Source organism: Aptenodytes patagonicus, unplaced genomic scaffold (genome assembly GCF_965638725.1).
Source record: "Aptenodytes patagonicus unplaced genomic scaffold, bAptPat1.pri.cur scaffold_88, whole genome shotgun sequence".
NCBI lineage: Eukaryota > Metazoa > Chordata > Aves > Sphenisciformes > Spheniscidae > Aptenodytes > Aptenodytes patagonicus.
Window position 1 is genome coordinate 258621 of NW_027472036.1, and position 142179 is coordinate 400799.

The 142179-nt window shown below is 50.2% G+C and overlaps 2 protein-coding genes, 3 long non-coding RNA genes, 5 other non-coding genes and 1 pseudogene across 13 annotated transcripts; 3 read left to right on the forward strand and 8 right to left on the reverse strand.

Moving 5' to 3' along the window:
- Positions 1–13137: 13137 nt before the first annotated feature.
- Positions 13138–13859, forward strand: LOC143173482 (olfactory receptor 11A1-like; annotated as a pseudogene).
- Positions 13860–30110: 16251 nt separating this feature from the next.
- Positions 30111–43348, forward strand: MVP (major vault protein). The gene is given in 18 exon segments (XM_076363764.1): positions 30111–30233; positions 30738–30912; positions 31540–31735; positions 32455–32578; positions 32652–32783; positions 33920–34014; positions 34934–35170; positions 35920–36013; positions 36016–36044; positions 36534–36692; positions 37666–37916; positions 40247–40444; positions 40892–41030; positions 41404–41738; positions 42096–42212; positions 42402–42527; positions 42652–42841; positions 43205–43348. Coding segments are annotated over 17 exon segments (2685 nt in total). The 5' UTR covers positions 30111–30233; positions 30738–30793.
- Positions 43349–55076: 11728 nt separating this feature from the next.
- On the reverse strand, positions 55077–74024 carry LOC143173487 (uncharacterized). 3 transcript variants are annotated; one of them, XR_012997561.1, is made up of 11 exons: positions 73732–74024; positions 73545–73651; positions 71717–71769; positions 71497–71597; positions 69013–69119; positions 65982–67914; positions 65396–65448; positions 65176–65276; positions 62691–62797; positions 61375–61571; positions 55077–55400 (listed from the first exon to the last, which is right to left on the reverse strand). It is a non-coding gene; the product is annotated as an uncharacterized LOC143173487 (long non-coding RNA). The 3 variants fall into 3 exon arrangements; XR_012997559.1 differs by having other exon boundaries at positions 61375–61594; positions 73732–74023; XR_012997560.1 differs by lacking the exon at positions 55077–55400 and adding an exon at positions 55407–59024 and having other exon boundaries at positions 61375–61594; positions 73732–74023.
- LOC143173499 (small nucleolar RNA SNORD45) lies at positions 60367–60451 on the reverse strand. Its single transcript, XR_012997573.1, has one exon. It is a non-coding gene; the product is annotated as a small nucleolar RNA SNORD45 (small nucleolar RNA).
- Positions 62446–62528, reverse strand: LOC143173492 (small nucleolar RNA SNORD45). The gene has a single exon (XR_012997566.1). It is a non-coding gene; the product is annotated as a small nucleolar RNA SNORD45 (small nucleolar RNA).
- On the reverse strand, positions 66687–66771 carry LOC143173500 (small nucleolar RNA SNORD45). The gene has a single exon (XR_012997574.1). It is a non-coding gene; the product is annotated as a small nucleolar RNA SNORD45 (small nucleolar RNA).
- On the reverse strand, positions 68768–68850 carry LOC143173493 (small nucleolar RNA SNORD45). The gene has a single exon (XR_012997567.1). It is a non-coding gene; the product is annotated as a small nucleolar RNA SNORD45 (small nucleolar RNA).
- On the reverse strand, positions 73008–73092 carry LOC143173501 (small nucleolar RNA SNORD45). The gene has a single exon (XR_012997575.1). It is a non-coding gene; the product is annotated as a small nucleolar RNA SNORD45 (small nucleolar RNA).
- A 3124-nt stretch (positions 74025–77148) lies between the features above and the next one.
- LOC143173480 (medium-chain specific acyl-CoA dehydrogenase, mitochondrial-like) lies at positions 77149–88929 on the reverse strand. 2 transcript variants are annotated; one of them, XM_076363763.1, is made up of 12 exons: positions 88823–88929; positions 87000–87096; positions 86054–86151; positions 85876–85945; positions 83410–83510; positions 83243–83323; positions 82326–82456; positions 81000–81108; positions 79990–80130; positions 79818–79913; positions 78875–79123; positions 77149–77322 (listed from the first exon to the last, which is right to left on the reverse strand). In XM_076363763.1, the coding sequence occupies exons 1-12, from the start codon at positions 88844–88846 to the stop codon at positions 77251–77253; spliced, it is 1269 nt and encodes a 422-aa protein (XP_076219878.1). In that variant the 5' UTR covers positions 88847–88929; the 3' UTR covers positions 77149–77250. The 2 variants fall into 2 exon arrangements, with proteins under 2 accessions (XP_076219878.1, XP_076219877.1); XM_076363762.1 differs by having other exon boundaries at positions 85876–86151.
- Positions 88930–110164: 21235 nt separating this feature from the next.
- LOC143173490 (uncharacterized) lies at positions 110165–111897 on the reverse strand. The gene is made up of 4 exons (XR_012997564.1): positions 111832–111897; positions 110802–110837; positions 110638–110676; positions 110165–110231 (listed from the first exon to the last, which is right to left on the reverse strand). It is a non-coding gene; the product is annotated as an uncharacterized LOC143173490 (long non-coding RNA).
- An 8796-nt stretch (positions 111898–120693) lies between these two features.
- Positions 120694–122426, forward strand: LOC143173489 (uncharacterized). The gene is made up of 4 exons (XR_012997563.1): positions 120694–120759; positions 121754–121789; positions 121915–121953; positions 122360–122426. It is a non-coding gene; the product is annotated as an uncharacterized LOC143173489 (long non-coding RNA).
- Positions 122427–142179: the final 19753 nt, after the last annotated feature.

The following is a 142179-nucleotide window of genomic DNA, read 5'->3' on the forward strand; positions in this document are numbered from 1 at the left end:
TCTCTGCCAAGCCTGGCTTTGTCGTGGGGGCTCTTGGAGGAGGGGGAGCACGGAGGAGTCCTGGGAGGGATAAATCTGCCTCTCATCTTCTTCAGCTTCACCCAGGACTCACTGGATCATGGAGGAAGATGAAGGTCTCAGTGCTCAGCGTGGCCCTGCTCTTTGGCATCCTGTGCACCCGTGCATGCTGTGGACTGTGTGGTAAGTGCCCAGGTGGCCGCTTAGGTCCCAACCTGGGGTAATGGGACCCCAGAGAGCCTGGAGATGCCCCTCCAGAGACCTCTGGGTAGCTCTGAGGAGACTGGGGTGGGATTTCTCAGCGAGTTGATGGCTGTCATCTCTCTTGCAGAAGAAAGCTGCAATGGTAAACATCAAACCTCTTTGCTTTGCCTGTCCCTGTCCCAAGCAAGGGGCTGCCCCATCCCACCAGTCTCCCTCCTCCCTGCCATGAGTCTTTCAGTTCCTAGAGCCCAGGTTCCACAGTGAGTGGTCACATCTGTCCCCTGCCTGGGAAGGGACACCCCAAACTCCTGTGGGGCCTCCACCAAGTCCATGTCTACATGTCTATAAATGCCACCCTTGTGGGCCTCCCCATCCCCTCCTTTCAGCTCACTCAAAAATCTCATGCGCTGGACCTGTCCCATCCTGTCTAGCTGCCCCAAATGTCCCCCCTTGCTCTCTCCTCATGCCCTCCTTTCAGTTCTTCCCAAATCCTTTGCTTATCATTTCATCTGGCCCATAGCCCTGGTTTGCCCAAATCCCCCTCTTTGAAAACCCCTCCCAACGCCCCTGACAGCGGTCCTCCCAATCCCCTTCATTTGGATCTGCTTCAGTGCTCTTCTTTCAGTCCCCACCAATCACCTCACTTGGACTCCCCAAATCCCCTCCCTTTGACAACCCCCAAATCCCCTCTCCTTGGGGACCCAAATTCTCTGCACTGTCCTTGTCTCCATCCCCAACTGGGTTGTCTTGCATGAGCAGACATCCCAGACAAACGTGGGGAGAAATGAGGCTGGGGGTGCTCTGGGGGAAAGACAGAAGGGAATGAGGGGGAACACCACCACCACCACCGAGGTCCCATCGTGACTGCCTCATAGCTCTTCTTCTCTAGGACATGGGAGAGGCTGATCTTCCAGCAAGTGGAGATGTTCCTGTGCACATGAGTAGTGGGGTGGACTTGGGGCCAGCCAGGATGGGGAAGCAAAGCAAGGTTCTTGCTCTCTGATGGGACTTGGGGCCATCCCTGTGACCCACAAGGTTTCTCATGGTCTCCCTCCTGCTGCAGGTGGATGACGTGCAAGAGAAGGGGTCTCTGGTCAGCACCATGAGTTCTTCAGCCCCCAACCCTACCCTCCCTTAGCCAGGGCATGCCAGCGCACCCCAGGACATGCCAGTACACCCCAGTGCACCCCAGTGCCTCACAATTCACATCCATGAACTACAGTCTTTTTGCTGGAGGTGCTCTTCCCCAGGTCCCCATTGCTTTCCCCTGCCTCCCAGTACACCCCAGGGCACCCCAGGGTGACCCTAACAGTCCCTTTCTCCCCAGTCTGTGGTCAACAGGGTGGTACTACCCTTGCAGAAGAGAAGCTCATTTGCAGTCTTCACTCATTTTTCCAGGTGAGCAGGATCAGGGCATCCCCAGCTCCACAAGGGATGTGTGACCATAAGGGGCTCCCAAAGCCCTCGGGATGGGGGTTGGGACCTGGGTCTAGGGGGCTGTAGAGAGGACTGTCCATGAGTTGTTTCAAGGGTAACCTGGGCAGATGAATGCCCCAAAGCTTCGCTTGTGCTCTGTGGAGCTGCACAGATTGGGAGGGTCTCTGTAAGGACCAGGCAGGGCTCTGGGTGCAATATCATAGAATCATAGAATCATTTACGTTGGAAAACACCTTTAAGATCATCAAGTTCAACTGTTAACCTAGCACTGCTGAGTCTACCACTAAACCATGTCCCTAAGCACCACATCTGCACGTCTTTTAAATACCTCCAGGGATGGTGACTCAACCACTTCCCTGGGCAGCCTGTTCCAATGCTTAATAACCCTTTTGGTGAAGACATTTTTCCTAATATCCAATCTAAACCTCCCCTGGTGCAACTTGAGGCTGTTTCCTCTTGTCCTATCCCTAGTTACTTGGGAAAAGAGACCAACACCCCCCTCACTACAACTTTCAGGTAGCTGTAGAGAGCGATGAGGTCTCCCCTCAGCCTCCTTTTCTCCATACTAAACAACCCCAGTTCCCTCAGCCACTTCTCATAAGACTTGTGCTCTAGACCCTTCACCAGCTTTGTTGCCCTTCTCTGGACACGCTCTAACACCTCAACATCCTTCTTGTAGTGAGGGGCCCAAAACTGAACACAGTATTCGAGGTGCGGCCTCACCAGTGCCAAGTACAGGGGGATGATCACTTCCCTAGTCCTGCTGGCCACACTATTTCTGATACAAGTGTCATGGTTTAACCTCACTTGGCAACTGAAGCACCATGCAGCCGCTCGCTCACTCCCCCCTCCCCCCGGTGGGATGGGGGAGAGAATTGGAAGAGCACAAGTGAGAAAAACTCGTGGGCTGAGATAAAAACAGTTTAATAATTGAAATAAAATTATAATAATGTAACAATAATAATAATGATAATACACAAAGCAAGTGATGCACAGTGCAATTGCTCACCACCCGCTGACCGATGCCCAGCCAGTCCCCGAGCAGCGGCCCCCCCTGGCCAGCTTCCCCCAGTTTATCTACTGAGCATGACGTCACATGGTATGGAATATCCCTTTGGCCAGTTTGGCTGTGACCTCTCCCTACTTCTTGTGCACCTCCAAGCCGCCTCAGTCGGTAGAGCATGGGAAGCTGAAAAGTCCTTGACTAGAGTAAGCATTACCTAGCAACAACTAAAACATCGCTGTGTTATCAACTTTGTTCTCGTCCTAAATCCAAAACACAGCACTGTACCAGCTACTAGGAAGAAAATTAACTCTATCCCAGCCAAAACCAGGACAATATCCACCCCGTATTCTATACCATCTACGTCATGCTCAAGTCTTATATTTTCCAGTACATTTTCATTAATAACCACCCCCCCTTTTTTTTTTTTAATATATATATATATACCCACACACAGATATCATTCCCTTAGTCTATGGGCCATCCCTCTAAAATGTTCGTTGAGTTCATTTAGTCCATGACTTTGGGCTCCATCTGTCAAAATAATCTTCCAGGCCAGGAAAAATGGAGATGGTATGTGGTGTTGAATTGTTTCATATTGAAGTCAGTGCTGGTACCATCATCACTGTGCTTTGCTCGGTTTCATCGAAGTTCATTCTTCATTAATCTGGGTGATTCTTATTGTAATACCATTGGTATGGCATATAATATTACATAGCAACTAACATCACATAATTCAGATCATTGGCTATTCTCACCCAAAATCAAATCCCCTTGAGGTACACATCGGACTTCCCCATCCTTCCGCATTATCCACCAAGTGCACCCAGGTCCTTGAGCAAAAGCAATTCCACAGATGGGTTTGCCTTTGCCCGAGGCAGCAATAACCCAGACTGTTTTCCCTAACATATTTTTTATGTGCACTACAGGGACTTTTTTCCCATCTACAGTACGTAAAAGTTTTGACTGGGCAGGGCCTGTTCGACTGGCAGGTCCCCTAGCGTTGACTAACCAGGTGGCCTTTGCTAAATGTGTATCCCAATGTTTGAACGTCCCACCACCCATCGCTTTCAGTGTAGTCTTTAAGAGTCCATTGTATCGCTCGATTTTCCCGGAGGCTGGTGCGTGACAGGGGATGTGATATACCCACTCCATGCCGTGCTCTTTGGCCCAGGTGTCTATGAGGTTCTTTCGGAAATGAGTCCCGTTGTCTGACTCAATTCTTTCTGGGGTGCCATGTCGCCGTAAGACTTGCTTTCCAAGGCCCAGGATAGTGTTCCGGGCGGTGGCATGGGGCACGGGATAGCTTTCCAGCCATCCGGTGGTTGCCTCCACCATTGTAAGCACATGGCGCTTGCCTTGGCGGGCTTGTGGGAGGGAGTGTTATATAATCGATCTGCCAGGCCTCCCCGTATTTGTATTTTAGCCATCGTCCTCCATAGCAGAGAGGCTTTAACCGCTTGGCTTGCTTGATTGCAGCGCATGTTTCACATTCATGGATGACCTGTGCAATAGTGTCCATGATCAAGTTCACCCCTCGATCACGAGCCCATCTGTGTGTTGCATCTCTCTGGAGTTGCCAGGGTGACAGCATGCTTTGTCCAAATATTCTACTAACTTTTCAGGATTCTGCACTTGCTCAGGGGTGAAGTGCCAAAACACTGGGGGTGCCCATTGGCCTAGGTACTTGCCCATCTTGTCCCACACACCCTGCCACTCATAACTATTCAGCCTTGGGGCAGATCTCTGGATGATATTCTTAAATTGCTTATTAAGTTTAGACAAAACCAAAACTATATTCCCAAGAAATACCAATAGAAGTATCTTCACTACCCAAGGATGTTCAAAATACTGAAAAGTTACTGTAATGAAGGAGGAAACATCATAGAAGAAGGTAGTGACACTGCCATTCTGTATTTTCTGTAAAAAAACTCTCAGAAAAGTTACTGTAATTGCTAGTTGTCTCCACGAAGTGGTCTCCGTGGTACAGTAACGGCTTCATTGCGAAACTTACATACCACTCTAACGTCAAGGTCAACGTTCTAAAAACAAACCTCACAAGCGAGACATCACTAATCACTGCAGACCACAGCAAACTGCAAAACCCAACACCAATCTTTAACATGTACAGCAAAAAAAGTAGCACGATGCAGATTACACAAATCAATATCGAGAACAGAGAAACCAACATTGTGACCCACAACTATTAACAGATACAAATTCCTTAATACACTCCAGTTAATCTGTTATTATCTTAAATCCTTCATGCCCCACGTTGGGCGCCAAAAAGGGACTGTCATGGTTTAACCTCAGTCGGCAACTGAGCACCACGCAGCCGCTCGCTCACTCCCCCCTCCCCCCGGTGGGATGGGGGAGAGAATTGGAAGAGCACAAGTGAGAAAAACTCGTGGGCTGAGATAAAAACAGTTTAATAATTGAAATAAAATGATAATAATGTAACAATAATAATAATGATAATACACAAAGCAAGTGATGCACAATGCAATTGCTCACCACCCACCAACCGATGCCCAGCCAGTCCCCGAGCAGCGGCGCCCCCTGGCCAGCTTTCCCCAGTTTATGTACTGAGCATGACGTCACATGGTATGGAATGTTTCTTTGACCAGTTTCGCTGTGCTCCCTCCCAGCTTCTTGTGCACCTCCAGCCTTCTCAGTCGGTAGAGCATGGGAAGCTGAAAAGTCCTTGGCTAGTGTAAGCATTACCTAGCAACAACTAAAACATCGGTGCGTTATCATCAACTCTGTTCTCATCCTTAATCCAAAACACAGCATTGTACCAGCTACTAGGAAGGAAATGAACTCTATCCCTGCTGAAAGCAGGACAACAAGCCAGGATGCTATTTGCCTTCTTGGCTGCCTGGGCACATTGCCAACTTATATTCAGCCGGCTGTCAACCAACACCCCCAGGTCCTTTTCTGCTGGGCAGCTTTCCAGCCACTCTTCCCCAAGCCTGTAGCACTGCATGGGGTTGTTGTGGCCGAAGTGCAGGACCTGGCACTTGGCCTTGTTGAATCTCATACAGTTGGCCTTGGCCCATTGATCCAGCCTGTCCAGGGTCGACAGCCCAAGGTCACCATAGAGACGGGACAGGGGCTCTGGGTGCTGTATGGACTCCCCAGGAGAGCCAAGTCCACGCGGGTGTTGGCTGCTCCCAACTCTTCCCCTTCCCCAGATTTTTTGAGAGAGAGACTGTGGGGACAAGGCCCCTCTCTTGTCCCAGCAGACTTTGGGAGTCACATTTTTGGCTCTGTCTGTCAGGACTGGAGGAAGTTGTGACGGCCCTGTCCTGTCCCCCTCCAGCAGCATGAGGACATGATCATCCCTGGATGCCTCCACCTGATCCCCTGGAAGCCCTGGGCCATTTTCTTCTAATGATCAATAAACCCCCTCAGCAAAGCTATGCTCTGCATGTGTGTATGCATGTCCCTCCTCCTCTGCCAGCACCTGGACGCCTGTGTCCTCTCTGGCAGCACCACCATGACCAGCAGACTGGCTGAGGGGAGGGCTGGGAGCCCACATGCCTGGGGGGGGTCTCTCTCCAAAGGACATTTCCCTGGAGCATCCCCCTGTGAGGCTGGGAGAGGCGAGGAGCAGACAGTACCAGCCCTTGGAGCACCTGGTGTTTGGGAGGGACAGCAGGATTCAGGCTACTGTGGAGGCCTGGTGAGCACCATGGGAAAACCAGCTTCATTTTGGGGTGGGGGCAGGACAGGAGCATGGACAGGCAGCCCAGACTGCTGGGTCCTCTGTTCCGCACTGGGAGGTGTGGTGTTTCCCTGCCCCAAGGACTCAGCACTCCTGGGTTCAGGGGTGCATTCAGAGCCCCACTCTGAGCCCCCTGCCCCACATCCTACCTTTGGGGGAGACCGCATCCAACCCCATGACTCAAGAATGATGTCACCACCCCTCTCCCGCCCTGGCCAGGCTGGCATTAACACACATGCCCTCTTTCCGGAGGATCTGCAGTGTGCAGCCTCATCCACTTCCCTGGAGACAGCCAGGGCAGCTCTGCACGATGGCTGTGTGTACAGGGTGGGGTGTGGGCATGGCGGTGCTGCTGTGCATGTGGCCTGTGGGGTGTGTGCTCGCTGCAGTGTGCACACACATTGCACTCAGTGTATGTGCTCTGGAGTGTGAGTGCACACAGTGGGGATGTGCACGCTGTGGGGTGAGTATGCACATTGGAGGTTGGTTGCTTGCACTCTGGCTTACATGCAGACTATGGTGTGTGCGTAATATGGGGGGTGTGCTCACTGTGCTGTGTCAGTCCCCAGCCCCTGAGGCTGGTCCCAGGTGACCTTCAGCCCCAGGCCTACAAGGGGAAGGGAGGGCAGCTGTGGGGCTGCTCTGGGGCAGGCCCTGGTCACCTGGTCCCCAGCTGCCCAGCACAGCACCTGGGGGTTTGGGTCATGCCTATGCAATCTCATCTCCTCCTACTCCGGCCCTTCCTGGCCCTATTTTCTCTTGGCTACTGTCTCACACTGCCAATAAAAGTAAAACAAATGAACTTTTAGTTTTGCATAAATAACCTAATAGATGCATATTCTCTTCTTGATATCTCATGACATGATCATATTTTAAGACAAAAATGAAAACAAATTGAACACGCCTCAACCCAGCCTTTCCACAGGGGTTCCCCAAAGCAGAGATATTTTATTATAGAGGGTCACAGGCTTTAGCAGGGTTTGGAAATAGTCATGATGGGTTCAACTTCACTTCTCTCCTAGGCCTCCTGTCTCCCCACCAGTGTCTTTGTGAAACCCTAGACAGAACCATCCTTCCCTTCCCGAGGCTGCACAAGCACAGTCGCAGCCTCCATCCTGCCCTGTTCATTCATTTGTCACTCCCTGCCTTCAGAGGGACAGCACAGCCCCCTCACCAGCACTTGCACCCAGTGTCCTTATGGACAGGGCAGCATCCGCAGTGCTCAGGGGAACCCTAGCCTGAGGAACCCCCTGGAGGCTCTTCCACCCCATGGCAGCCATGGGAGGCATGGGCAGGGGAGTGGGTGCAGTGCTCCAAATGCCCTTTTCAGCCCCCTGCCTGTTGTAGGGCCAACCCTGGGGGGTAGCACTGGGGCTGGGTGGGGAGGAAGAGGACGGTGATGAGGAGGAGATCCTTCATCAGAGACAGAAGAGCGCTGCAGGTGCTGACCTCGAGTAAGGGGGAGCCAGGAGGGACATGTTGCTCGCTGACTGCTGCAGGCACGGTCTGCACAGGCTGGTCACACTCAGGGCTCTCACTTGTGAGGGTAAGGTTTTCAGGAGCTATTTCATGGCTGTTGGCATAGATATCATTAGCCTTGAGCCAAGCGCTGGAAGCCCTGGGATCTGTTGGGAGATGGCTAGGCAAGCTTGTGGCTGCAGCAAGAGCCTGGACAGGTGGTCCCATGTGGCTCAGGGGCAATGGGGCAGCCAGGACTCCTGGGTCTTCTCCTGACTCTGTGCCTGGCTCCTCGGGCACCCCAAGCAGAAGTCCTGGGCACCAAGGGCCAATGCTTGCCCACCTGAGCTCCTGGCTGAGTGAAGGACCAGCAGGTGCTCTGGTGGCCGTGCAGAGCCTGTGTATGTAGGAACCAAACACAGGGGAATACTGCTCCCTGCTGGCAGGACCTTTGGGGTTGCCCTGAGCCCCTGGACTCCCCTGGTCTTCTCACTGAGGGAAATCCCGTGGCCGTTTCCTGTGGGAGTGGGTCACCCTGTGAGATCTACCTCTGTCAGGAGTGGAGACCTGTCTGAAGAAGGCTGAGGTGGCCTGCTGCTCCTGCAGTGCTCTGCAGAGTCTGACAGGAATGCACGCATCAGACATGAAGAGCTGTTTTTTCCTCCACCATAATTTGCAATAAATATAGAGAAAGAATGGGGCTCAGGAGAGAAATCTTGTTTCCCCTGCTCCCTTCTCAACTGCAGAGGTTTAAGGTGCAACGAAACCATGGGTGGGATTAATCTCACCCAAGCTCCTATGTGTGCAGTGTGTCACATCTGAGCTAATCATCACAGGCCAACCTGCACTCACGTGAGGAAACAAGCCCTCCTGGGCTGGAACTCAACCCATCTCTGAGTAGATCAGCTCTCACATGGGTCTATGCACATGGAGACCACAATGAGTCATGCACACTCCTGAGAGCTAAGAAGTGCCACAAGGTCCAGATATGGCCTGGGATGAAGAGTATGGAAAAAGGCTGAGGCAAAACTGTTCCAAAAGACTTGTCTTTTCATCAAGCCTGGGAGATGTGACCCAGTTCACAGAAGCACAGAATGGTTGAGGGACTTCTGGAGGTCATCTTGTGCAAGCCCCCTGCTCAAGAAAGGCCACCTAGAGTAGATAATCCAGGACTATGTCCAGACAGCTTTTGAATATCTCCAAGGATAGAGACTCCACTACCTTCCTGGGCAACCTGTTCCAATGCTTACTCAGCCTCACAGTAAAAAAAATGTTTCCTGATGTTCTGAGGGAGCCTCCTTTACTTCAGTTTGTGCCCATGCCGCTTGCCAAGTTTTTGGGCACCACTGAAAAGAGCCCGGCTCCATCCTCTTCATACCCTTCCTTCAGGTGTTTATATACATTAATGAGGTCCCCCAGAACCTTCTTTCTCTTCTCCAGGCTGAACAGCCTCAGCTCTCTCAGCCTCTCACCACAGGAAAGATGTGCCAGTCCCTTCATCATCTTTGTGGCCTTTTAATCCCCAGGGCCTTTTCTGCAAAGCTGCTTTCCTCATGGCTAGCCCCCAGCTGGTTCCTGGTGCTGAAGTATTCCCTGACCTGATCCTCTTCCACCAAGGGTACCTCTTCCTTGCTCCTGCCTTTCCCCCTGGTCTCTGGGTCTTTGGGTTTCTGAAGGCCAGTCTGAGTAGTCAAGGCTGAGGTGAAGGTGGTTTTCAATATCTCAGCCTGTTCCATTCTCTGCGTAACCAGGGCCCCTGTCCAGTTCAGCAGTGGGCCCAAACTTTCCCTAGTCTTCCTTTTGCTACTTATGGACATATAGGAGGCCATCTTGTTGCCCTCGACATCCCTCACCAGATTCAAGTCCAGGTAGGTTTTTGCTTTCCTATCCACATCTCTGCATGCTTGAACAGTGTCTGTATTCCTCCCAGGTTACCTGTCCCTGTTTCTGCCCTCTATATGCTTCCTTTTTACGTTTGAGTTTGGTCAGGAGCTTGTTATACATTCATGCATGCCTCCTGGCATTTTTGCCTGACTTTCTACTCATTGCGAGAGACCACTCCTAAGCTTGGAAGAGGTGAGCTTTGAACAACTGTCAGCCCCTCGTCCCTGTAGGGCCCTATCCCATGGGACTCTACCAGGCAGATCCTTGAAGAGGCCAAAGTCTGCTCTCTTGAAGTCCAGGGTTTTAAGCTTGCTGTTTGCCCTCCTCCTTCCTCTCAGGATCCTCAACTTGGTGATCCCATCACTGATCACTGCAGCCAAGGCTGCCTTTGACCTTCACATCCCCAGTGATCCCTTTGTGAGTATGAGGTCCAGCAGAACACCTTTCCTCCTTGGCTCCTCCATCACTTGGGTCAGGAAGCTGTCATCAATGCTCTGCAGGAACCTCCTGGATTGCTTATGTCCTGCCATATTGTCCCTCCAGCAGATAGTGGGGTGGTTGAACTCTCCCATGAGGACCAGGGCCTGTGAAAATGAGATTGCTCCTATCTGTCTGTAGAGGACCTCATTCACTTGTTCTTCCTGCTCACGTGGCCTATAGCAGACACCCACTACAATGTCCCCCATATCGGTCTGCTCTTTAATCCTCACACATAAGCTCTCAGTTAGCTCCTCATCCATCCCCAGGCAGAGCTCCATGCATTCCTGCTGCTCTCTCACACAAAGGGCAACCTGGTATCAATTGGCTGGGGGCAAAGGGGCAGCTGGAGAAGGTTTTTTTGCATTGCAGATGCACACAGAGGAAATACTTCAAAGAAGGTTCTAGTCTTGAAGTATCTGTGGGCACAGTTCAGCTCAAGGTTCACACCCCTTAATTTAGATGTCCACATAGAGGTTTTGGTGCTTTGGCTTGAGAGGGATATTCAGTGCTTCTTCATCATGCCCAGTCTCCACTTTCCAAGCTGCACTTTGTCACAGTTTTTCTCTCTCATGCTGTTTCCCACTACCATCATCTTGGAAGTTCTATCATCTTGGAACCCACCCTTCAAGCAGGTGTCCCAACCCATCAGCCTGATATCAGGTGACCAGATAGGAGTAACCTCACCATGATCTTCCAAGCCACATGCCTGTTGCTGGCCTTTCAGCTTCTTGGAAAGACATGACCAAGCTGTGTGCCTGCTGCTGTCTCATCATGTACTCAAGCGGAAGGGACATGACAACCCATATCCAAGCCCTCTTCCTGGATGCACCTAGCAGGTACTTAGAGGGGATCTCATGTCCTATCCTCCAGGAGGACATACTGGCAACTGCGTTCCCTTCAGCCCTCAACATTCCAGGCCTCTGTGCCTCAGGGAGAAGTTTGGAGGCCCTCTTCCTGTAGGGACCAAGCCTGCCACCCAAGTGGGACTCACCCCACTCGGCAAGTCTCTACGGCTGGGTGGAAATGCCCTCTGGTTCTGCCTCTTCCTCCCCACTGACCACTGGGGGAGGCTGGAGGTACCAGCTTAGGCAGTTAGGGCTCTCTACACCCAAGAGAGTCAGTGAACCTACAGTCATCTGCAGGGACATGACAGGAATCTCATTCTTGAGCTTTACATCGTGTGTTTGGATGAGTCCCAAGGACTGTCCTGCCTCAGTTTCCTTTTCAAAGGGAATTCACCCAGAGTTCAAATGACCCAGAGCAATGGGCAAAGGCAGGTCTTGCCAGAGGAGTTTACAACCTTTCCAGCAGTGTAGAAGTTTCCATCCCCTTTGAGAGACAATCATGCATTACTCACTCTGCAGTTCCTGGAGAGAGCTGAGCTGCAGCAGGATCCTTCCGAGATTCATTTGTGCTATAAAGACCAGGACACTTCAGAGAGCGGGGGGGGGGGGGCTGGGTGCTGCTGGAGACACACCACACAAGGTGCTGGGTGAAGACGGTGAGGAGAGAGCAAAACCTGAGCCGTAGCTCAGGGTTTGCAGAGAAATCAGAGAAGGGAAGGACATGGTGGGGAAAAGGTAGAGTGAGACCCGCACCTTGATCATCTTTGCCAAGCACCATCAGCACAGCAATCACCCTTTTGTGCTGAGGACTGCAGGTGTGTGCTGTGTCTGCTGAGTCACAGTTTCTGCTATGTCTGCTCCTCTTCAGTTGGTGAGGCTTTGCATGGTGCCACCTAGTTTTCAAGACTCGTGACAGGCTTTTCTGCATGTCTTCTTACTCCAGTTTGCTCTTCCTGCCACACATTTCAACCAGCTCCCTCACTAGCTGAGCAGAGATCCTGGGCAGCTTGCTGGTTGGTACAGGGTTACAGTTTGTTCCTCTGCTGCACCTGAGCAAGCCCAGAGCCTTGCCAAGGGACACTCACACCTTCACTGGGGTGGACGGTCCAGGCAGACGGCTGTGGTTCTTACGCATAGGACTTTTCCCAGACGTGCCCACAGGTGTGTCCTAAGCATTTCCCACATAGAGGTGTGGAAAGGTGCTCCTTTCCAATCTCACTCGCCATTAAACCCCACCCCTTTTCCTAGCAGTGTTGCTCAGGGAGCCCTGTGAGCACAGCTGGAAGAGCTGAGATCCAGCTGCTGGGCTGGGGTGTGCAGAGAGGCAGCCCCAAAGCCCTCAGAAACCATCAGGGAGGGAGGAACTTTGCAAAGCCAGTGATTGTCCCTGTCCTCTTCCCTTCTTCCCTGCTCCTTTCCTCACATTGGCCAATTAGCTCCGGTGTCCATCTGCTCTCACGTCTGTCTCACTCTTCTCCCTAAAGACCATGCAAAGGCTCTCCAAGAGTGCCCTCAGGCACTGTCAAAGGGAGCATACAGTCTGGCTGCTTAAAAAACAAGTGTTTCAGGCAGCTGAGATCAGCCAGGCAGTGCAGTGAGGAGAAAGGGCATCTGGCATGATGTGTTCACATGAATGGATTTCATTGTGTGGTGGGGATGATTGCTACTGGGAATAACTTCAGGTGAGCAGAGACACTGTCCCACTTTGAGTGAACATGTTCCCTCCTCTAATGCCACTCCAAGTATGAGATGAGCACATCTGTTGGGGCAGATCTCCTGTGTGATTCTCCTAGGAGGAGCATCTCTTAAATGCATGATTTAGCTCTCTGGAAATGCCTAGTTCTCCCCTTTCACTAGACACAGGTGCCACAAAGGGAACAGACCTGCAGTCAGAGAACTGCCAGAGTCTCTGTTTTCTCTGATGGCAATTTCCTTCACAATGTACAATTGAAAGTAAGAAGCAAGTGTTCTTTCTCTTAGGACACTTTGCTGGCAAAAGAGAAATGAGGGACCTGTGATGCTGCATGGAGAAAGGGGAAAGGGACAATTGCACATTGCCAGTGCAGTTCCTCCTGCTGGGAATGGAGAACGTCCCCTCACTGCAGACACCGCTTTTCCTCCTCTCACTCATGATCTACTCAATAACAATGGTGGGGAACATGCTCATAGTTGTGCTGGTGGTGGCAGACCAGCATCTGCACACCCCCATGTACTTCTTCCAGGGAAATCTGTCCTCCTTGGAGATCTGCTACAGCTCCAACATCCTGCCCTGGTTGCTGGCCATCTTCCTGGATGGGGACAGCAGCATCTCTGTTCTTGGCTGTGTTACACAACTACATTTCTTTGGCTGGTGGCTGGGTTTTGGCTAGTAGGATTCCTAATCTCCATGGTACTCACTTCTTTCTTGTCTGGGTTGAAGTTTTGCGGCCCCAAGGCCATTGATCACTTCTGTGATTTTACCCCATTGCTGGAGCTCACCTGTAGTGACACCAGAGTGCTCAGACTGGCAACACTTCTACTACATGTGCTGGATATAGCCTTCCCCTTCCTGTTCATACTGACCTCCTGTGTGTGCATCATAGCTGCCATCCTGAGGATCCCGTCCAGCACAGGCAGGCAGAAGGCCTTCTCCACTTGCTCCTCTCACCTCACTTTTGTCACCATTTTCTAGGGCAACCTCATCCTTGTCTACCTGCTGCCTAGAAGAGCCCCGCTGAGGCAGCTCAATAAATTTTTCTCCTTTTTCTACACCATCCTCATGCCCCTGGTCAATGCCCTCATCTCCAGTCTGTGGAAAAGATAGGTCAGGGAGGCCATCAGGAAAGTCCTCAGGAAAGCTGTGGCTTGCACTCATGCTACCTTGATGACACAGGCAAAAGACGCTTCTACTTCCTTTGAAAGCTCTGGGTACCAGCTAGCTCTTTAGAAGTGAGACAAATTGGAGTGGCAAGGGGAAGAAAGCAAAAGGTCCTTGGAGAGAAATGTTATTGTTTAGGAAGCAATGCTGAAAATGTCATGGGTTTGCTTTTTCCTTGATAATAGACACCTTGGTGGTCTTGCGTGTGGGAACTGTTGAAGTGTCAAGGTTTTCTTTTCTGGAGAAGTTAAGAAAAGGTATTTGGCCTAATATGTAAATATTTTCCAAGGACCATCATGAGGGCATCTTTCTCACTGTGGGTTCCCAGGATGGGAGTCAAGTCCCACAGTGGTGCACATTTCAAGAGCATGAAGCTCACATGTCAGCCACTAATGAAGGTCTACTTTCACTGCACTACTGAGGCAAAATTAGCCATTTCTATTGGGTGGCTCATGTGGGTTACACTCACACACCTCTCTTCCCTTCTCTGTCCAGGCCTTGATGCAGGCATGTCTTAGGAACCTGCGCTTCTCCTGTTGCAAGGGGAGGTGGAGAGGCTGGAGTGAGTGAGCAGTTCCTCTTTCTGAGGGCTAAAACAAGATCATCACCTGGATCTCACTCCCACCACCTTTCCCTCTCTTGATCCCGGAGAAATCAGCAAATTCTTCTCCAGCTGTTCTCTGGCTCCAGCTCAAGCTCCTCTTCTCTCTTCACCCTACATCTTCTTGGACAGAGACTGGGACACTGTCATGGTTTAACCTCAGCTGGCAACTAAGTTCCACACAGCCGCTCGCTCACTCCCCCCACAGTGGGATGGGAGAGACAATCGGAAGGGTAAAAGTGAGAAAACTCATGGGTTGAGATAAAGACAGTTTAATAGGTAAAGCAAAAGCTGCGCACACAAGCAAAGCAAAACAAGGAATTCATTCACTACTTCCCATCAGCAGGCAGGTGTTCAGCCATCTCCAGGAAAGCAGGGCTCCATCACGCGTAACGGTTACTTGGGAAGACAAACGCCATCACTCCAAATGTCCCCCCCTTCCTTCTTCTTCCCCCAGCTTTATATACTGAGCATGATGTCACATGGTATGGAATATCCCTTTGGCCAGTTTGGGTCAGCTGTCCTGGCTGTGCCCCCTCCCAGCTTCTTGTGCACCTCCAGCCTTCTCAGTCGGTAGAGCATGGGAAGCTGAAAAGTCCTTGACTAGTGTAAACACTACCTAGCAACAACTGAAACATCAGTGTGTTATCAACATTGTTCTCACCCTAAATCCAAAACACAGCACTGTACCAGCTACTAGGAAGAAAATTAACTCTATCCCTGCCGAAACCAGGACAGACACCCACTCCCTTGCCCCAGCCCCCTCATCCTTGCAGGATCAGGCTTTCCACCTCAGCCCTCCTTCCCCACTAGAAAGCTTTGACCCAGTGTACGGGGTCTGGCTGGGGGGAAGCTCATTTTCTTCATAGCAGCCCATAAGGTGCTGTGTTTTGGATTGGTGATCAAAACTGTGTTGATAACACAACAATGTTCAGCTATTGCTGAACAGTGTCTGCACAGCACCAAGACCATCTCTGTTTCTCATGCTTCCCTTACAGTGAGTAGGTTGAAGGCCCACAAGAAGTTGGGAGGGGACGCAGCCAGGACAGCTGACTCAGATTTACCAAACAGATCTTCCAAGGCATACAGCATCACGCTCAGCAATAAAAATGGAGGGGAGGGGTGTTTTGGGCAGGTGTCCAGCTGGGGACTGGTGGGGCATTGGTGTACTTGTGGGAGGTAGTGAGTGACTGACATTGCATCACTTGTTATTTTGTTGGGTTTTTTTCCTTTGCTTATTAAACTATTTTTATCTTGACCCTTGACTTTCCTCACTTTTGCTCTTCCTATTCTCTGATCCCATCCTGCTAGGGTGGGAAGTGAGTGAGGCACTGGTGGGAGGCTGCCAAATAGGAGGCTGCCTGCGGAAGAAGCACAGAATGCCCTCTCTGAGCCCATGCAGCCACCCACAGCATGTGCCTCTGCTTGGAGCAGTCACCACAGCTAGTGTGCATAGTCCCAGGAGATTCTCATCAGGCTGTCCTTGGAGATGGGCTGTGGTGGTCCTCAGCCCACAGCATGTGCTGAGTCCCAGTCTAGGAATGCCCCCTGCAGAAGAGCTTACACTGTGCTGGGGGCATGCGAGAGCCCTGCATGATGTCCTCATACCAGGAGTGTTCTTGATACAAAGGGGAACCATCGGATCCCAAAGTAATTTCCGCTGGGTGAGAGCTGTGAGAGTAGCACAAGTGCTCACAGATAGAAAGGCTATTTTTAAAAGGAAAAATAATTTATTGGGCTCTAATGACTTCACTGCAGTGGGGGCTGCATACAGGCACAACTCTGATACCTCACCCCACCAATGTTATGACTAAACGAATAAACTGGTTTCGTACTGACACTCAGACCCAATGTGCCATAGCTCTTGCCAAAGTTAGTCTCTACTCCAAGCTTGTTCTCAGACAGCTTGTGCTAGATCCTGTGCTCTGGGACTTGTCTCAACAATTTTGGAATATGTCTATTGACTGAGATCCCACCATCTCCCCAGGCCTTTGCTCCAGCTGTTTGGCTGTGAGGGATTTCTCAAAAAAATACCCCAGTCTGGCGCTCTCAGCCTCTCCTGATACATAATATGCTCCAGGCCCCAACCATCTTTCTGGCCTCTGCTGGACTATCCATAGTCTATGAGGGTCTTTTTCATGCTGGGGAGCCCCACACTGGACGCAGCAATCCTGATGCAGTCCCTGAATGGAGGTGAAGGATCATTTCCCTTTTCCTGCTGGCTGTGATTTTGCTAATGCAGCCCAGGCTATAGTTGTCCTTCCTACTTCCAAGGGCACACTGCTTCCTCCTGTCCCACTTACTGCCCACCCAGGTCCTTTTCTGCAGAGCTGCCTTCTAGCCAGTCATCCCCAGCCTGGCCTGCTGCATGGAGTCATCCCAGTGCAGTAGCAAGATCATTGGGATGTTTGTCTTATATGAACTTTGTGAGGTTCCAGGCAGCCCCTTTCATCAAGCTGTTGAGGACTACTTCATCCACCTCTCTCCTCATCCAAAGGGCTCATCATCTCATTGTAAAAGGCATTCAGGTTGTGCAGGCACAATTTGCCCTTGTTGAGTTCATGCTGGCAGTTCCCAGTGCCCTTCTTGTCCTTCAGGTGCTTGGAAGTGGCTTCCAGGAGGATTTGGTCCATCACCTTCACAGGGACATACATCAGGCTGACCAGCCTGTAGTTCCCCTGACCTTCTTTTTTGCTCTTCAAGAAGATAGGTGGGCTGTTTGCCTTTTCCCAAGCATCAGAAATCTCCCTGAGTGTCATGGTTTTCCCAGGATGACAGAAGCAGCCTTACAATGAATTTGGCCAGCACCCTCAGCACCCTTGGCTGCAACTCTTCACATTGTGTATTAGTGAGAGTCATGTATGACCAATCATCTCACGGACACTCTCTGCACATGTGCTTGGTCACTAGGCACCCTGCCCCACTGAGCAGTGGGCCCACAATTTTTTGCCTTTCTCTGGCTGCCAACACACTTACTGAAGCTCTTCTTGCTACACTCTGCCTCACCCAAGCAGTCCCCAGCCTGGGAAAACATCTGCCCTGTGCATGGGGAGGGTGGAAGGATGAGGACCAGGGAAGACTGGAAGAAGACAGAGCAGCTCTGCTAAAGGCCAAGTGAGAACACATTGCTGAAGCTGGGGCTTGAACCTGTGGGTTGTCAGTCTAAAGCTCTTCCAGCTGAGCTCCTTCTGCCCTGCTCCAGGAGCCCTTGTCCTAGTGCCAGTCCTGCCTGAGCACAGACTGGAGCGCAAGAGGTGTGCTCCTCAGGGAGGTACCTGTGGCTAGTCCCAGCCCAACCCCACAGATGAAAGTTGCCCTCTACCTGCCCAGGCCTACTAGTCTGATGGTGCCAAGAACCCATGCCCTGCCACCTCACCTCAGCCTGCTCCTAAAAGGCTTGGTCACATCCCCACAAGGAAACTGGAGCTGCCTTAGGCTCAGGCCATCTTGCACACCTCTCTTGGGATTTTAAATGCTACCATCTCTTGTTCACTGCAGCCACGTGGCACTGACCTTCTCTGGAAGAGCTCACGTACCCACGGTCCCACAGTGCTTGTGGATCTGTCTCAAATATTCACTCCAGAAGGCCACGACAGGCAACATGGTCCAGCAAGCCCTCCACTGGCCTCAACCCTCTCATCTAGCTGGGTCCCTTCCCGGAGAAAAAGAGAAGTGGCAGGATTTGACAGTCCTCTTTCCAGTGCTGAGGCAGGCATAGAGAAAGCATGGTGCTTCCCCCTGCATCAGCACCTTCATCTCACTCAGAGGTGAATGCACGGTGAGCAAACCCCCATGTGGGATTTGACTGGGATGGGCAGAGGCAGGCACAATAAAGAAAAGGAAAAGCAGATGAGGAAAAAAAAACACCTAAAAAGAAGAAAGAAAAGCTAAAAGGGAAAAAAAAACCCAAAGAGCTGAGGCTAAAAAAGGCATGTGTCATGGCCTGGGAAACTAAATCCCTCTAGGACAGCAGAAGACATAGTGCAGGTCAAAGAGGCCAAAGGCTAGGATTTCTCTAGAAATCAAACACAGCATAAAAGCACAAGATCTTGAATTCAGAATGGGAGGAGGATTGCCATTATGGGGATTGCTCTCATTGGGATTGTCAGAGATGGGAGCATACTAATGGCTCGCTCTGTCTTCTCCAAGAGCCCTGGCATTCCCTTCCTGCCTCTTCCCAGACCCCTCTCTCTCTCCCTGCCTGCTCTGGGAAGCCTGGCTTTCCCCCTCTTTACCTGCCTGTTCCATGCACCCTCTTCAGGAGCTTTTCTCCTACCAGCTTGTCACCAGTACTGGGCATACTGCTCTATGGGGCCGTGTGTGTGCGTTTCTGTGAACATATGCTTTTCCTGTACAAATTTTGCCTCTTCTCTCCACCCTCTACCCCTTCAATAAAACCTTATTGAAAATGAACATCATTTGGCTAGGTACTATTTTGGACAATGGAGGGAATCAACCCCTGTCCCTCACACCCCACAGCCAGGCTGTGCAGATGTGACTGGCACCAACTTGGTTTCTTTTCTCTGTGGCCACCTCCCACTCCTTCCAGCTCATGTCTTGCTTCTCCCCACACCCTCATGTCACGGGCCATGTTGTGACAGGTGTTCACTCTTTCAGGAAAGCTCACCACATGCACAAGCAATGGAAACACATCTGCTTTGGTCTTCAACAGGCTCCGCCCTTACCTGGGAGGCCTTTGTACCAGCAGCAACTGCTGTGCTGTGGCCAACCTCAATGCTGCTCTGAGAGTTAGGGAGAGGGAGATCTTGCCCTGGGAAATGGAGCTCCCTGTTTTCATGGACAGTGTTCCACACAGGGACACTGCCAAGCCCCAAAGACACATGTGCTCAACCGCTTCTACTTTTCACGGCAGCATTAGCAGCAGTATCATCATGGCACTATTGCAAATTTTCTTGCTGAACCCACAGGACCACCAATGTTGAGCTCAGAGACACTTTCCAGGATCCATCCCTGCCTTTCCACTGAGGATGATTTTCATAGAATCATAGAATAGTTTGGGTTTCTAGCGCAGGTGTGAGTGAAAAATCCCTCTGAGCAACTGCATTATATTTATTCTACAGGGGACACAAGGGGGAGTTGAAAAGTGCATGAGGAAGTGGTGTTGTGTGTGGCTGCTGATACAGTCAGTTCTTTCTTAGCACAATACAGAGTTGGGTTTTGCTCCATCATTCAGTTGTAGTTTCAGGTCAAGAAATCATGTTCTTCAGCACTGTACCACTGACATGAGGGTAGCTGATCCCTGTACACAAATATGTACACTTGTCTACAATGAATTTCACCTGTCATGTTGTGCTGGTTTTGGCTGGGATAGTTAATTTTCTTCATAGTAGCTAATATGGGGCTATGTTTTGGATTTGTGCTGAAAACAGTGTTGATAATACAGCGATGTTTCAGTTACTGCTGAGCAGTGCTTATACAGAGTCAAGGCCTTTTCTGCTTTTCACACCACCCCACCAGTGAGTAGGCTGGGGGTGCACAAGAAGCTGGGAGGAGACACAGTTGGGACAGCTGACCCCAATTGACTTAAGGGATATCCCATACCATATGACGTCATGCTCAGCATATAAAGCTGGGGGAAGAAGGAAAGGGGGACGTCCAGAGTTACGGCGTTTTGTCTTTCCAAGTAACCGCTACGCATGAAGGAGCCCTGCTTTCCTGGAGATGGCTGAACACCTGCCTGCTGATGGGAAGTAGTGAATGAATTCCTTGTTTTGCTTTGCTTGTGTGCGCAGCTTTTGCTTTACCTATTAAACTGTCTTTATCTCAACCCATGAGTCTTCTCACTTTTACCCTTCTGATTCTCTCCCCCATCCCACAGGGGGGGAGTGAGCGAGCAGCTGTGTGGAACTTAGTTGCCGGCTGGGGTCAAACCATGACAGTTCTTTTTGGCGCCCAATGTGGGGCTTGAAGGGTTCGAGATAATTGGAATGTGCTAGATCAAATTTATAGCTGTCATTGCTGTTTAGCTATTAATCAGCAGGCTTCTGTGCTTGCCATGGGACTTGCTTGTCTTACTGTATATTAGAGCCTAGTGCTCGTTAATGGCTGCTTTTTGGTTTCACTGCTCGCTTGTAGTGCTATACTGCTTATCGTCTTACTCTGCTGCACCTGGGAACATTTTGATAACAGCAATGGCCATGCGCCTGGGCTGGCAGATGACCAGGGCATCGCTGCTGTTTCTGTGCTGCTGTACTGGACAGGCTGGAACTCCAGTGTGAACTCTAGTTGAAGGGACTGTGACCTGTGGATGAGTCCACGGGGGAGCAGGACACCCTGAAGCATCTGTGGCCATGGATAAGCCCATGGCAGAGGAGGTACATCTCAAAGCATCTGTGGCCATGGTTATGTCTGTGCCGCAGCAGGGTATACCTCTGAAGGGACTGTGGCCTAAGGATAAGTCCATGCTGGAGAAAGTACACCTCGAAGCATCTGTGGCTCTGGATAAGTCCATGTTGCAGCAGGTACACCTTGAAGCATCAGTGGCTGTGCATGTGGTCATGCTGGAGCACTTCAAAGTGTGTGGCCATGGATAAGCCCACGACACATGTGACTGTGTAGTCATTCAGTCTTAGTAGGTCTTAGGCAGATGCCAGTGCAGACCCCTGCAGACCCCCCCCCTCCACTGTAAGAACTGAGTTGTCTGTCTGTCCTTCCTTCCTTCCTGCCTGCCTTCCTGCCTTCCCACCTGCTTTCTTTCTTGCCTTTCTGCCTTCCTGCCTTTTCTTTCTCCCTCCCTCCCTTCCTCCCTCCAAGTGTTTTACCAGAATGGTGAGGAGTCCAGCCCATCCAACATCCACTACAGAGGTGATGGTGGGGAACCAGATGGTGGAAGCAGGGCAGGCTGCCAAGGAGGAATTTGGAAACACGTTTCAGGGAAGTAGCCATGTTTTTAGGAAAGCCAATGCTTCCATAGGCTTGGTCCTTGCAGACCAAGAAATCAAGGGCAAGATGGTGAGCTGCTACCGCTTCCTTAACACGGAAAGAATAAACAAGGAAAATGTGGGCCTAGCTGCTCAACAGGGTGGGTAATCTAGTAACAGCAGATCCAGATAGGTCTGAGGAACTCAAGGCCACCTTTACTTGAGTCTTCACCAACAATGTCCCACAGGCCTTTGTGTGTAGGGTCAAGTCTCCAGAGGATAAAAACAACCAGCAGTGAATAAGGGTGGGGTCAGGGATTACTTGCATGAACTCAGCCCATGCAGGCCTGTGGGGATGGACAGGCTGCATGGGAGCATGTCGAGAGCTGGCTTCCCTCATAGCAAGGCCATTCTTTGGAAGGTCTTGGTGATGGGAGAGGTCCCTAGTGAGTGGAGAAAAGGAAACATCGTACCCATGTTTGAAAAAGGACAGAAGTTCAACTCGGGGAACCACAGGCTTTGGTGAGAGTGTGCCATTCAATGAGTCGTCTGTGTGTGGCATTTCTAGTCACCTAAGGGAGAAGGTGGTGACCGAGAATGGTCAGTGTGTATTTATCAAGGGTAAATCATGCCTCACCAGGCTGATTGCCTTCATGATAACCTACCTGTATTTGTGAATAAAAGGAGAAAAGTGGATGCCATTTACCTCAGCATAGGAAGACTTTTGTCATGGTGTCCCTCAATATTCTTGTATCCAAGTTACGATGTTAAGAGTCTGGATAGGTAGACAACCAGATGGGTGGAACACCAGTTGGGTGATTGGGCTGAGAGAGTAGTAGTAAAGGGGTCATACCTTCTTGGAGGCCAGACAAAAGTAGGGCAGCGCAGGGGTCTTTCCTGGACCTTGTGCAGTTTATAAGTCTTGGCTCTCCAATATCCAGTCCAGACTTAGGGTCTCTAAAATGACTGGCTCCAAGGACTCATATTCTACTTGCTGGCTGCTCTGGTGTTGTGAGTTAACCCCAGTGGGCAGCTAAGCACCACACCACTGCTCACTCACTTCCCCCCACTGCCCTCACCCCCAGTGGGATGGGGGAAGCAGAAAGGAAGAATAAAAGCAGGAAAACTTGGGTTTGCAATTTTAAAAAAAAGTTTAATAAGTGAAGGATAAGTGGAAGAAGAGAGAAGGAAAACAAATCAGAACAAGTGATGCAACAGCAATAACTCACTACCTGCCATGGGTAGATCAATGCGCAGCCAATACCCGAGCAAAAGGTGGCTAACCTTGCTAAAGCCCCCTCTTTTCCCTTTTATTACTGAGTATGATGTAATAATGGTATGGATTATGTCTTTGGTTAGTTTGGGTTATCTACCTGGTTGTGTTCCCTCCAAAACTATTGTGCCCTCCCCAGCCTATTCACTGGGAGGCAGACTGAGAAACAGAGAAGGCCTTGACACTGTTCAGCAAGAGCTAGAACATTAGTATGTTATCAGTATAACAAATCTAAAACACAGGACCATATGAGCGGCTATGAAGAAAATTAACTCCATCCTAGCCAGACCTGATACTTCTGGTTTGATGTTCGCTAGTGGTTACACGCACTGACATACACACCAACATGATGTGCACACAGTCTTCAGTTGCTGTCCCTGTGAGCACACAAGCGATCCCCTATGACTTGTGGTTCCCAGTCCAGTGGCTGGCAATTGGACCTCCATATGTACTAAGAGTAGAGAGCCCCATCACCCCAGAAAGTTGTTGGAAATGAACTTTAGTAAGAAAATATGACAGGCTGGAGGGACCAGTTGCAGGCACAGCCAGACAAGTGTATAACCAGCAAACTGTTTACATGTGACCAGCTCCTTTTATCCCCTTTTCCCTCTGTTTCCCATGTTTGTTCCTCCCAAACCCACCTTGATCCCTTCCTTTCCCAGACATTGGCCCTTTCCTAGACATCCCATAGCAAGTCTTGCACAATCCCCAAATGCTCTTTCTGGCATCCCACAATGAGTCTCAGATCCCCAGAGGCAGAAACCCCCATCCTCAGTCTGCAAGGTCATCCTGGGAGGCTCTCCCAGTGACCCAGCTGGTGAATCTCACACCCAGATATGTTGGACCTGTCTGTGCATGAATGTTTTCCCCTTGGGTTTTCAATTGTTCTTCTGAAAACCGATTGATTCACTGCTTAGAAATGACAATTCTTTCTTTTTTTGTGGAAGTGTGGGGGATTAGGTCAGATTAAAATGCCTACATGGGGTATGTGTGAGACCGAGCAGACTAATTGCCTCCTGCCTGACCATGACCAAGTCTTCAGGACAACTCCATGAGGCATTTACTTGCACTGGTCATACATGGTAAGGATCATAGAATCCATCCATCTTGATGACCTGGTAAGTCCTCTTCATTCCAGTCTGCCTATGTTTCTGTGTTTCCCCCCTCAAAGGATGTGTTACACACTCAAGGTCCAAGACTTAAAGGGAATTAAAGGGACACAAGTGCAAACCAGGCCAGCAATAACTCTCTTCCAAAGTCTAAACCTCAATCATAGAATCATAGAATCATTAAGGTTGGAAAAGACCTCTAAGATCATTGAGTCCAACCATCGACCCAACACCACCATGCCCACTAAACCATGTCCCTAAGTGCTGCATCTACACGTCTTTTAAATACATTCAGGGATGGGGACTCAACCACTTCCCTGGGCAGCCTGTTCCAATGTTTCACCACTCTTTCAGTAAAGACATTTTTCCTCACGTCCAATCTAAACCTCCCCTAGCGCAACTTGAGGCCAATGAACATGTCAAGCAGCAGTCATACTCTGAGATTAAAGACATCATAGAGTATTTGAGGATACATCATCATCATCATCATCATCATTATTATTATTATTATTATTATTATTATTATTTTATTTCAATTATTAAACTGTTCTTATCTCAACCCACGAGCTTTCTCACTTTTACTCTTCCGATTCTCTCCCCCATGCCCCCGGGGGCGGGGAGAGTGAGCGAGCTGCTGCGTGGTGCCCAGTTGCCGGCTGAGGTTAAACCACAACAGGTGGCTAGGCAAGCTCAGAGCCCCCCTGTTTGTGGGGCTGTGGAAGGGCTGCCAAGGGAAGGTGAGGGCCAGCGACAGCTTTCAGTCCTGGCACCTTTCGTGTGGGAGCAGTCACTGGATAGTTTCAATTTCCTTTTTTTTTTTTTTTCCTTTTCGGGATTTAAGCGAATCTGGTACAAGGGCCACCCTGTCCCTGTTTCTCCAGGCCGGGCTGGGGCGGGGGGGGGTCATTTCTTCCCCCCGCCCCCGTTCCTGAGATTTAAGCGGTTCTAATACAAGGCAGTAAGTTTAAACGTACTGTCTCACGCAAGAGTTAGTTTTCTTTATCGGTTTCAACAGAAACGAAAATCAGTAAAATATTAAGAAGCCATTTTTAAGAATTTCGGTTTCCTTAAACGCCCCCCACCCCCCCCACCGCCGCCCTCAATGCGCGCGCACACAGGCACAGGCACACGCACCACCCCACCCCACCCCACCCCACCCCCGTCCCGCCCCGCCCCGCCCCGAACCGGTGGCCGCCGTGCGCTCGCCGGCTTCACCGCCCCGTCCAGCCTCTCCGCTCCGCTCGTCTCCGCCCCGCACCGCCCCCCCAGTCCGGCTCGCGGCAAGTCTGCCCGGCCGGCCGGCTTTTTTCCTCCCTAGCTGGCGGGGGACCGGGTAGAGGCGGCGGCCCCCGGGGCGAGTTCGCCGTCTGCCGGGAGACTTCAGGACGGGGCATCCCTTGCCGGGTTATTACTTCTTTTTTTAATGAAACAAATGTAGTAGAAGAAGTATCTGCGACCCTGCAGACACCACCCCCCCCGGCGGCACACGCACGCTCAGACACACACACACACACACACGGAGTCACACAGACACACAGACACACACACCTGCGTGCGCGCGCTCCCCCTCCCTGCTCTGCAGTTCCGTACCCGCCGGCCGGTGGGTGCGGCCCCCCCCCCCGACCGCAGACTCTCCGGTGCCCCGCAGCAGTGGGGTGGGGGGCTTGGGGGTGGGTGGGTGTGGGGGGGTGTGTGTCCCCCCGTGTGTCCCCGCAGCCGCGCGCAGACAGAGTGGAAGGGCCGATCTTACTTCTGACCTTACTGAAGAGACTTCTGACTCGTATTCACAAGAAATGAGAAACGAACATACAAATGGGCTCGTGATCGAGGGGTGGACTTGACCATGGACACTATTGCACAGGTCATCCATGAATGTGAAACATGCGCTGCAAGCAAGCAAGCCAAGCGGTTAAAGCCTCTCTGCTATGGAGGACGATGGCTAAAATACAAATACGGGGAGGCCTGGCAGATCGACTATATAACACTCCCTCCCACAAGCCCGCCAAGGCAAGCGCCATGTGCTTACAATTGGCTGGAAAGCTATCCCGTGCCTCATGCCACTGCCCGGAACACTATCCTGGGCCTTGGAAAGCAAGTCTTATGGTGACATGGCACCCCAGAAAGAAGTGAGTCAGACAACGGGACTCATTTCCGAAAGAACCTCATAGACACCTGGGCCAAAGAGCACGGCATGGAGTGGGTATATCACATCCCCTGTCATGCACCAGCCTCCGGGAAAATTGAACGATACAATGGACTGTTAAAGACTACAGGGCGTGCAGGGAAGGCGAGCGGGCAAGGCGCAGCCCCCCGTCCTGGCTCTAGAGGCTAACTCAATTAGTAATTGTCAGCTTCCAAGAAGAGGACCAGCTATGGTTTCCACTCGGCCGAAAGCCGTTGCCAGAAGGAATGTGGCAACCCAGATGGAGCCCACACGCAAGCATAGAGCTGTCCAGGTCTCTGGCTGCAGGGAGTGCCTGAGCCTGTCAGCTGTACCAGAGGGCAGCAGAGACACCACCTGTGTGCGGTGTGACCAGGTGGATGATCTGCTCGGCCTGGTGGCAGAGCTGAAGGAGGAAGTGGAAAGGTTGAGGAGTATCCAGGAGTGTGAGAGGGAGATAGATTGGTGGAGCCGCACCCTACCGTCCCTGAGGCAAAGGTAGTAGATGGAGGCTCCGCGAGAAGCAGAGGATCCCCTGCCTTCTTGCCACCAGGTAGAAAGAGGGGACCTAAGCGACGGGGGGGGAATGGAAACAGGTCCCTGCTCGGGGTGCCAGGCGAACCCCCGCCCGGCCTCCCTCACCTTCCCGGTTGCCTTTACACAACAGATATGGGGCTCTGGAACTTGAGGGCCAGGCAAACGAGGATGTAGACGAAGGTCCATCCAGGGGGTCGCCTAGGGTGAGGCAGTCAGCCCCACGCATTATGACTGCCGCTGCTAAGAAAAAAAGGAGGGTAATTGTCATAGGCGATTCCCTTCTGAGGGGAACAGAGGGCCCGATATGCTGACCGGACCCGTCCCACAGGGAAGTCTGCTGCCTCCCTGGGGCCCGGGTCAGAGACATTACTAGGAAGCTCCCTGGTTTGGTACGGTCTTCCGATTACTACCCGCTGCTGGTTATACAGGCTGGCAGCGATGAAGTTGCAGAGAGAAGTCCTGCAGTGATCAAAAGGGACTTCAGGGCACTGGGGCGACTGGTTGAAGGATCGGGAGCACAGGTAGTGTTTTCCTCTATCCCTACACTGGCAGGGAAGGATACTGAAAGGAACAGGAAAACACACCTGATCAACACGTGGCTCAGGGGCTGGTGCCATCGGCGGAATTTTGGCTTTTTTGATCACGGGGAGGTTTACACGGCACCGGGCCTGCTGGCGGCAGATGGAGTCCAGCTGTCTCACAGGGGGAAAAGGATCATGGCTCATGAATTGGCAGGGCTCATTGAGAGGGCTTTAAACTAGGTTCGAAGGGGGAAGGGGATAAAACCAGGCTCACTAGAGATGAGCCTAGGGGTGGCGTGCTGATGCCGGGGGCGAAATCGATAGCCCAGCTCAAGTGCATCTACACCAATGCACGGAGAACATTGTCACTGAGGATGAGGAAAAGGCTGAGGTACTCAATGCCTTCTTTGCCTCAGTCTTTAACAGGCAGACCGGATATCCTCAGGGTAATCGGCCCCCCGAGCTGGAAGACAGGGACGGCGAGCAGGATGAACCCCCCATAATCCAAGAGGAAGCAGTCAATGACCTGCTAGGCCACCTGGATGCTCACAAGTCTATGGGGCTGGATGGGATCCACCCGAGAGTGCTGAGGGAGCTGGCGGAGGTGCTCGCCAAGCCACTCTCCATCATTTATCAGCAGTCCTGGTTAACAGGGGAGGTCCCGGACGACTGGAGGCTTGCCAATGTGATGCCCATCTACAAGAAGGGCCGGAAGGAGTATCCGGGGAACTACAGGCCTGTCAGCCTGACCTCGGTGCTGGGGAAGATTATGGAGCGGTTCATCTTGAGGGCGCTCACAAGGCATGAGCGGGACAACCAGGGGATCAGGCCTAGCCAGCACGGATTCATGAGAGGCAGGTCCTGCTTGACCAACCTGATCTCCTTCTATGACCAGGTGACCTGCCTAGTGGATGAGGCAAAGGCTGTGGATGTGGTCTACCTGGACTTCAGTAAGGCCTTTGACACCGTCTCCCACAGCATTCTCCTCGAGAAGCTGGTGGCTCACGGCTTAGACAGGTGAACTCTGCGCTGGGTCAAAAAATGGCTGGACGGCCGGGCCCAGAGAGTTGTGGTGAATGGAGTTCAATCCAGTTGACGGCCGGTCACGAGCGGTGTTCCCCAGGGCTCAGTACTGGGGCCGGTCTTGTTTAATATCTTTATCGATGATCTGGATGAGGGGATTGAGTGCATCCTTAGTAAGTTTGCAGACGACACCAAGTTGGGCGGGAGTGTTGATCTGCTTGAGGGTAGGAAGGCTCTGCAGAGGGACCTGGACAGGCTGGATCAATAGGCCGAGGCCAATTGTATGAGGTTCAACAAGGCCAAGTGCCGGGTCCTGCACTTCGGCCACAACAACCCCATGCAGCGCTACAGGCTTGGGGAAGAGTGGCTGGAAAGCTGCCTGGTGGAAAAGGACCTGGGGGTGCTGGTTGACAGCCGGCTGAACATGAGCCGGCAGTGTGCCCAGGCGGCCAAGAAGGCCAATGGCATCCTGGCCTGTATCAGAAACAGTGTGGCCAGCAGGAGTAGGGAAGTGATCGTGCCCCTGTACTCGGCACTGGTGAGGCCGCACCTCGAATACTGTGTTCAGTTTTGGGCCCCTCACTACAAGAAGGACATTGAGGTGCTGGAGCGTGTGCAGAGAAGGGCAACGAGGCTGGTGAGGGGTCTGGAGAAGAAGTCTTATGAGGAGCGGCTGAGGGAACTGGGGTTGTTTAGCCTGGAGAAAAGGAGGCTGAGGGGAGACCTCATCGCTCTCTACAACTCCCTGAAAGGAGGTTGTGGTGAGGTGGGTGTCGGTCTCTTCTCCCAAGTAACTAGCGATAGGACGAGAGGAAATGGCCTCAAGTTGTGCCAGGGGAGGTTTAGATTGGATGTAAGGAAGAATTTCTTTACTGAAAGAGTGGTGAAACATTGGAACAGGCTGCCCAGGGAAGTGGTGGAGTCCCCATCCCTGGAGGTATTTAAAAGACGTGTAGATGAGGCACTTAGGGACATGGTTTAGTGGGCATGGTGGTGTTGGGTCGACGGTTGGACTCGATGATCTTAGAGGTCTTTTCCAACCTCAAAAAAAAAAAAAAAAAAAAAAAGAATTTCGTGGAGGATTGTCTCCTGTGGGAGGGACCCCACGCTGGAGCAGGGGAAGAGTGTGAGGAGTCCTCCCCCTGAGGAGGAAGGAGCAGCAGAGACGTGTGATGAACTGACCGCAATTCCCATTCCCTGTCCCCTGTGCCGCTTGGGGGAGGAGGTAGAGAAAATCAGGAATGAAGTTGAGTCCAGGAAGAAGGAAGGGGTGGGGGGAAGGTGTTTTTAAGATTTGGTTTTATTTCTCATTACCCTACTCTGATTTGCTTGGTAATAAATTAAATTAATTTTTTTCGCAAGTCGAGTCTGTTTTGCCCGTGATGGTAATTGCTGAGTGATCTCTCCCTGTCCTGATCTCGACCCACGAGCCTTTCGTTATATTTTCTCTCCCCTGTCCACCTGAGGAGGGGAGTGACCAAGCAGCTGGGTGGGCACCCAGCGTCCAGCCAGAGTCAACCGGCCACACTGCCCCTCTCTCCACCCCGTCCCTCGCCCACCAATGGGAGTGCGCCGAGGGGACGAGCGGCATGTTCCGTCCCGTCCCCCCTCCCTCCCCCCTCCCCCCTCCACCGTGAGACCGGGGAGAGTGAAGCGGCGCATGCGTGCTGCCACGGTGTGGCAGGCAAGATGGCGGCGCCGGTTGCCAAGCAACGGGGCTGGGCCTGGGGCGGTGGGTCCCGGCCTGCGCCCGGCGGGGCTGAGGCTCCCCGCGGGAGCCTGGGCCAGGGCCACGGCTGACCCCTCTCTCCCCTTCCGCCCCCGCCACGGCGAGCCCGGCCACGCCCGCTTCGCCCGGCCCTGGGGCCTGGCCCTGCTGGGATAATGATGGCCCTGCTGCGGAAATCCCAGCCCAGGGGGGCGGGGGGGGGGGGGCGCAAACCGTGCCCTGGGGGGCGGGGGTGTAAATGCAGCCCTGGGAGGGTAAATGCAGCCCTGGGGGGAGGGGGGCAGATTGTGCCCTTGGGGGCTAGATCTTGCCTGGGGGGGACTGTAAATCCGAGCCTGTGGGGTGGGCCTCAATGGGCTGGGCCCTGCCTGCCTGCGGGGCTGGGCCTGGGCAAAGGCTTTTCCGGGCTCTCCTGCCCCACAGGGAAGCGTTCAACCCCTCAGCGAGGTGTCCTGCCCTGCGGCAAGGTGGTCTCCTGCCCTGCGGTGAGGTCTCCTTCCCCCCCGCCTCCACCTCCCCCCACCCCCCAGTCCCGTGGCAAGTTCGCCTGCCCCACAGCAAGATTTTCTACCACACAGCAGGGTCCCCAGGCATCCCAACCTGCGGTGAGCTCCTCTGCCCCATGGTGAGGTCTTCTGCCCCTTCCCCAGTGACCCCATCTGCCCAATGGCAAGCTTTTCCTACCCTGTGCCAAGGTCTACCCCACCATGAGCCCTGTGGTGAGGTCTTCTGCCCCACTCCAGCAAGCTTATCCGCCCCACAGTGACCTCATCTGCAGCTTTTCCACCCTGTGGTGAGGTCTCCCACCCCACCATGAGCCCCATGGTGAAGTCTGCTGCCTGTCCCCACCCCCCCCCGATGAGCTTATCCACCCCACAGCAATCTCTTCTGCCCCACAACAACCTCGTCAGCCCCATAGCAAGCTTTTCCACCATGTGGCAAGGTCTCCCACCCCACAGTGAGCCACAACAAGCTGTTCTGTCCCACAGCAAGCTCATCTACGCTCTGGGAAGGTCTCCTGCCCCACAGTGAAGTCTCCTGCCCCATGGAAGACCCTGTGATCCGCATACCCCCCTACCACTATGTCCATGTGCTGGACCTCAAGAGCAATGTCACTCGCGTGGAGGTTGGGCCCCACACCTACATCCGGCAGGATCACGAGAGGTGGGTGCTATGGGACAGGGGGGGCACCTATGGGTTGAGGGGGTCCGTTTCCTACATCTGGCAGGACCAAAAAAGGTAGGTGCTGTGGAAAAGGAGGGGTTCTATAGGATGATGGGTGCCACCCCTATGTCTGGCAGGACTACAAAATGTGGGTGCTACAGGGCAGGGGGTGGATTTATATGGCTATAGGGCGATCTAGATTTATAAGTGCACGGTCTCTGTAGGGCTGTGGGGGGTGTTTGGGGGACTCTGTAGGGCCATGAAGGGCTTGAGAGGATCTGTGGGACCACTGGCACTCTTTAGGGCTGAGGGGATGCTGGGGGGCTCTTTAGGACTATGGGGACTCTACGGACCCTGGGAGGCATTGGGGTTGTATAGGGCCATGGGGGTGTTTGGGGGCTCTGTAGGGCCATAGGGTCTCTATAGGGTCATAGGGATTCCATAAGGCTGTAGAGGGCCATAGGAGGGCTGTGGGGCTCTACAGGACTGGGGGACTTGATGGGCTTTATAGGGCCCTTGGGGGTTCTATAGGGCTTTATAGGGCTTTGGGGGTTGGGAGGGTGGTGAGCTTTGTAGGGCCCTGGGGGCTCTATAGGTCCGAGGGGAGCAACGCGGGGCCGCCCGCAGGGTGATGTTCGCCCCCAGGCGCATGGTGATGGTGCCCCCACGGCACTACTGCGTGGTGCTCAACCCTGTGGCCCGGAGCCCTACGGGGGCTGTGCTGGTCGATGGAGCAGGGCAGGCCCGTCTGCGGCACGCTGACCTTGATATCCGCCTGGCCCAGGAGCCCTTCCCCCTATACCCCGGCGAGGAGATCCAGCAGGTACCTGTAGCCCCCTATAGCAGCCCCAGGGCTCCCTATAGCTCCTCTAACCCCACCATGGTCCCCTATAGGCTCCATAACCCCTCTCTGTAACCCACCACTGTAGTGTTCCATGGCCACCTATAGCTCCTCTAATCCCTGTCGTCTCTCACAGATCCTATAGCCCATATAGCTCCCTGTGCCCCCCCGATAGCTCCTATAGCTGCCTCATCGCCCCCCCCATTGCTCCTATAGCCCCCCCCCCCCCGGCCTGCTATAGTCCCCAGCATGTCAACTCTGTCCCTTCTCCGAACCTGTGTACCTGTCCCCAGGGTGTCCCTGCAGTGTCCTCTGTTCCCAGGGTATCACCCATGTCCCCCATAGTGTCCCCCCATCCCCAGGCTGTCCCTGACATCCCCTGTAGTGAAAACCTGTGTCCCAGTCCCCAGGGTTTCACCCCCCATGTCCCATGCCATCACCCCTGTGTCCCCCTTGCCTCCGCAACCCTGTCATGACTCCCATGTCCCCACATCCCCCATTGTGACCCCCCCAGATGCTTCCCCACATCCCCTGCAGTGACCCCCCCTATGGCGCCCATGTCTTCTGCCATGCTGCCTGTGTCCCCAGGGCATCTCCCAAAGTGCACCCCGCACCCCTTGTCCCCACGTCCTCCACACCTCTGCTGTGACACCCATGTCCCCAGCGGATTCTCCCTCAACCTCACGTCCATGTGTCCCCAGGGCATCACCCCACTGCAGGTGGTGCTGGCCGACACTGCTCTGCGCCTGCGGGCCCTGCTTGACTTCAAGGACGAGGATGGGAACAAGTTTGTGGCAGGAGACGAGTGGCTCTTCGAGGGTCCTGGTGAGCATGGGGGTCACCCCCTTTTGGGGACACCCTGGGGGACCCATGGGCTGACAGTGCCACCTGCCTGCAGGTACCTACATCCCCCGCAAGGAAGTGGAGGTGGCCGAGATGCTGCAGGCCACTGTCATTGGGCACAACCAGGCCATCCGCCTGCGAGCACGCAAGGAGTGCCTCAACCGCTATGGCACCCGCCGCGTCACAGGTAGCACCCGGTGACACCCTGGGCGCCTCCTGGGTTCAGCCCTTGCTCAGTGGCCTTGGTGTCAGCTGGCACGATACCACCCTGTACCATTGGTGCTACCCCTCGGCACACATGGGAACCCTCTGTTGCTTGAAGGCTCCCCTGGGACACCCTGTGCCACCCCACCCCATACCCCGGGACCCTTTTCTCACTGTCCAGCACCTCTGAGACCCCTGTGTCACCCTCCAGCACCCATGGGAGCTCCATGTCATCTGACAGCACCTCTGGGGCCTCCAGCACCCCTATCCCATTCCTTGGGACTCCTGGGATCCCCAGCACCCCCTTCCTACCCCACAGCATTCTCAGGACCCCTGTCCCATCCCTCAGTGCCCCTGGGATCCCCAACATGCCCATCTCACCCCCATAACCCCCCTCCAACCCCACAGCACCCCTGGGATCCCCAACACTCACAATCCCACCCCCCATAAAGCCCCTTCCACCCCACAGCATCCCTGGGATACCCAATGCTCCCATCCCACCCACCCATATCCTCCCTCCCACCTCCCAGGATCCCTGTCTGATCCCCCTCTCCGCTCCCCTGGGATCCCCAGCTCTCCCATCCCACCCTCCAAAAACTCCCTCCTACTCCCTAGCACCCCTGGGATTCCCAACATTCCCATCCCACCCCCATAACCACCCTCCCACTCTGCAGCACCCCCAGGATCCTTGTCTGATCCCCCCAGCACCCCTGGGATCCCCAACTCGCCCATCCCACCCCCCATAAGCCCTGCCCCACCCCACAGCACCCCTGGGACCCCATCTTATCCCCCAGCACCCATAGGACTCTCAGAACCATCAGTACCTGTAGGACCCCATCCCAGCACCCTTAGGATCCTCCCATCCCACCCTTAGGACCTCCCAACACCCTCAGGGCTGCCATCCCACCTGTAGGACCCCTTGCCCTTAGTACCCCTGGGATGCTTGAGATCCATAGGACCCACAGTACCCCTAGGACCTCCGTGGCACCCCATGCTGCATATTCCCCAGCACCCTCACAACCCACATCCCACCCCAGCACCCCTGGGACTTCCAGCCCCCTTCCCCCCCAAGCATCCCAGTGTCCTCAGCTCCCCCAGCACCCATCACCCTGCTCCCAGGTGAGGAGTGGCTGGTGAAACAGGTGGGCGCCTACCTGCCCGGTGTCTACGAGGAGGTGGTTGACGTTGTGGACGCCTACATCCTCACTGACAAGGTACTGGGCATCCTAACCCTCACCTGCTTGGTGCCCACGGGTGATGAAGCCCCTCTGGGCTGGGTTTGGGGGTCCTGTGTCCCTGTTCTCCTGTATCCATGGGTGACAGGAACCCTCCAGGATGCGTGATCACCCCTTGATCTACCATGACTCTGACCCCTTGCGCCCACGGGTGATGAGGACCCTCCAGGGGGCCTGGGGATTCCTCCAAGCCACTGTATTCCCATGGCCCCTGCACTCATGGGTGATGAGGACTCTCCAGGAGGTCCCATCCCCTTCACTTGTGGTGTTCCTGTTCCCCCTGCCTCAATGGGTGATGAAAACCCTCCTGTCCCCCTGAAGCCCACCATGACCCCTTTCCTGTTGCACCCATGGGTGATGAAGACCCCCTGGGATAGGTTTGGGGGTCCTGTTCCCTGTGCCCCCTGCACCCATGGGTGATAAGGACACCCAGGATGGGTTTGGAGGTCCCACATACCAGTTCTCCTGCACTCATGGGTGACAAGGACCCTTCGGGATTGACTTGGGAGTCCCTTTTCCCCATTACCCTGCACTCATGGGTTGCAAGGACCTTCCAGGGTGGATGTGGGGTACCATCACCCCACAACCCATCATATCCCTGTCCCACCTGCACCCACAGGTGATGAGGACCTTTCAGAGAATCCTGTCTTCCCCACTCCCCACCTACCATGTCCCCATCCTCGCTGTACCCATGGGTGACAAGGACCCTCCAGGGGGTTGTGCCCCCTCCACCCACTCCATCCCTGTCCCTCTGCACACACAGGCAATGAGGGCCATCAGGGGTAGGTTTGGAGGTCCCATCACCCTGTTTCCCTGCACCTGTGGGTGACAAAGCCTGTTGGGGCGAGCTTTGTGTGTCCCATCACCCACCATGACCCTGTGTGTTCCCTCTCTGCAGAAAGCCCTGCACCTGCGGGCAACACGGACCTTTGAGGACGAGCAGGGCCGGGTGTGGCGCACAGGCGAGGAGTGGCTGGTAACCCAGGCACAGAGCGAGGCCTACATCCCGGAGGTGTTCGAGGAGGTGGTAACCGAGGTGGTGGTGACAACGCTGGGCCCCTGGCAGTACTGCGTGGTGCTCGACCCTGTGGGGCCCAAAGGGCAGCCCCAGCTGGGCCAGCAGCTTGTTGTCAAGGTCAGCACCCAAGGGACCTAATGTAGCCTTAGCTTGCCCATAGGTATCAAAGGTAGTCCCGAGGGACCCTAAGACACGTGATGTACCGCTATTGTGTCACCGGGGGACCCTAAGGTGCCCCGAGAGACCCAAGTGTGGCTCCCAGGACCCGAGGGTGGCCCCAAGGGACACCCAAGTGGTTCTGAGGGAACCTCATGTATGCATAGGTGTCCCCAAAAGTCTCAAAGGTGGCCCCAAGGGACCCCAATGTACCCCTGAGGTGTTCCTGAAAGTCCCTAAGGCACCCTGAGGGATTCCAACACACCCTTGAGGTGTCCCCAGGGGTCCTTAAGGTGACCTGAGGGCCCCAGGGACCACAGGTGGCCCTGATGTACCCAAACATATCCCCAAAGGTCGCAAAGATGGTCTCAAGGGACCCCAAGACACCTACATTAGCCCTGATGTCTTGCTGAGGGACCCTAAGCTTCCATAGGATCCCACAGGTGGCCACCAGGATCCAGAAGTTGGCCCTGACATACCTATAGACACCCCTGAAGGTCCTGAAGGTGGCCCACAGGGACCTTAAGACATCCCTGAGGGACCCTAATGCACCCCTGTCCCTGCCCTGTGTCCCACCATATCCTCATGTCCTTCCCCCCATCTCACCGTGTGTCCATGCCCCTACTTCATGTCCCACTATGTCCTCATGCCCCTGCCCCATGTCCCCACCACTTTGCCACATCCCTGTCCTGATGGTGACATGTCCCCAGGGGGAGAAGTCCTTCTTTTTGCAGCTGGGTGAGCGGCTCCAGGCTGGCATCCAGGATGTCTATGTGCTCTCTGAGGATGAGGGGCTGCTGCTCCAGCACTCCAGACCATCAAGGACACCAATGAGGTGGCCCAGGGGACACCTGGGGTTTCAGGATCCCCCAGGGGCACCTGGGGAGAAACTGAGGAGGGTCCAGGGAGGCTGGGATGCCTGGGGCAACCAGGAGTGGTTGGGGGACAAAGGGGACAACTGGGGGGGATACAGGAGTGGTTGGGGGTCATGGGGGACAGCTGGGGCACCTGGGGACAGTTGGGGTACATGAGGGACTCCTGGGGGATTATGGAAGCCCCAGGGACAACTGGGGGGAGTCCTGTCCTCATCCCTGTGTCCCCAGGCCAGGTGGGTAGCAGAGGGCCATGGGAAGAGTCCTTTCCACACTGTTCCCGAGCTGAGGTCTATGGGGAGGGTGTCCCTGTCTCCATGTCTTCAGGCCAGCGGGTGGCAGAGGGCCATGGGGTCACACAGGGTCTGTGTCCCCGTGTCCCCATCCAGGGGGGTGGTGGGGGTCCCTGCATCCCCAGGCTGATGGCACTGATGCCATCCCCGCATTCCCAGGAGGGGACGGAGGTGATGCGGCAGGCAGGTGACCGCTGGCTGGCCCGGGGCCCCCTCGAGTACGTTCCACCAGCTGAGGTGGCCGTGCTGGAGCGACGCCAGGCCGTGGCCCTTGCTGACAATGAGGGCATCTACGTGCGTGACATCCGCACTGGCAAGGTGCCCACCCTGGTGCCACGGCTCCTATAGCTCCCCTGGAGCTCCTTGTAGCCCCCTATAGCTCCCTGTTGGCCCTTATAGCTTCCTATAGCTCCTTTATAGCCTCCTCGGTGGCTCCCCATAGCTCCGTAACTGCTCCCTGTAGCTCCTCCACAGCTCCCTAGAGCTCCCCACAGAGCTCCTCTACAGTCCTCTGTAGCTCTGTATAGACCACCTATAGCTCCTCATAGCCCCCTGTAATCCTCCATAGCCCCCCTAAACCCCTATAGCTCACCCACAGACCTCTATAGCATCCCACAGCCCCCCATAGACCCCTGTAGCTCCCCCATAACCCCTATAGCTCCCCAACCCCACTATAGCCCCTTATAGCTTCCCATAACCCACACAGCCCCCCATGGTTCCCCACAATGCTTATAACTCCCTATAACCCCTATAGCCCACCATAATCGTACAAGCCCCTATAACTTCCCATACGCCTTCCCAGTGCCCCCAGTTCCCATGCCAGTACTCCACATTACCCTAGTGCCCCCCATACCCCCTCCCAGTGCTCCCAGTAACCGTATACCCCATCCCAGTATCCCCCCACTGCCTCCCAGTGTTCCCAGTATTCCATGTATCTCATCCCAGTTCCTCCAAACACAGTCCCAGTATCCCAGCCCCCCTCTCAGTGCCCCCAGATACCCCCCCCACCCCTCATCCCAGTGGTCCCAGTACCCCATATACCTGCTTCCAGTGCCTCCAAACCCTCCCAGTGCCCCCAGTACCCCTCCACCGCATCCCGGTGCTCCCGGGATCCCTTATACCTCTCTCAGTGCCTCCACACACCCCTTCCCAGTGCTCCCAAACCGCATTCAAGTGCTCTTATTGCCCCCCAAGCCCCCTCCCACTGCCCCCAGACACCCCTTTCCAGTGCTCCCAAACCCCCCAGTGGCCATCCCTGCCTGGCAGCACCCTGAGGTAGCTCTGGGTGCAGGTGCGGGTGGTGACGGGCCAGACCTACATGCTGACAGAGGCCGAGGAGCTGTGGGAGAAGGAGCTGCCCCCTGGGGTAGAGGCATTGCTGGCCGAAGCCCATGGAGACACCTGTGGCATGGACACCAGGGTCCACTCTTTCTCCAGCCCGGATGTTGGGGTCCCCCAACGTGACCGCACCCGCGCCGTCACCTACCAGGTGCCCCACAATGCCGCTGTGCAGGTCTACGACTACCGGGAGCGGCGGGCGCGGTGAGCACCTGTGGTTTCTGGGCATGGCAGAGAAGGGACGTGGGAGGGAATGGAGGACATGGTGGATGTGGGGGGGGTGTAGGGGGAAGATATCGGGATGGAGGGGGCACAGAAGGGGTGCTGGGCAGCAGGGTGCAGGTGATGTTGCTGTGACCCCTGTGCCGTGGTGTGTTCCTTGGTGTGTCCTTGGCGTGTGACCAGCGTCCTTGGCATGTCTGTGGTGGGCTGATGCTGGACCCAGTGCTGGTGATGTTGGGCCCCGGGGAGCAGGTGACAGTGTGGGGACTGGTGTGTCCTTGGCATGTGACCCATGTCCTTCATGTGTTTTTGGCATGTTGTAGAGTGGTGCTGGGTATAGAGTTGGTCGTGTAGGGCCCTGGGGAGCAAGTGATAGTGCAGGGACTCTTGTGTCACAGAATATCCTTGGCTTCAGTCTGTATGAGTCATACTCAGGGATCCTGGGCTCCAGAGACCAGAGTGAAAGTCTGGAGCAAGGAAGACGCACCCTTAATAGAAGAGGTTCAGGTTAAAGAATACTTAAGCAAATGTATAGGTCCATGAGCCCTAATGGGATGCAACTACAAGTGCTGAAGGAGCTGTCTGATGTCATTGAGAGGCCACTCTCGATAATCTTTGATTAATTATGGCGACTGGGAGAAGTGTCCAAAGACTGGAAAGGTCACCCTCATCTTATAGAAGGGCAAGAAGGAGGACCCAGGGAACTACAGGCTGCTCAGCCTCACCTCGATACCTGGGAAGGTGATGGAGTAGCTCATCCTGGAAAACATTTCCAGGCAAATGAATGACAAGGAGTAGTGAGCATGAATTCACCCAGGGGAAGTCATGCTTGACCAACCTGATAAACGTCTCTGATGAAATGACTGGCCTGGTAGATGAGGGGAGAGCAGTGGCTAATGTCTACCTGGACTTCAGGAAGGCTTTTGACAGTGTCTCCCATAAGATCCTCCTAGAGAAGCTGATTAAGTCCGGGCTGGATGACCAGTGAGGTGAACTGAAAACTGGCTGAATGGCCAGGCCCAGAGTGTGGTGATCAGTGGCACAAGGTCTAGTTGGAGGGCAGTAATAAGTAGTGTACCCCAGGGATCAATATTGGGTCCAGTGCTGTTTAACATCTTCATTAATGATCTGTATGGTGGGGCAGAGTGTACCCTCAGCAAATTTGCAGAGGACACCAAACTGGGAGGAGTGGCTGATACGCCAGAGGGTCGGGCTGCCATCCCGAGGGACCTCAACAGGCTGGAGAAATGGGCTGACAGGAACCTCATGAAGATCAACAAGGGGAAGTGCAAAGTCTTGCCCCTGGGGGGGGACAACCCCATGCACCAATATATGCTGGGGGCTGAACAGCTGGAAAGCAGCTCAGCAGAAAAGGACCTGGGGGTCCTGATGGACACCAAGTTGACTATGAGCCAGCAATGTGCCCTTGTGGCAAAGGTGGTAAATGGTGTCCTGGGCTGCATTAGGAGTGTTGCCAGTAGGTGGGAAGCGGTGATCCTTCCCCTCTCCTCAGCACTGGTGAGGCCCCACCTGGAGTGCTGTGTCCAGTGCTGGGCTCCCCAGTACAAGAGAGACATGGACATACTGGAGAGCCCAACGAAGAGCCATGAAGATGATGAAGGGATTGGAGCACCTCTCCTGTGAGGAAGGGCTGAGAGAGCTGGGACTGTTCAGCCTGGAGAAGAGAAGGCTCAGGGGGATCTCATCAATGTGTACAAATACCTAAAAGGAGGGTGCAGACAGGATGGAGCCAGGCTCTTTCCAGTGGTGCCCAGTGACAGGACCAGAGGCAATGGGCACAAACTGAGAGACAGGAGGTTCCCTCTGAACATCAGGAAACACTTTTTCACTGTAAGTGTGACCAAGCACTGGCACAGGTTGCCCAGGGAGGTGGTGGAGTCTCCATCCTTGGAGATATTTGAAACCTGACTAGACACGGTCATGGGCAACCAGCTCAAGGTGGCCCTGCTTGAAGAGGGCGGGTTGGACAAGGTGATCTTCAGGGGTCCCTCCCCACCTCAGCCATGCTGTGATCCTATCATCCTATGATGACTTTGGTGTGTCCTCGTCTTGTGACCTTTGTTCTTGGCACAGTGACTGGTGTCCTTAGTACGTCGCAAGGCTGTGTTGGGCACCCACATGTCATTGCGTGTCCTTGGTCTGGCAGGGTGGCTCTGGGCCCTGCGGAGCAGGTGATGGTGCTGGGCCCAGCGTGTGGTGGATTGTCCTTGGTGTGTTCTGGGCCCCTCCTCTGTCGGGTGGTGCCGCTGGCATGTCACCCGTGCCCTTGACGCGCTCTTGCCCTGTTGCAGGGTGGTGCTGGGCCCCGAGCTGGTGGTGCTGGGCCCCGGGGAGCAGCTGACAGTCCTGTCCCTCTCAGCGGGGCGCCCCAAGCGTCCCCATGCCCGCCGCAGCCTCTGCCTCCGCCTCGGCCCCGACTTCTGTGCTGACATCGTCACCATCGAGACAGCCGACCATGCCCGCCTCCAGCTCCAGCTGGCCTACAACTGGTGGATGGGGCTTTGGGGGGTGGGGTGTGAACCTTGGGGGTGGAGCTAGGGCTGGGGACAGGGACAGCTTTGGGACTGGGGCCCCTGGGGCAGGACTTGGGCCATGGGGCTGTGGTCAAGCTGGGGGTGGGGCCTGGGACTTGAGGGTGGAGTCCGGTGGTATGGGTGGGGCTAGGGAAGGGGGTGTGGCCTCAATCTTGGGGGTGGGGTCAGGCAGTATGGGCAGTGCTAGGCAAGGGGGTGGGGCACTGTGGGGGCAGGGCCTCTAGTGAGAGGGTGTGGTCTACAGCCAGGAGGCGGGTCTTGGCAGCCAGGCAGAGCCAGATGCCAAATGGCCTTGGGGTGGGGGTGGCTCTGGGACAGGGCGGGGATATGGCAGTGGGTGGGACCAGGGTGGGAGCAGCCCAGGGTGGGTGAGGCCTGAGGGCACATCCTGCCCCCCCGCAGGCACTTCGAAATGCCAGAGGACCCCAAGGCCCTGGGGCGCCTCTTCAGCGTCCCCGACTTCGTGGGTGACGCCTGCAAGGCCCTGAACTCCCGCGTGCGTGGCGCTGTGGTGGCCGTCACCTTTGATGACTTCCACAAGGTCTCCTTGGCTGCCCCCACGTGCCCCCGCATCCCCCCACCGCGTCCCCTCGGTCACGCACGAGTGTCCCCACTTTCATCTGCCTCACCCACGTCCCCCACTGGTGCCCTGGGTCACCTTGTGCCCCCCTCCATGTCACCCCAGGTCTCCCTGGGTCCCTGATGTCCCCTTGAGTCCCTGATGTCCCCAAGTGTCTTACATATCCCTGATGTCCCTAGAACTTTAATCGGCTCATCTACTCAGCCATGTTTGGCTTTGATGAAGCCCCGTGTGTTTCCCAATAACCCCTCGTGTCCCCAGTGCCCCAACATCCTCAACATCCGCAGGTGACCCTGACGTCCCCAAGTGTCTCATATGTCTCTGCTGTCCGCAGAACTCCAATCGTCTCATCTGCTCAGCTGTGTTTGGCTTTGATGAGGGTGGGCGGCTGCGGGAACAGCTCCGCTTTGCACCCAATGGGCTGGTGGTGACGAGCGTCGACATCCAGAGCGTGGAGCCCGTGGACCAGCGCACCCGTGATGCCCTGCAGCGCAGTGTCCAGCTGGCCATTGAGATCGCCACCAACTCTCAGGAGGCTGCCGCCAGGTCCCCATGCTCCCTCGTGTCACCTCATGTCCCACCAGGTTCCTCCTGTGTCCCCATGTCCCTCCAGCACACCTTCCAGCTGGAGATCAAGATCAGCACTAACTCCCAGGAGGCCACTGCCAGGTCTGTGTGTCCCTTGTGTCCCCAAATGTCCCTCCATGTCCCCCATGCCCCACCATGTCCTCCATATCTCTTATGTCCCCCCATATCCTCCAGTGTTTTCTTATGTCTCCCTATATGCCCCATGTTGCCATATGCCCCTATGTCTCTCCATGTCCCCCCATATCCCTCATGTCCCTAAATGTCCCCTATGTCCCCCATGTTCCCCATACCAATCATGTCCCCTCATGCTCCCTACATCCCCCATATCCTCAATATGCCCAGTTTCCCCAACGTGCCCCCACATCCTTGGTGTCTCCCCACACCCCCAACATCCCCTGTGTCCCCCGTGCCTCTCCACCCCTTGGTCCCTGTTCCCAGGCACGAGGCAGAGCGGCTGGCGCAGGAGGCCCGGGGACGCCTGGAGCGGCAGCGCCTCCTGGACCAGGCAGAGGCCGAGCGGGCACGCAGAGAGCTGCTGGAGCTCGAGGCCCTCAGGTCGGCCATCTTCCCAACATGCACTGCCCGGGAGGCACGCAGGTCCTCTGACTGCCCACAGGCACGGGGGATGGGCACTGGGGTCCTCCACCTTCCCAGGGGGCATGGGGCAGGGTGGGTGGGGTTGGCAGTGGGCAGGGCCCGTGGTGGACGGGGTATGTGACTCTGCTTCCTCCCCCCCCCCCTCAGCGCAGCAGTGGAGAGTGCGGGGGCGGCCCGGGCGGAGGCGCAGGCCTGGGCAGAGGCTGCCCGCATCGAGGGCGAAGCCGCCATCCTCCAGGCCAAGCTGAAGGCTGAGGCCATCGCCATAGAGACGGGGGGGGGGGGAATCATGGGGGGGGGGGCAGGGCCTGCCCAGGGGAGGTGCCCCAAGCAATAGCCCCGCCTCTGGGAGGCAGAGCTGAGGTGGAGGTGTGTCCCGATGGTGTCCCCGCCCCCAGGAGGCAGAGCTGTTGCGGCTGGAGCGGGCACAGGCCCAGGAGGTGCGGGCCCAGCAGGCGCGGGGGGAGGCGGAGGCAGCACGGGCCCAGGCACTGGCAGATGTGGAGGCCTCGCGAGTGCGGGAGGTGGTGGCTGCCCTGGGGCCCGAGACCATCCGAGACATCGCCCGGGCGGGGCCCGAGCTCCAGGTGAGGGGGCAGGGCCTGGTGGGGTGGGGCCCCGGGGGGTGCAGCCAGGGGAAGGCTCGGGGGGTTGGAGCACCCTTCAGGGGTGATGCCTGAAGGAGGTGTGGCCACCTGGAGGGGTGGAGCCTGTAGCAGGATGCAGAAGTGGAGCCTTGGCTGGGGGTGGGGTCTCTGGAATGGGTGGGGCTTTGCTGGGCATGGCACCTCTGGGCTGCCGGCAGGGGTGGAGTCTTCAGGATGTGGGGTCTCCATGGGTTGGAGCCTCTTGGCAGGGGTGTGGCTCGAGGGTGCAGGGGGTGTTGGGGTGGGGTTTGCTGGGGGGCATAGCCTGCCAGGAGGAGTGGCCAGCATTGTGACCGCCCCCAGGTGAAGCTGCTGCAGGGCCTGGGGCTGCAGTCCACCCTCATCACCGATGGCACCGCCCCCCTCAACCTCTTTGCCACTGCCCGGGGGCTGCTGGGGCTGGCCCCTCCCCCAGAAGGCTCCACCCCCCAAGGCCCCACCCTCTGAGGACCCAGGTGTCCAGGCTCCCCTCCCTTCCCGGACCCCAGCGTCAAGAGCAGCTGGAACCAGCCCAATAAAGTGAGCAGGTGGCAGTGGTGGTGTCTGCATGATGGTGTGATGTCATAGTGATGCAGGGCCTGGGGCAGTGATGTCAGAGGTGGCAGCACTTGGAATTGTGGCTGCATAATTGTTAACTCCCCAGTGCTCATGGGGCGGGGTACTGGGGGCTGTGATGTCAGCGATGAGGGCAGCAGGGGCAATACCATCATAGCCCCGGGGGTGTCGGGAACTGTGAGGTCATCAGCAGTTGGGTACCGGGACAAACGATGTCACAGTGACGCCAGGGGCTGTGGTGCTGTAGCCCAGAGGACCAGGGGACGGTGAGGTCAGGGCTAGGTCAGTAGGGGGGAGCCCTGCGATTTCACAGAGGCAGTGACCCCCATATCATGCAATGAGGCAGAAGTGACCTCGTAATACCTGGCCTTGCATGCTTCCCTCTGGCCTATCCGGTACTTGGGTGGGGGCTGCCAGGGGAGCGTCAAGCCAGACCCAGCAGCCCACAGGAGCCTCTGGCCCCTCTCCCACGTGGCTTCCCCAACTCTGGTCTCCCCAGTCACTGCCCCACAGACGCCCCATGAACCGTGGGCTGGCTCCAAGTGCTGTGCTCGTTAGGAAGGGGTTCAATAAGCAGGCAGGACGGACTGCGCTGGTCACGCCTAGGACATCGCGTGACCAACCAGCAAGCTAGTTTCATGTGATGGACCCTTTTTATCCCTCTATTTTCCCCTACTTGTTCCTCCCCGAATCCTCTGGATCCTTCCATTTGGTTCCTCCCCAAAACATCTTGCGAGATGCTGAGACATCCACCCCCAGCACCCCCTGAGGTGTCCCATGGGTGCGCTGGCACTTACTCATCATGATAGGTTTCATACCTGTACTGCAGGGCTGAGGCTTTTCCCAGGACAGCCCTGGCAGGAGCCCAGGCGGGCTGTAAAAAGCCCAGGCTTTGAGTCTGTAATTTGGGTTCCTGCCTGCTGCTGTGCCCCTGCCCTCCTCTGGGCTTGTGAAGACCAGTGGGCCAATGAGTCCTGTGGTGGGACATGGAGAAGCTGCTGCAGGGTATTTTCGGGGGGGGGTGTCCTCCACCTGTCACGTTCCATTGCGGGTGTGCAGGCAAGCTTTTATCACACAAGCTGACATACCCCCTGCAATTCCAGGTATAACTTCCAGCCTCTCTCCTTGCATAGCCCTTCTCAGCTGTTCCTTCCACCCCCGGGGACACGCTCCTGGAGCAGGCTTGGTGCTGCCGCCAGCTGCCCTCTAAGGGGCTTAGTAGGTCCCTGTTGCGCAGCCAGTTTGAATTGTACATTAAATGTGAATAGGAAATGGGCCACTGCTCCTGGACTCAGTGAATTACCATGTGTGTTGACGAGGCGTGTTTACGCAGTAGCCCCTGTCCCCATATCATGAAGGCTTCCACCCCTACAAACCCAGTGTCCCAACGTAAGCCGCTCTGCAGTGCAAGGTCCACGGTGGAGCCTGCAGCCTGTGGAGGACCCCACACCAGAGCAGGTGGATGCGCCCAAAGGAGGCTGTGACCCTGTCAAAAGCCTACGCTGGAGCAGGCTTGCTGGCAGGACTTGTGACCCCATGGGGGACCCATGCTGGAGCAGTCTGTTCCTGAAGGACTGCACCCCGTGGGAAGGACCCACATTGGAGAAGTTCATGGAGGACTGTCTCCCATGGGAGGGACCCCATGCTGGAGCAGGGGAAGAGTGTGAGGAGGAAGGAGCAGCAGAGACAATGTGTAATAAACTGACCGCAAGCCCCATTCCCCATCCCACTGCACTGCTCGCGGCAGGGAAGTAGAAGAGTCACAAGTGAAGTTGAGCCTGGGAAGAAGGGAGGGGTGGGGGGAAGGCGTTTTAAGATTTGTTCTTCTTTCTCACTATCCTACTGTTAAAATTAATTGCAATAAATTAAATTAATCCCCTCCCCCCATTGAGTCTGTTCTGTCCATGATGGTAATTTTAAGTGATCTGCCTGTCCTGTTGGATGGAGGGGGAGCAAGAGAGGGGCTTGGAGGGCATCTGGCAGCCAGCAAAGGTCAACCCACCACAATATGATTCTATGCGTGTTTTAGAGCACACTGTATCACTGCTTTGTATATTAGCATGTATTAACACCACTAAAACTCTTTCAATTAAGAAACAAAACATTTCAACAAGACAACCTTTTGCCTCTTGAACTCAACAGCCCTGCATTAAAAGCCACTCCAAGCTGAAGCCAGCCTTTACGAGGACACATTATTTTCTGGACAGTTGTCGTTCAACAGCTACTCAGCTTCACAACAGAAGTCCTACAGGGACTGCAATCAGTTGCAGCTCCTCAGCAGACACCTGAACAACATGGAAACCAGGAAACCAGGAGGCCGGGAGCAAAGAGGCACGTACTATTGCTATACTGAGCATCATCAGTCAGACACAGCTTTAAAAATTCAAGCATCAGGAACTCCAGTGTCACCGCAGAGCAAAGAATGGAAGACAGCAGGTGCCGATCCCCTGCCCCTGCCCTGAATTTCGAGTACTACAAATGTATGGCAAGAAAAGCAGAAGCAAAAGGGACATCCCTTCCCCCTCCTCCTTCCTTTCTTATGGTCACAAATCGTAAGTCTGACTTTACCAACCAGGCTGTCTCAACATAACTGCAAAGCAGCATCTTTGGAATAAAACACATACCTCTGGACTCGAGCATGTCCTTAGAACATAACAGAATGGGTGATTTTTTTCCCCCAGATTTTCTTTTAACAAACATATCTACAGCTATACAATTTCATGTTCTTGAATTATTGATTATTCTTTTGCAAATTCGCATACAGGACCTTGCAAAATGTATTGCTGGGATGGGCAGCTGCAGTTCAGTGCTGAAGACCAAGTACTGAGGTAATGTCAGGATCTTTCCATGGAAAGATTTGCATGGGGGGAAAAAGGTTACAGAAGTTACAGAAGTGCAAATTTCTGAAAGCCTTTAGTAAAGGAACCATAACTGAAGACTGAGAACAGCAGATTAATTACTGCAATGTTTCTAAATATGTAAGCTCAGAAATATCTTATCAAGAAATACATTTAACAAAATAGAGGTAGACAATAGCAACGTATTCTGCACCACAATGACACAAGTCTTTTAACACACACATCAGGCAACTAACTTCTTTCACAGTACATTGAAAAAAAATGTGATTTTGTTTGCTTAAGAAATTGTGATGACCCTTTACAAATACAGTATTCTTAAAAAATCTGATGTAAAAAAAGTATGAATATTCTAAAGTTTTTAGTTTGTACACTGTCGTGGTTTAATCTCAGTCAGCAATTAAGCACCACACAGCCGCTCGCTCACTCCCCCCCACCCGGTGGGATGGGGGAGAGAATTGGAAGAGCACAAGTTAGAAAGACTCGTGGGTTGAGATAAAAACAGTTTAATAATTGAAATAAAATGATAATAATAATATGATAATAATAATAATAATACACAAAACAAGTGATGCACAGCACAATTGCTCACCACCAGCCGACCGATGCCCAGCCAGTCCCCGAGCAGCGCCCCCCCCGGCCAGCTTTTCCCAGTTTATGTACTGAGCATGACGTCACATGGTATGGAATGTCCCTTTGGCCAGTTTGGCTGTGCCCCCTCCCAGCTTCTTGTGCACCTCCAGCCTCCTCAGTCAGTAGAGCATGGGAAGCTGAAAAGTCCTTGGCTAGTGTAAGCATTACCTAGCAACAACTAAAACACCGGTGTGTTATCAACTTTGTTCTCATCCTAAATCCAAAACACTGTACCAGCTACTAGAAAGGAAATTAACTCTATCCCTGCCGAAACCAGGACAATATCCACCCCTTATTCTATACCATTTGCATCATGCTCAAGTCTCACATTTTCCAGTACATTTTCATTAATCACCACCCCCTTTTATATATATATATACACACATACACAGATATCATTCCCTTCATCTGTGGGCCATCCCTCTAAAATGTTCGGTGAGTTCATTTAGTCCATGACTTCGGGCTCCATCTGTCATAATAATCTTTCAGGGCAGGAAAAATGGAGATGGTATGTGGTGTTGGATTGTTTCAGGTTGAAGTCAGTTCTGGTACCATCATCACTGTGCTTTGCTTGGTTTCACTGAAGTTATTCTTCATTAATCTGGGTGATTCTTATTATAATAACATTAGTATGGCATATAATATTATTAGTATTATTAGTATATCTGTGTATTATTAGTATAACTATTATAACTATAATTAGTACTTAACATCACATAATTCAGATCATTGGCTATTCTCACCCAAAATCAAATCCCCTTGAGGCACACATCGGACTTCCCCATCCTTCCGCATTATCCACCAAGTGCACCCAGGTCCTTGAGCAAAAGCAATCCCACGGATGGGTCTGCCTCTGCCCGAGGCAGGAATAACCCAGACTGTCTTCCCCAGCATATTTTTTATGTGCACTACAGGGACTTTATTCCCATCTACAGTACGTAAAAGTTCTGACTGGGCAGGGCCTGCTCGATTGGCAGATCCCCGAGTGTTGACTAACCAGGTGGCCTTTGCTAAATGCGTATCCCAATGTTTGAACGTCCCACCACCCATTGCTCTCAGCGTAGTCTTTAACAGTCCATTGTATCGTTCAATTTTCCCAGAAGCTGGTGCATGATAGGGGATGTGATACACCCACTCAATGCCGTGCTCTTTGGCCCAGGTGTCTATGAGGTTGTTTCGGAAATGAGTCCCATTGTCTGACTCAATTCTTTCTGGGGTGCCATGTCGCCATAGGACTTGCTTTTCAAGGCCCAGGATAGTGTTCCGGGCAGTGGCATGGGGCACGGGATATGTTTCCAGCCATCCGGTGGTTGCCTCCACCATTGTAAGCACGTGGCGCTTGCCTTGGCGGGTTTGTGGGAGTGTGATATAATCGATCTGCCAGGCCTCCCCATATTTATATTTCAACCATCGTCCTCCATACCAAAAAGGCTTTAACCGTTTGGCTTGCTTGATTGCAGCACATGTTTCGCATTCATGGATAACCTGGGCTATAGTGTCCATGGTCAAGTCCACCCCTCGATCACGAGCCCATCTGTATGTTGCATCTCTTCCTTGGTGACCTGAGGTGTCATGGGCCCACCGAGCTAGAAATAATTCACCCTTATGTTGCCAGTCCAGATCCACCTGAGCCACTTCAATCTTAGCAGCCTGATCCACCTGCTGGTTGTTTTGATGTTCTTCAGTGGCCCGACTCTTGGGTACGTGAGCATCTACGTGACGGACTTTTACAACCAGGTTCTCCACCCGGGCAGCAATATCTTGCCACAATGCGGCAGCCCAGATGGGTTTGCCTCTGCGCTGCCAGTTGCTCTGCTTCCATTGCTGCAACCACCCCCACAGGGCATTTGCCACCATCCATGAGTCAGTATAGAGATAGAGCACTGGCCACTTTTCTCGGTCAGCAATGTCTAAAGCCAGCTGGATGGCCTTTACTTCTGCAAATTGGCTTGATTCACCTTCTCCTTCAGCCGTTTCTACAACTTGTCGCATAGGACTCCATACAGCAGCTTTCCACCTCCGATGTTTTCCCACAAGACGACAGGACCCATCAGTGAACAGGGCATATTGCTTCTCATTTTCTGGTAGTTCATTATACATTGGGGCCTCTTCAGCACGCGTTACCTCCTCCTCTGGCAATATTCCAAAATCTTTGCCCTCTGGCCAATCCATGATCACTTCCAGAATTCCTGGGCGACTGGGGTTTCCTATTCGAGCCCGTTGTGTGATTAGTGCGACCCACTTACTCCATGTAGCATCAGTTGCATGATGTGTACAGGGGACCCTCCCTCTGAACATCCAGCCTAGCACCGGCAGTCGGGGTGCCAGGAGGAGCTGTGCTTCAGTGCCGATCACTTCTGAAGCAGCTCGAACCCCTTCATATGCTGCTAATATCTCTTTTTCAGTTGGAGTATAGCGGGCCTCGGATCCTCTGTATCCCCGACTCCAAAACCCTAGGGGTCGACCTCGAGTCTCCCCTGGTGCTTTCTGCCAGAGGCTCCAGGTAGGGCCATTCTCCCCGGCTGCGGTATAGAGCACATTTTTTACATCTTGCCCTGCCCGGACTGGCCCCAGGGCTACTGCATGAACTATCTCCCGTTTAATTTGTTCAAAAGCTTGTCGTTGCTCAGGGCCCCATTTGAAATTGTTCTTCTTCCGGGTCACTTGATAGAGAGGGTTTACAATCAGACTGTAATTTGGAATGTGCATTCTCCAAAAACCCACCACGCCTAAGAAAGCTTGTGTTTCTTTTTTGCTAGTTGGTGGAGACATGGCTGTTATTTTGTTGATCACATCTATTGGGATCTGACGACGTCCATCTTGCCATTTTATTCCTAAAAACTGGATCTCCTGTGCAGGTCCCTTGACTTTACTTTGTTTTATGGCAAAACCGGCCTTCAGCAGGATTTGGACTATTTCCTTCCCTTTTTCAAAAACTTCTTCTGCTGTGTTGCCCCACACGATGATATCATCAATGTATTGCAGGTGTTCTGGAGCTCCACCCTGTTCTAATGCAGTCTGGATCAGTCCATGGCAAATGGTAGGGCTGTGTTTCCACCCCTGGGGCAGTCGGTTCCAGGTGTACTGAACGCCCCTCCAAGTGAAAGCAAACTGTGGCCTGCACTCTGCTGCCAAAGGGATTGAGAAAAATGCATTAGCAATATCAATTGTGGCATACCACTTGGCTGCCTTTGATTCCAATTCATATTGAAGTTCTAGCATGTCTGGCACAGCAGCACTCAGCGGTGGCGTGACTTCATTTAGGCCACGATAGTCTACTGTTAGTCTCCACTCTCCATTAGACTTCCGCACTGGCCATATGGGACTGTTAAAGGGTGAGTGGGTCTTGCTGATCACTCCTTGGCTCTCCAGTCGACGAATCAGCTCATGAATGGGAATCAGGGAGTCTCGGTTGGTGCGATATTGCCGCCGGTGCACTGTGGTGGTAGCGATTGGCACTTGTTGGTCTTCGACCTTCAGCAACCCCACAACAGAAGGGTCCTCCGAGAGACCAGGCAAGGTGGACAGCTGTTTAATCTCCTCCATCTCCAAGGCAGCTATACCAAAAGCCCACCTGTACCCTTTTGGGTCCTTGAAATACCCTCTCCTGAGGTAGTCTATGCCAAGGATGCACGGAGCATCTGGGCCAGTCACAATGGGGTGCTTCTGCCACCCATTCCCAGTTAGACTCACTTCGGCTTCCAATACAGATAGCTGTTGGGATCCCCCCGTCACCCCAGAAATATAGATGGGTTCTGTTCCTATATATCTTGATGGCATTAGGGTACACTGTGCACCGGTGTCTACCAGAGCCTTATACTTCTGTGGGTCTGATGTGCCAGGCCACCGAATCCACACAGTCCAGTAAACCCGGTTGTCCCTTTCCTCCCCCTGGCTGGAGGCAGGGCCCCTCTAATCCTCATCACAGTACTCGTTTCTCATTTCTTGTACGTATGAGTCAGAAGTTTCTTCATTAAGATCAAGAGTAAGATCAGCCCTTCTACTCTCTCTGGGGAACTGCCCGCTGGAAACTGGAGCAGCAATTTTCCTGGAAGAACCTCTTTCTGTGATTGTTTTCCCTTGTAATTCACGTACCCGTGCCCCTAGGGCTGCAGTAGGTTTCCCATCCCACTTCCTCATGTCCTCTCCGTGGTCACGCAGGTAAAACCATAGGGTGCCCCGTGGTGTGTACCCTTTATATTCTCTCTCTTGAGCAAAAGAACGCTTACTTCTAATAGCCGAGATACTGGTCCGTACAGGTGAGGAGTAGGACCTATCCTCTCTGAGTTGCTGGATCTCCCGGGACAGTTTTTCGGACAGTTTCTCCACAGCCGAGACGATGGAGGAAGAAAGACTTTCCTCGTATTGCCGGAGTTGACTAGCCAATTCATCCACTGTTTGTTCCTCTCCATCTTTCCAGGTTATCACTGCCAATGAATTGGCGTATGACGATGGTGCGCTCCTTATAAACTTCCGCCACATGGGTCGTGTGCACTTGACTTCGTCTGGATCTTTGGATAGTTGTTCATTGTTCAGGTCATCATAAATCACCTCCAGCACAGCTAATTCTCTCAGAAACTGGATACCCTTCTCCATGGTGGCCCACTTGCTTGGGCGACATATGACATCTTCCTTAAAGGGATACCTTTCCTTCACGCTTGACAAGAGTCGCCTCCAAAGGCTGAGGATACGTGTCCCTTTTCCAATTGCTTTATCAATGCCCCCTTCCCTAGAAAGGGATCCCAGCTGCTTGGCTTCCCTACCCTCTAATTCCAGGCTACTGGCCCCATTATCCCAGCATCGGAGCAGCCAGGTGACAATATGCTCACCTGGACGGCGGCTGAAATCTTTTCGTATATCTCGCAGCTCACTCAGGGATAGAGATCGGGTGGTCACTGTCTCGTTTATGAGTTCTTCCTCTTCCTCCTCCCCGATCAGCGGCCAGCTTTCCTCCTCCCGTTCTCGTGATGGTCCTTCTCTAGGGTCATCTGTCTCGTACAGTTCTTCCTCCGGTTCCCTTTTAGAAGAAGCTTCTTCCTCCCTTACTAAACGAGCTGACTTCCGCTTCCAAGATTTCTTCTTGTGTACAGGGGCGACTGATACTGGCACAGGCTCGTCCTTTGGTTCAGCCACAGGGCGTGTTGCTGGGGTTGGAGTGGCCGCAGTGCAAGTGCATGTCACCGGAGTCTGAGTGGCCGCAGGGCCTGTTGCCGGGGTTGGAGTGGCCGCAGTGCATGTCGCCGGGGTCGGAGTGGCCGCAGTGCATGTCGCCGGGGTTGGAGTGGCCGCAGTGCAAGTGCATGTCACCGGAGTCTGAGTGGCCGCAGGGCCTGTTGCTGGGGTTGGAGTGGCCGCAGTGCATGTCGCCGGGGTTGGAGTGGCCGCAGTGCATGTCGCCGGGGTTGGAGTGGCCGCAGTGCAAGTGCATGTCACCGGAGTCTGAGTGGCCGCAGGGCCTGTTGCTGGGGTTGTAGTGGCCGTAGTGCGTGTTGCCCGGGTTTGAGTGGCTGCACGGCCTGTTGCCCAGGTCTGAGTGGCCGCAGTGCGTGTCGTTTTACTGTCAGAGCCAGAGACCTTCTCTTCCCTTTGAGGGTACTGAGTAGTGTTGAACAGGGCTCGGTAGGCATGGGCCAGGCCCCAGCACGTTGCAATGAGTTGCATCTCTCTAGAGTTGCCAGGGTGACAGCATACTTTTTCCAAATATTCTACTAACTTTTCAGGATTCTGCACTTGCTCAGGGGTGAAGTTCCAAAACACTGGGCGTGCCCATTGGCCTAGGTACTTGCCCATCTTGTCCCACACACCCTGCCACTCAATTATTCAGCCTTGGGGCAGATCTCTGGATGATATTCTTAAATTGCTTACCAACTTTAGACAAAACCGAAACAATATTCCCAAGAAGTATTAATAGAAGTATCTTAACTGCCCAAGGATGCTCAAAATACTGAAAAATTACTGTAATGAAGGAGGAAACATCATAGAAGAAGGTAGTGACACTGCCATTCTGTATTTCCTCTGTAAAAAAACTCTCAGAAAAGTTACTGCAATTGCTAGTTGTCTCCACGATATGGTATCCATGGTACAGTAACGGCTTCATTGCGAAGTTTACATACCACAGAAACGTCAAGGTCAATGTTCTAAAAACAAACCTCACAAGCGAGACATTACTATTCACTGCAGACCACAGCAAACTGCAAAACCCAACACCAATCTTTAACATGTACAGCAGGAAAAAAAGCGCGATGCAGATTATACAAATCAATATCGAGAACAGAGAAACCAACATTGTGACCCTCAACTATTAACAGATATAAGTTCCTTAATACACTCCGGTTAATCTGTTATTATCTCAAACCCTTCGTGCCCCACGTTGGGCGCCAAAAAGGACTGTCGTGGTTTAATCTCAGTCAGCAATTAAGCACCACGCAGCCGCTCGCTCACTCCCCCCCACCCGGTGGGATGGGGGAGAGAATTGGAAGAGCACAAGTTAGAAAGACTCGTGGGTTGAGATAAAAACAGTTTAATAATTGAAATAAAATGATAATAATAATATGATAATAATAATAATAATAATACACAAAACAAGTGATGCACAGCACAATTGCTCACCACCTGCTGACCGATGCCCAGCCAGTCCCCGAGCAGCGGCCCCCCCGGCCAGCTTTTCCCAGTTTATGTACTGAGCATGACGTCACATGGTATGGAATGTCCCTTTGGCCAGTTTGGCTGTGCCCCCTCCCAGCTTCTTGTGCACCTCCAGCCTCCTCAGTCAGTAGAGCATGGGAAGCTGAAAAGTCCTTGGCTAGTGTAAGCATTACCTAGCAACAACTAAAACACCGGTGTGTTATCAACTTTGTTCTCATCCTAAATCCAAAACACTGTACCAGCTACTAGAAAGGAAATTAACTCTATCCCTGCCGAAACCAGGACATACACATAATTCCTCTCCTTTAACCCATAAATCTTATAAGGAGACCTTTAAAAATCACAGCTGACTTCAGAAATGAAGTTAACCAGACCCCCTCCAGAGAAAAACTCCAATATTAATAGGATTTCACCCTACCATGGTCTACATTGTCATGCAGTATCACCCACATAGTAATTTCCAGGGTGCCTCAGTTTACACTAGACCAGAGATTCTGAAGAGATTGGGGGTTTTTTTTATGTCTACACAACACGGAAAAAATATGGCAAATCACTGAGTGCGATTCCTTTGACAAAAAGTAGCAGCACTTGGAAAGGTAACCTGGAATTAGAAAAAAAAATTAAAAGTTTCTCTTCAACTTTACCCATAAAGAACACCTGACCAGTGCTCATTCCCTTGCACACAAAGCCTACTATAACATTTTTTTTTTAGCCTTAAAAAAGAAATTAATTCAAGAACTCTTCAGGCAACTGGACAGCTGGGTCATTGTTTGACCTCATCTAAAAGCCTTTAGAGAAATAAAAGCTTAAAAAAATGGTTAGAGATATTTGAGCATTTAAATACACATTCTCTCTTTGAAATTCCCTATAAGAAGAGATCTACCAAGATGTATTGTGCCCAGGTCTATCTTACTCACCGCTAACATGAATAGGTTGGACAAAACTAACCTGCCAGCTTTTAAAACTGTGTTTGAAACAACTTTAGACCTTCTTTAGGCATAAGTATAGAGATTATTAAAGACTTCTTCCCCTTTGCAATTATCATTTAGTGTATATTTGAACTGGAATACCACCCAGTCTCAACCAAGGCATGTGAGATGCAAAGTAAGAGGCAATTTTAGGGCTTCTGTGAAGACAGAGAGGACTTCATCCTTCAGAAAACAAGTGTTTTCCACAGCTAGTTTTATTCTTAATTGCCAACACTATTACATATAATTAGCTTTGTCTTAAAAGCTATGACAGCAGGATTTCATATAGGATCAACACGGTAACAAGTCACCATCCTGTAGAGACTTTCTCCAGAGTGCTTAATGGTAGCAAGTTTCATGATATATACAGACCCAAGGTATGCTTTATTCAAAATATCAGTGAAATCTTGTCTAAGATTTGACTTGAATATTCAGAAAAAAATCTAAAGACCCATTCATTTAGATACAGATTAGAAAGGTTTCTACACCTCTTACATACAACCAAAGAGCATGTTACACTCAGATTATTAGAACAATTTATTCTATACAATTCTATACAATTTACAAGGTGACAAAGCCCATGGTAAAGCTACTGCTTTACTATAGTAATGTAAACACATTTCAAAGAAGAATATGCTAATGGTTTCAGAGATGACTTTCTAGCAGTAAAACCAAAACAACCCAGCATATCAACCTTTTCTCTCTATGAGACAGGTCAGGCTGTACATTTATTCTTGAAGGACATCTTCTGGCATAACAAAAGACAGGATTGACAGCCTTCATTTGTTCTTCTCCTAATAAAGACAGTCCAGCAATTCCAAATAATGTGTGAAATGGAACTACCTGGGAGAAGAAAGAAAGTTTGTGTTCATCTCCAAAAGCCATCCAGCTTTCATTTGTATGGGATGAAGCTTTTGTTTGTTAGCAAGAGAACTGCAAACCTCCATGGCTGAAGATGATGCTGCAACTGAATAAGCTTTGATTTGTCTTGCCCGTCAACACATATCAGAGCAATTTCCTTGGCATGCATTTACAGCACTATGATTTACTCAAAGATGCTTGTAGATCATTTGCTGCTAAGACAATTTTCAACTCTGCATTCAGCAGGAAGCACTCATGTGTCCCCAATAACATGTAATGGCATCAGACAGCAGAAGCAAACATAACAGACTGAAAAGGTAAATTTAATCACCTCCATGTGCCTGTTCCATAAATTCCCCATTTGCTCTTCAGCAACAGTATAATGCTCTTTAACAGTCTCTGAATACAGAGCTTTGCTGTAAAATCTTAAGAGGGGAGCAGCAACCTACTGTGCTATAAAACTGAAAGGAAAAAAATACAAGAAAAAAACCCAAAGAGGCAGCAACAGTTATTTGGTATCCAAGTATTCCTTCACTGCATGAACTTTCCCCAGAAGCACCTATCATCACACAACTGCAAGAAGCTATTTAAGGTCTCACGACATAAGCATCCTGTCAGTGGAGTCAGTCATTCTACAAAATCCTATCCAAAATTACCCACGGGGTCTGGTGCAGGGTACATCATGTTTGTATAAGTAGAACTTCTGGATCTTATCACAAAGGTTGTATATTGCAGCAAACTGAGGGGAATTATCATGTTATAACCACACATAGGAGCCCCAACTGTCGATCACAGACAGCCTAGAAGGATAAAACTACACTAGGGTACCAAATCCTGCTCCTCAGTGGTTTGGCAAACACATTACAGGTATGGTCAAAGAACACAGATGTATATGTTTACTTGCTCCTTCTCAGAACCAATACGTGGCCATTAGAGGAGGGGTAAAATAAGTTAAGTAAATAACAAAATAATAATTGAAAAACCAGTACACTTTAGGAACAACAAGACAAACTTTCCTTCTATAAATGGGCATGCCCAGAAAGGGGAATGTTCCCCACTGGCAAGTGTGCAAATGCAGTTACTCGCTGCAGACTCAGCCTCTTGATGAACAGTATGTATTTTCAGGGAAGCCTGAATGCCTGGAAGATGTATCTATTGCCATGTCATCCTCTGCTCCTTTCTGCAATTCTTCTTTAAAAGCAAATACGAAAGGAAAAACCTGCTAATAAGAACAACTACAATATTAGGTTCCAAGCAACTAGTTCTTGATAACTTAAGAAAAAGACAGAGAAATCTTTATAGTCAAGTGGTTCAAAACCTGAAATACAGTCACAGTGTCAAATCAAAAGACTACAGTCAAACTAATTTAAAAAAACCTAACAGGATCTGTTAGGAATGAGTTTCTGCAGGAATAAAGCAAAGACCTGTAAGCACCAATGCTTCCACAGCTGTGCCCACTTCCACAATAGATATGATAGGTAAAAATAATACGAAATGACTGCTAATATAACACGCAAAAACCACCAAAGGTGCCTGCATTAGGTATAGAACTCTGCAAACTTGGTCTTCTAGCAAGACAGAAATAGCTCAAGTTTAATCCCAAGACCAGAAAAGCATTAGGACTTTAAATGTTAAGCTTTTCTTGGGGCATTCTGAAGAGAAAAAGGTCTTCCTGTGAGCTCCTTAGAAATTAAAAAAACTGTCCATTTTAACACCCCCAAAACACTTTCCAAGTAACAGAGCAGAATAAAGACATCCCCTACCCCACCAGTACAAAGAATTTATCAGCTTACAAAGAAACAGAAAGCTACATCAGTTAACACATTTGTGGAGAAAGGAAAAGACACAGACAGATGTAATAAAATAGCTACAATTTCCCCCTGACCTTTGACAAATCAGCAGCCAAGTGTTCTATAGGAGTTGCACTGAGGTCTCGTAACACTTTTAATTTTATCTGACCAGTGCCCTTGAATGACATGATCTTAATTTGCTTCTTTATTTGGACAATCTCAATTATTCCCATTTGAAATTAGAATAGACCAGCTAAATAAACCGTAACATGCTCTCAACCACAGGGAAAATCCATGCCCCCAGCCTTGTAATGTTACCTCAAAATCATCTTCCTCCTTCATCTAGGCAAATGTGAGGATTTATTCAGTGGGTGGGCTGGCTGGCACAGAACAGACATTGGGGTGTAGAGATTCTTGATAGTAATTTCTAACTCATTTAGATCAGGCAAAAGCACCAAGAGTTGAAGAGTAATTAACCCACAGTGGTATCTAGAAGCTTACAAATTGTTGCTTTTTTTAAAAATAGTATTTTTACAGAAATCTTCTAAGTGGTCTCATGAGAAACAATTTGCATGGTATGTGTTTCAGGAACCAGAATTATGTAAGGAACAGCAACTGACTACAGTGTGGGATGTCGCAGTGCAAGTGCAATGTAAAATATTACAAGCTCCCCAAGTAAGCCTTCTAAAGCAACTCTACCCTATTCTTTCCCTCTAATTAAACTGCAGCTCTGCAAAACACTTAAATCTGGGTCACAAGTTACACTCAGATGGGAAAAAACACTTTTTCAGCTGAAGATTTCCATTAAGGAAACTTTTAGTTAAGGTTTTATTTACTTATTTACTATGTCTCCTGGTCTGTCAGCAAATCCTCCAGTCTCCCCATCAAGCCACAATACAGCAGCACAGTTTCTCTCTGTCAATCCAATGTAACCTGCCAATCACCTCCAGAGATGCTAGCACCTACCATGAGTAATATACATCAGGTAACTGGCAAACAGAGAAGCAGAACATTATCTGATTTTGGTTTAAACATGACCTTGTAAATCATATTGGTGATCCTGCAAACTGCTAGCTGTGCTACTGTAATACTGTTGCAAGAGAAACAACACAAAGAATTTCTTCGTGGTAAAAGAAAAGAAAGTTTGTGGATGCAGTCTTTTTAGAGGACCTCTTCCCTCTTCAAGAAACAAAAATGCAAGAATGTAATTTTGAAACAGCCTTCACCTTCTATGTGAGAGGCTAAAAATCCACAGCACCTTTTTCATAAGTAATTTTTCAATTTTTTTTGGGGAAAAAAAGAATCTGTTGATTGATTATCCATTTGTCAGAGGAGTTTATTCCAGGTTACACAATTTCCTACTGTGACATGAAACACTTATACCTGGGATTAACATCCAGTAAAACAGTAATTTTTATACGAATCCTAAAGAGCTAATTCCCATAGACAAAAATATTCAGGCTCTGATTTAACAGGCTACTGGTTCAAGTGGTCAGCAAGACATACTTCAGTACAAATACCTTCCTAAAGTGAGGCCTCAAACAAAGAGTAGCTAAAGACTGGGTGACAAGCATTAGTGACAAAATGAAGAATCAAAGCAAAAGCTAGTTTACAAAGCATTTCATAAGAGTCTTGACATTTTCCACAGATTCTTCAAATTTGGAAAAAATAATCTCTAGTGAGCTCTGAACAAAAGCAACCATCTAATGCCTTCTCTGGTCACCTGTTGAGTCCTCCAGAAGGTACTTGATCTTCACAAAGCCACCAACCCAGAAAGTCAACATTTGACGCAACTGGTCTGTTATAGCCAGTAATCCTGTGACACAACAGATCCAAAATTACAGAAATAAGCTTGTATTGAAAAACTAAGTATAGTTTAGCAGAGTAAATGCAGGAAGGTTTCAAAGCAGGAATCCAGTCCTGCACGCATGATGTAAAATAAGCACGCATCTCACCTTTTAGTTTCAAATGAGTTTTACTTTTCCATTAATGTTGCTTTTGTATAAAAGTTCCAGTTACACAAGGTAATTACAGAATGGTAATGTTTAACTATTACACTAGTACAAAGTTTGGAAAAAGACCCTAGAAGATCAGGCAGAGCACTACTGTCTTCTTTAAACAAAGCCCACAGAGTACTCAAACTGCCTTCTGCAGGCTGGATACAGCCTTTAGGACGATTCTGCATCCAGCCTGTGGTTTGACCCTGTATATTCTCTTACCCTAAGGCTTACGGAGGGCAAGCTACAGACCAAATGGACAGATTAACCCTGATCATTAATGTTCCTGGCAATCCCACATACATCTACCACCAGGCTTATTTACAATGTGTCAGGTAATACATAGGCATTGACAAATGCCTCTATTTTCCCTGGGAAATGTTTGCAGTGTTTCAGGCCACATTTCAAGGCAGTCACTAGGAAAGTACAAATTGCAGGAAACCACAGTATCAACTGAAGCCTACTCATAATCATCTTCCCCTGATAAGAACACCCCCCTCCCCCCCAAGAAAAAAACCCAAACAACCAACAGAAACAAAAGGACACACACCAATAGGGATATACTTATCCAAGAACATGGCAAGGTACATGTAATAGTCCCACAAGATTTTAACTGCTGTGCAAAGTAGCTGCCATTTACAGCATTTTAAAGAGTATGTGAATATGCATAACAAATCTAACCTTCCAGGAAATACTAAATGCAAACACAAAGAGGAATGTACAACCCCAACAAAATATCTCATCATTGCTTTTTCTCCTTAAAAAGCAAATCTGAACACCTGACTGCTCATTGCAATCAAAGGAAGATGTGACCTGACCCTTCAAGCATTCTGGATGCGCAGGTGGGACTAAACAGCGTTTGTGAATCAAGAACATGCATGCTCCTTGAGACAGGCAGGTTAAGTTTGCCACCAGATCTCTACATCGGCATTTGCTAACACTGTTCAGCTTTGGGTATCCAGAGCTGCGTTCAGTTAACGTGAAAGCATCTCCTAGTAACAGCCAGTATCAACCCAAGAACTATAACTCTCTCTCACGTAAATGGAAGAAAACTCAAACTGTGCCCCCTTCTCCTTACACTGGGTTAGAATTTGTGACAGGAATTTGATTCCACAGTTTGGAAAAGCTCCACGGTTGCAGCCAAAAGGAACTGGAGCTTCCTGGGTCTCAGAGTAATTCTAGAGCTAAAGTGGTGATAGGCATCAACTTTAGATCAGATAATACATGCCAACACTCATCACTGACCCAAGAAGGCAACCTCCTTCTGTCCTACCCAAGGGTTTAAAATGCAACACACTTTCTTCCTAAAACAGGACACTACCTTATTTATTTGTAACACCATTGATAAACTTCTCCCTTGAGATGGGACTAGAGACACATGACACAAGCAATCAAGCCACTGGTTGGAAGCATTGGAGCCTTTTTGGTACTGTTTTATCACCACGGTTGGCATGAGAAGGAAAATGAAAGACAGGAGAGATGGCGAGACATTTAATCTACAATGGAGATAGCTACGGTGAACAAATAAGGCTGAGACCAAGTCCATTTTCTCAGGGGAAAAGTACACACCAAATAAATAACTGCTGAACAGACTGGTATAATTTTAAAGTTATACAGGAAAAAAGATTTGAGGAACACAACAGAAGAACTGACTACCACAACACTTCTTTTGTATAGTACTAAAGTGGAAACACACTGCACAAGTGTATGTACTGCATATATATTTTATATAGACATTACATAATTATTTAATTATATATTACAATAGTCATATTTCTGTGCATATAAACACCTATAAAATCCAAACCTTTACTCTTCCTCTGGCCATACACGTCTTTCACCTAATGTACACCAAGAAGAATTCATAAAATCCAAAAGTAATTATCTACAAGATTCCACTAAGACCTGTAGCAGAGACTGCTACAAAATTCATGAAGAATGCAGACAAAATCACCAGTAAAGGAACATTAAAAGCACAGTGTTCCCAAATATGAATATATACTTTTTTTTGGAGATGAAACCTTAAGTTTTGCTCGTTAGATTATTTCTTAATAATGTACTGAAATATTTTTTGCCATTGGTATCAAACAGCACCTGGTTCCTAAGTCTCCAATCATCAAGATCATTAATTGCAAGTAGTTGTTTCTACAATTACCCTGTTACATTTACCTGGACATGCTGAGGATTGACAGCAGACAAGAATTGTGACCTGTGCTGGCCCTTACTGCACCACATCTGTACTGACATGATTAGATGAATGCCAGAATTTCATCCGTCTTCATTCAGTGCAGCCATCCCATGAGATCCATCGCTGTCCGCCCCCAGGAAACACTGCTCATCCTCAAATACTCCGACAGACTGCGCCCCTAAGCAGGGCATTATTTTAGTTCTGAATCAGGTAAGCACAGCATCGAAATAGAGCAATGAAAATGCCTTAGTTAACATTTACAAAGTTTGCAGCACATCAAATGTTTTCTATCCCATTAACAACTTGGGACATACTAACCACTCTTGCATATTACGTGCTTTATGTGTGTCTGTGCATACATATGGCACACGCACACGTATATCCCTACACTACTACATTTCTTTCCTCCCCTCTACTTTCTAGCACAGAGGTATCAAGCTCAATGTCAAGTTAAACACGTGCAAGCAGTAAGGCACCGATTCACTTCAGATCATCAGATATTATCTTGGCATCCAAACTAACACGCACATCACCACCCCGAGTCTCAAAAATAACAAGACTAACATTTTCATGAAACTTACTGTCATGTGCCAAAGCTGCCACAATCTGAAGCGGCACTACAAAGGGAATTCTCATATGCATCTCTCTCTCTCCCCCCCCCCCCCCCCCTATTGTTTACCTACACTACCCGTAAACATCATTTTCTTGATGCAGTGCTTTAACCCACATGTTTTCAGCACAGCAACAACAATCATGAGCAATAGTGCCTCCAGTTCTTTTGGGGACACTAAAAATAATGCAACTTTTTTTTCCCCCTCCAGACACAAGCGGTTATTGACGTTTCCCACCTCCTGGAACCAGAATCCAGTTGTTGTGGGCTACGTCTGGTAACCCACACCTATAAAACCAATGCTAGCTGCAGCATTTATCAAGCCGAGCAAGCAAGCAGCAGTGCTGTGGCCAGATTCAGTACAGCGTCCTATCAAGGGAGCCACGTGGAAATACAGCTACAATCTCCCTGCAGATAAAGGAGCAACAAGAAGATCGCTTCCCAGGTCTCAGAGTAATTCTAGAGCAAAACTGATCATCTTCAGATTTACGCTCAGATAATACATGCCAACACCCATCACAGACCCAGGGGAACTAACAAAGCAGCCCCCTTTGTACCTCACGGGGGACAGCAGGGCAAGAGAGGAGCAGCTGGGGAGCACGCACCCAACCCCTAACTCTCATCAAGGGAGTGAGGGTTGTTACTCTTAATAAAAGCACAGCAGCACTGAAATAGGCCAATACTTACATAGTTGCCTTTCCTTGTCCCATACAAAGCTATATAGGCCACGTGTTTCTCCAAAAGTAACATGCTCGGCCATCAGGTTCTCTCACTGCGTCCTGTTACGGTGTCACCTTTAAAAAGCACCAACAAAACGTCAGCTGTGGTGTCAGCTCAGGGGTTTTCCATGGCTGAGGGTAATTTGAGCAACTCACCAGCAGTAAGTGCCCGTTTGGACACAGACCTTTCTCCATCCACCATGACTTGCTTCCCGGCCTGACAAAACCTCTCGACAAGGCTGAGGTGAACCACCACTGGCCACCCTGACCAGCAGAAGACCCAGACCCCGCTGAGGGGGCCCGACGCAGACCCCGACGCCTCCCCAGGGGCAGGCAGCCACCCAGGGCCACTACAGCAGGGTCCTGCCAGGCACTGCCTCCTACCCTGCCCCGCGGCATGACGCTCCAATGCCTTCATTAATAACCACTTCAAATTCTCTCAAAACCCTTATGCTATCTATTCTGACACCACTGTTTGAAGAAAGTTCCTACTGTATTTGCAAGCTGAAACACAGTCCTACAAGTTGTTCCCTGATTTTCATAATTGAACAGACTCACAGAATCATTTAGGTTGGAAGGGACTTCTTGAGATCATCTAGTCCAACCCCACGTATGGAATTCTGCAATATTTTTTTTTATTTTTATCAACGAGAGGATGTGTAATACATTCAATAATTACTTAATTTTTATTTCATGATCTCAGATCAAATTAATTTTGAAGGATTACATCGCACTACCTACATACAATGACTTGTGATCTACAACTGCTGTGCTTAGGTACCCTTTTCAGCCAAAAGGGTACAAAGGCCACTAAAAAGTAAAGTCTGTAATTAGACACAAATACTCATTTCACACAACAGAATTCTCCATCATAAGCAGCCAAACGACAGCAGTTTTTTTGGCTGTTGTGAGGACAAGTTACAATGAAATAACGTAACTCGCTCATTCATCAATCATATGAAGATACAACAGGAGAATTACATCAATACTACTCCCAAAATGGTCATTTTAGTCACATAATAGATTTGTAATATTCACTTATCTTACTACACTGCTAGTCTACTATTTTGTACTTGTGATAACAGAAAAGTCTCATTCTATTTTCTCAAATTAATCTCTACCTTTCAGTCTCCTGCTGAACTTCTCAGCTGGTTTTTGTTACCAGACCTCTCCAAAACCCTATTACTGGAGCTAAATAGCAAATCTATCAATGTAACATCAAGTACAAGCCTGAGCATGCAAGCTGAGCATACACTGCCATGACTCCCCCACTACTCACCTGTTGTCAGTTTAACACAAAGGACTCCACCTACTCTGACCAACTTCTCATGAAGTACCAAGATGGATCTATAGCCAGAGGGATAACCAATTTCACTACTAACCTGTAAGACAGGGGCGTACAAACTTCAAAAAGGGACACAAGATCAAGTACGCCTCTAGTAATGAAAATTAGATGGGTAGCTATAAATAGGCTATCTGGAAGGAAAACCAAGGTACAGACGTATACTTTTAAATTGACTTGCTAAGAAGGGGAAGGCCTTCTTTGGCATGAAAATTGGCCATCTGATTGGCTATGTCATGACTTTTGAAAAGCAAGCAGAAAAATTCTAGAGACAGGGAAGTGCTTTAAGTCCAGCAGTGCCTCCTCTTCGCCTCTAACAGAGAAGTGGTTTGCCAGCTTCCCAAATAACAGGGACTTTCCAGACTTTTCTAGGGTGGGAAGAAGGAAGGCTGCCTAATTTGGATTACTTAATACCTGTTTGGGTTGGGTTTTGTTCCCTGCCCCCCCCCCCCCCCCCCCCAAATTATAACCTCCCAAGTCTCTACCTGGCTTTCAGAACTGCCTGCCTATTTGTTTACTTTAACTAAGGGACAGGCATTTGGCAAACAAGGAAGGTACATCACTGGGCATCACCGATGGATTTGTGACCAGTACACCCTGGTGTGATACCGGGAACGCCTGCACCATGATGGAGTGGTAAGGGGGAACACCCTCACCATCAGCTAAAGCACAGTGACACCGCCTCCGCTGTTCTTCCTCCAAGGAAGACTGAGCAAGGCATGTGTGGACTTTTGAAAGTCAGTCTAGATTATTATTATTGTATCATGCACTAATTATTAAGCATTTGGTCAGATCTGCAGAGGGTCTAGGTGACTGAAAAGTCTAAGGAACTGAAAATTTAGGTTAATAGGAAAGCTATGCTCGTTGCTAGAAAATTCCGTGTAGCAGTAAGCCACCCTGATTCCTGAAGTCTTTCTAGAATAATAAAGCTCTAAGTATAACTACAACCCTGTGGCCAGTTCTCATTCTACCAAGGAGCCTTAACATCAAGAGCCCGGCTGTCCCCATAGCAGCAGGTAGTGTCAGGTGACACAGGTGTCAGAAAGAAACTTTTATAGGCAGTATGTGATGCTGGCTAATTTAAAATATCTCCACATAAAGAAAAACTCACCCGTCCTGCATGTGATTCAGAACCAAATCCTCCATCTGAGCTCATACAGGAAAAAAAACAAATCCTATTGCTTTCCCCACATCAAGAGCTTCCAGTTTTCCCTGCAAGGCAGAATAGCAACTAATGCACTGTATATCCTAACCAAGCTCACTACTGCAGAAGCTTCAGTAGTGCTAATGAGAAGAATCTGTACTTGTACAAGCGATGATATAGGCCTTACCAGAAGTGCCAAGATTGCTGCAGCGCTGAGGGAGAACCTTGTAGCTGTTTCTCCTAGAATGTAGGGGGGTAGGGGATGAAATAAATAGTATTTTTTTTTAAACAACAAAAACAAATTCAAATCACCATTGAAAATATGGAACAAAATGCTAAAAACCCAGGTTTTACATTGAACAGAAAATAACCTAACTAAAAAGTGCCCCTGTACTGCTTCCTTTTCCATCCCACTGATAATTTCCTCAGTAATTGACAAGTGCACATTACAACTCCAGTGATCTGTTTACTGCACATAAAAGAAAACAACTCCTTTTCAGCTGGTGTATATATCCAAATAAACTCAAATAGTGTAACTTGCAAAGAGCTACGTCAGCTTAAACTTTATCTGTAGTGCCCTACTGGATAACTACAGAGCTGCGGACTCTCAGAAATACCGGGGCACAACTCTTGGCCTGCCTGAAATGTTCCTGGCTCTCTCAGCTACCTGGGCAGAAGTAGAAACTATTCTTGGTTTTAGAGCAAGACTGACTAGAGTTACAAATTTTCTTTTGCAGACTGACACCCAGAAGCTAAACCAAAACAAGCCACACCTGCAGATGAATGACTGCTGGGCATGTCCACACCAACAGACCTCTCCCAACACAAACATTGAGCAATTAATACCCCAAGTCAACATCTGAAGTTGAACCTGGCCACAAGTTTTAAAACAATGTAATTTGGGGGTCAAACTGATGTAAGTCTTTTCTTCTTAAAAAATTCACAAACTGAAAGAAAGAAAACACACACTCTTCTCTGCTACATTGGATATCACATTCCTTCAGTTGAGCTTTTATTGCATTTCAGAAATAATATAACAAACCCCAAGAGAAAAGATATAACCATAGCATGCTCCCTAAAAAGCAAATCTGAACACCTGACTGCTCATTGCAATCAAAGGAAGATGTGACCTGACCCTTCAAGCATTCTGGATGCGCAGGTGGGACTAAACAGCGTTTGTGAATCAAGAACATGCATGCTCCTTGAGACAGGCAGGTTAAGTTTGCCACCAGATCTCTACATCGGCATTTGCTAACACTGTTCAGCTTTGGGTATCCAGAGCTGCGTTCAGTTAACGTGAAAGCATCTCCTAGTAACAGCCAGTATCAACCCAAGAACTATAACTCTCTCTCACGTAAATGGAAGAAAACTCAAACTGTGCCCCCTTCTCCTTACACTGGGTTAGAATTTGTGACAGGAATTTGATTCCACAGTTTGGAAAAGCTCCACGGTTGCAGCCAAAAGGAACTGGAGCTTCCTGGGTCTCAGAGTAATTCTAGAGCTAAAGTGGTGATAGGCATCAACTTTAGATCAGATAATACATGCCAACACTCATCACTGACCCAAGAAGGCAACCTCCTTCTGTCCTACCCAAGGGTTTAAAATGCAACACACTTTCTTCCTAAAACAGGACACTACCTTATTTATTTGTAACACCATTGATAAACTTCTCCCTTGAGATGGGACTAGAGACACATGACACAAGCAATCAAGCCACTGGTTGGAAGCATTGGAGCCTTTTTGGTACTGTTTTATCACCACGGTTGGCATGAGAAGGAAAATGAAAGACAGGAGAGATGGCGAGACATTTAATCTACAATGGAGATAGCTACGGTGAACAAATAAGGCTGAGACCAAGTCCATTTTCTCAGGGGAAAAGTACACACCAAATAAATAACTGCTGAACAGACTGGTATAATTTTAAAGTTATACAGGAAAAAAGATTTGAGGAACACAACAGAAGAACTGACTACCACAACACTTCTTTTGTATAGTACTAAAGTGGAAACACACTGCACAAGTGTATGTACTGCATATATATTTTATATAGACATTACATAATTATTTAATTATATATTACAATAGTCATATTTCTGTGCATATAAACACCTATAAAATCCAAACCTTTACTCTTCCTCTGGCCATACACGTCTTTCACCTAATGTACACCAAGAAGAATTCATAAAATCCAAAAGTAATTATCTACAAGATTCCACTAAGACCTGTAGCAGAGACTGCTACAAAATTCATGAAGAATGCAGACAAAATCACCAGTAAAGGAACATTAAAAGCACAGTGTTCCCAAATATGAATATATACTTTTTTTTGGAGATGAAACCTTAAGTTTTGCTCGTTAGATTATTTCTTAATAATGTACTGAAATATTTTTTGCCATTGGTATCAAACAGCACCTGGTTCCTAAGTCTCCAATCATCAAGATCATTAATTGCAAGTAGTTGTTTCTACAATTACCCTGTTACATTTACCTGGACATGCTGAGGATTGACAGCAGACAAGAATTGTGACCTGTGCTGGCCCTTACTGCACCACATCTGTACTGACATGATTAGATGAATGCCAGAATTTCATCCGTCTTCATTCAGTGCAGCCATCCCATGAGATCCATCGCTGTCCGCCCCCAGGAAACACTGCTCATCCTCAAATACTCCGACAGACTGCGCCCCTAAGCAGGGCATTATTTTAGTTCTGAATCAGGTAAGCACAGCATCGAAATAGAGCAATGAAAATGCCTTAGTTAACATTTACAAAGTTTGCAGCACATCAAATGTTTTCTATCCCATTAACAACTTGGGACATACTAACCACTCTTGCATATTACGTGCTTTATGTGTGTCTGTGCATACATATGGCACACGCACACGTATATCCCTACACTACTACATTTCTTTCCTCCCCTCTACTTTCTAGCACAGAGGTATCAAGCTCAATGTCAAGTTAAACACGTGCAAGCAGTAAGGCACCGATTCACTTCAGATCATCAGATATTATCTTGGCATCCAAACTAACACGCACATCACCACCCCGAGTCTCAAAAATAACAAGACTAACATTTTCATGAAACTTACTGTCATGTGCCAAAGCTGCCACAATCTGAAGCGGCACTACAAAGGGAATTCTCATATGCATCTCTCTCTCTCTCCCCCCCCCCCCCCCCCCATTGTTTACCTACACTACCCGTAAACATCATTTTCTTGATGCAGTGCTTTAACCCACATGTTTTCAGCACAGCAACAACAATCATGAGCAATAGTGCCTCCAGTTCTTTTGGGGACACTAAAAATAATGCAACTTTTTTTTCCCCCTCCAGACACAAGCGGTTATTGACGTTTCCCACCTCCTGGAACCAGAATCCAGTTGTTGTGGGCTACGTCTGGTAACCCACACCTATAAAACCAATGCTAGCTGCAGCATTTATCAAGCCGAGCAAGCAAGCAGCAGTGCTGTGGCCAGATTCAGTACAGCGTCCTATCAAGGGAGCCACGTGGAAATACAGCTACAATCTCCCTGCAGATAAAGGAGCAACAAGAAGATCGCTTCCCAGGTCTCAGAGTAATTCTAGAGCAAAACTGATCATCTTCAGATTTACGCTCAGATAATACATGCCAACACCCATCACAGACCCAGGGGAACTAACAAAGCAGCCCCCTTTGTACCTCACGGGGGACAGCAGGGCAAGAGAGGAGCAGCTGGGGAGCACGCACCCAACCCCTAACTCTCATCAAGGGAGTGAGGGTTGTTACTCTTAATAAAAGCACAGCAGCACTGAAATAGGCCAATACTTACATAGTTGCCTTTCCTTGTCCCATACAAAGCTATATAGGCCACGTGTTTCTCCAAAAGTAACATGCTCGGCCATCAGGTTCTCTCACTGCGTCCTGTTACGGTGTCACCTTTAAAAAGCACCAACAAAACGTCAGCTGTGGTGTCAGCTCAGGGGTTTTCCATGGCTGAGGGTAATTTGAGCAACTCACCAGCAGTAAGTGCCCGTTTGGACACAGACCTTTCTCCATCCACCATGACTTGCTTCCCGGCCTGACAAAACCTCTCGACAAGGCTGAGGTGAACCACCACTGGCCACCCTGACCAGCAGAAGACCCAGACCCCGCTGAGGGGGCCCAACGCAGACCCCGACGCCTCCCCAGGGGCAGGCAGCCACCCAGGGCCACTACAGCAGGGTCCTGCCAGGCACTGCCTCCTACCCTGCCCCGCGGCATGACGCTCCAATGCCTTCATTAATAACCACTTCAAATTCTCTCAAAACCCTTATGCTATCTATTCTGACACCACTGTTTGAAGAAAGTTCCTACTGTATTTGCAAGCTGAAACACAGTCCTACAAGTTGTTCCCTGATTTTCATAATTGAACAGACTCACAGAATCATTTAGGTTGGAAGGGACTTCTTGAGATCATCTAGTCCAACCCCACGTATGGAATTCTGCAATATTTTTTTTATTTTTATCAACGAGAGGATGTGCAATACATTCAATAATTACTTAATTTTTATTTCATGATCTCAGATCAAATTAATTTTGAAGGATTACATCGCACTACCTACATACAATGACTTGTGATCTACAACTGCTGTGCTTAGGTACCCTTTTCAGCCAAAAGGGTACAAAGGCCACTAAAAAGTAAAGTCTGTAATTAGACACAAATACTCATTTCACACAACAGAATTCTCCATCATAAGCAGCCAAACGACAGCAGTTTTTTTGGCTGTTGTGAGGACAAGTTACAATGAAATAACGTAACTCGCTCATTCATCAATCATATGAAGATACAACAGGAGAATTACATCAATACTACTCCCAAAATGGTCATTTTAGTCACATAATAGATTTGTAATATTCACTTATCTTACTACACTGCTAGTCTACTATTTTGTACTTGTGATAACAGAAAAGTCTCATTCTATTTTCTCAAATTAATCTCTACCTTTCAGTCTCCTGCTGAACTTCTCAGCTGGTTTTTGTTACCAGACCTCTCCAAAACCCTATTACTGGAGCTAAATAGCAAATCTATCAATGTAACATCAAGTACAAGCCTGAGCATGCAAGCTGAGCATACACTGCCATGACTCCCCCACTACTCACCTGTTGTCAGTTTAACACAAAGGACTCCACCTACTCTGACCAACTTCTCATGAAGTACCAAGATGGATCTATAGCCAGAGGGATAACCAATTTCACTACTAACCTGTAAGACAGGGGCGTACAAACTTCAAAAAGGGACACAAGATCAAGTACGCCTCTAGTAATGAAAATTAGATGGGTAGCTATAAATAGGCTATCTGGAAGGAAAACCAAGGTACAGACATATACTTTTAAATTGACTTGCTAAGAAGGGGAAGGCCTTCTTTGGCATGAAAATTGGCCATCTGATTGGCTATGTCATGACTTTTGAAAAGCAAGCAGAAAAATTCTAGAGACAGGGAAGTGCTTTAAGTCCAGCAGTGCCTCCTCTTCGCCTCTAACAGAGAAGTGGTTTGCCAGCTTCCCAAATAACAGGGACTTTCCAGACTTTTCTAGGGTGGGAAGAAGGAAGGCTGCCTAATTTGGATTACTTAATACCTGTTTGGGTTGGGTTTTGTTCCCTGCCCCCCCCCCCCCCCCCCCCAAATTATAACCTCCCAAGTCTCTACCTGGCTTTCAGAACTGCCTGCCTATTTGTTTACTTTAACTAAGGGACAGGCATTTGGCAAACAAGGAAGGTACATCACTGGGCATCACCGATGGATTTGTGACCAGTACACCCTGGTGTGATACCGGGAACGCCTGCACCATGATGGAGTGGTAAGGGGGAACACCCTCACCATCAGCTAAAGCACAGTGACACCGCCTCCGCTGTTCTTCCTCCAAGGAAGACTGAGCAAGGCATGTGTGGACTTTTGAAAGTCAGTCTAGATTATTATTATTGTATCATGCACTAATTATTAAGCATTTGGTCAGATCTGCAGAGGGTCTAGGTGACTGAAAAGTCTAAGGAACTGAAAATTTAGGTTAATAGGAAAGCTATGCTCGTTGCTAGAAAATTCCGTGTAGCAGTAAGCCACCCTGATTCCTGAAGTCTTTCTAGAATAATAAAGCTCTAAGTATAACTACAACCCTGTGGCCAGTTCTCATTCTACCAAGGAGCCTTAACATCAAGAGCCCGGCTGTCCCCATAGCAGCAGGTAGTGTCAGGTGACACAGGTGTCAGAAAGAAACTTTTATAGGCAGTATGTGATGCTGGCTAATTTAAAATATCTCCACATAAAGAAAAACTCACCCGTCCTGCATGTGATTCAGAACCAAATCCTCCATCTGAGCTCATACAGGAAAAAAAACAAATCCTATTGCTTTCCCCACATCAAGAGCTTCCAGTTTTCCCTGCAAGGCAGAATAGCAACTAATGCACTGTATATCCTAACCAAGCTCACTACTGCAGAAGCTTCAGTAGTGCTAATGAGAAGAATCTGTACTTGTACAAGCGATGATATAGGCCTTACCAGAAGTGCCAAGATTGCTGCAGCGCTGAGGGAGAACCTTGTAGCTGTTTCTCCTAGAATGTAGGGGGGTAGGGGATGAAATAAATAGTATTTTTTTTTAAACAACAAAAACAAATTCAAATCACCATTGAAAATATGGAACAAAATGCTAAAAACCCAGGTTTTACATTGAACAGAAAATAACCTAACTAAAAAGTGCCCCTGTACTGCTTCCTTTTCCATCCCACTGATAATTTCCTCAGTAATTGACAAGTGCACATTACAACTCCAGTGATCTGTTTACTGCACATAAAAGAAAACAACTCCTTTTCAGCTGGTGTATATATCCAAATAAACTCAAATAGTGTAACTTGCAAAGAGCTACGTCAGCTTAAACTTTATCTGTAGTGCCCTACTGGATAACTACAGAGCTGCGGACTCTCAGAAATACCGGGGCACAACTCTTGGCCTGCCTGAAATGTTCCTGGCTCTCTCAGCTACCTGGGCAGAAGTAGAAACTATTCTTGGTTTTAGAGCAAGACTGACTAGAGTTACAAATTTTCTTTTGCAGACTGACACCCAGAAGCTAAACCAAAACAAGCCACACCTGCAGATGAATGACTGCTGGGCATGTCCACACCAACAGACCTCTCCCAACACAAACATTGAGCAATTAATACCCCAAGTCAACATCTGAAGTTGAACCTGGCCACAAGTTTTAAAACAATGTAATTTGGGGGTCAAACTGATGTAAGTCTTTTCTTCTTAAAAAATTCACAAACTGAAAGAAAGAAAACACACACTCTTCTCTGCTACATTGGATATCACATTCCTTCAGTTGAGCTTTTATTGCATTTTAGAAATAATATAACAAACCCCAAGAGAAAAGATATAACCATAGCATGCTCCCTAAAAAGCAAATCTGAACACCTGACTGCTCATTGCAATCAAAGGAAGATGTGACCTGACCCTTCAAGCATTCTGGATGCGCAGGTGGGACTAAACAGCGTTTGTGAATCAAGAACATGCATGCTCCTTGAGACAGGCAGGTTAAGTTTGCCACCAGATCTCTACATCGGCATTTGCTAACACTGTTCAGCTTTGGGTATCCAGAGCTGCGTTCAGTTAACGTGAAAGCATCTCCTAGTAACAGCCAGTATCAACCCAAGAACTATAACTCTCTCTCACGTAAATGGAAGAAAACTCAAACTGTGCCCCCTTCTCCTTACACTGGGTTAGAATTTGTGACAGGAATTTGATTCCACAGTTTGGAAAAGCTCCACGGTTGCAGCCAAAAGGAACTGGAGCTTCCTGGGTCTCAGAGTAATTCTAGAGCTAAAGTGGTGATAGGCATCAACTTTAGATCAGATAATACATGCCAACACTCATCACTGACCCAAGAAGGCAACCTCCTTCTGTCCTACCCAAGGGTTTAAAATGCAACACACTTTCTTCCTAAAACAGGACACTACCTTATTTATTTGTAACACCATTGATAAACTTCTCCCTTGAGATGGGACTAGAGACACATGACACAAGCAATCAAGCCACTGGTTGGAAGCATTGGAGCCTTTTTGGTACTGTTTTATCACCACGGTTGGCATGAGAAGGAAAATGAAAGACAGGAGAGATGGCGAGACATTTAATCTACAATGGAGATAGCTACGGTGAACAAATAAGGCTGAGACCAAGTCCATTTTCTCAGGGGAAAAGTACACACCAAATAAATAACTGCTGAACAGACCGGTATAATTCTCAGAAAAAAAAATAACCCCTAACTCTCAACAAGGGAGTGAGGGTTGTTACTCTTAATAAAAGCACAGCGGCACTGAAATAGGCCAATACTTACATAGTTGCCTTTCCTTGTCCCATACAAAGCTATATAGGCCACGTGTTTCTCCAAAAGTAACATGCTCGGCCATCAGGTTTTCTCACTGCGTCCTGTTACGGCGTCACCTTTAAAAAGCACCAACAAAACGTCAGCTGTGGTGTCAGCTCAGGGGTTTTCCGTGCCCAGGACAATTCGGGCAACTCACCAGCAGTAAGTGCCCGTCTGGACACAGACCCTTCTCCATCCACCCTGACCACGGGGCAGATTTTCCGCCTCGCTTCTCGGCCTGACGAAACCTCCCCGGGGAAAGGCCTCGAAGAAAACCTCCCGCCGAGGCTGAGGCGAACCACCAGCTCGCCGCTGACCACCCGGACCAGTCAGAGGCCGAGACCCCGCCGAGGGGTCCGGCCTCCCCAGCCCGGCCCGGCCGTGCTCAGCCGCACTGACGAGTCCCAACGCACCGCTGGATGTGGAGCGACCGGGGCCGAAACCCCCGCGCCGCCCCAGGGCTGCGGAGGCCGGCCAGCCAGCCGGCCGGCCGGGCCGGGCCGGGCCGGGCCGGGCCCTTTCCCCGCCGCGCGGTGCGCAGCACCCACCTCCTCCGCCGCCCGCGCCGGAAAGAGCGTTCAGCCGCGGGGCGGGGCAAGAGGTAGCTCCCGGCAGGACCCCGCTATAGCTGCCCGCGCCGTTCGCCTGACCCGCGCTGGCGGCCGGAGGCGGCGCCGCGCCCGGGAGGGACCCATCGGTCAGGCGGGACGCCCTGCGGCAGGGAAGGACCCCGCCCGGAAGCCGGGTCGCCACACTGGCCGTCGCGGCCCTGCGGAGAAGCCGGTCCTAGAGCTCAGCCCTAGAGCAGCTGCGGGCAAGTGCGCTTCCCTTCAGAAATAAACCCCTTTCCTTCCTAATTAAAACCGGTTATTCCGATTGCGCTGATAATTACCAACGTTGGACTCTGCCAGACGTGATCCGTACCAGACGGGAACACCATTTTGAGACTATAAATGAAAAAATACGTATAATGCTAGCTGGCACAGAGCAATTGAAAATAAGGTCTGGTTTTTGGGTTTGTTTTTTCGGGGTGGATGGGTATTTTTTTGGGGGGGGTGTCTGGGGGAGGTTTTGGGGCGTTATGAGGGGGCGTTGGGTGTTTTGATGGGGGAGGGGTGTTGGGTGTTTTTTTTAAATACAGCAAATACTTGTCCAGCAGGTCACAGTATTGATCTTCCCCACAGGTAAATAAGATGGCTGTTTACAGCTATTAAGCACTTCGTTAAGCAATGCAAACCTCGTACCTGGTGACAGGATTTGCACCATCCAGCACTACATTCAGAGGGTGGGTGACAGGGACTGTAGGGAAGCCAGGCCATTTCGGTGAGCAGCTGCAAATGAATTCACAGGAGGGTTCAGGTGGGAAGGGGCCTCTGGAGATCATATAGTTCACCCACCCCTGCTCAAGCAGGACCACCCAAAGCCAGTGTCCCAGGACCATGTCCAGTGGGATTTTGACTGTCTCCAAGGATGGAGACTCCACAACCTATCTGGGCAACCTGTACCAGCATTTGACCCACCCTCACAGTAAAAAAAAGTGTGTTTCTTGTGCTCAGGTGGGATTTCATGTGCTTTAATTTGTGCCCATTGCCTCTTGCCCTGTCGGTGGGCACTACTGAGGAGAGCCTGGCTCCCTCCGCTTCCATCCCATGAGGTGTTTGTGCGCATTGATAAGATCCCTCTGAGCCTTCAACAGGCTAAACAGTCCCAGCTCTCTCATCCTCATGCTCCAGACCCTTTGTCATCGTCATGGCCCATCCCTGGACTCTCTCCAGTACGTCCATGCCTTGGACATGGGGATCCCAGCACTGGACACAGCACTCCAGGTGTGGCCTCACCAGTGTGGAGCAATTTCCCCAAGAAGTCTGGGGAAAGTGCATTCTGCCAGCGCTGAAAGAAGGGCCTATCCAAGGTAAAAAAAAAAAAAAATCTCACAAAAATTCCTCCTTCTCAGCTGTTCCTGCTGCAAATGTAGTTAAGTATATATACTGATGGAAAGGAATAATGGGTTTAAATATACTGGATTTGAAATAAACATGATGTTGTTAAGTCATTCTTAAGGAAAAGCTACACATTTTCACTTGAATCATCCTAATGGAACATTTACTTGCTCAGGAAGTGCAGTAGTGAAAGAGGCCACGCTCCCTGAAGCTGATATTCTGTTACTGCTGGATACTATCTAAATCCTTAAGGCACACGTGCAGACAACAGCAACGCAGGCCTTGGTAGGGCTGAGCTGGAAGGGCTGTTCAGCTGCTGGGGGCTGTAGCGTAGTGAGACCTGCAGTACAGCTGCAATGTACTTCAGGCACTGGACAAGTTACCTGAATTACAATTTAAATGATGTGACAAGCAAAGTGAATAAAAGCAACCACACCTCTCTGCTTATAAATAGTTTTTTATTAGAATGCAGCAATGCCTGTCAGAAATAACATTTTGAACATCTAATTTTACAGTGAAAAAACATTGTGTTGTGAGGTTCTCATTTCTTGCCCCTTATCGTATTTGGGCTTTTGGAGTAATATCCAAGTTTAGAACAGCATTGTTATAACTGAAAATAAGGCAGTTTCCTACTTCTTTCACATGGCATCAGTTAAAATGAAAACATGTATAAAATTGAATGATCATGCTTCTTTTTTCCCACTATGATAAAAACATATACCTGTATTCCACAAGAACCGTACTTAACATTCATCCATAAAGAAGAAGTCTTGCTTAAGGCACAAGAAAACAAGCATTTTCTTCATAAATGTTAGAGGTTTCTTTGAGGCACAGAGATAAACGCATTGAATGACAATTTCTGTCTGCTGGACTCAGGTGAATAAGATGGTTAAGTCACAGAAAAGAAGTCCTATTATGCTCTATCTTTTGAAAACAAAAACTAGTTTTTGTTCATACTGACTCATGGACACGTGTAAAATATAGATAATCTGCAAGTAGCAATCCAGCCACCATTTGAGAAAAGTAACATCTATCTGTGTTGTAATTTATGAGAATGTATGTTTCTGAAAGGTCCAGAAGTCAATATGTATTCACTTTCAATTTTTTTAAAAGATGCAAGTTTCTAAAGACCACAAAACCACAGTGTTGTCATATTTATTTTAGTAAGTGGTGACCTAGAGACCATGTGCTGCAACATGGTATACCTGAGGAAGCAATTTTTTAAATTGCTCTGAGATTTATTAATTTGATATCCACCTGAACTCCAGTGCTAAAACAGTGGGAGCAAATCTGTGTCATTATAAACAATAGAGAAACACCTAAAATCCAATTCCTTGTTACATGCTGAATGCCTTCACAGACAAAAAAAACATAATTAAAAGAATCTGAATTTTGTTCACTTTTTTGATCATGTAAATTCTACAGGGAAGTATTTACCTCTTCTCCCACCAAAAGCCAAAGATCTGAGTGAAAGAGAGTGAGTGGGGAAAGATGACAACCAATCACTTTGGAATTCAGAAATGTTTAGAAAACACCAAGTTTGTTAGTCAGGAGGAACGAAGTAAAAGAATGGATGGGGAGTACAGAAGTAGTGCTTAATCGTGTACGCAGTACAAAGATTTTGAAGGCAAAGGGGTTTTCCCACACCTTTCTAATTGTATTGAGAAATGCACTAACATCCTCTTCCATGAGAACACAGAACACTACAGCAGCACCAGATTGCCTGATACATTTCTTTAAGCCTTGTATTTGCCAACATGTTCACGAGCTATGATCATCCTTTGAATCTGAGCAGTTCCCTCATAAATCTGAAAAGAAGAATTAAAATAATGTTAGCTGATCATTTAAAAAATATTTTAACAGATCTTTCTACGCTTGTAAACCTTCATAGCACTAATCCAGTGTGGATTAGGATGTGCAGAAAGACAGAGAAAACTGAAAAAATTCCAGTGCGACTTGGGTAACTACAATGGGCTAAATGCAATAAACCACATATAAGATACTGAGAGACAGTCTTGTTCCCTCAGATGCTCTCATCAAAACTCAGTAAGGTTCTCATGAAATTAACAGACATAGTGAGTGAAGAAGGATGGGGAAAATGTCTTATCTGGGGAAGGAAATACATAATTTAGGTTTTACAAAGTAGGTTTTGAAACGGTGGGTGGAGGGGAGGAGGTCACCTGTGCTGAAAGTGTTGTATTTTCTTTGACTAGCCTTTCAAGACCATAGCACGTGTTCCCTTTCATCCATTTATTGCCTTCAACACACTCTTTCTTTCTTTCTTTCTTTCTCTCTTTCTCTCTTTCTCTCTTTCTCTCTTTCTTTCTCTCTTTTTTTTTTAACCCTGTACTCTTGCTTTTTCCTCTAGAAACATTCTGCATCTTCCCTCTGTTCTATTTGGCTTGCTGGCAGCAAAGCCAGAGATAATAAAATTCTTGGCTAGTGAGAATACTTTTCATTTTTAAGTCAGCTGTAAGAGAAATTTCAACTACCTAGAATCTTAAGAATGACAACTGTTATAACTAACATCACAGATCATGGTCCACATGCATATCTTGATATCATCTATTTTGATGTGTTTTATCTAGTCATTATTAATGTCAGAAAGAGATGAAAAGATAAAGATTACTGGTTTTCCTGAACAGAATTAAATCATTCTTGCTGAATAAAGAACTGTAGCACAGAGAAGAATTATGACATGGAATAATTTCTTGGTGATAATACTGCAGAAAAAGATCTGGGGATTATGGGTGACTACAGGCTAAACGAGTAAATAGGAGTATGTTTTGTTGTTTTTTTTTTTAAAAAAAGGCTAATCACTGCTGGTTGTGCCACACTTCTGTTAATACAACATATGCAAGCTAATTAATCCATGATACTCAGTGCTGTTGATATCTCAACTCAAGTAATCTGCCCAGCTTATGATACCAAAGTTTCAGACAGAAGGTTTAGAGCACAGCAAGAAGTGATGAAGAGAACAGTATTATACATAAACCATCTACCAATGCCAAAGCAGGCATTGGTATTTTGATCAGTGTTTTCTACAGTGTTTTTTTCTAAAAGTTCAAAAGCTTCAAAATGAGGAGTCCAAGAATTTCAAAGAGTTACCACATCAGAAAAAACAAAACACCACTAAATTTATTTCTCTTGTGTAGGTTAAGTTGTTGATCTAATACAAAGAGTTTTGTGTGCAAAAATTTGTCTGATTTGAATGCCCTTTCTTTAAATGGAAGGATTATTGCTCTCATCCTCAAAACTTTTTTTATATGTGTACATCATGATTTCAAATAAGTAGCCATTAGTTTATTTTATATAAAATATATGCATTACTATAAAGATCACATTCTCTCTTCTACTCACCTGGTAGATTTTAGCATCTCTCATTAGTTTTTCTACAGGATATTCAGTATTAAATCCATTTCCTCCAAAAATCTGCACTGCATCTGTAGCTACTTGGTTTGCAACATCACCAGCGAACGCCTTTGCAATGGAAGCATAGTAGGTATTTCTGCGACCGGCATCGACTTCCCACGCAGCTCTTTGGTAAGCCATCCTAGCCAGTTCCACTTTCATTGCCATTTCAGCAAGCATGAAAGACACTGCTTGGTGCTACAAATGATGAAATAAACTAGGTTAACATTGCCTGCTTAAAATTTTGTGACATCCAAGAAGAATATAGTCGTCTTAATTTCTTAATTTGTGAATGCAACACACTCAGGAAATTGTACTTGAGGAGTTCTACAGAATTTGGATCAGGCTTTCATAACTGTATGTTGAATTAGACTTTAAGTTTTTAACTCTGAAATCTACTAAGTCACGGGGATTAAGTATTGAATTATGAAGCTGTGCTTTACTTTTTATGAGATCTGTATTTAGTTTGACGTTTATTGATGTTTCTTTAAGCATGGTAAGCAGTGTGATTGGCAATGTATTCTATTAGTATTAATACTGAGAGTCTTGTTTCACGTACCTCAGGGAGGTTTTCTCCTTCCCTGAAAATCCCTGTTCATTAGAATTGAAGGACTTAAGTATGTCCTGACAGTACATGAGTTTCAGGGTTTTGGGCGGAGTTTTCTTTGTGATTTTACTATTACCATCAATAAGTTATTGATGAATCCCAGGAGTTACTGCATAGCTAGATTTACTTAGATAGTGCTGACCTATATACTTGAAAACCCAAGCAATGGTAGAGATATAATAAATCACGTCCTAAATATCAAGGAACAACATTGAAAATTAACTAGTAGTGCATCTGGTATGAAAACATAGCTTTTTGATATTGATTTTTATATATTTAACTTACTTCAGCGATTGGTTTCCCAAAGGTTTTTCTCTCCAAAGCATATTTAGTAGCTTCATCGAGTGCTCTTTTTGCTAACCCAACAGCACCAGCTGCTACCTGAATTAAATATAGCACAGAATGAAAATCAGAAATTCCTATTATATGTTTTAAGTAACTTATTTCTGATACTTACGGGTGGTCTGGTCTTATCAAAAGCTCCCATTGCGATTTTAAAGCCAGCTCCCTCAGCTATTAATACATTTTCTTTGGGAACTCTCACATCTTCAAAGACAATACCTCTTGTATCAGAGCAGCGCTGACCCATATTCATTTCCTGAAAAGGGAAATTTAGAGAGGTGCAACTAAATTGGATTCTTCCAAGGTACAACACATTTTCATTCTTCAGTTTACTCAAAGCATAAACAAAGCTTCCCCCCCCAAACACTTCAGTTTTATCTAAAAATCACCATATACACAACAAATACTAGTTTTGCATTTACAGACCAGCATGCCCTTAATTTGTCAAAGCTGGGCAGTTTACTTTCTCTGTATGTGAAATTAATTCTGTAGCTGTAATCACTCATTTGTCTGTTTCTAGTTCAATTACATCCTTCAAGATGGGAGAGGAAAAGGTAAAGATCCTAAAATGCAAGCAGAAGTAAAATACAGCTGTACTACAAACAAATAAATGAATGAGATTTTCAAGTTTTCCGATTCCTTTCCTAATGTTCAATGTTCAATTTTGCCTGCTACTAAAAATAGTACTTTCTTTGTTTCCCCCCCCAAAAAAGAGAGCTAGCACCAATGTCTCCGAGGCCTATTCCTTGAGCAGGAGTAGCTAAAATTAAAGCACACTGTGTGTTTATGGTTAAAGTTGTCCACCTTGCTTCTTACACTTTCAAGGCATGCTACTTCACCTTAATTGGCACTTGTCAATTAAATGGTTCTCAGAGATTCTTTTGCAGCTGTGCAAAGTCTTTAGACTATTCCAAATAATTCCTTATCTGAATTAATAAAATTATAATTATTAAGTATGTCTTATGAATAGTTGCTGTATGCTGTGAAAACAAAAGGATTGTACATGAGCACATGAAAATGTTCAGTTGCTTAACAGTCTTTTTTCTTTAATGGCAATTTGTTGCAGTATTGGTTTAGAAGCGAATAATAATTCCTGGCTTGTCAAATAAGAGATACGGTGTTCACCTTTCTTCCAATTTGGATTCCAGGGCTATTTGCTTCCACAATGAATCCAGTAAAGGCTTTGCTTGCAGGAGCTTTTGGATCTGGATTGGTACGAGCTAGCAAAAAATACCTAGTGTAAAACAAAGACGAGGGGAGTCAGTTTATCCTCACAATTAATAACCAGATACTTTTTTAGCTAACATGTTGAATGTTTTTATGTGTGTTTGTACCATATAATAGATCTATCAATAAGTTAACAACCCTTTTTTCTTGTCCCTTCCAAAAATAAACTGAGAGGGAGTGAGGGAGAGGAGTGTCAGTGCATCTCTTACCGCAAAAGTCAAGATTTAATAAAATTACTTCAGATCAACATGCAAAGGTTCTCCACCTTTTCCATGTATTGTGAGTCTTAATATTACAATCAGCTTCATGAATAGTACAAAAGAAACCTATTCACAGCACATACATTAAAATTATTGCTTAGGAAATACAGTATTCGATGCAAAATGTTATGTTATCCTCTTGATTTCAAATATCTTCATTTTATTCTTCAAAGCGTAAGTTGTAGGTAAGTTTTTTGTTAGAAATTAAACAGTTGTAAATCACATTTATGGTGTTCAGTAACAACAAAAGATAGCCAGTAGATTCTCTTTGACAGTTCTGCCTTGAACAAGGAAATAAATAATGAGAAAATTCAACTTTATACATAAATGTATAAAGTTTTTCCTCTTGAATTAAAAAGAATTTATGTGTTGGGGATGAGCATGATCTTATGCGAGACATGATGAAAGAGTTCTATATTGTAAAGCATGTTCCATAGACACCACAGCAAAATCTGGATTCTTTGACACTTGGAAAATTGCTTCCCTTAAGAATATAAAATGTAACACCACAATCCTAGAGCTTTTCTGTCTTCACTAAAAGTGAGAGATGTTTCCAGTAGAATCTGAAGCAACTGATCTCGGTCACCACACCCACAAAGCAAGATCACTTGTAATTTAAGCCTCTTGAGTACTTTGCAAGTTGACTCTTACTGTTGCTGCCCTTCCCTGAAGAGAAAGCAGAATTAATTTTGTTTGACAGCAGCAAAATTTGAGAGGCATTCTTGAATGGAGTTGTCATGTCATCGCTCAGTTTCCTTTCTAGGCATTGCACAGCACTGAGACTGCTTTCTTATACCTTGTCCTGTTAAATTAGGCACAGATTGAAGTGCAGTATGGTGAACCATAATAAACGTTCAGATTTGTAACATCTTTAAAGAAACACTAGTATCTAACTTGGAGGGGGGGACACCTCCGTTTAGAACACAGTAACAGAAAATGTAACATGAGTCAAAAGTCAACACACCAGTTTGCTTTCCCACCATTTGTGATCCACATCTTCTGACCATTAATAACATATTCATCTCCTTTCTTCTCAGCCTTTGTTTTTATACCAGCCACATCAGAGCCTGCTCCAGGCTCTGTTACACAGTAAGCCTGAAAGAAAATGAAATGCAAAATCTTGAGGAATGAAAGTTCTGTTTTTAAGGAACCACAAATTATTGCAGAATTATGTGCACCAAACTGATCTGTAAAAGTTTTAAGTGAACTGCATGGAAAACCCCAAAATATTACATCAAAAAAACCCCAACAACTGTCTGAGCAAGAATCCAAATGTGTAGGGTTAACTTTCCTTATAAATCCATAATAATACTTAAAATTGTCTTTTACTTTAATGATAAACAGAACCATTCTGTAACTTTTACTAAGTCATCACTTCCTTATGCTTCACAAACTCCGATATGAAAGCTGAGGACCTTTAAAATCTGAAAGTAAGAGCAGAGAGTAACATTCTATGGTTACCGTGCTCTTCATTTTATGAGGCTTAGTTGTTCAGATTTTAACGCATTGCACATGCATCTTTACTTCTTTCTATGTAACAAGTAGATAATATTTAAGATTCATAAATGCAGTTTAATGCCCACCTGAGTTGAGTTCATGCTCATATAAACCTTGCATTTTTCTTAAACTCCTACACCTTCTCTTGAAGGTGAATTAAAAGGTATTCATTTTCAGTAAGTGACTTAGGATGGTTTTCCAGGTAATATCTTCTATTTACTTATTGAATGCATCTAATTCAATATTCCTTGACTTTCAGTAAATGCCACTGTTTATTTACAAACCAAAACAGGCTAAGTTGTGAGTAGATATCAGTGTTTTAAACAAACCAACCTGATTAATACGATTTAGGAACAGTCTACAGCATTCCTAAGTTATACTTACACACATCATTGGTTCCTCTGTCATTCTTCCTAAGTATTTTTTCTGCTGCTGCTCATTTCCTGCAATGATTATTGGCATTTGCTGAAAGAAAACATTTAGATGATTAATCCATCTTTTTAAAGGGCACAGACTCTAGTTTAAAGGAGGTAAGAAAAGACAGAACTTACCCCTAGGGAGTTTGCCTCAATGGCAGTTTGAACCCCTGTACATCCGTAAGCTAACTCTTCTGTAATAAGGCATGCTTCAAAACTGCCAAGGCCAAGACCACCTAAATTTGAAATATTTGACTAAAATGAGTTTAAATTGAAACATACTAGTGATTTACAAAAATTAATTATCAAAAACGTATTCCCCACGTACATTTGATTGTGCACTGTGTTTCATTAGACATTTCCATGCAAGGTTTTTAACTAAAGTTTTGTCAGATTAGTAACAGATGACTTAAAAACGACACCTTGCAGTTCCAGGGTGTTGTGTGCTTGAGGTGGGACAAGCTGCACAAAATGGCAAGAATGTACCACTAGAATCTTTCGACTACTTTACATCTGAGAATTTCTTAAGAGTTCTTAGGAAGCAGAGAAAGGGCCACAAGGGCTCCTGAGCTACCACAGCACTTAGGAATGAAAAAAAACCGTATCAGTCAGAAAACCAACCTAGTAACCTGTTTCTGACAGAAGCCAACACTTTGGGAAGTGCATAAAAATACAGTAACAATATACTATATATATACACACAGTAACTAAAATACAGCAATACTCCCTCAAAATATTTTCCCCAGCCTTCAGGTGACTTCCTCAGCCAAACGTATCTTTGGTATCTTTGTTAGCTAGTCCTTGACAGACATTTCTTCTCTGAATTTACCCAGTCTCTTTTTGAACCTATGTACAATTTTAGCATCAATATCATCCAGGGGCAATGAGTTTCACAAATTAACTACACACTGAGTGTAGAACCATCTCCTTTCATTTATTCTGAACCTGCTGTCTGCTGACTTCATTTGATGCCTTCTAGTTGTGCTGAAGGGGACAATGAGCTATCAATCCCTTTTCACATGCTCCGTGACACTGGCATTTTAGGCATTTCTCATACAGAAGCTGTTCTGTATCTTTTATCATCTTTGTCATCTTTTTAGGAACCTCCTCCTTCTGAGGTGGAAGGATCAGACTGCATAATGAATTAAAGAGGCAAGTGCCTCTTTGGATTTGAGAAGCAGCATAATTATGGCTTCTGCTTTTTTCTTCATTCCCTTCTTAATTTCTGACCTTAAATTTATGGTTTTGACCACTTGTGGGCATTATGCTGACATCTTCACAAAACTATATATTATAACCCCCAAAATCTCTTTTTTTTCCAGAGGTAGTAACTTGTTCAGATGACACCATTTTATCTGGGAAGTTTAGATTGCTTCTTTCCTTTCTTGTGTGCATCATTTTTCCTATTTTGAATGTCATCTGCCATTTTAACAGTCACCCAGTTTCACGACCTTCTCCTACAGCTCTTCGCACCAGCTTCATCTTTTCTATACTGAATAACTTAGTATTATCAGTAAACTCTATGAACTCACTATTGACCTCCTTTTCCAGATTATTTATAGGTATCCCAAATAGCGCAAGTGCCAGCAAGACTGCACTGCTGATTTTTCCACTATGAAACCTGATGATTTTTCAGATTCATTTTGGAAGTTCGAGCATTTTATACCAACCAGGCATCCCTTGTTCACACACTTATTAGCTACTTCAGAGAACTCCAGTTATTTTTTGTGCCATGACTTCCTTTTACAAAAACCCTTCTCTAGCATATCATGTTTATGTGTGTCCACTCTATCTCTGCTTCATCTTCCTTGCTCTTAATTTACATGGTATATCAGGCTTACTGGTATGTATTTTCCCAGCTCTCCCTTGGAGACCTTGTAAAGGAATGGTGTCCAATTTGTCACTTGTAAGTTTTAATTTAATAACCAAGTGATTACACATTGCAATAGTCCAGCTATTTCTGAGTTTCCCTAGAATTTGTGACTGACTAAATGTTATCCTCACAATTGCTCCTTTTGCCTCTTTGTTCCTTAACCTTGTTAATTACATTTTTGATACAAGATACACCCTCTCATGAGTCTTCAAAAAAAGTAGGGTCTGCTGTGGACACTTCCCCAACTTCTTTTTCAGGTAATATAAATGCAAAAAAGAAAATCTAAAATTTAACAATTTTGCCATGGTTAGTCATATACCTAAGCACTGCCAAAGCACTGCTGTACTGCACATCATCTAAACTGGAAGACCGTCCTTCTGGAATAAACTCTTAAATTGCTCCAGCCTGTGTCAGAGACTAGATCAAAATATGCCTATTCTAATTTCTCTGCCTCATCAGCTGACACGGTGTACCAGGGTAACATTAGGCAGTTGTAATCATGGTAGAAAATCTGGTCATAAATTACTAAATCGTGATCTGTCCAATCTGTTGCCTGATTGCATCCACCCCTAGTAACACTTGTATGTGTCAACCTGCCTACTGATTAAATTTAGAGTATTCAAGTATGCAACTGTTCATTTTATACAGAATCCATAATTACACATATAAATCTCCTCTAAGTCCTTTTCTTTGTTTTATTTTACAGATTAAAAAGAATGTTTACTTACCACAGCTTTCTGGTATGTGTGAATTTATAAGACCAAGTTCCCAAGCTCGTTTTATGAGCGGAAGAGGATACTGAAATAAACAGGGAAAATCACCTTCTGATTCATCACAGTTAACATTTTTAATTTTATGCAGGTTAAGATAAAAATCTGTTTTTTCCCCTACTGCACGGTAATTTACCTCTCCACTTTTGTCATATTGTGCAGCAACAGGAATAATTTCCTCCACGGCAAACTTACGAGCAGTAGCTTGAAACTCTTTCTGTTCATCAGTAAGTTCTATTAAAAAAAGAAAGTAAAAAATAAAGTCACAGCTCTCTTTAATTTTGCCAGTTGTCAGACTATGAGAAAAGAAAAAACAAGTCTCAGTTCCTTCCAGGACAATTCAAACCGCCAGCACCTACCTTCCTGAGCCTCTCCAGAAACCAAAGAAGCTCAACTCCCTCTTTCTCTCTAGAGAAAACCTCCACTGATCTCTAATGAATGCCCACAATGCACAAAATTATCCGTAAAATATTGAAAATAGAGTAGGAAGTACATGTAACATAAAATGCATTACCAAAAGAAACAAGAAGCATGCTGTGCTAATTAAATGAAGGAGGAGATGGAGGCAGATAAATGTTCCTTATTTGACAATTCTGGCTACTCAGTTTCAAACATCTAGCTGCTGACCCACTAAATTTGCTTATATACTTATATACCCACTAAATTTGCTTATATGCTTTACGTATATAATATGCCAAGATGAGGATTAATTTCTTTATAACATTCCTTCATAACCAAGTTCGACTAAGACTACATACAGTTATTTTAACATTTTAAAAGCCAGTGTGAGATAATTATTCAAAGCTAGGGCAACTTTGGCAATAAAAAAGCTCAAGACAGACATTAGTCAAAAAAAAGAAGAAAATCTCATAAATATCACACACATACCTGGCTTTCCTAGCTGGAGAAGAAAGTAATTTTGGTTTTTGAATACTTTTTAAAAAAAGAATAGAAATCTACTAAGAATAAATACCTTAATTGTAAATTCATACTGAAATGCAATACAGTTGTTCTGTTTTTTTTCCCTAACTCTGCAATTTGTCCTTAACTGTTTTATTTCTTTCAAAAGCTGCAATACTTACCAAAGCTAAAGCCAGCTCCAGGTTTGCTTATATGTATGTTTTGAGCAGGTTTACTAGAATGTGATCTCCATCCATGCCCTGCAATGGTTCGGAGCATCTGCAAAAGAAAAAAAGAACATGAGGTGTAAGATCTTTGCAGCTCAAGTCTCATAAAGCTACTGGCCTGACTGCAGCACAAGTGCACAACAAAGCATGAAGAACACAGGCAAGAATAGGTATCAACACAGTAAAAAAAATATTTTCAGGGAATACTGAAAACATCTATGAAGTTAAAAGGTGAAGAAATGCAGGAAGACCACTGCTAGGCATAGAAGTGCTGAATACTGAAGTGTTAAGTGAGTGTATTAATAGTTCAGATTGTATTTTCCAGTAGGCAATATATTGCTTATTTGGAGTTTTCACAAGTCACAGCCATTGCAAAATGGTGTATTGAGTTCTTATGTAAGTTTTACCTTCTTCCCCAACTGCTACCACCATTATATAGATAAACAAAACAATCAAACAATACCAACAAACATCTAGAAAGACCTCGATCCTCCCAAATGTTTTATACTTTATTTTATCTGGAAACAGACAAGAAGAAGATGAGGTTGAAAAAAAGCCAGGTAATTGTAATCACTTTTTTTTTTTTTAAGGATGATCAGTTGTATATAGCTTTGCCACCAAAAAGTTTTGTCTAAACTAGAAAAAGTCCTGAGTTCAAAATAATGCTAAAGATGATACCCTAGATGAAAGAAGCTGTCAAATTTATGCTAGAGAACTTAAGCCGATCATGGCTTTCATATACCAGAGTGGTATGCAAGGTCAACACCGAAGTTTACTCTGAAAAAATCCTACACTCCCCCCAACAAATGGAAATACGAATTGGACAGGGGGGGTTCATACCTGGAGGTGACACAAAGAAGTGACAAAGGACCGTGGTTCACAACATGTAAGGATTTGGGCGACCACCTGCCTGCTCTGTCAACCTCCCTATTGTCTGAGTCGGTGGCTCCAGTGACAAGTAACCGGTAGCCATGCTCAAACCCAACTCCTCACGCACCTCCCTTGGAGGATTACACCAGCTCTGCCACCTTTGGAAATGTCGCCACGACAGTGGCGCAATTGTTGGTGGGGCTGAACTCCAACCACCTGTGCCCAAAGCGTCACTTCTGATCTGCGAGGGACTGGCTGCCGTCAGGTGGAGCCGCCTCCTCTGCCTGCTGCTGTCACAGCGACGCTTTGGGCAGGTGGCCGCATCCCGACGGGGGACATTGCTGCTGCCTGAGGGACATGGCTGCCAGGCCACCCTGACCTAGCACCCTTCACCTTTCCCCTAATTCAGGAGCGACTCTGGAAACAGGGAGAGCAGGAAAAGGGCCGGTGTAAACACGGTACTGCCTGAGCTGTGAACCCTTCGTACTGTCTAGTGGGAAGTTGGGAGATTATCAGTGGTTCGATAACTTCTTCTTATAGAAAGAATATTCTTAATTCCTAACAGCAGGGTTAGTACTTCAGAAAACAACTTTTATAGACCACGTATTTAAAAATGCCACCGGCAGCGCAGCCAGGTATGCATCAGGAAAGGCAACAACGAGGCCGTGAGGGGAAGCAGGGCGCCGGGGGGGGGCTGCCTTCAGGCCTGGCGGCCGGCCCGATGCCGGGCCCAGAGCCCCCGGGGTCGGGGCTGGCAGCGCCCGCCCGGGCCCTGACGCCTGCGGCTGCGGCACGGCTCCCCCGCCCTCAAGCCGGCACTTACGGCGGGCGGCAGCCCTTCGCCCTCCCGCGCTCCCCGTTCCGCCCCGTCCCCACCCCGGCCGCCAGGGCCCGTCCCAGCCGCTCACCCGGCTGGCTCTGAGGGCGGACATCTTGATGAGGGCGCCCGGCGTCGGCAGAGGCTCCCGGCAGCGCTTGGCCGGGCGGGTCAGGTCGGGGCGGGCAGCCGCGGGGGTGGGCCTGCGGGGCCCGGGCCTACCCGCCCCGGCCCGGGTGGTCTCTCCCCCGCAAAGGCCAGGCCCGGCGGCGGCTGTCGGCCCCCCGCAGCCGAAGGGGCGTTTATGCCCTTCATTTACTGCGGGCTCCGCAGCTTTTCGCCTGGCAGCTCTCCGGGGCTGCTTCCAGCCGCGCACGTCTTCTCCCTGTCAGCGGGAAAGTCCCTCCACTCGGTCTCCTGTATTCCCCCCGCCAGGGGATCATAAACCCGGTTTTGGGGGTGTACCGGGAAGGGGGACCGGGGCGCGGGCCCGGCTTTGTCCCGTTTTTGCCCGTCAGGGTTTTTCCCTTCTCCGCATGAAATAATGTTAATTTCCTTGCACGGTGTGTGCCTGGAGCTGGTCTCGTTCTGGTAATGTCTGGGCTCGTTACCACAAAAGAACAAAATCGACTGGCTTAGCTAGGCTTTTAAAATTCATTTTTAGTACAAACCTGAGCTTTAATGCCATTCTGAATTTGAGGTACCATAGTGATGTGTACAGGGTGGACAGTGTTGTAAAATGCTCTTGTGAATGCTCTTGTTTCTGGCTGTATGCTAAAGCAAAAGCATCAATCTTGCAAATTATCTGCAGTGCTGTGAAATACACTTTTTTGAATATTATTCCATCAGTGGGTTAAAGCAGTGTTACTTCAGCCTTTATTAAAATAACACTTTCAAGAGAAATAGCTACTTTGATTTCTCTATGAACAACCTTTTTTTGGTATGAAATTTTTAACAGCATTACTGAAATATAAAGCTGTTTTCTGAAAGCTGGATTTTGGGTAGCGTTTTATTTTGCATAACACTTCAAAGTAAGGTGTGCCAAATATTTTTAGCACTATTATTGCCTTGGTGTGTTTGATTCTTGATTGCTTGGTTTGTTGCTGACAGCTATGACTATTAATTTTGTACTTAATGCAGCAGAAACATTTTGTAGGTAGCTAGCTATGTAAGAGTTATTTTTTGGCACACATATCAGCAGATTAAAAAGAAGCTGATTGTGTTGAACTTCATCTTAAGTTTTACTGAATCTTTAGGTTGTGAAATAATCAACTATAAGAACATTTTGATTCCAATAAGTTAGCCTCTATGGTAGCATTATGTATAGGTTGCTGTGTTGCTTATTATTTGAGGCTGTGTTGCTTGAAGTCCCTGTTCCCTATTCTCTGGACTCTCCAGAGCCCCTAGGTTCTACTGTATATGGGATGAGTTATTTGACAACCTGGCAAGGTAGATATCTAGCTGGCCAACTTGGCAACAAAACCTACTTTTAAGGTGTCCTGAAGTGAACTGCCTTCATTATAATACTAAAAAACACACCCACAGGTCAAGAAGACCCTTGCCCAGGTGAAGACCCTTCCCCTGCGCAAGCATAGTAACAGAAGAGAATGACATAACCGATATTATAATTATATGTAAATCACTAACCAATCATTGTAACTGGGAGTGTACTACCTTATAATTTTTGTGTATAAATGTAACGGTGATCTAGCCATAGGTGTGCTTGATTTGTGGAATTCCACCTTGCACCCGGCTGTAATAAAGAATGCCTGCTTTCTAAAACTCCAAATTGAGTCTTAGAGAGTTCATCATCTGCCGATTTATGGTAACAATTGTAGTCTCGCATAGGCTTTGTACTGGCATGACTCCAGGTGTTTACTGACTGTAGTGACTGCTGATTTTTCACTCCAATATCAGTGGATTTTTTCTCCCTGTACTTTAAGGGTAGTTGAGTAAAAGGTAATTTGTAACTTTGTTATTCAAATATTTCATGAAGATTTTTGCATGTTCTTCCAGTTTTAAATCGAGTCTGAAGTACGTGGGACTGTGTGGCTTTGGGGCTTTTAAATATTAGCTCTCAAGCCTGCGTTCTGTGCGCCACTTTATATAGGGTTCTGCTCCATAGGTCATATTTCTGACTACGGTGTGAAATTCCTGAGCAGCCCAATTTCTACTCATGTATTAGTTATCTCTTATTTGTATGGTTTCTGCATACCTCGTATCTCAGTATTCCTCACTTGATTTATCATCACAACAGCCCTGTGATATAGAGAAACATATTAATCCCATTTTGCTAATAAAGGTTTTAACAGTTTTGGGTTTTTTTGATGAGCAAATTGGCTTTTACTGTGAGTACACTAACTAGGATCACACGCACAACACAATCCTAGAGGCAGGTAGGTGGGTTCAGTGTCCATATGGAAAGGTAATGGCACAGGTAATATACACTCTCCTGGGTAACAAACAACTGCAGCTGACTGAGTCAGGTGCCTGAACGAACCCCTGTAAGGATGCCATACACTAAGGATCTTTACTAGTTGCTGGAAGGGATTTAGATACAACAGGGATCAGAATTGAGACATTATTTCTAGGTGCCTTCAAGCTTAGGATCCATAACCCTTCAGTAAGTAACAAGCTCCTGTAATTTACAACCGAGGAATGACCTGGTATGGAGGGTGAGAAGGTCCAGCTGCAGAAGGCATTAGACTGGCTGGAAGCAGGAATGCCAGGGTGAAGTTTCCCTTGGCGATGAGATAAGAAGCAGCCTGGTCTTGCAGCCATCTGGAATGTGAGCGAGCTCAGGGGCCACCTCTGGACAGCAGAGCTGGGCTGGGGATGGACCCCAGGCCGGGCTGAGATGCCCCATGCTGATGCTCACAGGGTGGGCGCTGGTCCCAGTCCGTATAAGGAAACAGCTACTGCCCCATCTGTGCAGACTCCTTGTAGAACCGCTTATGGCGGTAGGACTCCGCCCCATGCATTGCTCATTATTTTATTTTTTTATATATATATTTAAGCACAAACACGTGTTTAATTCACCTCAAGAAGTGAAATAAAAAATCCCCAACACTGCTAAGTATTCAGGAGAAGAGTGACATGAACAATAGCAAGGTTGTCTGTCAAAGCCTAAACCACTTGAACCTTGAGTTTCAAAGTTGTTTACCTAAGAAATGACAATTGAAGTTTGTTAGGTGCATCTAGCATTTTTAGCCCTTCTTACAGAAGAAGGAAACATGGCATCTCTTTTTCCTTTTTATCTTCTCAAACTCTTTTGTAATAACTCTAATACTCCTTACTTATTATTCCTCTTTTTACTTTTACTGCAGTGTAAATTATAAACTGTGCAGTCCCTTGCATTGTTAGACTAGAATCCTCTCTTTTATACTAACCACCAGAATTCCTGATGCTTGTTGCTGAAATGTATAAATTAGCAAGTAAACACAATAAGAATATTACATCAGAAAATATATTTCATTCCTTAAAGTTAGCAATTCTAATCTAGGCTGAAGTGTTATTTTTTTAGTAGTAGTTATAAATGTTTTACTGTTTGGGGTTTTTTTAATTATTAGGAACAAACTGTATTCTAGCATTTGCTAATGAACCATTATTTTAGAAATGGAAGGCAGCTTCAATGTTATGCAGGGATTGATGTAGTGAAAGTTACTGAAGCTACTGCTGTGAAAGAACATTTTGAAATTCAATTAAAATATTTTCAGGTACATTTTTAGTTTGTTTGATTCCTGGGTATCACAAACATTACTTAATTTCAAATTTTCAATCTTTTTTTTAATTATAAAGCCATATCTGCTCAAAGTCTTGGAGGCTTTTAATTTGACTACTGTATGTAAACACATCAAATATTTTTTTTTAATGTCATAAAAAGGTACTGAGTTACATTTCTATAACTATCTAACATGAACTATAAAGAAAAAGAAGGGACAGATATACAGAGCTTGAGAACAAAGAAAAACGATTCAGTTGCATCTGGTAATAATTTTGGCTTGTATGTCTTTCTGAAGACAAAGAAGGTCAGTGCAAAGCTCAAGATAGTTTCTGCATCATGCCTTAGAATAAAGGTCACCTGTCCTAACTTATTTCAAAGTATGATGAAATTTGGTTTAGGGTTTTTCAGGACTAGCTACTTTGAGGAACAAGTACTTACTTAGACAACCGTGGCTTTAACTTGTGTGAAATATAAACGAGTTAATTGTTAAAAGAAATAAAGTGTGGTAAGAGCACTATGTGTAAAGGAAACATCCAGGACATTTTAGCACTAAATCACTTCTAGTCATCATATTGAAGTATGCTGATCAGGATGCAAACTGGAGCGTTGGGGATGTAGGAGGGGGTCGGTGGGATTGTGCAAACTGGTGAAGGAGTGGAGGGGGAAGGGAGCTGGGGAAAGAGGGGGGGAGCAAAGGAGGGAGAGACAGAAAGGGCTGCAAAAGGGACCAGCTCTGCACGAAACGGGGCAGTCAGTCCCCTCCTTGGGCGAGCCCTGCCCCTGATCACCACAGTCTGTCCTTTCTTATATCTTCTTATTACATCTTTTTTCACCTGTCTCTTAAAATGTTGTTGTAACTGTCTCTCTGTGTAATCTCACTTTCTATCCCATGTGCATGTGTTCTGCAAGGACTAAGTGCCAGCTACTGGTGAGATCTGTGTCAGAGAGTGAAAACTGGTGCCAGGTACTGGGGTCAGACCAGGGTGTGGGTGCCCCTGGGCTGTAGTGTCAGCTACTGGAGTGAGTGGGGTCCCAATGCAGCTACTGGAGCAAGTGGGAGTCTTTAATCTGCAGCCACTACGGCAGAACAGTCTGTGTCCCCAAAACCAGCTACTGGGGGGGACTGGCATGAGTGAGGTGAGTGAGGGGCTCCACGCTGGCGGCTGGAGTGGGACCGCGGGCCACAGCCCATGTGCCTGGTGCTGGCTGCTGAGGGGGTGAGGGTCTGTATCCCCCCAACCCAGGTGTGCGTGGGGTGTGCGTGGGTATTCACCAGCAAACCAGGCTGGACCAGCTGGGAGCAGGGGGCCTTCAGGTCCGGGCTGGGGTATCAGGTGGGCAGGGGTCTGTGCTGGTACCTGGGGGACCCGCCAGTGTGGGGTGCCCGTGGGATGGGTGTGCAAGTGCTGCGTGTTTGCAGCAAGCACCGAGCTGGACCAGCCAGCAAGTCGGGGACCCGTGGGGTAGGTCAGAGAGCCGGGGTCTGGGCAGGGGTCCTGGGCAGCAGAGAGGCCATGATGGTGCTTAGGGGACCCATGAGCGTGTTTGTGCTTATGAACCCCAAGCGTGTGTGTGTGCTTGCACGAGTGACTGTCTCTCTGTGCCAGCCCTGGAGGAGGAGGGGACATGGCTGTGGGTGCTGGTGTGTGATGGGGATCCTACGCGTGGGTGCTGCTGGTGGCAGTGTCTTGGCTGTGGCAGGCTGTGTGACCATCTGTGTATGTGTCCTGTGCGTGTGTCTGTGTGTGTGTCTCTGGGACACGTGCTCAGCTTTGCTGCTGGTTGAACCTGCAAAGGGGAAAGCAGCAGCTCTGTCCCTCATCCTGGGGAGAGAGCCCGGGTCCCCAGGGAGTTCCTGGGCCGGATTTGCTGGAGGCAGTGGCAGCTCCTGACATCCCTTGACATCCCACTCTGCTGTCCCGCTTGCACAACTCCTTTAACTCTGCCTGGGTGCCTGGACCCAGCTCCCTCAGGGGAGGATCATCTCCTCCACACCACCAGCCTTGCTTAGTCACCTGCTTTCCTGAGCAGAGTTTCTTGACCCCTTTGCTCCCCACTGCAATGTTGGATGAAATACTGTCCTGGTTTCGGCAGGGATAGAGTTAATTTCCTTCCTAGTAGCTGGTACAGTGCTGTGTTTTGAATTTAGGATGAGAACAATGTTGATAGCACACTGATGTTTTAGTTGTTGCTAGGTAATGCTTACACTAGTCAAGGACTTCTTAGTTTCCCATGCTCTACCGACTGAGGCGGCTTGGAGGTACACAAGAAGCTGGGAGGGGGCACAGCCAGGACAGCTGACCCAAACTGGCCAAAGGGATATTCCATACCATATGATGTCATGCTCAGCATATAGAATCATAGAATCATAGAATCATTGAGGTTGGAAAAGACCTCTAAGATCATCGAGTCCAACCAGCAACCCAACACCACCATGTCCACTAAACCATGTCCCTAAGTGCCTCATCTACATGTCTTTTAAATACCTCCAGGGATAGGGACTCAAACACTTCCCTGGGCAGCCTGTTCCAATGTTTCACCACTCTTTCAGTAAAGAAATTCTTCCTTACATCCAATCTAAACCTCCCCTGGCGCAACTTGAGGCCATTTCCTCTCGTCCTATCGCTAGTTACTTGGGAGAAGAGACTGACACCCACCTCACTACAACCTCCTTTCAGGTGGTTGTAGAGAGCGATGAGGTCTCCCCTCAGCCTCCTTTTCTGCAGGCTAAACAACCCCAGTTCCCTCAGCCGCTCCTCATAAGACTTGTTCTCCAGACCCCTCACCAGCCTCGTTGCCCTTCTCTGGACACGCTCCAGCACCTCAATGTCCTTCTTGTAGTGAGGGGCCCAAAACTGAACACAGTATTCGAGGTGTGGCCTCACCAGTGCCGAGTACAGGGGGACGATCACTTCCCTACTCCTGCTGGCCACACTGTTTCTGATACAGGCCAGGATGCCATTGGCCTTCTTGGCCGCCTGGGCACACTGCCGGCTCATGTTCAGCCGGCTGTCGACCAACACCCCCAGGTCCTTTTCCGACAGGCAGCTTTCCAGCCACTCTTCCCCAAGCCTGTAGCGCTGCATGGGGTTGTTGTGGCCGAAGTGCAGGACCCGGCACTTGGCCTTGTTGAACCTCATACAATTGGCCTCGGCCCATCGATCCAGCCTGTCCAGGTCCCTCTGCAGAGCCTTCCTACCCTCAAGCAGATCAACGCTCCCGCCCAACTTGGTGTCATCTGCAAACTTACTGAGGGTGCACTCAATCCCCTCATCCAGATCATCGATAAAGATATTAAACAAGACCGGCCCCAGTACTGAGCCCTGGGGAACACCACTCGTGACCGGCCGCCAACTGGATTGAACTCCATTCACCACAACTCTCTGGGCCCAGCCGTCCAGCCATTTTTTGACCCAGCGCAGAGTCCACCTGTCTAAGCCATGAGCTGCCAGCTTCTCTAGGAGAATGCTGTGGGAGATGGTGTCAAAGGCCTTACTGAAGTCCAGGTAGATCACATCCACAGCCTTTGCCTCGTCCACTAGGCAGGTCACCTGGTCATAGAAGGAGATCAGGTTGGTCAAGCAGGACCTGCCTCTCATGAATCCGTGCTGGCTAGGCCTGATCCCCTGGTTGTCCCGCTCATGCCTTGTGAGCGCCCTCAAGATGAACTGCTCCATAATCTTCCCCAGCACCGAGGTCAGGCTGACAGGCCTGTAGTTCCCCGGATACTCCTTCCGGCCCTTCTTGTAGATGGGCATCACATTGGCAAGCCTCCAGTCGTCCGGGACCTCCCCTGTTAACCAGGACTGCTGATAAATGATGGAGAGCGGCTTGGCGAGCACCTCCGCCAGCTCCCTCAGCACTCTCGGGTGGATCCCATCCAGCCCCATAGACTTGTGAGCATCCAGGTGGCCTAGCAGGTCATTGACTGCTTCCTCTTGGATTATGGGGGGTTCATCCTGCTCGCCGTCCCTGTCTTCCAGCTCAGGGGGCCGAGTACCCTGAGGATAACCGGTCTGCCTGTTAAAGACTGAGGCAAAGAAGGCATTGAGTACCTCAGCCTTTTCCTCATCCTCGGTGACAATGTTCTCCCCCGCATCCAATAAGGGATGGAGATTCTCCTTGGCTCTCTTCTTGTCATTAATATATTTGTAAAAACTTTTTTTGTTGTCTTTAACAACAGCAGCCAGATTGCATTCTAGCTGGGCTTTTGCCTTTCTCATTTCTTCTCTGCATGACCGAATGAGATCCCTGTACTCTTCTTGAGTTGCCTGCCCCTTCTTCCACAAGTGGTAAACTCTCCTTTTTTTCCTGAGTCCCAGCAAGAGCTCCCCGTTCAGCCAGGCCGGTCGTCTTCCCCGCCCATTCTTCTTACGGCGTACAGGGACAGCCTGCTCCTGCGCCTTTAAGACTTCCTTCTTGAAGATCGTCCAGCCTTCCTGGACCCCTTTGCCCTTCAGGACTGTCTCCCAAGGGACTCTCTCAACCAGTGTCCTGAACAGGCCAAAGTCCGCTCTCTGGAAGTCCATGGTTGCAGTTTTGCTGGCCCCCCTCCCTACTCCACCAAGAATTGAGAATTCTACCATTTCATGGTCACTAAGCCCAAGACGGCCTCCGACCACCACATCTCCCACCAGTCCTTCTCTGTTTGTAAACAGCAGGTCGAGCGAGGCACCTCCCCTGGTAGGCCCACTTACCAGCTGCGTCAGGAAGTTGTCTTCCACACACTCCAGGAACCTCCTAGACTGCTTCCTCTCTGCCGTGTTGTATTTCCAGCAGACGTCCGGGAAGTTGAAGTCCCCCACAAGAACAAGGGCTAGCGATTGTGAGACTTCTGCCAGCCGCTTGTAGAACGCTTCATTCGCCCCTTCATCCTGGTTGGGTGGTGTATAACAGACTCCCAGCAGGATATCTGCCTTGTTGGCCTTCCCCCTCATCCTTACCCATAAACACTCGACCGTATCATCATCACAATCGTTGAGCTCTAGACTATCGAAACACTCCCTAACATACAGGGCCACCCCACCACCTCTCCTTCCTCGCCTGTCCCTTCTGAAGAGTCTATAGCCATCCATTGCAGCACTCCAGTCATGAGAGTCACCCCACCATGTTTCTGTGATGGCGACTAAGTCATATCTCTCACACTGCACAATGGCTTCCAGCTCCTCCTGTTTGCCACCCACGCTGCGTGCATTGGTGTAGATGCACTTGAGCTGGGCTATCGATTTTGCCCCCGGCATCAGCACGCCACCCCTAGGCTCATCTCTAGTGAGCCTGGTTTTATCCCCTTCCCCCTTCGAACCTAGTTTAAAGCCCTCTCAATGAGCCCTGCCAATTCATGAGCCATGATCCTTTTCCCCCTGTGAGACAGCTGGACTCCATCTGCCGCCAGCAGGCCCGGTGCCGTGTAAACCTCCCCGTGATCAAAAAAGCCAAAATTCCGCCGATGGCACCAGCCCCTGAGCCACGTGTTGATCAGGTGTGTTTTCCTGTTCCTTTCAGTATCCTTCCCTGCCAGTGTAGGGATAGAGGAAAACACTACCTGTGCTCCCGATCCTTCAACCAGTCGCCCCAGTGCCCTGAAGTCCCTTTTGATCACTGCAGGACTTCTCTCTGCAACTTCATCGCTGCCAGCCTGTATAACCAGCAGCGGGTAGTAATCGGAAGACCGTACCAAACCAGGGAGCTTCCTAGTAATGTCTCTGACCCGGGCCCCAGGGAGGCAGCAGACTTCCCTGTGGGACGGGTCCGGTCAGCATATCGGGCCCTCTGTTCCCCTCAGAAGGGAATCGCCTATGACAATTACCCTCCTTTTTTTCTTAGCAGCGGCAGTCATAATGCGTGGGGCTGACTGCCTCACCCTAGGCGACCCCCTGGATGGACCTTCGTCTACATCCTCGTTTGCCTGGCCCTCAAGTTCCAGGGCCCCATATCTGTTGTGTAAAGGCAACCGGGAAGGTGAGGGAGGCCGGGCGGGGGTTCGCCTGGCACCCCGAGCAGGGACCTGTTTCCATTCCCCCCCGTCGCTTAGGTCCCCTCTTTCTACCTGGTGGCAAGAAGGCAGGGGATCCTCTGCTTCTCGCGGAGCCTCCATCTGCTGCCTTTGCCTCAGGGACGGTAGGGTGTGACTCCACCAATCTATCTCCCTCTTACACTCCTGGATACTCCTCAACCTTTCCACTTCCTCCTTCAGCTCTGCCACCAGGCCGAGCAGATCATCCACCTGGTCACACCGCACACAGGTGGTGTCTCTGCTGCCCTCTGGTACAGCTGACAGGCTCAGGCACTCCCTGCAGCCAGAGATCTGGACAGCTTGCGTGTGGGCTCCGTCTGGGTTGCCACATTCCTTCTGGCGACGGCTTTCGGCCGAGTGGAAACCATAGCTGGTCTTCTTCTGGGAAGCCGACGATTATCAATTGCGTTGGCCTCTAGAGCCAGGAGGGGGGCTGCACCTTGCCCGCTCGCCTTCCCTGCACGCCCTGCCTGTGCGAACTGCCGCGCAAACTGCCGCGCCACGCCCTTCTGACGTGCCATGTCCTGTTTGCCCGCCCTGTTCACCACACTCCGGGTCGCTCACGCTCCCTGGGGGCTGCTCTTCTAAGTGAGGGGGTTTGGCTGCCGCCCCTCTTGTCCCCGCCCACGCTGAGTCAGAGCTGCCGCTGGTCAGGAACTCCCTCCTCCGGCTCAGGGGAGGGGGGGGCGGGGCTGGGGCACCCTCTCACTCCCTGCGCTTTTGCTTTTCGCGGGTTTTGCCGCGGTTATGCCGCTTCAGGAAGGGTCCCCCAGCGCAATCCTCCACTCCGGAGCCCTTCACCTCGGTGGCTTCGCTGAAATGGCGGGTACACTGGGTTTTAAACTGCTGCCGCCCCTCTTGTCCCCACCCACACTGAGTCAGAGCTGCCGCTCGTCAGGAACTCCGTCCTCCGGCTCAGGGAATGGGGGGGCTGGGGCACCCTCTCGCTCCCTGCGCTTTTGCTTTTGCTTTTCGCGGGTTTTGCTGCTTCAGGAAGGGTCCCCCGGCACGATCCTCCGCTCCGGAGCCCTTCCTGGAGGAAGCTGGAGGAAGAAGAAGGAAGGGGGGGACGTTTGGAGTGATGGCGTTTGTCTTCCCAAATACGTTACGCGTGATGGAGCCCTGCTATCCTGGAGATGGCTGAACACCTGCCTGCTGATGGGAAGTAGTGAATGAATTCCTTGTTTTGCTTTGCTTGTGTGCACGGCTTTTGCTTTACCTATTAAACTGCCTTTATCTCAACCCACGAGTTTTCTCACTTTTACCCTTCCAGTTCTCTCCCCCATCCCACTTGGGGGGGGAGTGAGCGAGCAGCTGCATGGTGCTTAATTGCCGGCTGAGGTTAAACCACAACAAATACATACATGCTTTTCTCTGGGTATCAGCAAGGAGTGAAACAGCGTGGACAGACCTGCAGCCAGCAGCCCTCTGCGTCAGCTCCTTCCCACTGAAAGGGCCAAGGTGGCATAGAGGTGTCAGCAGTGACTCCCCGGGGTCTAGCGGGAACAGCTACGGGCTATGACATCGTGACTTCAGAACAGCCCCAACTCAGAGACTGGCAGTCATTTTTTCCTTTCCAAATTTACCTTCCTTTGCCGTTCCTTCACATCACACCCAGATTTTACTTCTGTGTTCTCCGTCCCCTCCGCACTGGACTGAGGGCTCACAGCACAAGCACTTCAACCATCCTCAAACCCATAACCTAACCACCCACCAGCCTGCACTGTACATCCCAGCCACAGCCCCTTGCAGCCCCCTGTCCCTGCACAGTGGGAAAACGTTCTGTTCATGCAGCTGCAAGCAGCTCCTCAGGTCCTCCTCTGGATCCTCCTGCAGGTGAACATGGCTCTCCCACCAGGAGCTTGACCAGGACGGTGACCCGGGACATCCCTCTCTCCCTCTGCAGTGAAACCATCAGGCCAAGGCACGTGCACAGACTGGTCCAAGTCCCACAGCCACATGCACGTCCCAGCCTCCAGCAGACCTGCCGTCCCGTGGCTGACCCCCCAGGGAGGCACCACTGGAGAAGTTTGGCTTTTGCTGTCACCGAGTGCAAGTGCGAGGAGGAAGGAGAGGACAGGCATGTCCATCCAAGCACGATTATTGGCTTGCCAGCTTTGAGAATGGGCTTGAAGATGCTTATCTGCAGAAACAGTGCATGGAAGACTGCTCCAAAATACTCCCTCTCAGTTGTTTTTGAGGCAGAAAGAGGAGAGTCATTGGTGAGGATGGTGCTGGTGCCCACATGCGCAGAGCAGAAGAGATGAGCAGTCTACCCCCTCAACCACTGTCGCACTCCAGGAGATCACGGTCAGTGTGGTCCAGCTTTGGTTCCCTCAGCCCCTCTGCCAGGCAGGTGCTCAGCTGGGACAAATCCAGACCATCAGCCAGCACAAATCCCCCTGGCCGCGCTGCCCAGAGCCCAGCCCCCTGCCGGCGGGCTGAACCACCAAGCTTTTGGTTATCAGACGAGTGTGCTTGCCTGCTGTGCTGCAGAACCCTTGGGTGGAGGTGTTCTGGGGTACAACACGGGCATGGAAACAGTCCCGGTGCTGTGGGAAGGGGAGGGTCCCTCAGCCAGCCCACACCCCCAGCCCCCAGGAGAGGGGAAGCCATCCTTCACCCCACCCCAGGGATGCTGGCGGGCAGAGGGGTGAGGGGGAGGCCCTGTGCCTGGGTGAGGGTTTGCGGGCACTCCAAGCCCAGGAGCCACTCTTTTTCATCCCGTGTCCCCGCCACCACCTGCCATTGGAACCCGGGGCACCTCACCCAAGGGAGGGCACTTGCCTGGCTTCTTCCCTGCTCCTGCTGCTGCAGTCGAGGACAGATGTGACACACACAGGAGTGTTGCACTGGATGGCAGAGGCAGCACAGGAGGAAGGATTTGCTCCTCTCTGTTGACCCACCCATGGTCACAGAGACACTGGAGGGGCAGCACTCTGCAGTGCAGCCCTGTGCCAGGACCAGTCCCCAGCTGAGACACAATCCTGACTTCCCCCATCCCAGCCTGCAGCCTCACAGGAGGCTTCAAATGCTGCTTTCTGAACGGCCTGCCACCAGCATGTACTGTTGCATGGGGATATACCTCCCCAGGTGCTGGACTTTGCACTTTGGGACTTTGCAAACGTAAGAAAAAACTTTTCTTTACCTCTTCCAAGCTCAGCAACTGCCAATCCTGATAAGCAGGAAGAAACACGAAGGTGGCAGGAGGCTTAAATGGATGAACAAGGAGACCTGATAAAACTCAAACGTGAAAAGGATGCATACAGGAGGTGGAAGCACGGGAAAGTGGCTTGGGAAGAATACAGAGATACTATCCGAGTCTGCAGGGATCAAAAGCCAAAGCCCAACTGGAGCTGAATCTGGCAAGGGATGTGAAGGGTAACAAGAAAGGCTTCTATTGATGGGCCAAGGCCAATTGTATGAGGTTCAACAAGGCTCAGTGCCGGGTCCTGCACTTGGGTCACAACAACTCTATGCAATGCTACAGGCTTGGGGAAGAGTGGCTGGAAAGCTGCCTGTCGGAAAAGGACCTTGGGGTGTTGGTTGACAGCCGGCTGAATATGAGTCGGCAATGTGCCCAGGTGGCCAAGAAGGCCAATAGCATCATGGCTTGTATCAGAAATTATGTGGCCAGCAGAACTAGAGAAGTGATAGTGCCCCTGTACTCGGCCCTGGTGAGGCCGCGCCTCGAATACTGTGTTCAGTTTTGGGCCTCTCATTACAAGAAAGACATTGAGGTGCTGGAGCATGTCCAAAGAAGGGCAATGAAGCTGGTGAAGGGTCTAGAGCACAAGTCTTATGAGGAGCAGTTGAGGGAACTGGGGTTGTTTAGCCTGCAGAAAAGGAGGCTGAGGGGAGACCTCATCGCTCTCTACAACTCCCTGAAAGGAGGTTGTAGCGAGGTGGGTGTTGGTCTCTTTTCCCAAGTAACAAGCGATAGGACGAGGAAACGGCCTCAAGTTGCACCAGGGGAGGTTTAGTTTGGATATAGGGAAAAATTTCTTCACTGAAAGGGTTGTCAAGCATTGGAACAGGCTGCCCAGGGAAGTGGTTGAGTCCCCATCCCTGGAGGTATTTAAAAGACGTGCAGACGTGGTGCTTAGGGACATGGTTTAGTGGTGGACTTGGCAGTGTTAGGTTTACGGTTGGACTTGATGATCTTAAAGGTTTTTTCCAACCTAAATGATTCTATAATTCTATGATTCTATGATCTGCAGCAGAATGAACAATACAGAAGATGTGGGCCTGCTGCTGAATGGGAGTAGGGACCTGTTCACAAAGGACATGCAGGAGGCTGAAGTACTGAATGCCTTCTTCACCTCGGTCTTCATGGGTAAGATTCCTGAGACCAATGGGAGAGTCCAGGGCGAGGCGGGCTTATCCTTGGTGCAGAGAATCAGGTTGGGGAGTGTTTAAACAAACGGGACATAGGTAAGTCCATGGACCTGATGGGATGCACCCACAAGGGCTGAGGGAGCTGACTGGTGTCACTGCAAGGCCACTCTTGGTAATCTCTGAAAGGTCATGACGATCAGGGCAAGTTCCTGAGATCTGGAAGAATGCAAATGTTGTCCCTATCTCCAAGAGAGGCAAGAAAGAGGATCCAGGGAGCTACAGGCTGGTCACTCACCTCCATCCAAGGAAAGGTGATGGAGCAAATAATCCCAGGAACCACTTCTGAATACAGGAGGGACAGGAAGGTGACTAGGAGTACTCTGCATGGATTTGCAAAGGGCAAATCATGTCTGACCAACTGATAGCTGTCTTTGGTAAAATGAGTATCTTGGTGGATGAGGAGAGGGCATTGGAAGTCATTTAGCTCAGCTTCAGAAGGGATGTTGACACTGTCTTCTGCACTTAGACAAACTGATGACTGTTGGCTAGAAAAGCAGACAGTGAGATGGATTTGAAACTGGCTGAAGGGCTTGACTCAAGGATTGTGGCACTGAGTCCAGCTGGAGGTGGTGTACCCCAGGGGTCGACACTGGGACTAATATTGTTGAACATCTTCATTACACACTGGGACCGAGTGCACCCTCAGCAAGTTTGCAGATGATACAGAAGTAGAGGAGTGATTGACAGACCAGGTGGGCATGCAGCCATTCAGAGGGACCTGGACAGGCTGGAGAAATGACAGCCTGACAGGAACCTCATGGAGTTCAACAAGGGGAAGTGCAAAGCCTTGCATATTGGGATGAGTAACTCCATACACCAGTAGAGGGCTGAGGGCTGACCTGCTGGAAAGCAGCTTGGCAGAAAAGGATCTGGGGGTCCTGGTGGACACCAGGTTGACTATGAGCCAGCAGTGTGTCCTTGCTGCAATAAAGGCTGGGGATATCCTGGGCTGCATTAGGAGAAGTGTTGCCAGCAGGTGGAGGGAGGCGATCCTTCCCCTCTACTCAGCACATGGAGTTCTGGGCTCCCCAGTACAAGGGAGACATTGCCATACTGGAAGAAAATCCAAATGAAGGACCACAAAGATGATGCAGGGACTGGAGCATCTGTCATAGGAGGAAAGGCTGAGAGAACTGGGACTGTTTAGCCTGGAAAAGAGAAGGCTCAGGCTCGTCTGTTTATAAACAGAGGACTGGTGGGAGATGTGGTGGTTGGAGGCTGTCTTGGGCTTAGTGACCATGAAATGGTAGAATTCTCAATTCTTGGTGGAGTAGGGAGGGGGGCCAGCAAAACTGCAACCATGGACTTCCAGAGAGCGGACTTTGGCCTGTTCAGGACACTGGTTGAGAGAGTCCCTTGGGAGACAGTCCTGAAGGGCAAAGGGGTCCAGGAAGGCTGGACGATCTTCAAGAAGGAAGTCTTAAAGGCGCAGGAGCAGGCTGTCCCTGTACGCCGTAAGAACGGGTGGGGAAGACAACTGGCCTGGCTGAACGGGGAGCTCTTGCTGGGACTCAGGAAAAAAAGGAGAGTTTACCACTTGTGGAAGAAGGGGCAGGCAACTCAAGAAGAGTACAGGGATCTCATTCGGTCATGCAGAGAAGAAATGAGAAAGGCAAAAGCCCAGCTAGAATGCAATCTGGCTGCTGTCGTTAAAGACACAAAAAATGTTTTTACAAATATATTAATGACAAGAAGAGAGCCAAGGAGAATCTCCATCCTATATTGGATGCAGGGGAGAACATTGTCACCGAGGATGAGGAAAAGGCTGAGGTACTCAATGCCTTCTTTGCCTCAGTCTTTAACAGGCAGACCGGATATCCTCAGGGTACTCGGCCCCCCGAGCTGGAAGACAGGGACGGCGAGCAGGATGAACCCCCCATAATCCAAGAGGAAGCAGTCAATGACCTGCTAGGCCACCTGGATGCTCACAAGTCTATGGGGCCGGATGGGATCCACCCGAGAGTGCTGAGGGAGCTGGCGGAGGTGCTCGCCAAGCCACTCTCCATCATTTATCAGCAGTCCTGGTTAACGGGGGAGGTCCCGGACGACTGGAGGCTTGCCAATGTGATGCCCATCTACAAGAAGGGCCGGAAGGAGTATCCGGGGAACTACAGGCCTGTCAGCCTGACCTCGGTGCCGGGGAAGATTATGGAGCAGTTCATCTTGAGGGCGCTTACAAGGCATGTGCAGGACAACCAGGGGATCAGGCCTAGCCAGCACGGATTCATGAGAGGCAGGTCCTGCTTGACCAACCTGATCTCCTTCTATGACCAGGTGACCTGCCTAGTGGACGAGGCAAAGGCTGTGGATGTGGTCTACCTGGACTTCAGTAAGGCCTTTGACACCGTCTCCCACAGCATTCTCCTCGAGAAGCTGGCGGCTCACGGCTTAGACAGGTGGACTCTGCGCTGGGTCAAAAACTGGCTGGACGGCTGGGCCCAGAGAGTTGTGGTGAATGGAGTTCAATCCAGTTGGTGGCCGGTCACGAGCGGTGTTCCCCAGGGCTCAGTACTGGGGCCGGTCTTGTTTAATATCTTTATCAATGATCTGAATGAGGGGATTGAGTGCATCCTTAGTAAGTTTGCAGACGACACCAAGTTGGGTGGGAGTGTTGATCTGCTTGAGGGTAGGAAGGCTCTGCAGAGGGACCTGGACAGGCTGGATCGATGGGCCGAGGCCAACTGTATGAGATTCAACAACGGTGGGCATGGCGGTGTTGGGTTGACGGTTGGACTCGATGATCTTAGAGGTCTTTTCCAACCTTAATGAGTCTATGATTCTATGATTCTATGACAGCTCCTGCCCCGAGCCCACAGCCCAGGGACAAGCTACAGGATGATGCCCATCAGCCCCGCTCACATGCTACTGGTCCTGGGGACTCTCGGGTCCCCCCCCAGCCCCCTGTGAAATATTCCCCTGCAGTCGACCCCACTGAAGACATGAAATGCAGTGGGGTGAGGGAAATATTCCCAACATAAAAGTCAGCGGTAATTCAGTGCATGCCTGGAGAGATGAAACCACAGCCAAGAGATAATGAACGCTGTTCATCCTGGAGGGAGATTATCAGCAAAGTCCCACAAGGCTTGATGCCGGCACATGTCCTTAAGTCCTCCTTCACACAACCCTGCCACTCCTCTGAGAGTTTGGTGGTGACAAACATGCAAATGGGTCCAAAGAGAGTTAAACAAATAGACAGGTTCACCAGCTCCTTAGTGCAATGGTACAGACACTTCTAGGCCACAAGTCCTGTAACTGCCAGCTTTTGCAAAACAGGGAAAGGATGACTGCGTCGGGTTTACATGGCAAGGTTTGGAGAGGGGATGGGGCTGCAGGGGTGGCTTCTGTGAGAAGAGACCAGGGGCTGCCCCTGTGTTGGGCAGAGCCAGTTCCAGCCAGCTCCAAGACAGACCCATTGCTGGCCAAAGCTGAATCCATCAGCGAAGCTGGTGATGCCTTCGTGATACATATTTAAGAAAGGGTAAAAAACCACTGCACAACAAGAGCTGGGAGACAGGAGTGAGAAAATGGGAGAGAAACAGCCCTGCAAACACCAAGGTCAGTGAAGAAGGAGGGGAAGGAGATGCTTCAGGCACCGGAGCAGAGATTCCCCTGCGGCCCATGGTGAAGACCATGGTGAGGCAGGTTGTCCCCCATGGAGGTCCATGGTGGAGCAGATCTCCACCTGCAGCCCATGGAGGACCCCATGCCGGAGCAAGTGGATGAGCCCTGAAGGAAGCTGCAGCCAGTGGAGAGCCCTTGCTGGAGCAGGTTTTCTGGCAGGACCTGTGGCCCATGGAGAGGAGCCCATGCAGGAACATGTTTTCTGGCAGAAACTGTGGCCCATGGGGGACCTACACTAGAGCAGTTCGTGGACTGTACCCTGTGGGGAACCTATACTGTAGCAGTCCATTCGTGAAGGACTGTATCCTGTGGAAAGGACCCGTGCTGGAGTACTTTGTGAAGGACTGTATCCCATGGGTGGGACCCCATGCTGGAGCAGGAGAAGAGCATGAGGAGGAAAGAGCGGCAGAGACAAAGTGTTATGGACTGACCACAACCCCCATTCCTCATCCCCCTGCACTACTTGGGGGGAGAAGTTAAAAGAGTCAGGAGTGAAGTTGAGCCTGGGAAGAAGGGGTGGTGGGGCAAAGGTAGTTTTAGTTTTGTTTTTGTTTCTCACTTATCCTACTGTATTTTTAACTGGCAATTAGTCTTCCCCTAGTTGAGTCTGTTTTGCCCACGGTGGTAGTTGGTGAGCATCCCCCTGTCCTTATCTCGACCCATGAGCTGTTTAATCTGATTTTCTCCCCCTGTCTTGTCAAGGAGGGAGAGTGAGAAAGCAGCTGGGTGGGCATCTGGCAGCCAGCCAAGGTCTACCCACCACACAGACAGCGGGGGAAGTAAAAATCCTTCTCCACCTTCCTTGTTTCTTAAACACTTTCCCTTGGCACTGGCTATATGTCACTGCTGGTAACAGGGCACCAGCTCCGTGGTGCTTCTGTCTGACCCAGGAGAGCAGCTCTTGTGCAACAGGAGCAGGAGACAGGCTGAGGACTGGTGCCGATGCTCGATCCTGACACTAAGCACCTCTCTGCATGCCTAAACAAAAGACTGAAACCTGTCCTGAGCTGCAGGCACCGTGGGCACAGCTGGGGCTATGTGTGCTGGAGCAGGGGGAGGTGGGAGGCAGGAGGGGGAGCACAGCTGCAGTTGCAGATGCAGGGCACGATGCTCAGTGCAGACTGAGAAGAAGGAAGGGTCAGGCTGACAGCATGGCAAAGGGTCCATCTGGGAAGGAGGAGGAAGAGACAAAAGAAGGTGTTTCTGCAGTGGATGCCGGCCAGGCAGGAGGGTGGCTCCCCTCCCCAGCATTGCCCATCCTCCCACTCCCATCAGCACCCGAGAAGCAGGGTTTTCCTGGCCACCCTCCCACCCATGGGCAGGACTGGCCCCTGGGAAAGCGTTTCAAGATGGGATGCAGTTGGCTGAAGAAGAAAGGACTCCTCCAATGTTTGTCTCTCTCTTCAAATGCAAGAGACTGTCCTGTCTCTCTCGGCGTGTTGACAGCAAGACACTTTTCCCTGAGGGTCGATGCATGTTGAGGCCAAGGTCCCATCCCTGAGCCAGGTGTGGCTGATCAGCAGCACTGGGGACATGCCATGGGCTTGGGCACAAGGGCCAGTGTCCCAGCACAGACGGCTCTGAATCTCCAGCAGCAGCAGCTCCAAGACCATCTGGCCTGAACAGGCCCTGCGGAATCTATCTGCCTTCTCCCTGTACATAAAGCTGAAAAGCTTGTGAACACCATAGCCCTGGGAGAAGAGCTGCCTCTGGGGCTGGAGGGAGAGACCGAGTGAATGTCAGCCCTGACAGCACACTCGCCTTCCCTTCCCTTCCCTTCCCTTCCCTTCCCTTCCCTTCCCTTCCCTTCCCTTCCCTTCCCTTCCCTTCCCTTCCCTTCCCTTCCCTTCCCTTCCCTTCCCTTCCCTTCCCTTCCCTTCCCTTCCCTTCCCTTCCCTTCCCTTCCCTTCCCTTCCCTTCCCTTCCCTTCCCTTCCCTTCCCTTCCCTTCCCTGCCCTTCCCTTCCCTCCCCTCCCCTCCCCTCCCCTCCCCTCCCCTCCCCTCCCCTTCCCTGTGGACAACAATGAACTTTGCAGACTGGTGTGGGCTTTCCGTGAGAGGTTGTGAAATCAGCCATTAGGAGTGTGAGGGCTTTGGAGAGGCAGGAGAAGCACAGCACAGAGACAAGGGCTGAGTTTTAGCCCAGCTGCCACGGACCTCTCTCCCAAGGTGAGGCCATAACAATTCAATGACAGCATTTCCATCATGTGCCCCTGTCTTTCCCCAGCCCTCCTCCTCCCCTGAGAAGGTCTGGCCCTGTTGGCCACTTCCAGCCCCCCAAATCACCAGGGCTCCTCAGAGCAGGCCTCCGGGCTAGAGGGAGCAGCCCTGCCTGTGCCTTTTTGTGGAGATACCAACTGCAGCTGGTGCCGAACCTCACTCCTAGGCACCAGAGAAGACCCACAGAGGCTCAGCACCAGGGAACCAGCTTCTCCCACTCCCATGGTGATGGATCTGGGCCACACATCCCTGGGTGATTCTCTGCAGTGTCTGGTGGCGCCAACATGCCTTCATGGCCTGTGATGGGGGGGTGCCCCAGAGAAGGGTGTAGGCTGGGGGTCCCGGAAAGCACATGGGCCCAGCATGGGGCTCTGAAATCTCCGGTGAACCCAGGAGTGCTGAGTCCATGGAGCAGGGAACCTCCACCCCTCTCAGAGTGGAGCAGAGCACCCAGGGGTCTGAGCTGCCTGTCCAGGCTCCTCTCCTGCCCCGACACCAAATGGTGCTATTTCGGGGGTGGTGCTCACTACAGCCCCGGTAAGAACCTGTTTCCCACTGTGCCTCCAAAACACCGGGTGCCCCAAGGGCTGGCACCGTCTGCCCTTTGCCTTTCCCAGCCTCATGGGGGGACACTCCAGTTTGCCCTAATCTGCCCTTATCTGGGGGCACATGGTGGGTGGGAAGGGGCTCTCCTTTACAGAGACACCCCAGGTGTCCGGGCTCCCTCAGCCAGTCTGCTCATCGTGGTGGTGCAGCCAGAGAGGACGCAGGCGTCTGGGCACTGGCAGAGGACTGGGGACATGGACACAGACACACACACACATGCAGAGCGTAGCTTTGCTGAAGGGGTTTATTGATCATTAGAGGGAAATGGCCCAGGGCTCCCAGGGGATCAGGTGGGGTCATCCAGGGATGATCATCTCCTCAAGCCGCTGGAGGGGGACAGGACAAGAGTGTCACCACCAGTTCCAGTCCTGAAAGACAGAGCCCAAAATGAGGCCTCCAGTGACTGCTGGGACATGAGAGGGGCCTTGTCCCCACCGTCTCTCTCTGCAGAGACCCGGAGAAGGAGACAGGAATTGGAGCCCTCAATATATCCAGGACAGAACTTGGCCCTCCTGAAGTCCATATGGCACCCAGAGCCCCTTACCCCGGGATGCCCCAAAATCTCCCAGAACCCTGCCCAGCCCTCACGGTGGTCCTGGAGGTCTGTATGGCAGCAGAGCCCCTGCCTGGCCTGCACGATGACCCTCTGGGTCTGCAGAGCCCCACCACTGTAGAGGTGCAAGGAAAGGCATGGCGTCAGCTCTGTCCAGCTCACCCTGGGACATGGATCATGGACAGTCCCCTCTGTTCCCCTCTCCCATTCCCAAGTTCTGCCCACCCCAGAGGGCTCAGGGATCCCCTGGGGCACAGGATCCTTTGTGGGGCTGGAGATGCCCTGATGCTGCTCACCTAGACATTAACAGCTGCAGCCACACGTCTCTGGCGCACAAGCTCCACCACCTGGCCAGCCACAGGGAGCTGGGGAGAAAGGGAGGTTTAGGGACACGCTTGGGTGCACTGGGGTGTACTGGGAGGCAGGGGAAAGCAACGGGGTCCTTGGGGAAGGTGCCACCGGGGAGAAATGGGGTACATGAATTTGTATGACAGTGCAGAGAAAGCAGTGGGTGTCTTGGGGAAGGGGCCCACCTGGGTGCGTGGCTGTGTACTGGGGCATCCTGGGCTGTAGTGGGTTGTAAAGGGATGGATGGGAATGCAATGGGGGCCCTGGGGAAAGGGTCCTCCCTGGGAAAACACTGGGGTGCAGGGGTGTTCTCTGGGGTTGCACTGGGGTGCACTGGGTTGTACTGGAGCACACTGGGATGCCCTGGAGTGTCGTGGCCATGGGGGGGGAGGGTCTGGGGCCAGCAGAACTCGTGGTACCCACCTCAGCCCTCTTCAATCGCCTGAGTTTGAGTAACCCCACCTGTAGAGAGACCATGAGACCTCACTGGTCACTGGGATGTTCCCCGCTCCAGCAAGGGATGGGAGGACCAAAGTGCCCTCCAGTTCCCCAGACTGGATGCCCTCCAAGTCCACCCTGCTACTTACATCCGGGATACTATTTCCACTTCCTTCCAAGAGTGCCTAGGGAAGAAGAGCAAAGGGGTGGTCTGGTGGGACTGTGGGTGGGGCACAGGTGTCCCCAGTCCCCCCAGGCCCATGGCTTCCCCCTGGTCTGAGGGGGAAAATCCCTTCTGCTCCCCCCAGCCCCATTCCTTCAAGTTTCACCTGGGATACCTGTTCATGCAGGGACCAGGGGTGGGGATGGAGACAAGGATAGCGTGGGGAATTCGGGTACTCCAAAGAGTATGGGGGTGGGGGGGACCCAAAGACAGGGCACTGGGATAAATTAGCGGACCCCAAGGGACTGGGCTGGGGGTGTTGAATGGACAGGACTGCGTGGGATGCAAGTGAGGGGTAAAGAAATTCAAGTGGCGGGGATACAGGGACTTCAAGCAAGGTAGTTGGTGGGGGCAGGAGGAAGAGGACTGCAGAGGACCAAAGCGAGGGGATTGGGAGAGTGTTTGGGAGTGGGGGTTCAAGGAAGGGGATCTGGGGACAGTACCGCAGTGGACAGGACGAAAAGCAAAGGACTGAGGGGAAAGACTGAAAGAAAGACATTGGGAGGGCATGTGGGGACCCTAGATAGGACATGGAGTAGATCCTGGGGAGGAGATGTCTGAGGGGACCAAAAGGATGGGATGGGGAGGTCCAAAAGGGAGAGATGTGGGGGCACCAAGACAAGAAACCGGTGGGGGCCCTCACAGGAGTTTGTGGTGGTCCCTCCCAGGGAGGGGACAGGTCCGATCACTCACTGAGGAACCCGGGCTCTGGGCACCAGAAGCTTAATTGTGGGGGAAGTGGAGGGAACAGGCGGAATTGTGGGAGGGAGAAAGCTGCATTGCCCGGGGCTGGAGGTGCATGGGAGCCTGGAGGATCTCCTTGCTTGGGAAAGGGAGAGGCCAAGTCAAGGGGTTTTGTGCTCACCACTATGATTTCATTCTGCAGGAGAACTGATGTCCTGCAGCCAAGACCCATCCCCAGCCTTGAGCCCCTCCCCGTGGCACTGGGGACTCACCTGAGCATCTTCCGGGGTGCACAGCAGGATGGTGAAGAGCAGGGCCGCGCTGAGCACTGCGACCTTCATCTTCCTCTGCAGTGTGGTGAGTCCTGGGTGAAGCTGGAGAAGGTGAGGGGCAGATTTATCCCTCCCAGGACTCCTCCCTGCCCCTCTCCACCCCGAGAACCCCCAGGGCAAAGCCAGGCTTGGCAGAGACACCAGCCCTGGCAAGAAGCCCAGCGCCAGCACAGAGTCGCCCCCCGCCTCCAGCACTGATCCAGCCACCTTTCCTGGCACCAGTCCAGCTTCCTGCATGGGGCAGCTGCATGAGGAAGGGCACAGGCATCTGCGGGTGGCGAGGGGGGGGCGGGCGGTGCGCCCCTGACAGCCAGACACCCTACAGTGACGACCCACTGCTCCCACATGAAACCACCCTCCAACAGTTCCCCAAAGCCAGATCCCCCCATCTCCCAGTGCCCCTCATCTCCCAGCACTGCCATCTCCCAGTGCCGCTCGCCTCCCAGGCCAGTCTTTCCCTCTGGGACTCCCCCAGAGATGACGCTAGCCTCAAAGCAGGGGTCTCTCTAGCAGAATTCTCTCTGAGCCCTCTCCAGTCCCTTGGGTAAATGGGGAGCTGGGACTGACCCCTCTTCTTGGGGCACCAGGGACCCAGGATTAGGGAACACTGGGAGCTGGGAGGACAACTGGGAGCATGGGCAATGGGGACTGCTGGGTGACTGGGATCTTCAGTGACTGGAGGCACTGGCAATGGGGAGCACTGGTGAATGTTGGGCACCGGGAGATGGGGGATCGGCTTGGGGGAAGTGCTGGGGTGGTTGCAGTGCCTAGCTCCAGCCCACCCCACTTCCATTGCACTGCAGGCCCCAAACTGGTCCAGTCCCCAGCCACGGCCTCCCCAGAGCCGAGACCAGAGGGGAATGTCCCCTGCCCTGGCCCTCACTCTGCCACTGCCTGGGCCCACCGTGGCCTCCCAGACAACCTGGGTCCCACTCTGCAGAGCTGTCCCCGGATGGTGGGTCCCAGTGACCCCATCCCCAACAAGGCTCTGGCTCCAGCCCTGTCCCTGGCTGGGACTTAGCTCACCAAAGGCCCCTATCCCCACCGAGTGTCCCTTCAACGCCCACGTCCTTGACCCAGGCAAGTGCTGTCCCTGAGCAGGATGTGGCTGTCCAGAGGGACACGATGACGTGGGCGCTTGTCCCCAGGCAGCCACTCAGAGCTAATTGTGGGGACAGAGCTCCCCTGGCAAGAGGAGGGATGTTTGTCCCCGCAGCATCTCTGATAAGCCGTGTTTGCCCAGGGCCCGTGGCACAAGAACCCGTTCAGCAAGCTTGGTGCTCATGAGAGTGCCTGATCGGGGGGAGTCTGGGAGGGGTTAAAGCAGCCTGGACGCCTGGGCTCCCTCCAGCCCTGGCAGCGGGCAGAGCCCGCAGGGGAGGGCAGTGCTGGGGCAAATGGTGAGGAGCAGGTCCTGGGGCGCTCCCCACGCCAGCGCCTAAAAGCAGGGGCAGTCCCGGGGGAGCAGCCTGACACCCGGGGTGTTGCTCGCCTTCAAAAAGCCTGGTGGCAAGGGAGTCCTGCAGGAGTGGGGCTTAGAGCAGCCTGGGTGATGGAGTTGTCTCCCCAGGGACACTGCTAGGGTTCCCCATACTGATATTTCAGCCATCGTCCTCTATAGCAAAAAGTCTTTAGCCACCTGGTGTCTTTATGGTGCATATTTTACATTCATGGATAACCTGTGCAATGGCGTCAATGGTCAAGTCCACCCCTCAATCATGAGCCCATCTGTATGTTGCATCCCTTCCTTGATGGCCTGAGGTGTCATGGGCCCACCGAGCTATAAAGAATTCACCCTTACGTTGCCAGTCCAGATCCACCTGAGCCACTTCTATTCTAGCAGCCTGGTCCACCTGCTGGTTGTTTCAATGTTCTTCAGTGGCCCGACTCTTGGGTACGCGAGCATCTACATGACATACATTTACAGCCAGGTTCTCCACCCAGGTAACAGTATCTTGCCACAATGCGGCAGCCCGGATGGGTTTGCCTCTGCACTGCCAGTTGCTCCGCTGCCATTGCTGTAGCCATCCCCACAGGGCCTTTGCCACCATCCGTGAGTCAGTATAGAGATAAAGTACTGGCCATTTTTCTCATTCAGCAATATCTAAAGCCAGCTGGATGGCTTTCACTTCTACAAACTGACTCAATTCACCTTCTCCTTCAGCAGTTTCTGTAACTTGTTGTGTAGGACTCCATACAGCGGCTTTCCACCTCCAATGTTTTCCTACAATATGACAGGACACATCTGTAAACAGGACATATTTCTTTTCTTTTTCTGGTAATTTATTACACAGTGGGGCCTCTTCAGCACAAGTCACCTCCTCCGGTAATATGCCAAAGTTTTGGCCTTCTGGCCATGATCATTTCCAAGATTCCTGGGCGACTGGGGTTTCCCATTCGAGCCCGTTGTGTTATCAGCATGACCCATTTACTCCATGTAGCATCAGTTACATGATGCATAGAGGGTACCCTCCCTTTGAACATCCAGCCCAGCACAGGCAATCGAGGTGCCAAGATGAGTTGTGCTTCAGTACCAACTACTTCTGAAGTGGCTTGAAGCCCTTCATATGCTGCTAACATTTCTTTTTCACTTGGAGTGTAGTGGGCCTTGGATCCTTTATAAACCCAGCTCCAAAACCCTAGAGGTTTTGACCTCAAGTCTCTGCAAGTGCTTTCTGCCAGGGGCTCCAGGTGGGGCCATGATCCCTGGCTGTGGTGTAAAGCATGTTTTTCACATCTTGTCCTGTCTAGACTGGCCCAAGGGCTACCACACGAACTATCTCCCGTTTAGTTTGTTCAAACGCTTGTTGCTGCTCAGGGCCCCATTCAAAACCATTCTTCTTTTGGGTCACTCGATAGAGAGTGATCAGACTATAACATGGAATATGCATTCTCCTTACTTTATTTTATGGCAAAACCAGCTTTCAGAAGAATCTAGATTATTCTTCTCCCTTTCTCAAACACTTCCTGTGCTGTGTTGCCCCACACAATGATGTCATCAATATATTGCAGGTGTTCAGGAGCGTTGTCCTGTGCCAGTGCATTCTGGATCAGTCCATGGCAAATGGTAGTAGGGCTGTGTTTCCACCCCTGGGGCAGTCAATTCCAGGTGTAGAATCATAGAATAGTTTGGGTTGGAAGGGACCTCTAAAGGTCATCTAGTCCCACCCCCCTGCTGTGGGTTGGGACATCTTCAACTAAATCAGGTTGCTCAGAGCTCCGTCCAGCCTGACCTTGAATGTTTCCAGGGATGGGGCACCCACCACCTCTCTGGGCAACCTGTTCCAGTGTTTCACCACCCTCAGCGTAAAAAATTTCTTCCTTATATCTAGTCTATATCTACCCCCCCTTTAGTTTAAAGCCATTCCCCCTTGTCCTGTTGCAACAGGCCCTGCTAAAAAGTTTACTGCCATCTTTTTTATAAGCCCCCTTTAAGTACTGATGGGCTGCAAGAAGGTCTCCCCGAAGCCTTCTCTTCTCCAGGCTAAACAACCCCAACTCTCTCAGCCTTTCTTCATAGGAGAGGTGTTCCATCCCCCTGATCTTTTTTGGGGCCCTCTTCTGGACCCGCTCCAACAGGTCTGTGTCTTCCTTATGCTGAGGGCTCCAGAGCTGGACACAGTACTGCAGGTGGGGTCTCACCAGAGCAGAGTAGAGGGGCAGAATCACCTCCCTCGACCTGCTGGCCACGCTTCTTTTGATGCAGCCCAGGATACGATTGGCCTTCTGGGCTGCAAGCTCACATTGCTGGCTCATGTCTAGCTTTTCATCCACCAGTACCCCCAAGTCCTTCTCGGCAGGGCTGCTCTCAATCCCTTCATCCCCCAGCCTGTATTGATACTGGGGGCTGCCCTGACCCAGGTGTAGGACCTTGCACTTGGCCTTGTTAAACCCCATGAGGTTCACATGGGCCCACGTCTCAAGCTTGTCCAGGTCGCCCTGGATGGCATCCCATCCCTCTGGCATGTCGACCGCACCACTCAGCTTGGTGTCATCTGCAAACTTGCTGAGGGTGCACTCAATCCCACTGTCTATGTCATTGATGGAGTTATTAAATAGTATCGGTCCCAATACGGACCCCTGTGGGACACCACTCATCACCAGTCTCCATCTGGACATTGAGCCATTGACCACTACCCTCTGGATGAGACCATCCAACCAATTCCTCACCCACCGGACAGTCCACCCATCAAATCCATACCTCTCCATTTTAGAGAGAAGGATGTTGTGAGGGACCATGTCAAAGGCCTTACAGAGGTCCAGATAGGTGACATCTGTAGCCCTTCCCATGTCCACTGATGTAGTCACTCCATCATAGAAGGCCACTAGATGTACTGGATACCCCTCCAGGTGAAAACAAACTGTGGCCTGTACTCTGCTGCCAAAGGAATCGCGAAAAACACATTAGCGATATCAATTGTTACGTACCACTCAGCTGCCTTTGACTCCAGTTCATGCTGGAGTACTAGCTTGTCCGGTGCGGCAGCAGTCAGTGGTGGTTTGACTTAATTCAGGCCACAATAGTCCACTGTTAGCCTCCACTCTCTGTTAGATTTTTGCCCTGGCCATATGGGACTGTTAAAGAGTGAGCAAGTCTTGCTGATCACTCCTTGGCTCTCCAGTTGCTGAATCGGCTTATGGATGGGAACCAGGGAGTCTTGGTTGGTGTGATATTGTCGCCGGTGCCATGTCATGGTAGCAAATAACACCTGTTGTTCTTTAACCTGCAGCAACCCCACAACAGGAGGGTCCTCTGAGGGACTGGGCAAGCTAAACAGCTGTTTAATTTCTTCCATCTCCGAGGCAGCTATGCCAATAGCCCTCTGGTACCCTTTTGGGTCTTTGAAGTACCCTCTCCGGAGGTGGTCTATGCCAAGGATGCATGGAGCCTCTGGACCAGTCACAATAGGATGCTTTTGCCACTCTTTCCCAGTTAGGTTTCCTCAGCCTCCAACATAGACAGTTCTTGGGATCCTCCCATCACTCCAGAAATACAGATAGATTTTGCCCCTTTGTAATCTGATTGCATTAAAGTACACTGTGCACCGGTGTCCACCAGAGCTTTATACTCCCGTGGGGCTGATGTGCCAGACCATTGAACCCACAGTCCAGTAAACTCGGTTGACCCTTTCCTCTGCCTGGCTGGAGGAAGGGCCCCCTTATTCCTGGTCAGTATATTCATTACTTGGCTTTTGTAACTGCAAAGCAGAAGTCCCTTCATCAGGGTCAAAAGTAAGATCAGCCCTTCTACTCTGCCCACAGAAACTGGAGCAGTAATTTTCCTGGATGGATGCCTTTTGGCTGTTGTTTTTTCTTGCAGTTCCTGTACCTGAGCTTCTAGTCTCCAGGTAGGTTCACCATCCCACTTCCTCGTGTCCTCCCCCTGGTCACACAGATAGAACCACAGGGTTGCACATGGTGTATGTCACCGGTACCCTTTCCCTTGAGCAGAAAAATGCTGACTCTTAATAGCTGAGATATTTGTTGGTATGAGAGAGGAAGACATCCTTTTTTAAATGCTGGGACAATTGTTGGGACAGTTTGTCCACAGCTAAGATGCAGGCCCTTAGGGCAGAAGTGAGATTCTCTTTCAATTCCTGGAGTTGCCTGGCCAATCCATCCACAGTTGGTGCCTCCGCATCTGCCCAGCTCTTTATTGCCAGGGTGTTGGCATACGTTAAGTGGCTATCAAATGCCATCCATCTGATCTGCATTTATCTCAAAGGTAGCCTTGACCTCTCCTAAGTCAATATTCCTTAATTATGACAGTGCGTACAATTCATCAATTCTTTTCAAAATAACTTCAGAATACAAAGAACGTCACAGCATATTTAAATGTGATAAATACTTCAACACTGTGTAACTTAGCTATCTAATAAATAGCACACAAAGCAGAATCAGTCAAAATGAAAATCTTCCAGGTGACTGCCTGCTCTTTGGGCAAGTTCCAAATCAAATATTCAAGACAGTTGCCTTAAATCTTTTCACAACTGATCCACAACAGATCTCTTATTTATAGTTAGTGTCCCGTAAAGATATAACCATATCCATAACCCTTAAAAATGACATCTAATGTCAATGAAGAATCTGAGCCATTTACAGTTCTTGTGAACCACTTATCAGTGTATTTTTATTTCTTTGAAGCCGCAACAGGAGTCTGTATCATCATGGGAACAAAACTAGTAACACCCTGGTTTCACTGAAACTCAGGCAAACCTCCCACTGACTTCAAAACCTAAACCAGATTCTTACCACCAGCCTTTGATTCCCAGCTTGTGTCTCATAAAAATAAATTGTCCTCACACCCTCATAGGCAGAGGACTAAAACAGAGCACTATTTTACTTTCAGACATGTGACATGGACTGCTGGATGGTTTTGGAAGTGAATGGCGATAGGGAAGTACAGTGTGGTAGCTTGAATTGCTGTGGCACATAACGAACAGAGGATGAGCTTACAGAGGAACATGCCAGCCTTACGAAGTATTCATGGATCTGCTATCACAATGTTGATGTCCCATGAACTCAGTACAGGCAGTGAGTCCAATGCATTCAATGCTGCTGTAGCTCAGTGCAGCTAGTGGATTTGCTGGTCATTACAAGTGGTTACTTCTGACTAGCAGCTACCGAAAGAAACAAGTAAATACATGCGGCATCTCCTGCTTGAGACCTTACTGGCCCTATCTCCTGCCAGTGCTAATTCACACCACCAGTAAAAATGCTGACCTTGTCGTTATGCAGAAATAAATAAATATCTGTCCTGTTATCTATCTCTTCTGATAGTTGTGGGTATCTACAGGGAGGCAAAACAGGGGTGCCTGAGCTTGTTGATCCAAAATATGCCCATCTTCATTATGAGTATGTCCCTGCTAACAGAGGTACCAGCTATTCCCTCTGCTGTTTGGGGCACTTGCATCTTTGAAGAAAGCAGTGATGGCAGATCATGTGAGTGTCACGACTGGAAAGAATGTGTGCATCGATGCCAGATTGCTGGAAAAGGTCTTGCTTGGCTTGTGTGAGCCAGGCCAGCAGCTTCACCCAGTGGCTCTCCCCACCCAGAGTGGAGATTGTACTTGTGTACAATCCCGCACAGCCCCTGCCCCACACTGGCCAGAGGATGCTGCCCAGGGCCGCCAGGATAGTGGTGTTTGGGCCAGGGGGGCTGTGAAGGAAACCACCCTGGAAAGCCAGGGATAGCTGCAGAGCAGGCAGGTGAGGAGAGTGAAAAGGACACAGTGCCCCTGGGGAGACAACTCCATCACCCAGGCTGCTCTAAGCCCCACTCCTGCAGGACTCCCTTGCCACCAGGCTTTTTGAAGGCGAGCAACACCCCGGGTGTCAGGCTGCTCCCCCGGGACTGCCCCTGCTTTTAGGCGCTGGCGTGGGGAGCGCCCCAGGACCTGCTCCTCACCATTTGCCCCAGCACTGCCCTCCCCTGCGGGCTCTGCCCGCTGCCAGGGCTGGAGGGAGCCCAGGCGTCCAGGCTGCTTTAACCCCTCCCAGACTCCCCCCGATCAGGCACTCTCATGAGCACCAAGCTTGCTGAACGGGTTCTTGTGCCACGGGCCCTGGGCAAACACGGCTTATCAGAGATGCTGCGGGGACAAACATCCCTCCTCTTGCCAGGGGAGCTCTGTCCCCACAATTAGCTCTGAGTGGCTGCCTGGGGACAAGCGCCCACGTCATCGTGTCCCTCTGGACAGCCACATCCTGCTCAGGGACAGCACTTGCCTGGGTCAAGGACGTGGGCGTTGAAGGGACACTCGGTGGGGATAGGGGCCTTTGGTGAGCTAAGTCCCAGCCAGGGACAGGGCTGGAGCCAGAGCCTTGTTGGGGATGGGGTCACTGGGACCCACCATCCGGGGACAGCTCTGCAGAGTGGGACCCAGGTTGTCTGGGAGGCCACGGTGGGCCCAGGCAGTGGCAGAGTGAGGGCCAGGGCAGGGGACATTCCCCTCTGGTCTCGGCTCTGGGGAGGCCGTGGCTGGGGACTGGACCAGTTTGGGGCCTGCAGTGCAATGGAAGTGGGGTGGGCTGGAGCTAGGCACTGCAACCACCCCAGCACTTCCCCCAAGCCGATCCCCCATCTCCCGGTGCCCAACATTCACCAGTGCTCCCCATTGCCAGTGCCTCCAGTCACTGAAGATCCCAGTCACCCAGCAGTCCCCATTGCCCATGCTCCCAGTTGTCCTCCCAGCTCCCAGTGTTCCCTAATCCTGGGTCCCTGGTGCCCCAAGAAGAGGGGTCAGTCCCAGCTCCCCATTTACCCAAGGGACTGGAGAGGGCTCAGAGAGAATTCTGCTAGAGAGACCCCTGCTTTGAGGCTAGCGTCATCTCTGGGGGAGTCCCAGAGGGAAAGACTGGCCTGGGAGGCGAGCGGCACTGGGAGATGGCAGTGCTGGGAGATGAGGGGCACTGGGAGATGGGGGGATCTGGCTTTGGGGAACTGTTGGAGGGTGGTTTCATGTGGGAGCAGTGGGTCGTCACTGTAGGGTGTCTGGCTGTCAGGGGCGCACCGCCCGCCCCCCCCTCGCCACCCGCAGATGCCTGTGCCCTTCCTCATGCAGCTGCCCCATGCAGGAAGCTGGACTGGTGCCAGGAAAGGTGGCTGGATCAGTGCTGGAGGCGGGGGGCGACTCTGTGCTGGCGCTGGGCTTCTTGCCAGGGCTGGTGTCTCTGCCAAGCCTGGCTTTGCCCTGGGGGTTCTCGGGGTGGAGAGGGGCAGGGAGGAGTCCTGGGAGGGATAAATCTGCCCCTCACCTTCTCCAGCTTCACCCAGGACTCACCACACTGCAGAGGAAGATGAAGGTCGCAGTGCTCAGCGCGGCCCTGCTCTTCACCATCCTGCTGTGCACCCCGGAAGATGCTCAGGTGAGTCCCCAGTGCCACGGGGAGGGGCTCAAGGCTGGGGATGGGTCTTGGCTGCAGGACATCAGTTCTCCTGCAGAATGAAATCATAGTGGTGAGCACAAAACCCCTTGACTTGGCCTCTCCCTTTCCCAAGCAAGGAGATCCTCCAGGCTCCCATGCACCTCCAGCCCCGGGCAATGCAGCTTTCTCCCTCCCACAATTCCGCCTGTTCCCTCCACTTCCCCCACAATTAAGCTTCTGGTGCCCAGAGCCCGGGTTCCTCAGTGAGTGATCGGACCTGTCCCCTCCCTGGGAGGGACCACCACAAACTCCTGTGAGGGCCCCCACCGGTTTCTTGTCTTGGTGCCCCCACATCTCTCCCTTTTGGACCTCCCCATCCCATCCTTTTGGTCCCCTCAGACATCTCCTCCCCAGGATCTACTCCATGTCCTATCTAGGGTCCCCACATGCCCTCCCAATGTCTTTCTTTCAGTCTTTCCCCTCAGTCCTTTGCCTTTCGTCCTGTCCACTGCGGTACTGTCCCCAGATCCCCTTCCTTGAACCCCCACTCCCAAACACTCTCCCAATCCCCTCGCTTTGGTCCTCTGCAGTCCTCTTCCTCCTGCCCCCACCAACTACCTTGCTTGAAGTCCCTGTATCCCCGCCACTTGAATTTCTTTACCCCTCACTTGCATCCCACGCAGTCCTGTCCATTCAACACCCCCAGCCCAGTCCCTTGGGGTCCGCTAATTTATCCCAGTGCCCTGTCTTTGGGTCCCCCCCACCCCCATACTCTTTGGAGTACCCGAATTCCCCACGCTATCCTTGTCTCCATCCCCACCCCTGGTCCCTGCATGAACAGGTATCCCAGGTGAAACTTGAAGGAATGGGGCTGGGGGGAGCAGAAGGGATTTTCCCCCTCAGACCAGGGGGAAGCCATGGGCCTGGGGGGACTGGGGACACCTGTGCCCCACCCACAGTCCCACCAGACCACCCCTTTGCTCTTCTTCCCTAGGCACTCTTGGAAGGAAGTGGAAATAGTATCCCGGATGTAAGTAGCAGGGTGGACTTGGAGGGCATCCAGTCTGGGGAACTGGAGGGCACTTTGGTCCTCCCATCCCTTGCTGGAGCGGGGAACATCCCAGTGACCAGTGAGGTCTCATGGTCTCTCTACAGGTGGGGTTACTCAAACTCAGGCGATTGAAGAGGGCTGAGGTGGGTACCACGAGTTCTGCTGGCCCCAGACCCTCCCCCCCCATGGCCACGACACTCCAGGGCATCCCAGTGTGTTCCAGTACAACCCAGTGCACCCCAGTGCAACCCCAGAGAACACCCCTGCACCCCAGTGTTTTCCCAGGGAGGACCCTTTCCCCAGGGCCCCCATTGCATTCCCATCCATCCCTTTACAACCCACTACAGCCCAGGATGCCCCAGTACACAGCCACGCACCCAGGTGGGCCCCTTCCCCAAGACACCCACTGCTTTCTCTGCACTGTCATACAAATTCATGTACCCCATTTCTCCCCGGTGGCACCTTCCCCAAGGACCCCGTTGCTTTCCCCTGCCTCCCAGTACACCCTAGTGCACCCAAGCGTGTCCCTAAACCTCCCTTTCTCCCCAGCTCCCTGTGGCTGGCCAGGTGGTGGAGCTTGTGCGCCAGAGACGTGTGGCTGCAGCTGTTAATGTCTAGGTGAGCAGCATCAGGGCATCTCCAGCCCCACAAAGGATCCTGTGCCCCAGGGGATCCCTGAGCCCTCTGGGGTGGGCAGAACTTGGGAATGGGAGAGGGGAACAGAGGGGACTGTCCATGATCCATGTCCCAGGGTGAGCTGGACAGAGCTGACGCCATGCCTTTCCTTGCACCTCTACAGTGGTGGGGCTCTGCAGACCCAGAGGGTCATCGTGCAGGCCAGGCAGGGGCTCTGCTGCCATACAGACCTCCAGGACCACCGTGAGGGCTGGGCAGGGTTCTGGGAGATTTTGGGGCATCCCGGGGTAAGGGGCTCTGGGTGCCATATGGACTTCAGGAGGGCCAAGTTCTGTCCTGGATATATTGAGGGCTCCAATTCCTGTCTCCTTCTCCGGGTCTCTGCAGAGAGAGACGGTGGGGACAAGGCCCCTCTCATGTCCCAGCAGTCACTGGAGGCCTCATTTTGGGCTCTGTCTTTCAGGACTGGAACTGGTGGTGACACTCTTGTCCTGTCCCCCTCCAGCGGCTTGAGGAGATGATCATCCCTGGATGACCCCACCTGATCCCCTGGGAGCCCTGGGCCATTTCCCTCTAATGATCAATAAACCCCTTCAGCAAAGCTACGCTCTGCATGTGTGTGTGTGTCTGTGTCCATGTCCCCAGTCCTCTGCCAGTGCCCAGACGCCTGCGTCCTCTCTGGCTGCACCACCACGATGAGCAGACTGGCTGAGGGAGCCCGGACACCTGGGGTGTCTCTGTAAAGGAGAGCCCCTTCCCACCCACCATGTGCCCCCAGATAAGGGCAGATTAGGGCAAACTGGAGTGTCCCCCCATGAGGCTGGGAAAGGCAAAGGGCAGACGGTGCCAGCCCTTGGGGCACCCGGTGTTTTGGAGGCACAGTGGGAAACAGGTTCTTACCGGGGCTGTAGTGAGCACCACCCCCGAAATAGCACCATTTGGTGTCGGGGCAGGAGAGGAGCCTGGACAGGCAGCTCAGACCCCTGGGTGCTCTGCTCCACTCTGAGAGGGGTGGAGGTTCCCTGCTCCATGGACTCAGCACTCCTGGGTTCACCGGAGATTTCAGAGCCCCATGCTGGGCCCATGTGCTTTCCGGGACCCCCAGCCTACACCCTTCTCTGGGGCACCCCCCCATCACAGGCCATGAAGGCATGTTGGCGCCACCAGACACTGCAGAGAATCACCCAGGGATGTGTGGCCCAGATCCATCACCATGGGAGTGGGAGAAGCTGGTTCCCTGGTGCTGAGCCTCTGTGGGTCTTCTCTGGTGCCTAGGAGTGAGGTTCGGCACCAGCTGCAGTTGGTATCTCCACAAAAAGGCACAGCCAGGGCTGCTCCCTCTAGCCCGGAGGCCTGCTCTGAGGAGCCCTGGTGATTTGGGGGGCTGGAAGTGGCCAACAGGGCCAGACCTTCTCAGGGGAGGAGGAGGGCTGGGGAAAGACAGGGGCACATGATGGAAATGCTGTCATTGAATTGTTATGGCCTCACCTTGGGAGAGAGGTCCGTGGCAGCTGGGCTAAAACTCAGCCCTTGTCTCTGTGCTGTGCTTCTCCTGCCTCTCCAAAGCCCTCACACTCCTAATGGCTGATTTCACAACCTCTCACGGAAAGCCCACACCAGTCTGCAAAGTTCATTGTTGTCCACAGGGAAGGGGAGGGGAGGGGAGGGGAGGGGAGGGGAGGGGAGGGAAGGGAAGGGAAGGGAAGGGAAGGGAAGGGAAGGGAAGGGAAGGGAAGGGAAGGGAAGGGAAGGGAAGGGAAGGGAAGGGAAGGGAAGGGAAGGGAAGGGAAGGGAAGGGAAGGCGAGTGTGCTGTCAGGGCTGACATTCACTCGGTCTCTCCCTCCAGCCCCAGAGGCAGCTCTTCTCCCAGGGCTATGGTGTTCACAAGCTTTTCAGCTTTATGTACAGGGAGAAGGCAGATAGATTCCGCAGGGCCTGTTCAGGCCAGATGGTCTTGGAGCTGCTGCTGCTGGAGATTCAGAGCCGTCTGTGCTGGGACACTGGCCCTTGTGCCCAAGCCCATGGCATGTCCCCAGTGCTGCTGATCAGCCACACCTGGCTCAGGGATGGGACCTTGGCCTCAACATGCATCGACCCTCAGGGAAAAGTGTCTTGCTGTCAACACGCCGAGAGAGACAGGACAGTCTCTTGCATTTGAAGAGAGAGACAAACATTGGAGGAGTCCTTTCTTCTTCAGCCAACTGCATCCCATCTTGAAACGCTTTCCCAGGGGCCAGTCCTGCCCATGGGTGGGAGGGTGGCCAGGAAAACCCTGCTTCTCGGGTGCTGATGGGAGTGGGAGGATGGGCAATGCTGGGGAGGGGAGCCACCCTCCTGCCTGGCCGGCATCCACTGCAGAAACACCTTCTTTTGTCTCTTCCTCCTCCTTCCCAGATGGACCCTTTGCCATGCTGTCAGCCTGACCCTTCCTTCTTCTCAGTCTGCACTGAGCATCGTGCCCTGCATCTGCAACTGCAGCTGTGCTCCCCCTCCTGCCTCCCACCTCCCCCTGCTCCAGCACACATAGCCCCAGCTGTGCCCACGGTGCCTGCAGCTCAGGACAGGTTTCAGTCTTTTGTTTAGGCATGCAGAGAGGTGCTTAGTGTCAGGATCGAGCATCGGCACCAGTCCTCAGCCTGTCTCCTGCTCCTGTTGCACAAGAGCTGCTCTCCTGGGTCAGACAGAAGCACCACGGAGCTGGTGCCCTGTTACCAGCAGTGACATATAGCCAGTGCCAAGGGAAAGTGTTTAAGAAACAAGGAAGGTGGAGAAGGATTTTTACTTCCCCCGCTGTCTGTGTGGTGGGTAGACCTTGGCTGGCTGCCAGATGCCCACCCAGCTGCTTTCTCACTCTCCCTCCTTGACAAGACAGGGGGAGAAAATCAGATTAAACAGCTCATGGGTCGAGATAAGGACAGGGGGATGCTCACCAACTACCACCGTGGGCAAAACAGACTCAACTAGGGGAAGACTAATTGCCAGTTAAAAATACAGTAGGATAAGTGAGAAACAAAAACAAAACTAAAACTACCTTTGCCCCACCACCCCTTCTTCCCAGGCTCAACTTCACTCCTGACTCTTTTAACTTCTCCCCCCAAGTAGTGCAGGGGGATGAGGAATGGGGGTTGTGGTCAGTCCATAACACTTTGTCTCTGCCGCTCTTTCCTCCTCATGCTCTTCTCCTGCTCCAGCATGGGGTCCCACCCATGGGATACAGTCCTTCACAAAGTACTCCAGCACGGGTCCTTTCCACAGGATACAGTCCTTCACGAATGGACTGCTACAGTATAGGTTCCCCACAGGGTACAGTCCACGAACTGCTCTAGTGTAGGTCCCCCATGGGCCACAGTTTCTGCCAGAAAACATGTTCCTGCATGGGCTCCTCTCCATGGGCCACAGGTCCTGCCAGAAAACCTGCTCCAGCAAGGGCTCTCCACTGGCTGCAGCTTCCTTCAGGGCTCATCCACTTGCTCCGGCATGGGGTCCTCCATGGGCTGCAGGTGGAGATCTGCTCCACCATGGACCTCCATGGGGGACAACCTGCCTCACCATGGTCTTCACCATGGGCCGCAGGGGAATCTCTGCTCCGGTGCCTGAAGCATCTCCTTCCCCTCCTTCTTCACTGACCTTGGTGTTTGCAGGGCTGTTTCTCTCCCATTTTCTCACTCCTGTCTCCCAGCTCTTGTTGTGCAGTGGTTTTTTACCCTTTCTTAAATATGTATCACGAAGGCATCACCAGCTTCGCTGATGGATTCAGCTTTGGCCAGCAATGGGTCTGTCTTGGAGCTGGCTGGAACTGGCTCTGCCCAACACAGGGGCAGCCCCTGGTCTCTTCTCACAGAAGCCACCCCTGCAGCCCCATCCCCTCTCCAAACCTTGCCATGTAAACCCGACGCAGTCATCCTTTCCCTGTTTTGCAAAAGCTGGCAGTTACAGGACTTGTGGCCTAGAAGTGTCTGTACCATTGCACTAAGGAGCTGGTGAACCTGTCTATTTGTTTAACTCTCTTTGGACCCATTTGCATGTTTGTCACCACCAAACTCTCAGAGGAGTGGCAGGGTTGTGTGAAGGAGGACTTAAGGACATGTGCCGGCATCAAGCCTTGTGGGACTTTGCTGATAATCTCCCTCCAGGATGAACAGCGTTCATTATCTCTTGGCTGTGGTTTCATCTCTCCAGGCATGCACTGAATTACCGCTGACTTTTATGTTGGGAATATTTCCCTCACCCCACTGCATTTCATGTCTTCAGTGGGGTCGACTGCAGGGGAATATTTCACAGGGGGCTGGGGGGGGACCCGAGAGTCCCCAGGACCAGTAGCATGTGAGCGGGGCTGATGGGCATCATCCTGTAGCTTGTCCCTGGGCTGTGGGCTCGGGGCAGGAGCTGTCATAGAATCATAGAATCATAGACTCATTAAGGTTGGAAAAGACCTCTAAGATCATCGAGTCCAACCGCCAACCCAACACCGCCATGCCCACCGTTGTTGAATCTCATACAGTTGGCCTCGGCCCATCGATCCAGCCTGTCCAGGTCCCTCTGCAGAGCCTTCCTACCCTCAAGCAGATCAACACTCCCACCCAACTTGGTGTCGTCTGCAAACTTACTAAGGATGCACTCAATCCCCTCATCCAGATCATTGATAAAGGTATTGAACAAGACCGGCCCTTGTCCCTGGGCTCTGCCCTGGAGACTCACCCAGCAGCATCTGGGAGGTTTGGTTGTGAGGTGCACCCGGCTGTCATGTCCTGGGGCTGCCTGGCAAGGGGCAGCTGATCACCTCTGCCCCAGCCCAGACTTTGTTCTGTTTCCTCCTATGGTTCTTGGTCCCATTCTAACAACAACAACAACAAAAGAAAACAAACCAAACACCCCCTCCCAACCCAGCCTTTGTGCAAGAGTTTCCCAGTGCAGAGTGATTTCCGGGCAGAGGGGGTTGAATTTAAATCTCTAAAGCCCTTTTGAACATCTTCACAGGCTTTGGCAGCATTTAGACATAGTCCTGATGGTTTTACCTTTAATAGTTTTACGATATCAATGGTGAAAGAAAGAAAACATTTCTTAGGGGAGAGAGGAAACCTCCATTTCTCCCACGGGCTCTGCTGTCTCCACGCCTTTGGCCCAATGAAACCCTAACAATGCCCAGGCCTCCCTTCCCAGAGGCTGAAGGAGTGCTGTCACAGCCTCCATCCACCCACTCACCCTCCCAGGAAACTACAGGGCTCTTAGTCTAACCTCAGCACCTGGAAAAATTATGGTGATGATCACACTGGGTGCTACTGAAAGGCATTTAAAGAACAATGCAATCATCAGGCACAGTCAACATGGGTTCACAAAGGGAAAGTCCTGTTTAACTAATTTGATAATCCTTCTACAATAAAGTCACCCGCCTAGTGGGTAAAGGGAAGGCTGTGGATGTAGTTTTTCTGTATTCTAGTAAGGCTTTTGATACAGTTCCTCACAACATCCTTCTGGACAAGTTGTCCAACTGCAAGATGAGCAGGTTCACGATGCACTGGGTGAAGAACTGGCTGATCGGTGGGGCGCAAAGGGTGGTAGTGAATGGGGTTACATCTGGCTGGCGACCAGTCACCAGCAGTGCTCCTCAGGGCTCAATCCTAGGGCTGGTTCTGTTCAATATTTTTATCAACAATCTGGATGCAGGAGTTGCAGCTTGTTTGCTGACAATACTAAACAGGGAGGTGCTGTTAACTCTCTCAAGGGACAAGAGGACACAGCCGGTCAAAAGAGGTGATTATCCTGCCGTATTTAGCGTTGGTGCGGCTTCACCTTGAGTACTGCGTGCAGTTCTGGGCCCCACAATTTAAGAAGGATGTGAAGGTACTCAAATGCATCCAGAGGAGGGCAACAAAGCCAGTGAAAGGGCTGGAAGGAATGTCCTATGAGGAGCGGCTAAGGACTTTGGGTTTGTCTCGTTTGAAGAAAAGGAGTTTGAGGGGTGACCTCATTGCTCTCTACAGCTTCCTGAGGAGGCGAAGTGGAGAGGGAGGTGCTGATCTCTTCTCCCTGGGATCCAGGGACAGGACATGTGGGAATGGCTCAAAGCTGCATCAGGGGAGGTTTACACTGGACATTAAGAAGCATTTCTTTACCGAGAGGGTGGTCAAACACAGGCACAGGCTTCCTAGCGAGGTGGTCGATGCCCCATGCCTGTCAGTGTTTAAGAGCCATTTGGACAATGCCCTTAATAAGATGTTTTAACTTTTGGTCAGCCCTGAAGTGATCAGGCAGTTGGACTAGATGATCGTTGTAGGTCCCTTCCGACTGAACTGTTCTGTTCTGTTCTGTTCTATTCTATTCCATTTACCCTTCCATGCCTTTAGGTGAAGGGAGGCCACAGAGCAGCACACAGCTGGTGGGGTAGCAAGGAAGAAGAGGAGGAGAGAGGTGAGGCGGGTACTTCCCACAGGAAACCAGAAGAGCCTTGTTGCCCAGGTGCTGCAGGTGCTGACCTTGAGCCAGGGGGAATAAAGAGGGAAATCTTACCCGCTAAAACTGGGGTGCCCCTTGCAGCACACTGAGGATGTGCTCTCACTGCTGTTTATAAGGAGCCCTCCCCTTGCCATGGGCACTGCCCTGGTCTCCCCAGCTGCTCCCTCAATCCTGCGTCCAGCTCATACCAGGTGGCTGAGTTTCTCCTTTGCAGAGTGCTCTCAACTTCTCTAGGTTCAATCTGTTCTCTGAAAACCCACAAAGGAGCAGAGTGACACAGTGAGCATCGACGCATATGAGCTTGGAACACCGACCATGCGATTAACACATGAATAGCAGGTGGTTCCTCCAAGACTCATTTATCAAGGAACAAAGAAAGTAGTGGGTACAAGGAGTCTCATGCCTACCTTTTCCATCACATGTAATTTGACTACAAGCCAAGCACTTCATTCCATAAATCTGACAGCCTAAGTGAGCCTTCTTTGAGCTCTCCCTGCTAAGCAGCCGGCTGCACAGCGGTGATCTCCCCAGGAGCTGGGACACCTCTCAGGGTTGCTCCTTGAGGCAGAGATCTCTTACCAACGGCAGATCTTTGGTAAGCAACCAATATCACGCATAACCTTGTATTATGGTAACTTTGATTTGTGTCTTGTTAACTTTGATTTTATCTTGGTAACTTTGACTCTGCCCTGGTAGTTTTGAATCATTGTTCAAATGGTGGTGCAGTACAGTAATAGAGTGAACCTTGCCATCGAACTTTGTTAAGTTGCACTTTTACAACATCCTATTTCAATAAAACCACTTTTGCTGATACCTTTGACAGTGGTTCTTTAAGCGATCTAAATCGCCCATTGTCGTGGTTTAACCTCAGTCGGCAACTGAGCACCATGCAGCAGCTTGCTGACTCCCCCCCTACCCCGGTGGGATGGGGGAGAGAATTGGAAGAGTAGAAGTGAGAAAAACTTGTGGGTTGAGATAAAAACAGTTTAATAATTGAAATAAAATGATAATAATAATAATATGATAATAATACACAAAGCAAGTGATGCACAGTACAATTGCTCACCACCTGCCGACCGATGCCCAGCCAGTCCCCGAGCAGCAGCCCCCCTGGCCAGCTTTCCCCAGTTTATGTACTGAGCATGACGTCACATGGTATGGAATGTTTCTTTGGCCAGTTTGGCTGTGCCCCCTCCCAGCTTCTTGTGCACCTCCAGCCTTCTCAGTCGGTAGAGCATGGGAAGCTGAAAAGTCCTTGGCTAGTGTAAGCATTACCTAGCAACAACTAAAACATCGGTGCATTATCAACTTTGTTCTCATCCTAAATCCAAACCACAGCACTGTACCAGCTACTAAGAAGGAAATTAACTCTATCCCAGCCAAAACCAGGACACCCATTCGCGACAATACCCTACCATACAAATAGCCCATCTCTTTTTACCTGTTCCCCACAAGCCCTGGCTGTGCTTGCTTTGTACCTTCATTTTATGTTTATAAGATGATTGCCATGGCAATTCCTACTTTCCTCTGCAATTCCATTTTACTAGTAACTCCTTTTACTATATCTGAGGTGTGCTGCAATTTCTCATGCTATTTGTTATCTTGTGGCAGGCACCACAGTCAAGGTGAGCCATCTGGACATTAACATTAATGTTAATACATCAACAACTGACAAAATGGAGCTTCAGTCCAGAGGGACCCTGAGAAACTGGGGGATTCAATTAAAACCTCAATAAGTTTTATAAGGAGATGTGGCAAGTCCTACTTCGGTGGGCAGAATAATCCTGTCCATCAGGGCAGGCTGGATCTGCCTGGCAGAGGGGCAACCCTGAGAAGGGCCTGGGCATCACGAGGGATGTCACACGAGCTTGTGGTACATGCTCACCATGAACAAGGCCACCTGCATGTGGGCCTGCGTTAGGAGGAGCGTGGCCACCCAGACAAGGGGAGCTATCACCGCCTCAACTCAGCACTGGTGTGGCCACATCTGGAATAGCTTGTCCCTGTGTGGGGCTCCCCATGCTGGAGGAGTGGGGAGGAACTGGAGAGGGTGCAGAGGAGGTCTGCAAAGATGGGCTTGGGGCCTAAAGCATGTGCCCTGTGTGGAAGGATGGAAGGACTCGGGCTTCTTTAGCCTGGTGACATGGAGGCACACGGCAGTATAATAGTAGCCTACAACTGACTGATGGGTGGTTTCAGAGATGATGCAGCTTTTCCTGGTAGTGGGAAACACTGCCTCCCAAGGAGGCTGAGAGGTGTCATACCATTGTCTTACACTCAGCACATCCCACGGCCCCGGAAGAGCCCTGAGCCAATGTGAGGGGCAAGATGTTATTTTCGTGTCCTTCCTCTGGACCCACTTATAGCAGGTGCACCCACCCTGATAAAGACTGGGGACATTAAGACTGCTGTGTCCTTATTTTTTTACGCCCTTACTTTCATGCTTTTACGGTGGCAAGTGCTGACCGTCAATGTACACACTTTAGGCCAGTAATTATGGTCACGTATAGACCTTGGGCAAGGAGTAAGAAAGTCAAGGCCCTCAACCAATTAGAATTGACCACAGATCAAATTCGACTAGGGTGTAAATGGAGCCCCACCGGAGGGCAAGTTGAGTCGGTCCTCCTTGGAGCAGCGGGTCTGCAGTTGGGGACTCTCCCCTTGGGTCAGGACACCGCCCAAGGAAACTCCTCAAGGTTGAGAGCCCTCATCTTATAGGTGAGTGATTGTGCACATTTTGGATCCTCATTTCTAAAGCCCGGGAGAGGAATATTCCCAGGGAGGACCCTTTCCCCAGGGCCCCCATTGCATTCCCATCCATCCCTTTACAACCCACTACAGCCCAGGATGCCCCAGTACACAGCCACGCACCCAGGTGGGCCCCTTCCCCAAGACACCCACTGCTTTCTCTGCACTGTCATACAAATTCATGTACCCCATTTCTCCCCGGTGGCACCTTCCCCAAGGACCCCGTTGCTTTCCCCTGCCTCCCAGTACACCCCAGTGCACCCAAGCGTGTCCCTAAACCTCCCTTTCTCCCCAGCTCCCTGTGGCTGGCCAGGTGGTGGAGCTTGTGCGCCAGAGACGTGTGGCTGCAGCTGTTAATGTCTAGGTGAGCAGCATCAGGGCATCTCCAGCCCCACAAAGGATCCTGTGCCCCAGGGGATCCCTGAGCCCTCTGGGGTGGGCAGAACTTGGGAATGGGAGAGGGGAACAGAGGGGACTGTCCATGATCCATGTCCCAGGGTGAGCTGGACAGAGCTGACGCCATGCCTTTCCTTGCACCTCTACAGTGGTGGGGCTCTGCAGACCCAGAGGGTCATCGTGCAGGCCAGGCAGGGGCTCTGCTGCCATACAGACCTCCAGGACCACCGTGAGGGCTGGGCAGGGTTCTGGGAGATTTTGGGGCATCCCGGGGTAACGACAAACTGGGCAACGGGCTCTGGGTGCCATATGGACTTCAGGAGGGCCAAGTTCTGTCCTGGATATATTGAGGGCTCCAATTCCTGTCTCCTTCTCCGGGTCTCTGCAGAGAGACGGTGGGGACAATGCCCTACGCATGTCCCAGCAGACACTGAGTGTCTCATTTTGGGCAGATTAGGGCAAACTGGAGTGTCCCCCCATGAGGCTGGGAAAGGCAAAGGGCAGATGGTGCCAGCCCTTGGGGCACCCAGTGTTTTGGAGGCTCAGCGGGAAACAGGTTCTTACTGGAGCTGTAGTGAGCACCGCCCCCCAGATAGCACCATTTGGTGTCGGGGCAGGAGAGGAGCCTGGACCCCTGCATGCTCTGCCCCGCTCTGGGAGGGGCAGTAGTTCCCTGCCCCATGGACTCAGTACTCCTGGGTTCACAGGAGACTTAGGGCCCCATGCTGGGCCCATGTGCCTTCCTGGACACCCAGCCCATGCCCTTCTCTGGGGCACCCCCCATCACAGGCCAGAAAGGCAGGTCATGGGCACGAGATGCTGGGCGGACTTTTCCCCATCCCCCGCCATGCATGGCCAGCTTTGCAGGACTTTGTGTTCATTATCTCTTGACTGTGGTTTTGTGTCTCCCGGCATGCACTGAATTACCACTGACTTTTACATGAGGAATTTTTCCCTCACCCCACTGCATGTGACGATCTTAAGGGTCTTTTCCAACCTAAATGTTTCTCTGATTCTGTGATTTCATGTCTTCAGTGAGGTCGACTGCAGAAGAATATTGGACGCAGTGGTCCAAGTGGGGTCTCTGAAGAACTGAGTAGAGGGGGAGAGTCACCTCCATCAACCTGCTGGCCATGCTTCTTTTGATACAGCCCAGGATACGATTGACTTTCTGGGCTGCAAGTGCATATTGCCTGCTCATGTCCAATTTTTCATCCACCTGTACCTCCAAGTCCTTCTCCGCAGGGCTGTTCTCAATCCATTCATCCCCTAGTCTGTACTGATAGTGGGGATTGCCCCAACCCCCGTGCACTTGGCCTTGCTGAACTTCATGAGCCTGGGAGGGGACATAGCCAGAACAGCTGACCCAAACTGACCAAAGGGATATTCCATACCATATGATATCATGCTCAGCATTGAAAGCTAAGAGAAAGGGCAAGGGGGGGCATTCATTATTAAGGCACTTATCTACTGAAACAACCACTATGCGTACTGAGGCCCTGCTTCCCAGGAAGTCCTGGACATTGCCTGCTGATGGGAAGTAGAGAATAATTTTTTTGTTTCCTTTGCTTCCACGTGTGGCCTTTGCTTTTCTTTATTAAACTGCCTTTATCTCAATGCACAAGTTTTCCATCTTAATTTCTTCCACCTGTCCTGCTGAGGAGGGGAAGTGATAGAGTGGCTTGGTGGGCACTTAGCAACCAGCCAAAGTCAACCCACCACACTGATGAATGATAGCTAGTTACTTTGGCAATTGTATAGTTTTTAATGTTTCAGTACTTACTCTCACTAGAAGTTATAAATGTACACTGCTTCCATACCTGTCCAGTGGTGTGGCATACTCCAAATGCATACCAAGACTCAGTATAAATATTTGCGGTCTTTTCTTTGGACAGCTGGAAAGTCTTTGTTAATGCAATCAATTCTGTTGCTTGTGCACTCAGCTTCAGACTGAGCAGTGAAGCCTCCACTACTTTATTTTCAGTAGTTACTGAATAACTTGTAACCCAGTTACTGTTCAGATAATATGAGGACCTGTTTATACATAGTTCAAGATCAGGATCTGGAAATGGCACACCTGTTAAATATTTTCAAGTCTTTTTGGCTTCACAGGCTCTTACCACACAATTGTGATGTGGAGTTTCTTCCCCAGGAGGGGGGAGTAGAGTAGCAGTATGTATTTGCTGTGGTGACATTGCCTGGGTAAGGTGCTGTGACACTAGCATTTCAATTTCATGTGGTTCTTGCACCACTAGAGGGGATCCAAGCACCACGTTTTCACTCTGTTCAACCAGCAGTGCTGCAGCAGCTGTCCTAGAGACACAAGCAAAGGATCCTTGAGCTACCAGACTGTACTGGTTTTGGACAGGATAGTTAAAATTCTCCAGGTGCAAACAGGGTCAATGGCTTACCGTAGTCTGGCAATCCCAGAGTAGGTGCAGTCATTAATGCCTGCTTCAAAAGCTCAAATGCCTTTACCTTATTTATTGTTCAGTGAAGGGGTTCTCCAGCATCTTGAGCAGTAGTCTGTATCAGAGGTTTTGGCATTTCCGCAGAAGCAGCTATCCAGGAGCGGCAGAATCCTACAGCTCCTGAAGAGGCTCACATTTGCTTTTAGTAACTGGTTGAGGAAGATTTTGAATGGCTTTAATACAGTCCTTGGATAAACGACAATCCCCTTGTTGGGGAATATAACCCAGGTATTTTACGCTTCTCTTACAAAAATTGTAACTTATGTGGAGAAGCCTGATGGCCCTTCTCAGCAAAGGCAAAAAATAAGGTATGGGTATCACCTATGTAAGGTGCCTTGGTTACCAATAAATCATTAACATATTGTATCAAAACATCCTGTAAATCTTTTACTAAATTTTTAGAAAAAATAATGGAGGACCCAGCAAAGCCTTGTCCATGTTAGATGCAGGTAAATGCAAAATGGTATTGAGAGTCCAGATGAATAGGTATACTGATTTAAGGTATAAAATGTAGCCCCTGTATCTATTAGACAGAGTTAATTATGTTCTTCAATCAAAATTGATGAAAATTGGATGGCTCCCATGATTGGATTGTTGGAATGGAAGGTGTCCTGGTTTCAGCAGGGATAGAGTTAATTTCCTTCTTAGTAGCTGGTACAGTGTTTTGGATTTAGGATGAGAACAAAGTTGATAACGCACCGATGTTTTAGTTGTTGCTAGGTAATGCTTACACTAGCCAAGGACTTTTCAGCTTCCCATGCTCTACTGACTGAGAAGGCTGGAGGTGCACAAGAAGCTGGGAGTGGGCACAGCCAAACTGGCCAAAGGGACATTCCATACCATGTGACGTCATGCTCAGTACATAAACTGGGGGAAAGCTGGCCGGGGGGGCCGCTGCTCGGGGACTGGCTGGGCATCGGTCGGTGGGTGGTGAGCAATTGTACTGTGCATCACTTGTTTTGTGTATTATTATTATTATCATGTTATTATTATCATTTTATTTCAATTATTAAACTGTTTTTATCTCAACCCACGAATTTTTCTTACTTGTGCTCTTCCAATTCTCTCCCCCATCCCACCGGGGGGAGGGGGGAGTGAGCGAGCGGCTGCGTGGTGCTTAGTTGCCGACTGAAATTAAACCACGACAGTCCTTTTTGGCACCCAACGTGGGGCACGAAGGGTTTGAGATAATAACAGATTAACTGGAGTGTATTAAGGAACTTATATCTGTTAGTAGAATATTTGGAAAATGTATGCTGTCACCCTGGTAACTCCAGAGAGATGCAGATCACTGCAACGTGCTGGGGCCTGGCCCATGCCTACCAAGCCCTGTTCAACACCATTCAGTACCCTCAAAGGGAAGAGAAGGTCTCTGGCTCTGACAGTAAAACGACACGCACTGCGGCCACTCAGACCTGGGCAACGCGTCCTGCGGCCACTCCGACCCCAGCAACATGCCATGCAGCCACTCAGACCCTGGCAACAGGCCCTGCAGCCGCTCCGACCCCAGCAACATGCACTGCAGCTACTCAGACACTGGCAACAGGCCCGGCGGCCACTCAAACCCGGGCAACACGCACTACGGCCACTCCAACCCCGGCGACAGGCTCTGCGGCCACTCAGACCCCGGCGACATGCACTGCGGCCACTCAGACCCCGGCGACATGCACTGCGGCCACTCCAATCCCGGTGACAAGCCCTGCAGCCACTCCGACCCCGGCGACAGGCCCTGCGGCCACTCCGACCCTGGCAACAGGCCCTGCGGCCACTCCAACCCCGGCGACATGCACTGCGGCCACTCAGACGCCGGCGACAGGCCCTGCGGCCACTCAGACTCCGGTGACATGCACTTGCACTGCGGCCACTCCAACCCCGGCGACATGCACTGCGGCCACTCCAACCCCGGCAACAGGCCCTGCGGCCACTCAGACTCCGGTGACATGCACTTGCACTGCGGCCACTCCAACCCCGGCGACATGCACTGCGGCCACTCCAACCCCGGCAACAGGCCCTGCGGCCACTCAGACTCCGGTGACATGCACTTGCACTGCGGCCACTCCAACCCCGGCGACATGCACTGCGGCCACTCCAACCCCGGCAACAGGCCCTGCGGCCACTCAGACTCCGGTGACATGCACTTGCACTGCGGCCACTCCAACCCCGGCGACATGCACTGCGGCCACTCCAACCCCGGCAACAGGCCCTGCGGCCACTCAGACTCCGGTGACATGCACTTGCACTGCGGCCACTCCAACCCCGGCGACATGCACTGCGGCCACTCCAACCCCGGCAACAGGCCCTGCGGCCACTCAGACTCCGGTGACATGCACTGCGGCCACTCAGACCCCAGCAACACGCCCTGTGGCTGAACCAAAGAACCAGCCTGTGCTGGTATCAGTCGCCCCTGTACACAAGAAGAAATTTTGGAAGTGGAAGTCGGCTCATTTAGTAAGGGAGGAAGAAGCTTCTTCTAAAAGGGAACCGGAGGAAGAACTGTACGACTACCCTGGAGAAGGACCATCACGAGAACGGGAGGAGGAGAGCCGGCCGCTGATCGGGGAGGAGGAAGAAGTCATAAACGAGGCAGTGACCACCCGATCTCTATCCCTGAGTGAGCTGCGAGATATACGAAAAGATTTCAGCCGTCGTCCAGGTGAGCATATTGTCACCTGGCTGCTCCGATGCTGGGATAATGGGGCCAGTAGCCTGGAATTAGGGGGTAAAGAAGCCAAGCAGCTGGGATCCCTTTCTAGGGAAGGGGGCATTGATAAAGCAATTGGAAAAGGGACACGTATCCTCAGCCTTTGGAGGCGACTCTTGTCAAGCGTGAAGGAAAGGTATCCCTTTAAGGAAGATGTCATATGTCGCCCAAGCAAGTGGGCCACCATGGAGAAGGGTATCCAGTTTCTGAGAGAATTAGCTGTGCTGGAGGTGATTTATGATGACCTGAACAATGAACAACTATCCAAAGATCCAGACGAAGTCAAGTGCACACAACCCATGTGGCGGAAGTTTATAAGGAGCTCACCATCATCATACGCCAATTCATTGGCAGTGATAACCTGGAAAGATGGAGAGGAACAAACAGTGGATGAATTGGCTAGTCAACTCCGGCAATACGAGGAAAGTCTTTCTTCCTCCATCGTCTCGGCTGTGGAGAAACTGTCCGAAAAACTGTCCCGGGAGATCCAGCAACTCAGAGAGGATAGGTCCTACTCCTCACCTGTACGGACCAGTATCTCGGCTATTAGAAGTAAGCGTTCTTTTGCTCAAGAGAGAGAATATAAAGGGTACACACCACGGGGCACCCTATGGTTTTATCTGCGTGACCACGGAGAGGACATGAGGAAGTGGGATGGGAAACCTACTGCAGCCCTAGGGGCATGGGTACGCGAATTGCAAGGGAAAACAATCACAAAAAGAGGTTCTTCCAGGAAAATTGCTGCTCCAGTTTCCAGCGGACAGTTCCCCAGAGAGAGTAGAAGGGCTGATCTTACTCTTGATCTTAATGAAGAAACTTCTGACTCATACGTACAAGAAATGAGAAATGAGTACTGTGATGAGGATTAGAGGGGCCCTGCCTCCAGCCAGGGGGAGGAAAGGGACAACCGGGTTTACTGGACCGTGTGGATTCGGTGGCCTGGCACATCGGACCCACGGGAGCATGAGGTTCTAGTAGACACCGGTGCACAGTGTACCCTAATGCCATCAAGATATATAGGGACAGAAGCCATCTGTATTTCTGGGGTGACGGGGGGATCCCAACAGCTAACTGTATTGGAAGCTGAAGTGAGTCTAACTGGGAATGGGTGGCAGAAGCACCCCATTGTGACTGGCCCAGAGGCTCCGTGCATCCTTGGCATAGACTACCTCAGGAGAGGGTATTTCAAGGACCCAAAAGGGTACCGGTGGGCTTTTGGTATAGCTGCCTTGGAGATGGAGGAAATTAAACAGCTGTCCACCTTGCCTGGTCTCTCGGAGGACCCCTCTGTTGTGGGGTTGCTGAAGGTTGAAGACCAACAAGTGCCAATCGCTACCACAGCGGTGCACCGGCGGCAATATCGCACCAACCGAGACTCCCCGATTCCCAGCCATAAGCTGGTTTCGTCGACTGGAGAGCCAAGGAGTGATCAGCAAGACTCGCTCACCCTTTAACAGTCCCATATGGACAGTGCGAAAGTCTAATGGAGAGTGGAGACTAACAGTAGACTATCGTGGCCTGAGCAAAGTCACGCCGCCGCTGAGTGCTGCCGTGCCGGACATGCTAGAACTTCAGTATGAACTGGAGTCAAAGGCAGCCAAGTGGTATGCCACAGCTGATATTGCTAATGCGTTTTTCTCAATCCCTTTGGCAGCAGAGTGCAGGCCACAGTTTGCTTTCACTTGGAGGGGCGTCCAGTACACCTGGAACCGACTGCCCCAGGGGTGGAAACACAGCCCTACCATTTGCCATGGAGTAATCCAGACTGCACTAGAACAGGGTGAAGCTCCAGAACACCTGCAATACGTTGATGATATCATCGTGTGGGGCAACACAGCAGGAGAAGTTTTTGAAAAAGGGAAGGAAATAGTCCAAATCCTTCTGAGAGCCGGTTTGGCCGTAAAACAAAGTAAGGTCAAGGGACTTGCACAGGAGATCCAATTTTTAGGAATAAAATGGCAAGATGGACGTCGTCAGATCCCGAAGGATGTGATCAACAAAAGAACAGGCATGTCTCCACCGACTAGCAAAAAGGAAACACAAGCTTCCTTAGGTGGTGTGGGTTTTTGGAGAATGCACATTCCAAATTGCAGTCTGATTGTAAGCCTTGTCTATCAAGTGACCTGGAAGAAGAATGATTTCTAATGGGGCACTGAGCAACGTCAAGCCTTTGAACAAATTAAACAGGAGATAGTTCATGCAGTAGCCCTGGGGCCAGTCCAGGCAGGGCAAGATGTAAAAAATGTGCTCTACACCACAGCCGGGGAGAATGGCCCCACCTGGAGCCTCTGGCAGAAAGCACCAGGGGAGACTCGAGGTCGACCCCTAGGGTTTTGGAGTCGGGGATACAGAGGATCCGAGGCCCGCTATACTCCAACTGAAAAAGAGATATTAGCAGCATATGAAGGGGCTCGAGCTGCTTCGGAAGTGATGGGCACTGAAGCACAGCTCCTCCTGGCACCCCGACTGCCGGTGCTAGGCTGGATGTTCAGAGGGAGGGTCCCATGTACACATCATGCAACTGATGCTACATGGAGTAAGTGGGTCGCACTGATCACACAACGGGCTCGAATAGGAAACCCCAGTCGCCCAGGAATCCTGGAAGTGATCATGGATTGGCCAGAGGGCAAAGATTTTGGAATATTGCCAGAGGAGGAGGTAACGCGTGCTGAAGAGGCCCCAATGTATAATGAACTACCAGAAAATGAGAAGCAATATGCCCTGTTCACTGATGGGTCCTGTCGCATTGTGGGAAAGCATCGGAGGTGGAAAGCTGCTGCATGGAGTCCCATGCGACAAGTTGTAGAAACTGCTGAAGGAGAAGGTGAATCGAGCCAATCTGCAGAAGGAAGGGCCATCCAGCTGGCTTTAGAAATTGCTGACTGAGAAAAGTGGCCAGTGCTCTATCTCTATACTGACTCATGGATGGTGGAAAATGCCCTGTGGGGGTGGTTGCAGCAATGGAAGCAGAGCAACTGGCAGCGCAGAGGCAAACCCATCTGGGCTGCCGCATTGTGGCAAGATATTGCTGCCCGGGTGGAGAACCTGGTTGTAAAAGTCCGTCACGTAGATGCTCGCGTACCCAAGAGTCGGGCCACTGAAGAACATCAAAATAATCAGCAGGGGGATCAGGCTGCTGAGATTGAAGTGGCTCAGGTGGATCTGGACTGGCAACATAAGGGTGAATTATTTCTAGCTCGGTGGGCCCATGACACCTCAGGCCACCAAGGAAGGGATGCAACATACAGACGGGCTCGTGATCGAGGGGTGGACTTGACCATGGACACTATTGCACAGGTCATCCATGAATGTGAAACATGCGCTGCAATCAAGCAAGCCAAGCGGTTAAAGCCTCTCTGCTATGGAGGACGATGGCTGAAATATAAATATGGGGAGGCCTGGCAGATCGATTATATCACACTCCCACAAACCCGCCAAGGCAAGCGCCACGTGCTTACAATGGTGGAGGCAACCACCGGATGGCTGGAAACATATCCCGTGCCCCATGCCACCGCCCGGAACACTATTCTGGGCCTTGAAAAGCAAGTCTTACGGCGACATGGCACCCCAGAAAGAATTGAGTCAGACAATGGGACTCATTTCCGAAACAACCTCATAGACACCTGGGCCAAAGAGCACGGCATTGAGTGGGTATATCACATCCCCTATCATGCACCAGCCTCTGGGAAAATTGAACGATACAATGGACTCTTAAAGACTACACTGAGAGCAATGGGTGGCGGGACATTCAAACATTGGGATACGCATTTAGCAAAGGCCACCTGGTTATTTAACACTCGGGGATCTGCCAATCGAGCAGGCCCTGCCCAGTCAGAACTTTTACGTACTGTAGATGGGAATAAAGTCCCTGTAGTGCACATAAGAAATATGCTGGGGAAGACAGTCTGGGTTATTCCTGCCTCGGGCAGAGGCAGACCCATCCATGGGATTGCTTTTGCTCAAGGACCTGGGTGCACTTGGTGGATAATGCGGAAGGATGGGGAAGTCCGATGTGTACCTCAAGGGGATTTGATTTTGGGTGAGAATAGCCAATGATCTGAATTATGTGATGTTAAGTACTAATTATAGTTATAATAGTTAAACTAATAATACACAGTTATAGTAATAATAATACTAATAATATTATATGCTATACTAATGTTATTACAATAAGAATCACCCAGATTAATGAAGAATAACTTCAGTGAAACCAAGCAAAGCACAGTGATGATGGTACCAGAACTGACTTCAACATGAAACAATCCAACACCACATACCATCTCCATTTTTCCTGCCCTGAAAGATTATTATGACAGACGGAGCCCAAAGTCATGGACTAAATGAACTCACCGAACATTTTAGAGGGATGGCCCACAGACGAAGGGAATGATATCTCTGTGTGTGTGTGTGTGTATATATATATATATGTATATATAAAAAAAGGGGGTGGTGATTAATGAAAATGTACTGGAAAATATGAGACTTGAGCATGACGCAGATGGTATAGAATAAGGGGTGGATATTGTCCTGGTTTCGGCAGGGATAGAGTTAATTTCTTTTCTAGTAGCTGGTACAGTGTTTTGGATTTAGGATGAGAACAAAGTTGATAACGCACCGATGTTTTAGTTGTTGCTAGGTAATGCTTACACTAGCCAAGGACTTTTCAGCTTCCCATGCTCTACCGACTGAGAAGGCTGGAGGTGCACAAGAAGCTGGGAGGGGGCACAGCCAAACTGGCCAAAGGGACAGTTTGCCCGGGCTGGGCATCGGTCCTGCGGTCAGCGGGTGGTGAGCAATTGTACTGTGCATCACTTGTTTTGTGTATTATTATTATTATTATCATATTATTATTATCATTTTATTTCAATTATTAAACTGTTTTTATCTCAGCCCACGAGTTTTTCTCACTTGTGCTCTTCCAATTCTCTCCCCCATCCCACCGGGGGGAGGGGGGAGTGAGCGA

Bases quoted from the DNA above. Each gene is read 5' to 3' on its own strand.
- LOC143173480 (XM_076363762.1), bottom strand. From the start codon at position 88,846: ATGTCCGCCCTCAGAGCCAGCCGG. The intron at 83,324-83,409 runs GTAAGTTCTGTC...GTTTTCTTTCAG, and splicing joins TTGAGGCAAACTCCCTAGGG to CAAATGCCAATAATCATTGC. The intron at 81,109-82,325 runs GTGTGTTGACTT...GTTTTACACTAG, and splicing joins AATGGTGGGAAAGCAAACTG to GTATTTTTTGCTAGCTCGTA.